Source organism: Hemiscyllium ocellatum, chromosome 38 (assembly GCF_020745735.1).
Source record: "Hemiscyllium ocellatum isolate sHemOce1 chromosome 38, sHemOce1.pat.X.cur, whole genome shotgun sequence".
NCBI classification, from domain to species: domain Eukaryota; kingdom Metazoa; phylum Chordata; class Chondrichthyes; order Orectolobiformes; family Hemiscylliidae; genus Hemiscyllium; species Hemiscyllium ocellatum.
Genome location: NC_083438.1, coordinates 33,527,094 through 33,671,272, shown reverse-complemented (window position 1 = coordinate 33,671,272; position 144,179 = coordinate 33,527,094). Strand labels below are relative to the sequence as shown.

Here is a 144,179-nt window from a genome sequence, read left to right as displayed (position 1 = left end):
TAACCCCCTCCAGCCCCTACACCCCTCCCTATCTCTGTAACCCCCTCCAGACCCTAACCCCTCCCTATCTCTGTAATCCCCTCCAGCCCCTAACCCCTTCCTATCTCTGTAACTCCTGCAGCCCCTACACCCCCTCCCTATCGCTGTAACTCTCCTTCAGCCCCTACACCCCCTTCCTATCTCTGTAACCCCCTCCAGCCCCTACACCCCCTACCTATCTCTGTAACCCCTTCCAGCCCCTACACCCCCTCCCTATCTCCGTAACCCCCTCCAGATCTACACCCCCTCCCTATCTCTGTAACCCCCTCCAACCCCTACACCCCCTACCTATCTCTGTAACCCCCTCCAGCCCCTACACCCCCTACCTATCTCTGTAACCCCTTCCAGCCCCTACACCCCCTCCCTATCTCCGTAACCCCCTCCAGCCCCTACACCCCCTCCCTATCTCTATAACCTCCTCCAGCCCCTACAACCCCCCGAGGTTGCAAGGTGGGGTGGGAGGGGGGAGGTCCTGACCTCTGCAATTCCCTCCCTAAGCCACTCCCATGCCCCTCTCCTGTCTGTCTCACCTCCTCAAAACCCTCAGCCCTCTATGACTGAAATACAGAACGAGAGACGTCAGAAATGTGAAACACAAGCAGAAAGTGCTGGAAGAGCTCAGCAGGTCTGGCACTGTCTGTGCAGAGAGGAAGAGAGAGAGAAAAACACAGAGTGAACACGTCAAGTCCAGTCGGATTCCAGAAAGGTCACTGGAAATGCAATCCAGTGGGTGGCACAGTGGTTAGCACTGCTGCCTCACAGCGCCAGAGACCCGGGTTCAATTCCCGCCTCAGGCGACTGACTGTGTGGAGTTTGCACATTCTCCCCGTGTCTGCGTGGGTTTCCTCCGGGTGCTCCGGTTTCCTCCCACAGTCCAAAGATGTGTGGGTCAGGTGAATTGGCCATGCTAAATTGCCCGGAGTGTTAGGTAAGGGGTAAATGTAGGGGTATGGGTGGGTTGCGCTTCGGCGGGTCGGTGTGGACTTGTTGGGCCGAAGGGCCTGTTTCCACACTGTAAGTAATCTAATCTAATCTCTGCTTTCTGTCTCCGCAGATGCTGCCAGACCTGCTGAGTTTCTCCAGCATCTTCTGCATTTGTGTTGGATTGAGCTGTTCCATCTTTGGTCTCTGATTTTTCTGCATGTGTTTCACTCTCTGACGCAGAGTCTCCTGCACGATACAACGGGTTTGTCTGTTCAATGATTGCTGCTGTTTGATGACAATGATGGGTTACGGCAAAGGAAAATTCTTCAAGAAAGGATGAAAGGTCAGACTTTGCCTTGGGCCAGAATTATTCCCCCTCCTGTGCTGTTTGGTATTTGCAGCTTATGTACCAGTCAGTTCAGCTCCGTCTGAGCATTGTTTGTGGAATATTTATAACAGCTCCATCACAATCCCAGGAACTCAACTGCACTGCCTCTGCACATTATTCATCTCCAGCCCATGATAGACATTCAAACCCATCTCCGCACAATATCAAACTGGATTATCACACTCCCTCAGCACTGACCCTCCGACAGTGCGGCACTCCCTCAGCACTGACCCTCCGACAGTGCGGCGCTCCCTCAGCACTGACCCTCCGACAGTGCGGCACTCCCTCAGCACTGACACTCCAACAGTATGGCACTCCCTCAGCACTGACCCTCCGACAGTGCCCACTCACTTAGCACTGATCCTCCAACAGGGCAGCACTCCCTCAGCACTGACCCTCTGACAGTGCCCATTCCCTCAGCACTGACCCTCCGACAGTGTGGCACTCCCTCAGTACTGACCCTCCGACAGTGCGGCACTCCCTCAGCACTGACCCTCCGACAGTGCCCACTCCCTCAGCACTGACCCTCCGACAGTGCGGCCCTCCCTCAGCACTGACCCTCCGACAGTGCGGCACTCCCTCAGCACTGACCCTCTGACAGTGCGGCACTCCCTCAGCACTGACCCTCCGACAGTGCGGCACTCCCTCAGTTCAGGATGAACAGTAAAGCAGTATTCCGTGCCCACTGCTGAACCTAATGCTGAATCTATGTTACACTGGTGATGGGGTGTGTGCATTGGCAGTAACCTCTTCGGGCATATTGAGTGACAGAGGGCATTTTGTTTGTCTGAGTTGGCAGTGAGTTAGTGAGGCACATGATTGTTCTCCGTGTATCTGTTCAGATGTCAGTCTCAGAGCTGAGGCAAAGCGTTTCTGAATGTGGTTATGTGTGAGACGGGAGAGCAGTTTCCCTCCTCTGTGTTTCCCAGTCAATAATTCTGCATTTTATTGCAATGATAAATATGAAGAGATTCTGTCACACTCTAACCTTGATGCATGAACTGAATTGGAAAAGGTAATGGGTACCAAGAGCAGGCCACACTATATTCTGCGTGTCTGACATAGCTTTTCTGCTGACACAGTATCGTTGTCACGGGGATGGACCCGTCACAGGGACATGCACAAACGCTGATACAACACCTCGAGGGAGATGTCGCTCCAGGATCTATCTTCCTCAACTTGTGCCAACGCTGCCCACGCTTTGGGGTTCTCCCTCACACAGGCAGCTAAACCTCCTCCTCATGACTCCCCATCTCCGAATGGGCACCGTGGCCCTTCGGCCCAACCTGTCCATGCCGCCCAGCTTTCCCAGCGTCCCCCTGGCCTGACCTTGGCCAAGATAGAGTCATCGTCATGGAGTCCCCTACAGCACGGAAACAGACCCCTTCGGCCCAACCAGTCCACTCCGACTCTAATTCCAAACTAAACTAGTCCCACACCTGCCCGCTCCTGGCCCATCCCCTTCCACCCCTTTCCTGCTCACGTTCTTATCCAAATGTCTTTTAAACATTGTAACCGTCCCCACACCCCCCACTTTCTCAGGAAGGTCATTCCACACGAACCACTCTCTGGGTAAAAACACTTATCTCACATATCTCTTTTATATCTTTCCCCTCTCCCCCAAAACCTATGCCCCTCTAGTCCTGGACTCCCCCACTCCAGGGAAAAGACTTTGTCTATTTATCCTATCCATGCCCCTCATGATTTTATAAACCTCTATAAGGTCACCCCTCAGCCTCCGACGCTCCAGGGAAAACAGCCCCAGCCTGTTCAGCCTCTCCCTGTAGCCCAAACCCATCCAACCCTGGCCACATCCTTGTAAATCTTTTTTGAACCCTTTCAAGTTTCACAACATCCTTCCTTTCAGAGGGAGAGCAGAATTGTACATAGTCGTCTAAATGTGGCCTAACCAATGTCCTGTACAGCCACGACATGACCTCCCAACTCCTGTACTCAGACCAGTAAAGGAAAGCATAAGAACAGCATCAATGCCTGCAATCTACCCCCTCAGGCAGCCCCTTCCAAACCCACAGCCGCTCCCATCTAGAAGGATAAGGGGGCAGCAGGTACATGGGAACACCACCCGCTGAGAGTTCCCCTCCCCTCACCATCCCGACTTGGAAATACATCGGCCATTCCTTCCTGGGTCAGAATCCTGGAATTTCCTCTCTCAGGGACATTGTGGGTCTACATGCAGTGTGCGATGGGTTGACCCACACTGCCCCTGAGGGAATTCCATGTCTGTCTCGCGCTGTCTGAACACCTGATGATCTGTGTGTTTGCTCTGCTCCGCCCGCACTGCTCACAACTCAAAGCTTTTCACTGTACTCAGGGACATGTGACTACAATAAATCAAATCAAATTTTGACACCAGTGACAGTGGAAGAATATCGATATATTTCCAAGGCAGAATGGTGAGTGGCCTCTGTGTGTCTGTGGGATCTGTGTGTGTATATGATCAGTGTGTGTGTGTGTGTGTGTGTGTGTGTGTGTGTGTGTGTGTGTGTGTGTGTGTGTGTGTGTGTGTGTGTGTGTGTGTCAGTGCGTGAGTGTGTGTCTGTGTCTGAGTGTCAGTGCGTGAGTGTGTGTCTGTGTGTGTGTGTGTGTGTGTGTGTGAGTGTTGTGGGTGTGTGAATGTGTGTGTGTATGTGTGTGTGTGTCAGTGCGTGAGTGTGTGTCTGTGTGTGTGTGAGAGTGTGTGAGTATGTATGTGAGTGTGTGTGTGTGTGAGAGAGAGTGTGTGTCTCTGTATGTGAATGTGTGTGTTTCTGTGTCTGTGTGTGTGTGTGTGAGTATGTGAATGTGTGTGTGTGTTTGTGTGTCTGTGTGTGTGAATGTGTGTGTGTGTCAGTGCGTGAGTGTGTGTCTGTGTGTGTGTGAGAGTGTGTGAGTATGTATGTGAGTGTGTGTGTGTGTGAGAGAGAGTGTGTGTCTCTGTATGTGAATGTGTGTGTTTCTGTGTCTGTGTGTGTGTGTGTGAGTATGTGAATGTGTGTGTGTGTGTGTGTTTCTGTGTGTGTGAGTGTGTGTCTGTGTATGTGAATGTGTGTGTCTGTATGTGTGTGTGTGTGTGTGTGAGTGTGTGTTGTGTGTGTGTCTGTGTGTAGGTTTCTGTGTGTGTGTGTCTGTGTATGTGAATGTGTGTGTGTGTGTGTGTGTGTGTGTCGGGGGTGGTGTCTGTCTGTCTGTCTGTCTGTCTGTAACACCCTGACTGTCGAGTTTCTGATTTGCCAGTTATGGTGCCCCAGAAGGTGCCATGAATTGACAGATATTCACCCGCGCTGAAATTAGCTGCAGCTGTTCAAACAGACTTTGGCCCCTTGACTGAATTTTTAAATAATTAAAAACTATGACAGAAAACAGTTTTCTAATTAAGTCGGGAGAAACGAGCAGACTTCCTTTCAGCTGCCTCGTGGGTTTGAAGATGCCAAGGGGCAAACGCAATGTTGCGATTAAAAACTTGTGGGTGAGATGGGTGTCAAAGTTCGGTGTGAGCCTCTGGCATTGTAAAGATTGGCGTGCTTGGACCGACCCCGCATCAACATGACCTTTATTAAACATTCACAGCATTAGTCAGCTTTCAGAGTCATTCCTTTCATGTCTCAGACAAATGTTAAAAAAGAACAGGAGCAGGTGTAGTCCATTCGGCCCTTCTAACCGGCTCTGCCGTCCAACGTGATCATGGCTGATCAGCCAACTCACTCTCCCGTTCCTGCTTTCTCTACCTGTACCCTCAGACCCACCAGCAACAACAGCTCCTCCTGCCCGGAATCTCTCGCTGCCTCCCTCTCCAATTCATCCCACTCTGACTCACCTTCCAAATCGTCCTCCCTTTCCAGCATAAGACATAGGAGCAGAAACTAGGCCATTCAGCCCATCGCCAATCAATCATGGCTAATAGGTTTCTCATTCCCATTCTCCTGCCTTCTCCCAGTAACCCTGGATCCCCTTGATATTCAAGAACTTATCTATCCCAGTCTTAAATATCCTCAATGATCCGGCCTCTACAGCCTCTTGTGGCAGTGAATTCCGTAGATTCCCCACTCTCTGGCTGAAGAGGTTTCTCCTTATCTCCATTCTGAAAGGTCATCCCTTCACCACTAAGGCTGTGCCCTTGGGTCCTCACCCTTCCTACTAATGGAAACATCTCCCTCATTCCCAACCGTTTAGCAGTTCCTGGAGCACCTCTACCCTTCCAAGCAGCACCTCCCGAATCGCTGCATGGAATTCCTCCCCGACGTTCCCACCTCATTCCCCAATCCGTGTCCCTCCGATGGTGGAACCACCTTGGGGGAACACAGTCTCCCTCGTCGACTCGATCGATACTTCTTCCCCCCCACCGGGGATTATAAACGCCCCAATACAATCTCCCCCGTAACCTTCTCTGTGGCACTCCCTCAGCACTGACCCTCCGACAGTGCGGCACTCCCTCAGCACTGACCCTCCGACAGTGCCCACTCCCTCAGCACTGACTCTCCGACAGTGTGGCACTCCCTCAGCACTGACCCTCCAACAGTGCCCACTCCCTCAGCACTGACCCTCCGACAGTGCGGCACTCCCTCAGCACTGACCCTCCGACAGTGCCCACTCCCTCAGCACTGACCCTCCGACAGTGCGGCGCTCCCTCAGCACTGACCCTCCGACAGTGCGGCGCTCCCTCAGCACTGACCTTCCGACAGTGCAGGGCTCCCTCAGCACTGACCCTCCGACAGTGCAGCACTCCCTCAGCACTGACCCTCCGACAGTGCAGCACTCCCTCAGCACTCACCATCCGACAGTGCGGCACTCCCTCAGCACTGACCCTCCGACAGTGTGGTGCTCCCTCAGCACTGACCCTCCGACAGTGCCCACTCCCTCAGCACTGACCTTCCGACAGTGCAGCACTCCCTCAGCACTGACCCTCCGACAGTGCAGGGGTCCCTCAGCACTCACCCTCCGACAGTGCGGCACTCCCTCAGCACTGACCCTCGGACAGTGCGGTGCTCCCTCAGCACTGACCCTCCGACAGTGCGGCACTCCCTCCGCACTGATCCTCCGACAGTGTGGCACTCCCTCAGCACTGACCTTCCGACAGTGCGGCACTCCCTCCGCACTGATCCTCCGACAGTGCGGCACTCCCTCAGCACTGACCTTCCGACAGTGCGGCCCTCCCTCAGCACTGACCTTCCGACAGTGCGGCCCTCCCTCAGCACTGACCCTCCGACAGTGCGGCCCTCCCTCAGCACTGACCCTCCGACAGTGCGGCACTCCCTCAGCACTGACCCTCCAACAGTGCGGCGCTCCCTCAGCACTGACCCTCCGACAGTGCGGCCCTCCCTCAGTGGTGATAAATAATGACATCACATTGCAGATTGGTCACTGTGTTGAGGGAATTCTGTCCTTACTGGCTGAGTGGGAAAATGTGGGTTGAGAAAAGAAAGAAAGAGAGGAGAGGGATGAAAAAGGACAAAGAGAGAAAGAGAGAGAGAGAGAGAGAGAGACCGGCCCTGGGCCTGATAACTTGGGAGTTATGCAAAGAATTTCTTTAATTTGTCAAAAGTGGGTGGTTTGAATTACACAGCATTATAATTCGAACTGAAGAGGTTTTGCTTGGTTCGGTTTTTTAACAATAACTGCTAATTGATCTCTGTACAGAATAAAAGCTGCTGTCTTCCTCCAGGCAATTCCAGTCATGAATAAACATTCACTGCCTCATGTCAGACCCTCCATCATCGCCACACTCAGCCGGATCCAGCTCCTCCAACCCTCACTCCACCTCCAACCCTCACTCCACCTCCAACCCTCACTCCACCTCCAACCCTCACTCCACCCTCAATCCCACACTCCACCTCCAATCCCACACTCCACCCTCAATCCCACACTCCACCTCCAATCCCACACTCCACCTCCAATCCCACACTCCACCTCCGATTCCTCACTCCCTCCCTCCACCTCCAACCCCTCACCCCACCTCCAACCCCACACTCCACCTCCAACCCTCACTCCACCTCCAACCCCTCACTCCACCCTCAATCCCTCACTCCCTCACTCCACCTCCAACCCCTCACTCCACCCCAATCCCTCACTCCCTCCCTCCACCTCCAATCCCACACTCCACCTCCGATTCCTCACTCCCTCACTCCACCTCCAACCCCTCACTCCACCTCCAATCCCTCAATCCCTCACACCGCCTCCAATCCCTCACTCCCTCACTCCACCTCCAATCCCTCACTCCCTCACTCCACCTCCAACCCCTCACTCCACCTCCAATCACTCCCTCACTCTGCCTCCAATCACTCACTCCCTCACTCTGCCTCCAATCCCTCACTCCCTCCCTCCACCTCCAACCCCTCACTCCACCTCCAACCCCTCACTCCACCTCCAATCACTCCCTCACTCTGCCTCCAATCACTCACTCCCTCACTCTGCCTCCAATCCCTCACTCCCTCACTCCACCTCCAATCCCTCACTCCCTCACTCCACCTCCAACTCCTCACTCCCTCACTCCACCTCCAATCACTCACTCCCTCACTCCACCTCCAATCCCTCGCACCCTCATTCCACCTCCACTCCCTCTCCAGTTCCAATCCTTTGCTCCCTTCCTCTGTCTCTGCGGCACTCGCTCAGCACTCTCTCATTCCTCACTCCCTCTCCAATTCCTCACTCCTGCTGTCTCCACTCTCTCTCCATCTGCACTCACTCACACTCTCTGTCTCGAAACCTTCACTCTCTCTCTCTCTCTCTCTCTGTCTCCAGTCGTTCACTCTGTTGCTCCATCTCCAATCCCTTGCTCACTCACTCCCTCCCTCCACCTCCAGCTCCTCACTTCTCTCTCAGTCTCCCGTCTCATTCCTCTCTCCAACCACAAGACCCACTACAGAAACTCACCAAAGACCCTCAGGCAGCACCTTCCAAACCCACGGCCTCTTCCATCTGGAAGGACAAGGGGCAGCAGGTACATGGGAACACCACCCCCCTGCAAGTTCCCCTCCCCTCACCATCCCGACTTGGAAATATATCGGCCGTTCCTTCTTGGGTCAGAATCCTGGGATTCCCTCCCTCAGGGGCATTGTGGGTCTACCCACAGCACATGGACTGCAGCGGGTCAAGGAGGCAGCTCACCCCCACCTTCTCAAGGGGGGCAACTAGGGACAGGGGGGCAATAAATACTGGGCCCAGCTGGGGACCCCCAAGTCCCCTGACTGAAACAAAGACTCAAAAGCGCCTCTCTTTCACAAGAGATGAGTTTGCCACCTGCACCGACCTCCTTTGACGTTACTTCATTCCCAAGTAACCTTTTCTTTTCCCCTTGAGACTAACTCAGGATCCCAGGATGCAGCACTGAGGATCCAAGGGAAAGGCCAGACATATTGCAGAGTTCCTTCTTCAGAGTGCCAGCTTGGAAGAAAGGTAGGACTGGACCGAAAATAACGTCGCAAAACAAGATGGACTCTTGCCTGGTTAATTTGGCATTCTCCATAGCCGGGAACGGGACGGAAGGAGGGAGCTCAAAACTGAACATCGCTGCCTCTCAGTTTGATCGATTTCGCTCAGTAGAGATTCCTTCTTTAATCACAGATATTTGGTTTGTGTTTTTCCAATGGGGAGCTTCAGTCAAGTTGAAGGACCCCTTCATCATCAAGCTCGCCACCACAGTTACAAATACCCACAAGCAAGCACCCACACACATTGATAATGGCAAACTCTAATCATCTTTTTTAAACTAGTGTTGGTCAAAGGTTGAACACTGGCCTCAGGACACTGAAAGAATTCTTTCTGTTCCAGTCCCACTTCCAAATGATGGCGGCAGGGCCTTTTCCACAGTCTCCTGACAGGGCAGAATTAACCTCAAATAACCCGTCGCTCCCTCAGCACTGATCTCCCACTGACAGTGCGGAACCCCCTCAGCACTGACCCTCCGACAGTGCGGCGCTCCCTCAGCACTGACCCTCCGACAGTGCGGCATTCCCTCAGCACTGACCCTCCAACAGTGCGGCACTCCCTCAGTACTGACCCTCGGATAGTGCGGCCCTCCCTCAGCACTGATCTCCCACTGACAGTGCGGCGCTCCCTCAGCACTGACCCTCCGACAGTGCGGCATTCCCTCAGCACTGACCCTCCGACAGTGCAGCACTCCCTCAGCACTGACCCTCCGACAGTGCAGCACTCCCCCAGCACTGATCTCCCACTGACAGTGCGGCACTCCCTCAGTACTGACCCTCCAACAGTGCGGCGCTCCCTCAGCACTGACCCTCCGACAGTGCGGCGCTCCCTCAGCACTGACCCTCCGACAGTGCGGCGCTCCCTCAGCACTGACCCTCCGACAGTGCAGCGCTCCCTCAGCACTGACCCTCCGACAGTGCAGCGCTCCCTCAGCACTGGCCCTCTGACAGTGCGGCGCTCCCTCAGCACTGACGGCACGGTGGCATGGTGGTTAGCACTGCTGCCTCACAGCGCCTGAGACCCGGGTTCAATTCCCGACTCAGGCGACTGGCTGTGTGGAGTTTGCACGTTCTCCCAGTGTCTGGGTGGGTTTCCTCCGGGTGCTCCGGTTTCCTGCCACAGTCCAAAGATATGCGGGTCAGGTGAATTGGCCATGCTAAATTGCCCATTGTGTTAGGTAAGGGGTAAATGTAGGGGTATGGGTGGGTTGCGCTTCCGCGGGTCGGTGTGGTCTTGTTGGGCCGCAGGGCCTGTTTACATACTGCAAGTAATCTAATCTAATCTAATAAAGACAGTGCGGCACTCCCTCCGCACTGACCCTCTGACAGTGCGGCGCTCCCTCAGTACTGAACCTCCGACAGTGCGGCACTCCCTCAGCGCTGACCCTCCGACAGTGCGACGCTCCCTCAGCACTGACCCTCCGACAGTGCGGCACTCCCTCAGCACTGACCCTCCCACAGTGCGGCACTCCCTCAGCACTGACCCTCCCACAGTGCGGCACTCCCTCAGTACTGACCCTCTGACAGAGTTCTGCACCCTCAATTTCCACCAATGATTTGCACGTTTGAGTCTGTAAATTATTGCACTGCTCTTTGTGGGATCTTGCTGTGCTGTATTGCTATTCCAGTAGAAGTGACACTGCAAGCAGAGTTCTCTGAAATGGTTTGTTTTGTAAAAACTGAAGACGACCAAAGAGCCGTGAGGAATTGACACTTTGAAATGTTTTCAAGGAGGGCTGAGCTACATGGAACGATTCCCTCCAGAGGCAGCATGCTGTGTCAAGGCAGGGTCAATATTTACCCCGCTGAATTCAGCATTTTGACAATTAAAATGTTTCTTGTTAAATTATCCAGTGGCAGAACGCTCATCATTTCAATGATCTGATCAATAACATTGCCTTCCCATTATCATATCATTTGTCTTGAATGGGTACTCTCTGTCTTTTGTATTTGCATTGGGCCCTGTTTCATTCAGGCAACATTTTAGATCTCTCTGTGCTCTCAATAAATGTGTTTGCTGCTGTTTATCTACATGTACGGGATCTGTACATTGAGGTTCACACACACACGCACACATACACATATACACACTGATACACATATACACTCACTGATACAGATATACATACACTGACACACATACACACACACACTGACACATCTACACATATGCACTGACACACACAGATACATATATATACACACAGATACACATACACACTGACACACACACTGATACAACACACAGACACATACACACACTGATACACATATACACTCACTGATACAGATATACATACACTGACACACATACACAAACACTGACACACACACACACATAGATACATACACACACTGATACACATATATACTCACTGTTACAGATATACATACACTGACAGACACACATACACTGATACACACACATACACTGATACACATATACATACACTGACACACATACACACATTGACACACACACACACAGATACATACACACACACTGATACACATATACACAGACATACATGCACTAACACACACACACTAACACACAGACACACATGGACTGACACATACACAAACAGACTGGCACACACACACACACACACACCTCTGCAACATGTACTCATCACACTCTCACATGGACACACCCAATCTCAGATTTGCACACACACATGCACAGACACACGCGCACGCACACAGAGTGGCACACTAATACACACACATACGCAAACAAAAATAGACTGAGACCAGGTTAACATGCACACACACTCACTGACACACTCACACGTACACACTCGCTGACACTCACATTAATCATACCGACACACACAGACACACGGACACAAAAACAGACAGACAGACACAGACACACTCAGGTACAGTCCCAGCCGGGATGAATTCTTTTCCTTTCACCTGTTGTGTGTACTGCTCATGTCCCCGAGGGTTACATAAACACACCAGCAGGAAGGGAGCAGCAGGATGTATATTTTCCGAGGATTGTGAAAGTTCATTGGGCTGGCCCAGATATCAACTCAGGAGTCCCACTCTCAAAGTGATTACAAGCCTCCAAAGCCCAGGGAGAATTGCTTACTTTCCAGAATCACTGACGTGTCTCCATGGAGTCACTGACAGATTAATGCGAATTATGCTACTCAATTAAACAGCTTACTCTTCCGACTCGGAATGAAGAGAAAAATGCCGGGTAATAAACTCAGAGACCCTGCAGCAAAATTCTACTGTTCAAAGTCGACACAATATGTTCCCCACCTCACACACTACAGTTTCCAAAATGTAGACATTATTCAGAGATATAATGCAGAATATGATCACAGTAATGATCGTTAGTCTGTCAATAATTTCGATTTAAAATTCTGCAATCCTACCTCAAACACAATAACATTTCCCAAATACCAGGTAATGACCATCTCCAACAGGACAGACTCTATTCATTGTCTCTTGACATTCAACAGCATTACCATCTCTGAATTCCCCACGACCAACCTACTGAGGTTTACCACTGACTAGAAACTGAATGAGATAGTTATATGAACACAGCAGCTCCAAAAGCAGGTCAGAGGCTGGGAATCCTGCAGCGAGTAACTCCCCTCCTGACTCCCCCCAAAGCCTGTCCCACCATCGACAAGGCCCAAGGCAGGAGGGGGAGGGAATACTCCCCACTTGCCCCTGGATGGGGGCAGCTCCAACAACACTCGAAAAGCTCGACACCATCCAGGGACAAAGCAGCCCCCGCTGGATTGGCCCCACACCCACAAACATCCCCTCCCTCCCCCCACCGACGCTCAGTAACAGCAGTGTGTACCGTCCCCTCCCTCCCCCCACCGACGCTCAGTAACAGCAGGGTGTACCATCCCCTCCCTCTCCCACCGACTCTCAGTGAGTGTAGGGACTGGAGGGGGTTACAGAGATAGGGAGGGGTATAGGGGCTGGAGGGGGTTACAGAGATAGGGAGGGGGTGTAGGGACTGGAGGGGGTGTAGGCGCTAGAGGGGGTTACAGAGATAGGGAGGGGGTGTAGGGGCTGGATTGGATTACAGAGATAGGGAGGGGGTGTAGGGGCTAGAGGGGGTGACAAAGATAGGGAGGGGTTTAGGGGCTGGAGGGGGTTACAGAGATAGGGAGGGGGTGGAAGGGCTAGAGGGGGTTACAGAGATAGGGAGGGGGTGTAGGGGCTGGAGGTGGTTACAAAGATAGGGAAGGGGTGTAGGGGCTAGAGGGGGTTACAAAGATAGGGAGGGGGTGTAGGGGCTGGAGGGGATTACAGAGATAGGGAGGGGGTGTAGGGGTTGGAGGGGATTACAGAGATAGGGAGGGGGTGTAGGGGTTGGAGGGGATTACAGAGATAGGGAGGGGGTGTAGGGGCTGGAGGGGGTTACGGAGATAGGGAGGGGGTGTAGGGGCTGGAGGGGATTACAGAGATAGGGAGGGGGTGTAGGGGTTGGAGGGGATTACAGAGATAGGGAGGGGGTGTAGGGCCTGGAGGGGATTACAGAGATAGGGAGGGGGTGTAGGGGTTGGAGGGGATTTCAGAGATAGGGAGGGGGTGTAGGGGCTAGAGGGAGTTACAAAGATAGGGTGGGGGTGTAGGGGCTGGAGGGGGTTACGGAGATAGGGAGGGGTTGTAGGGGCTGGAGGGGGTTAGTTTTGAGGCAGTCTGAGGTGAGGAGTAAAAGGAAAGGTATGTTCATGTCGGAGATTTAAGGATAGAATCATCGAATCCCGGCTGTGTGGAAACAACCTCCCCAGTCCACTCGGACCCTCTGAAGATCATCCCACTCACACCTTCCTCCCTTCCCTATCCCTGTAACCCTGCAATCCCCAACGGCCAATCCACCCTGCCCTGCACTGTGGAAGGAAACCCACTCAGACACAGGGAGAATGTGCCAACTCCACACAGACAGTTGCCTGAGGCTGGGACCGAACCCGGGACCCAGGCACCGTGGTGCCCATGGGAGAGTGAGTGAGGGGAGAAGTCAGTTGGGGTGTGGGGGAGGGAAGCGAGGGTTAGTGGGAACATGCAGTGAAGAAGCTGGGGCGAAGCAGCTCATTTGTAGACTGCGGAACCATGTTAACTTGAAGCTAACTTCAAAATCACCACAGGACAGTGTGTCAACGACAGTAAGACAGAGAGAGAGAGAGAGAGAGAGAGAGCATTCAAAGAGTTCTCTCACCAGTGTATAGCACCAGGAGAAACAGCAGATTCGTCCTCCTGTTCATTGTTCCTTCTGGGATGGAGCAGAGATCAGGGAGTTAGTCGCTGGACTCCTGCTGTCCAACTGCTGCTGGCTTCTGAATCCTCAGAGTTGTGTCCGAACACTAACTGCGTGTCCTGCCCAACCCACCCCTTGCACTGCTCAGTACCCACAGCCACTCCATCAACCCACTGCCTTTCAATAGCTGCTTTGTGATGGAGGTGGACCTTAATGGAGAGGGAGGTCACTGAGTGCTTCGACAGGCTGTTTACAGAGTGTTACCCACCGTGATGAGAACACAGGACCACCCTGTCCCCAAATCACGCACCACCCCCTGTCCCCTCCAAGAGCTGGCACCTTCAGTGTCTCTGAGCCTGGCTACCCTGAGACAGGAACCCCCTCTAAACTCCCTCCTTGTCTCACACTCTCTGCCCTCCATCCCCCAGTCCGGTTTCTCCCCTATCCTTTTTCCCTCTCTCTCTCTCTCTCTCTCTCTGTCTGTCATTGTTTGTGTGTTTGTCTCTCTCTCTCTCTATCTCTGTCAGTCTCTCTTTCTATCTCTCTCTTTACACCTTTCTCTCCCTCTCTGTCATTGTCTGTGTGTGTGTGTGTGTGTCTCTCTCTCTCTCTCTCTCTCTCTATCTCTGTCAGTCTCTCTTTCTATCTATCTCTTTATGCCTCACTCTCTCTCTCTCTGTCATTGTGTGTTCCTCTGCCTGACTCTCCTTCTATCTTTCTCTCTCTCCCCCCCTCTCTTTATCATTCTGTGAATGCCTCTCTCGCTGTTTATGTACCTCTACCTTTCTCTAGCTTTGTACCTTTCCGTCTGTCTCTCCCTTCCATCTTTCTATCTGTTGCCTTCCATCTTCTGTCTCTCTCTCTCTGTCTGTCTCTCTAACACCCACCTCTCATCTGTCTGTCTCCAGCCATTATCTCTGTTTCTTTTGCCCTTCTGTGACTTGCTGGCCCACTCTTCGAGAGTGTGTGTATGTGTGTGTGAGAGAGAGAGAGAGAGAGAGAGAGAGCGAGAGGGAGAGAGACAGAGAGAGCGAGAGAGAGAGAGAGGGAGAGGGAGAGAATCTGCAACTCAGCTGAACAGTTATATTCAACACTGATTTGCATACAAACCAATATTTTCCACTATATCTCAGTTTATGTGACAAAAATAAATAAGATCAAAATCAAATCACCAAGTTTCATTCTGAACAGAAAACCTGCTTCACTGAATCTCACCGTAATCATCTCATTGCAATCTGTGTTGCCCCATTCCCAGGTCCGTGTCTACATCCTGGGAAGTTCACTCAAGTGCTCTGGCTCAGAACTTGGAAGTTCCTAAAATTGGAAACGGATTGGCCATGTAGTTGTAAGAGCTCATTGGCTGCTGTGTCAGAGCGACATTACGTCTTGGATTTGACATTACTCCAAAAGAAATCGCAGATTGGGATGGTACATCCAACATTGGGTTTTCTATTCACTCCCACTCTGCACAATCCCAATGGACCCAACCCCCTTCTTATTCACTGTCATTGGACACAATCCCAATGGACCCAACCCCCTTCTTATTCACTGTCATTGGACACAATCCCAATGGACCCAAACCCCTTCCTATTCACTCTGATTGGACACAATCCCAATGGACCCAACCCCCTTCTTATTCACTGTCATTGGACACAATCCCAATGGATCCAAACCCCTTCCTATTCACTGTCATTGGACACAATTCCAATGGATCCAAACCCCTTCCTATTCACTGTCATTGGACACAATTCCAATGGATCCAAACCCCTTCCTATTCACTGTCATTGGACACAATCCCAATGGACCTAAACCCCTTCTCACTCAATCCCATTGGACACAATCCCAATGGACCTAAATCCCTTCTCACTCAATCCCATTGGACACAATCCCAATGGACCTAAACTCCTTCTCACTCAATCCCATTGGACACAATCCCAATGGACCTAAAACTCCGACCCAATCACTCCCATTGGACACAATGATGAATCTTCACGGTGCTCCCTCTGAGGCCAGTACCCTCTTCCTAAAGTGTGGAATCCCAGCAACTCCGGGTGTGTTCTCCCCCTTCGGGAATCACTCCCAGAATCCCTGAGTGGTGGAAGCCATTTCTCTCCATTGATGCCTGGCTGACCCCGAGTTGCTAGGAGAAAGTGAGGACTGCAGATGCTGGGGATCAGAGCTTAAACATGTGTTGCTGGAAAAGCGCAGCATCAAAGGAACAGGAGAATCGACGTTTCAGGTACAAGAAGAAGGGCTGTGTTCCTCCAGCCTCCTGCCTGTCCCTCCTGGTGCTGCCTGCCTTGCTGTGTTCTCCCAGCCTCCTGCCTGTCCCTCCTGATGCTGCCTGCCTTGCTGTGTTCTCCCAGCCTCCTGCCTGTCCCTCCTGATGCTGCCTGCCTTGCTGTGTTCCCCCAGCCTCCTGCCTGTCCCTCCTGATGCTGCCTGCCTTGCTGTGTTCCCCCAGCCTCCTGCCTGTCCCTCCTGATGCTGCCTGCCTTGCTGTGTTCCCCCAGCCTCCTGCCTGTCCCTCCTGACGCTGCCTGCCTTGCTGTGTTCCCCCCAGCCTCCTGCCTGTCCCTCCTGGTGCTGCCTGCCTTGCTGTGTTCCCCCCAGCCTCCTGCCTGTCCCTCCTGATGCTGCCTGCCTTGCTGTGTTCTCCCAGCCTCCTGCCTGTCCCTCCTGATGCTGCCTGCCTTGCTGTGTTCCCCCAGCCTCCTGCCTGTCCCTCCTGATGCTGCCTGCCTTGCTGTGTTCCCCCAGCCTCCTGCCTGTCCCTCCTGACGCTGCCTGCCTTGCTGTGTTCCCCCAGCCTCCTGCCTGTCCCTCCTGACGCTGCCTGCCTTGCTGCGTTCCCCCCAGCCTCCTGCCTGTCCCTCCTGGTGCTGCCTGCCTTGCTGTGTTCCCCCAGCCTCCTGCCTGTCAACTTCGGATTCTAGCATCTGCAGTGTTTTGTCTGTGAATGAATTCCTGATGACAGTTCACAACGCAGAAGTGGAGGGCCTGCTGACTGGTTGGCAATTTGACTGTGAGTGGGCAAGGCGTTGCCATGGAGATAGGAATAAAACCAGATATAAGGCCTGGATACATCTCTTTTACAGGTAAAAGTGGCTTCATCTGTGTGACTGAGTACAAGGGAGCCACATCCTCCCTTGAGTTAGCCATTGTGTTCACTGTTGACACATTTGGGCCTGTTCAGAAATTGTTGTCCAATCACACTGACCCCGATAAGTTGTGCTCAGTGTCCACCACACAAGGCTTCCTTGACGTCATCCCGAAATCCCTCAGCACCTTCCCCCCTGACCGTCCCCTGATGATGGGTCACCGATTCATGGAAGGTCCCGGAAAACTGTGGAAGGGTCGCCGGCCTGAGAGTGAAGAGTAGGCAAGCTCCCTCTTCGGCCGTCAAATGGGGTAAGCGATGAAGGAGCAGTCTGCATTTCTCTAGCGCCTACCGCCACCTCAGCGCTTCACCGCCGATGAGGAGTTTGCATTTCTAAGAGCCCGCATGCCTCAAGAGGAGGAAGTGTGTTTGCTGAATTGCGCACAGCCAGATCCCACAAACAACGAAGCGATTGGAGCCCGGATGACCAGGTGTTACTGGTAGTAATAACAGAAAAATATTAGCGCGAGGGAGATTCCAAACCACAGACTCCTTTCCCCGGATGTGCTTCATTCACAGTAGAGAATGTTGGGGCATCAAACAAACTGTACATCAGAAGGAACACATCTCTGACAGTGTGGTTCTCCCTCAGCACTGACCCTCCGACAGTGCCCACTCCCTCAGCACTGACACTCCGACCTTGCGGCACTCCCTCAGCACTGACCCTCCGACGGTGCGGCGCTCCCTCAGCACTGACCCTCTGACAGTGTGGCACTCCCTCAACACTGACCCTCTGACCTCGCGGCACTCCCTCAGCACTGACCCTCTGACAGTGCGGCACTCCCTCAGCACTGACCCTCCGACAGCGCGGCTCTCCCTCAGCACTGACCCTCCGACAGTGCGGCTCTCCCTCAGCACTGACCCTCTGACAGTGCGGCACTCCCTCAGCACTGACCCTCCGACAGTGCAGTGCTCCCTCAGCACTGACCCTCCAATAGTGCGGCACTCCCTCAGTACTGACTCTCTAACAGTGCCCACTCCCTCAGCACTGACCCTCCGACAGTGCGGCGTTCCCTCAGCACTGACCCTCCGACAGTGCGGCCCTCCCTCAGCACTGACCCTCTGACCTCGCGGCACTCCCTCAGCACTGACCCTCTGACAGTACCAAGTCCCTTAGCACTGACCCTCTGACCTCGCGGCACTCCCTCAGCACTGACCCTCCGACTGCGCTCCGCTCCCTCAGCACTGACCCTCCGACAGTGCGGCCCTCCCTCAACACTGACCCTCTGACCTCGCGGCACTCCCTCAGCACTGACCCTCCGACTGCGCTCCGCTCCCTCAGCACTGACCCTCCGACAGTGCGGCACCCCCTCAGCACTGACCCTCCGACAGTGCGGCGCTCCCTCAGCACTGACCCTCCGACAGTGCGGCACTCCCTCAGCACTGACCCTCTGACAGTGCGGCACTCCCTCAGCACTGACCCTCCGACAGTGCAGTGCTCCCTCAGCACTGACCCTCCAATAGTGCGGCACTCCTTCAGTACTGACTCTCTAACAGTGCCCACTCCCTCAGCACTGACCCTCCGACAGTGCGGCGTTCCCTCAGCACTGACCCTCCGACAGTGCGGCCCTCCCTCAGCACTGACCCTCCGACAGTGCGGCTCTCCCTCAGTACTGACCCTCCGATAGCGCGGCATTCCCTCAGTACTGACCCTCCGACAGTGCGGCTCTCCCTCAGTACTGACCCTCCGACAGTGCGGCTCTCCCTCAGTACTGACCCTCTGACAGTGCGGCCCTCCCTCAGCACTGACCCTCCGACAGTGCGGCTCTCCCTCAGTACTGACCCTCTGACAGTGTGGCACTCCCTCAGCACTGACCCTCCGACAGTGCAGTGCTCCCTCAGCACTGACCCTCCGACAGTGCGGCGCTCCCTCAGCACTGACCCTCCGACAGTGCGGCGCTCCCTCAGCACTGACCCTCCGACAGTGCGGCGCTCCCTCAGCACTGACCCTCCGACAGTGCGGCCCTCCCTCAGCACTGACCCTCCGACAGTGCGGCACTCCCTCAGCACTGACCCTCCGACAGTGCGGCCCTCCCTCAGCACTGACCCTCCGACTGCGCTCCGTTCCCTCAGTATGATGTGACAGCAAGGTATGCTTTGCACGTTTTCCTTTGAAAATGGTTGTCCTCAGAGAGATAGGATTTAGCATTAGCCTTGAGAGACTGTGATGGTCTCCATGGTTACAGGAACTGGGCAATATCCATGTCAAACAGAGCTTTTAAGAACGAAAAGGCAGGAAGACAATGACTGTTGAGTACTGCTTGCTGCTTTGTGGTGTTCACTGATTAAAGGGTACGAGAGGGAGAGTGGTACAGCAACAATTTCTCTGAGAGCAGGGTGAGACATATCAGGGAACTGGATTTCCTGGGAGTGAGTGACCTGTCTCTTTCTCTCGAACTAAAATGACCATCCCCTCCTCCCTCTTAACCCCAGCACCTCACAGCACTGTCCCAGAAACATTTCACCCTGAACAAATATCATGACAGGTGACAAACAGCCTGGACAAAAGGGCTTGGAACTTAGGGAATGTTTCAAATAAGGAGAGATTGAGAGAGAGAGAGAGAGGAAGAGCAAATGACAGATAGAGAGAGAAAGAGAAAGACAGATAGGGAGAGGCAGGCAGACAGAGACTGAGATGGACAGAGAGAGAGAAATAGAGAGACAGACAGACAGACAGAGAGTTAGACGGACAGAGAGAGATGGATAGAGAGAGACAGCAGATAGAGGGACAGATAGAGAGAAATAGTCAGACAGAGAGAGACAGCTAGAGAAAGACAGACGGAAAGAGAGAGACAGACAGACAGACAGAGTGTGAGAGAGAGACACATAGTGAAATGGTGAGAGACAGGGTGAGTGAGAGAGAAAACAAAACTAGGGGGAAGCGTGAGAGAGAGATGAATGGCAAGGGGGCTGGAAAGGTTAACAGAGCACAGGTCCCCCCCCCACACCCCCCCATCCCCGGCAGCTGAAGGCACACTCCTCAATGGGAATTGGGGACTCCTAAAGAGACTGGGATTAGATGGGGTTACAGAGATAGGGAGGGGGTTACAGAGATAGGGAGGGGGTGTAGGGGCTGGAGGGGGTTACAGAGATAGGGAGGGGGTGTAGGAGCTGGAGGGGGTTACAGAGATAGGAAGGAGGTGTAGGGGCTGGAGGAGGGTTACAGAGATAGGGAGGGGATGTAGGGGCTGGAGGGGGTTACAGAGATAGGGAGGGGGTGTAGGGGCTGGAGGGGGTTACAGAGATAGGGAGGGGGTGTAGGGCTGGAGAGGCTTACAGAGATAGGGAGGGGGTGTAGGTGCTGGAGGAGGGTTACAGAGATAGGGAGGGGATGTAGGGGCTGGAGGGGGTTACAGAGATAGGGAGGGGGTGTAGGGGCTGGAGGAGGTTACAGAGATAGGGAGGGGGTGTAGGGGCTGGAGGGGGTTACAGAGATAGGGAGGAGGTTTAGGGGCTGGAGGGGGTTACAGAGATAGGGAGGGGGTGTAGGGGCTGGAGGGGGTTACAGAGATAGAGAGGGGTGTAGGGGCTGGAGGGGGTTACAGAGATAGGGAGGGGGGTGTAGGGCTGGAGGAGAGTATAGAAACAGGGAGGTCCATTTGAGAAGCAAAATCTGAATTTGCCATGTAAATGGGAGACGTCAGTGATGGGGATGATGTTGGAGGGGATTCTGGGAGGCTGGATTTTCCTGAGTAAGGGAATGCAAAGGAGAGCCAAATTCACAAACAGAGAGTCCTCCAGCACAGAAACAGACCCTTCGGTCCATCAAGTACCTAATCTCACACTAAACCAGTCCCCCCTGCCTGCTCCTGGCCCATCTCCCTCCAACCCATTCCTGTTCATGTCCTTATCTAGATGTCTTTTAAATATTGTAACTGTCCCCCCCCCCCCCCAACTCCCTCTGGAAGCTCATTCCACACACGAACCACCCTCCGGGTAAAAAAAAAATGTCCCTCATGACTTTTCAAAACCTCTGTCTTCTTTCCTTGAAAATATGCCCTTCCTGTTCTGAAATCCCTCACCCTCGGGAAGAGACACCTATTATTCACTCTATCCATGTCCCTCACGGTTTTCCAAACCTCTGTGAGGTAATCCCTCAGCCTCCGACGCTCCAAGGGAAAAAAGTCCCAGCCTTTCCTTCCGGCTCAAAGCCTCCCATTCCCAGCAACATCCCGGTAAATCTCTCCCGAACCCTCTCCCCCTGATAGCAGGGCGACCAGAACGGGACACAGTATCCCAATATCCTGAACTTCACAACTACGCTGTCACACTGTATTGGAAGCCATTAAATTGGCAGTCAGTGTTTAACCCAAACAGGAAGGTGCTATCCCCCACCTTTGCGGAGATGAATGTTGGAGGTTTTGGATGGATACGATATTCCCCCCAGGGAAGGGGGGGTCGGGAATGTGGAAGTCGTTGCCTTTGAGTGTGTTGGAGGCAGAAATCCTCACCACACTGAGGAAGTAATTACATATGAACTAGTGAGGGCCAAGGCTATGGGTCAAGTGCTGGAGAACGGGGCTAGCGTAGACATGGATGTCATGGGCTGAATGGCCTTTTTCTGCTCTGTTGGTCTCCATGATAGTGTTGTCCTTTGGAAAGCCAAACCAAGCTAGAACTCCTGCAGTAAATGGTGAGGAGTGTTGTGAAACAGGGACCGAGGAGCACCGGTAGATAGTTTGTTGAAAGCAGTGTCACAGGTAGACCGGGGGTGAAGAAGGCATTTAGCACACGGGCCTTCATCGACAAGGGCACTGCGTACTGGAGTTGGGACGTTACATTACAGTTGTATATGTCGTTGGTGAGGCCGCACTTGGAATAGAGCGTACTGTTTTGGTCACCCTGCTACAGGAAAGACATGGGTAAACCGGAAAGGCCGCAAAGAGGATTTACCAGGATGTTTCTCGGACTAGTGGGCCTGAGTTAGAGGGCGAGGTTGGTCAGGATAGGACTTTATCCCTTGAACCGTAGGAGAATGAGGGGTGACCTTATTGAGGGGCATTGATAGGGTGAATGCAGACAGTCTTTTTCCCCAGGGATGGGGAATTGGAAACTAGAGGGCAGAGGTTGAAGGTGAAAGGAGAAAGATTGAAGAAGGACCTGGGGGCAGCGTCCTCACACAGAGAGCGGTGCATGTATGAAATGGACTGTCAGAGAAAGTGGGCGAGGCAGCTACAGTAACAACATTACAACCAACAGGCACTTGGATGGGAAAGGTTTAGAGGGGCCAATTGGAATCAGCTGAGTGGGCGCCATAGTCAGCATGAACCAGATGGGCCGAAAGGCCAGTTTCCATGCTGGATGACCCTACAACCTCTGTACGTCAGTTTCATTTCATTAAACTCCCCATTCCTCTTAATTCCAAAATCTCCACAGTTAAACTGAAACTTCTAATGCTTTGTTCCACTCAGACTGTCAAAATAGTTTCATTTTAATTTAAGTGCCTGTCACCATTTCCTGGAATTTATTTGTGACCAAACTTGCTTTCATGGTCCGTGGAGTCACAGAGGTTTTACAGCAGGGGAAGAGACCCTTCAGTCCATCACATCCATGCCAGTTATCAATTGTCTATCTGTTGTGTGGCCAGTTGAAAGGTCATAGACTTTTTCCACTGTGGGGTGTCTGCTGAGCTGGTCTCTCACTCAGTAACATTCACACTGCACAAATGCAAAGCAATAATCATCTCCACTAAGACAAAACCTATCCATTACACTCTTGACATTCAATGGCGGTCCCGTCACTGAATCCCTCGCTATCAACATCCTGGGGGTGACCATCAACCAGAAACTGGACTCACTACATCAACCCAGCGGCTCCAAGAGCAGGTCAGAGGCTGGGAATCCTGCAGCGAGTAACTCCCCTCCTGACTCCCCCCAAAGCCTGTCCCACCATCGACAAGGCCCAAGGCAGGAGGGGGAGGGAATACTCCCCACTTGCCCCTGGATGGGGGCAGCACCAACAACACTCGAGAAGCTCGACACCATCCAGGGACAAAGCAGCCCCCGCTGGATTGGCCCCACACCCACAAACATCCCCTCCCTCCCCCCACCGATGCACAGTAACAGCCGTGTGTACCATCCCCTCCCTCCCCCACCCCCCTCAGTAACAGCAGTGTGTACCATCCCCTCCCTCCCCCACCCCCCCTCAGTAACAGCAGTGTGTACCATCCCCTCCCTCCCCCCACCGATGCTCAGTAACAGCAGTGTGTACCATCCCCTCCCTCCCCCCACCGACGCTCAGTAACAGCAGTGTGTACCATCCCCTCCCTCCCCCCACCGACGCTCAGTAACAGCAGTGTGTACCATCCCCTCCCTCCCCCACCGATGCTCAGTAACAGCAGTGTGTACCATCCCCTCCCTCCCCCACCGATGCTCAGTAACAGCAGTGTGTACCATCCCCTCCCTCCCCCACCGACGCTCAGTAACAGCAGTGTGTACCATCCCCTCCCTCCCCGCACTGACAATTACAGCACATTTTACTCCGGACTAATGCACCCTAACCTGCACATCCCTGGGCACTATGGGACAATCTTTGGACTGTGGGAAGAAACCGGAGCACCCGGAGGAAACCCACGCAGACACTGGGACAATGTGCAAACTCCACACAGACAGTCGCCTGAGGGCTGGATCTGAGGCCCAGATCACCGGGCCTCCATCGACGGAGTTGATTAACCAGGCCGACCTCTGGGATGGTGGGGAGGTGGGAGAGTCCGAGGGGACCGGGCCCGGGATTGGTCAGGGAGCCAAACGAGAAGTGATCATGAAGAGGGCCTAGCAACCCTCAGCAGGCCTGAAGATGAAGGGAGGATTGAGCCCCATCCCGCCTTGACCCAGGGGGTTTGAGAACTGTGAGGGGGGAGAGGGGGGTCCTCACCTCAGAGTAAGAGACAGGATGGAGATGAGGAAGCACATCTTGCTCACCGGAACCTTTGGAAATCTCTGCCCCAGAAACTCAGCCGCTGAGCAAGTTCCGTTGGAAATCGAGAGAATTATAAACATCAAGAGATTTGTGGTCAACGGGATGGAGATCAAAGATGAACTGTTGGGTGGCAAAGGGCCTGATGGGCATGTTTCCAATATACACGGGAGTTTAGCAGGGTAGGGAGGGCGGGATTTCATAAAACTCCGACAGGGGAAGGATTATTCCCAATCACTGGGGGGGAGTCCAAAACCGGGCTGGTTGGGGTCACGGTCTAAGGATGTGGGGTCGGACTCAGACGAGGGGAAATGATTTCACCCAGAGATTGGGATTCTCTACCACAGGAAGCGGCTGGGACAGAAACGTCGAATGTTTTCAAGAAGAAGATGGAAATCAAGGAACCGAGTTGGATGATCAGCCATGATCATGCTGAAGGGCTGAATGGCCTTCACCTGTTCCTATTTTTCAACGCCCCTAACACCAAGTGGGCCAGAGGGCTCCAAAAAGTGGTGTCAGGGTGGTTCAGTGGTTAGCACTGCTCCCTCACAGCACCAGGGTCCCAGGTTCGAGTCCAGCCTCAGGGTGACTGTCCGTGTGGAGTTTGTACGTTCTCCCCGTGTTTGTGTGGGTTTCCCCCGGGTGCTCCGGTTTCCTCCCACAGTCCAAAGATGAGCCGGTTAGGGTGGATTGGCCAGGCTAAATTGTCCCATAGTGTCAGGTGCATTCTTCAGAGAGGAAGTGGGTCTGGGTGGGTTACTCTTCGGAGGGTCGGTGTGGACTTGTTGGGCCGAAGGGCCTGTTGCCACACTGTAGGGAATCTCATCTAAAATAGGCTTCCCATTGGCACTGACTGCAGACAAGGCAGGGTCTGGAGGCCAAATCAATGCTGGATCCAATTCCAATTCAAAGATAGAGCAAGGACTCAGTTCAAACCAGCAAAGGCCGTGGTACAGATGGAGGGGAGAGGGATCTATCAAATCGATGTGTGTTTGTCTCACAAGAGGAGACGGACTTGTTTAGTTTGGGATGAGGGTCAGCATGGACTTGTTGGGCCAAATGGTCTGTATCTGTGTTGTGGGCCCCAATAGCTCAGAGATAGGTTTTACTGAGACAGAGAGAGAATGCGGAATTAGCGGGAAATGAGACACAACACTGGAGCAAGGAGTAAAGTCTACAGCATTATTTAAAAGATTCAATTATTGTACGGCACTTTGTATGTTTAGGAACTCAATTGGAGGGTGAGATATTAAAATTCAATGAAGGCTTTCACTGGGAGCCAGTCTACAGTGAGGCAGAGACACCGGGTTCTCTGTGCTCAGCAAAATGGTGCTCATCAAAAACACAGAAAGCAAAGGTCAACTCTTCCACACACACGCCCTGAGAGAATTCACGGAGTACTCACTTTCAACTCTCACTCCCAAACACTGACACTTGGTGCGGCACTCCCTCAGCACTGACCCTCCGACAGTGCGGCACTCCTTCAGCACTGACCCTCTGACAGTGCGGCACTCCCTCAGCACTGACCCTCCGACAGTGCGGCACTCCCTCAGCACTGACCCTCCGACAGTGCGGCACTCCCTCAGCACTGACCCTCCGACAGTGCGGCACTCCCTCAGCACTGGCCCTCTGACAGTGCGGCACTCCCTCAGCACTGACCCTCCGACAGTGCGGTGTTCCCTCAGCACTGACCCTCCGACAGTGCGGTGTTCCCTCAGTACTGACCCTCTGTCAGTGCGGCACTCCCTCAGCACTGACCCTCCGACAGTGCGGTGCTCCTTCAGCACTGACCCTCTGACAGTGCGGCACTCCCTCAGCACTGACCCTCCCTCAGTGTGGTGCTCCCTCAGCACTGACCCTCCCTCAGTGCAGCACTCCCTCAGTACTGACCCTCCGACAGTGCAGCACTCCCTCAGCACTGACCCTCCCTCAGTGTGGTGTTCCCTCAGCACTGACCCTCCCTCAGTGCGGTGCTCCCTCAGCACTGACCCTCCGACAGTGCGGTGCTCCCTCAGCACTGACCCTCCCTCAGTGTGGTGCTCCCTCAGCACTGACCCTCCCTCAGTGTGGCACTCCCTCAGTACTGACCCTCCGACAGTGCAGCACTCCCTCAGCACTGACCCTCCCTCAGTGTGGTGCTCCCTCAGCACTGACCCTCCCTCAGTGCGGCACTCCCTCAGTACTGACCCTCCGACAGTGCAGCACTCCCTCAGCACTGACCCTCCCTCAGTGTGATGCTCCCTCAGCACTGACCCTCCCTCAGTGAGGTGCTCCCTCAGCACTGACCCTCCCTCAGTGTGATGCTCCCTCAGCACTGACCCTCCCTCAGTGTGACCCTCCCTCAGTGCGGCACTCCCTCAGCACTGACCCTCCCTCAGTGAGGTGCTCCCTCAGCACTGACCCTCCCTCAGCACTGACCCTCCCTCAGTGTGACGCTCCCTCAGCACTGACCCTCCCTCAGTAGCGAGCACTGTTTGAGGGGGTGAAAGCTTGAACTGCAGTCGAAAAGAGCAGAGGGAGCCCAGCTCTGACCCTGAGCCCATACTTTCTCCAGCACTGTCCATGTCAGATTTACAGACTGACAAAAGTGATGAAATGCATAGCAATCAGAACGCATATTTGTCGATTTATTGGGCAAAGAGTGCGAGATGGAGCAGCTCTCCATGAAATCAATGAGCTCTGTTACTGGCTGGTTTGAGTTTAAGGAGCTGTGTGCTTTATGAGATGCTGGACTGAGTAACTGAAGGTCAAAGATAAGGTGACAGGGAGTGTACAATGAGTAGCCTTATTACTGGGAGTTAAACATTCCAGTCACATCGCCTCCATGCTGTTGTTGACCAGGAGAGCAGCAGCCCAGATTCGAACATCCCACTCCTCTACCCCTCATGGGATTGGACTGAGCCAATCTCAGCCATTGAGCTGAATTTCAACACTGCAATACCTCAGCTCCTCCCCATTCCTGGAACATGGCCAGCTCCTGCACACATTGAGCACTTGTGTCCATCCACACAGCTGCCTGGGTGAGGGGCCGTGTCAGAAACTCTCTCCGCACTTTCACAGTACGTTGGAGAGGCAGATGTGGCTCATCACAGCAGAGCGCACACAGAGGGGTCAACTCACAGACCACCCTGCAGTGATTGCAGCGCTGCCTCAGCACTGACCCTCCGACAGTGCCCACTCCCTCAGCACTGACTCTCGGACAGTGCGGCGCTCCCTCAGCACTGACCCTCCGACAGTGCGGCGCTCCCTCAGCACTGACCCTCCAACAGTGCGGCGCTCCCTCAGCACTGACCCTCCGACAGTGCGGCGCTCCCTCAGCACTGATCCTCCGACAGTGCGGCGCTCCCTCAGCACTGACCATCCGACACTGCGGCGCTCCCTCAGCACTGACCATCCGACAGTGCGGCACTCCTTCAGCACTGACCCCCTGAGCTATCCTACAGTATCCCAGGATATGGCACCTTTAAGGGCCATAGAGGATCCAAAGTCTCCAGGAGAGGATGATAATTGATCCATGTGAGGGCAGGGTTGTGTGTGGAGGTTGAACAGTCAGTGAGGGACCTGGCTCAGAACACAGTCACTGCTCTGGGCAAAAGGTCAAAATAGCAGAGGCAATCACAAACCAAAATAACCATTCAAGACACAAACACAGGCACCGACCCTCAAATTCATCTCCATAGCAACATCTGCACTTTCATAGCTCTGCCTGGTACGGGAAAACACAAATACTGACAAAGACTCGAGGAGCTCAGTCAACTTTCCTCCCGGCACTGAAAAGGCACTTTCATCAGGTTTTCCTGTCCCTCCACACTCCTGCCTTCCTCCACCGCCAACCCTCCCTATCTCTGTGCCTCCTTCCAGCCCCTACACCCCCTCCCTATCTCTGTAACCCCCTCCAGCCCCCACACCCCCCCTTTCTCCGTAACCCCCTCCAGCCCCTACACCCCCTCCAGCCCCTACACCCCCTCCCTATCTCTGTCACCCCCTCCAGCCCCTACACCCCTCAGGAAAGGAATGTTGATTTCCTTACAGTTTCTCCAAAAAGAAGGAATAACAAACTGTTTTGGCGAACATCGGGTTGAGATGTTTGAAAGCATCTACAGGGAATGCGGGAAAAGCAGGAAGATGGGAGTGAAATAAAGGATCAGCTGGTGATCATGTTGAATGGTGGGGGCGTACAGGTTCGAAGGGCTGAATGGCCTACTCCTGCTCATCTGTTCTATGTTCATAAAAAAAAAATCAATTTGATAGGACTGTTTTTTATTGAGCAATCTTTCTCCCCAATTAAATCACTCATGGCTGCAAATTTTTCAATTTCTTTTTATTTGTGTGCGTTGTCGATGACTGGGCCCAGTATTTATTGCCCCCTGTCCCTAGTTGCGCGCCCCCCTTGAGAAGGTGGGGGTGAGCTGCCTTCTTGACCCGCTGCAGTCCATGTGCTGTGGGGAGACCCACAATGTCCCTGAGGGAGGGAATTCCAGGATCCGGACCCAGCCACACTTAGGTACGGCACTTGACAACGGCTTCATGGTCGTTATTTGACGTTCCATTGCAGATTTTTCTTAAATTAGTATTCCACCATCTGCCGTGGTGGGATTTGAATCCTCAGGCCCCCAGAACATGAGCAGGGGTCTCTAGATTAATAGTCCATCAATAACACCATGAGGCCATCGCTGTGCAGTAAAACATTTACAAGTGGCGCCATCTTAGGTACAAGGTAACTATGTGCAGATTCCTAAGTACAAATTAGAGTCATAAAGATGTACAGGCCAGAAACAGACCCTTTTGTCTAACTCCTCCATGCCGACCAGATATCCCAACCCAATCTAGTTCTATTTGCCAGCACTTGACTCATATCGTTCTAAACCCTCCCTATGCATATACCCATCCAGACCCCCCTCTATACTGGGGAGACAGGACACCTCCTCGCAGAGCGCTTCAGAGAACATCTCTGGGACACCCGCACCAATCGACCCCACCGCCCCATGGCCAAACACCCCAGCTCCCCCTCCCACTCTGTCAAGGACATGCAGGTCCTGGGCCTCCTCCACCGCCGCTCCCTCACCACCAGTTTCCTCATTTCCCCTCCCCCCACCTTACCCCAGCTCCAACCTTCCAGCTCAGCACTGTCCCACCTGCCAATCTTCCTTCCCACCATCCTCCACCCTCCCCCGACCTATCACCTTTACCCCCCACCTCCATCCACCTATTGCACTCTTAGCTACCTCCTCGCCAGTCCCAGCCCCCTCCCACATATCTCTCCACACACCCCCACAAGGATTCCAGTCTCATTCCTGATGAAGGGCTTTTGCCCGAAACGTTGATGTTCCTGCTCCTCGGATGCTGCCTGACCTGCTGTGCTTTTCCAGCGACACACTCTCGACTCTATCTCTCTCTCTCTATCTATCTATATCAAGCATGGAACATGACAGCACTGTATAGCTCTTTGATGTTGCACTGACTTGTAGAACCATCTGAAGCCCATCTAACACACACTGTCCCAATTTGTATAAATCTGCTCAGACTTTTATTATAATTACCAAAATAAGCACTGACAGCAAAATTCAGAGGAACTTTACCACGCTCCATTACTTGTTTTTGAACAGATGAAAACATCACACCATAATTGTCATTACAGATCACTTTAAATGATGAGTTGAGACCCTTACAGATGCTCATTAAGATCCATAAAAGCATGGAGGCGTACAGCACATTGACTTGGATCCCATTTACCATCCCCCGAGAAAAAGAACAGGAAATGACATCATCATAAGAATTAATGTCACCACAGGAAATGACATCACCAACCTAAGTAAACCCAAACATATGAATAGAAAGCGGGCTACACCACCAATGCTTCATTCAGAGACTCACTGAAAATGTTACCTAGTTTGGTGATGAAACATCTGAAAACAAACCTTCCAGCTCAGTGAGCAAACCTCCTTCCTGCACCTCAATCTTCTCAAAACTCCCTCGGTGTACAGCACGGAAACAGGCCCCTCAGACCAGACATCGCAAACCAATCTCGTCCCATCTGCCAGCACACGGCCCACTCCCCTCCAAAACCCTTCCCTCCCACCCCCAGCACCCCACTCACACTCTGAAGGATGTTGGGAAACTTGAAAGGGTTCAGAAAAGATTTACAAGGACGTTGCCAGGGTTGGAGGATCTGAGCTACAGGGAGAGGCTGAACAGGCTGGGGCTGTTTTCCCTGGAGCGTCGGAGACTGAGGGGGGACCAGACAGAAGTTTATAAAATTATGAGAGACTGGATAGGATAAATAGTCAAAGTCTTGACCCTGGGGTGGGGGAGTCCAGAACTAGAGGGGCATAGGTTTAGGATGAGTGGGGAAAGATTTAAAAGGGATTTAAGGGGCAGTGTTTTCACACAGAGGGTGGTACGTGTATAGAATGAGCTGCCAGAGGATGTGGTGGAGGCTGGTACAATTACAACATTTAAAAGGCATTTGGATGGGTATGTGAATAGGAAGGGTTTGGAGGGATATGGACCGGTTGCTGGCAAATGGGACGAGATTAGATTGGGATATCTGGGTCAGCATGGACGGAGTTGGACCGAAGGGGCTGTTTCCGTGCCGTACATCTCTATGACTCTAAACGCTCCCAATGCCACCCCCTGGTCAGCCTACCCCACACACGCGGGCTCCCCACCCTGCGTGACAACACTCTCTCTCAGTTCCAATGCCCCCCTGCCCCCAACCCTGGACCCCTCCCCCCACCCCATCCCACCACTCCATAAACACCCCAAGGTCACTCCCTCAGCCATCCGGCGCTCCAGGGAAAACTGCCCCAGGACCTTCCCAGAGCCCAAAACGCTGCAACCCCGGCAGTGTTCCGAAAGGACGATGCTAAGCCCCCACCTCATCCCTCCCGCATTTCTCAGGAAGAAAACGAGAAAAATGAAAAAGGTCAGAATAACAGCCCTTCCCAGCCAGTCCGCAATGGCACCTAGCCTCTAGTCCATGTCGGGCCTGTTCCTCAGGCTTCACCTCAAGACCAGGACACCCAACTGGCTCAAGGAAGGTGGGGGGGGAAAGAGGCAAGTAGAAAGAAGGGGAAATAAAAAAAAACCAAAAAGGGAATAAAAAAATAGACAATGGAGCGGATGAGCTCTGGACACAGAGTCCCACTTGGCTGCCATCTTGGAAATATGGACGTTGCTGCTGAAGGAGGTTTTGGCGAGTCCCTGTACAGCGTCTCGGAGATGGCGCACACCCCTGCCGGAGGGTGTGATTGCTGAAGGCAGTGAGGGCTGGTAATCAAATCGACTGTTTTGTGCCGATTGATGGTGCTGAAGTGTGGTCAATGGTAATCCCCGGGATGATGATTGGGGATTCAGTGACAGTTGATGCCATCGAATGCCCAAGGGGAGCACAGTTAGATTGTCGTTTTCAGAGACCTCAAGATTCATCCTGAATGGGGATTGTGTCTTCAGACATAACCAATGGGACATGAAGCCAGATATCTGGCTTTGAGGGAGACGGAGCAGCACTCGCTTGGACAAAGACTACTACTGCCATCTGAAGGGCAACTAGGGACGGCGCAGTAAGATGTCCAGGTCAGTGATGCCCACAATAAACCAGGAATAACAACTGGTTAGGGATGTCAGGCAGACATTTCTACTTGTCAGGTCGAAAGGGACCTTCGACAGAAGATATTCTCTAATCTATTCGATGGCGAATTCAGGAAACATTGCCTGGTCGGGGTGCGGGTGCTCACTCCCACCAGGAGTGGGGAAGGAATATGTTCAAGGTGAGTTGTATCGATGTGTTGATAAGGGAGACGTTGGATAAACACATGAGAGAGAAAGGAATAGAAGGAGACAGAGATGGAGACGGGGGTAGGAGGAACAAATGGCACATAACAGAGTAGTTAAGTGACCTATTTTTCTGTCAGGTTTGTAAACCTGTGCCTCAGTTGGATATCAATTGAGAAAAACATGGAGGAGGCAGTGGTTGGGTGCTTATGTCCTCAAGAGGGTAGCGAAAGGCGCTAGAGAAATGCACCTTTCTCCCTTCAAGTGAGGACTCATGAGTGACATTCTAAATCTCAGATGTTTCCCCCCTTCCCCTATCTCCTCCTGCCACACCCTTCCCTCTCTTCAGTCAGTCTATACTCTCCTGGCAACAATGGGGGCCACGCTATCCCAGAATCCAAGGCGGTCATGACGGTCCCCTATCGGGGCAGCCTGCAGTTTGAGGGCATGCTTGCGTTAGCGCAGTGCATTCTGGGACAGGGCCACCTCCATTAACTCCATGGGATTTCCAGTCCCCTCCCCGGCTGGTGTTAGACTCAAGAGAGTCAGGCCTGAAGTCAAGACTGAGCTCCCACACGCTGATGCAATATTTACGAGATGGGAGAAATGTTAATCACATTTCCAGCGGATGAAAAATATGATTTATGAATATTGTATGACAGAGATGCTTTATCTAATATTCACAAAATTGAAAGGGTGCAGCTGTGAAGAGACATTCAGAAAATGAAATACAACTCACAAGATAGAGGCTCTCAACAAAATGAAAGCGCTTTGAGAATAAGCACTGTCTATGTGTATGAAGATATACACACCCTCACGCTCTATACCAAAGACCTGAACTTAACTACAGCACGATAGTAATGCATTCAATAGCAGGGTCTAAATACCTTGCAGCTCTGGTGTTGCAAAATGATCAACCTTAAGGTTTAGGCCACTCAGCCCCTTGAGAATGCTCTGCTGTTCCGTGAAATGGAGTTTGATTTGACTCTAACCTCAGACCCACAGTGCCGCCTTCCCACTCAATCTTCTCAAGAATCTCTCCATCTCTGCCGTAAAAATATTCCAGGACTGAGCTCCCACTGCCTATTCAGGAAGGGCGTTCCGATGATCCCCGTGCTCCTGAGCGTAAAAGATTCACCCTGACTCTGTTTGAATTGGATCAGCTCTGGGTTTGAAACAGTGACCCCCCCTCTCCCTCGTCCTAGATTCCCCCTCACGATACAAATGTCTTCTCCGTATGCGTCAGGTCAACCCCCCTCAGGATCTGATACGTTGCCATTGCACCACCTCCTCCTGTTCTAACCTCCAGAGGATACAAGTTCGGCCTGTCCAACCCTTCCTCAGAAAACAACCCTCCCCTTTTCCAGGTGTCAGTCCGCTAATCCGTCTCTGAACTGCTTCCATACTAACACCGTTCCCTCCATAAGGAGAGCCGTCCTGTACACGGGACTCCATGGTAGTTTTACCAGTGCCCCCGTCTGACTGCAGCATCACCTCCTGCCTCTTGTATTCAATTACACTCACCACAAGCCATTACAATCTCCGAGCTTTCCTGAGTACTTGCTGTGCCTGCATACTAATACTCTGCGATTTTTGCACTGGGATCTCTCTGCACGTTCCAGTCCTGCATCCTCCCACCATTTCGACAGTATGTTTTTTGATCTTCAACAGAACTGAACAATTTCAGGTTTTCCCACATTGCTCCACACAGGTCAAATCTTTGCCCACTCGCCAAACCGATCAGCGTGATGCTGCTGATTACTTACCATAGAATCAAAGAATCCCCACAGGGTGGAAAGAGGCCATTTGGCCTAACAAGTCCACACCGACCCTCAAAACATAGAACATAGAACAATACAGCACAGAACAGGCCCTTCGGCCCACGATGTTGTGCCGAACATTTGGCCGAGCTTAAGCACCTATCCATGTACCTATCCAATTGCCGCTTAAAGGTCACCAATGATTCTGACTCTGCCACTCCCACAGGCAGCGCATTCCATGCCCCCACCACTCTCTGGGTAAAGAACCTACCCCTGACATCCCTCCTATACCTTCCACCCTTCACCTTAAATTTATGTCCCCTTGTAACACTCTGTTGTACCCGGGGAAAAAGTCTCTGACTGTCTACTCTATCTATTCCTCTGATCATCTTATAAACCTCTATCAAGTCACCCCTCATCCTTCGCCGTTCCAATGAGAAAAGGCCTAGCACTCTCAACCTATCCTCGTACAACCTATTCTCCATTCCAGGCAACATCCTGGTAAATATCCTCTACACCCTCTCCAAAGCTTCCACATCTTTCCTAAAATGAGGCGACTAGAACTGCACACAGTACTCCAAATGTGGCCTTACCAAGGTCCTGTACAGCTGCAACATCACTTCACGACTCTTGAATTCAATCCCACTGCTAATGAACGCTAATACACCATAGGCCTTCTTACAAGTTCTATCCACCGGAGTGGCAACTTTCAAAGAGCTATGAACATAGACCCCAAGATCCCTCTACTCCTCCACCTTACTAAGAACCCTACCGTTAACCCTGTATTCCGCATTCTTATTTGTCCTTCCAAAGTGGACAACCTCACACTTGACAGGGTTGAATTCCATCTGCCACTCCTCAGTCCAGCTCTGCATCATATCTAAGTCCCTTTGCAGCTGACAACAGCCCTCCTCACTATCCACAACTCCACCAATCTTCGTATCATCTGCAAATTTACTGACCCACCCTTCGACTCCCTCTTCCAAGTCATTAATAAAAATTACAAACAGCAGAGGACCCAGAACTGATCCCTGCAGAACTCCACTTGTAACTGGGCTCCAGGCTGAATATTTACCATCTACCACCACTCTCTGACTTCGACCAGTTAGCCAGTTCTCTATCCAACTGGCCAAATTACCCACTATCCCATGCCTCCTGATTTTCCGCATAAGCCTACCATGGGGAACCTTATCAAATGCCTGACTAAAATCCATGTACACTACATCCACTGCTCTACCCTCATCCACATGCTTGGTCACCTCCTCAAAGAATTCAATAAGACTTGTAAGGCAAGACCTACCCTTCACAAATCCGTGCTGGCTGTCCCTAATCAAGCAGTGTCTTTCCAGATACTCATAAATCCTATCCCTCAGCACCCTTTCCATTACTTTGCCTACCACCAAAGTAAGACTAACTGGCCTGTAATTCCCGGGGTTATCCCTATTCCCTTTTTTGAACAGGGGCACAACATTCGCCACTCTCCAGTCCCCTGGTACCACCCCCGTTGACAGTGAAGACGAAAAGATCATTGCCAACGGCTCTGCAATTTCCTCTCTTGCTTCCCACATAATCCTAGGATATATCCCGTCAGGCCCGGGGGACTTGTCTATCCTCAAGTTGTTCAAAATGCCCAACACATCTTCCTTCCTAACAAGTATCTCCTCTAGCTTACCAGTCCGTTTCACACTCTCCTCTTCAATAATACGGTCCCTCTCATTTATAAATACTGAAGAAGAGTACTCATTCAAGACCTCTCCTATCTCTTCCGACTCAATACACAATCTCCCACAACTGTCCTTGATCGGACCTACCCTCGTTCTCGTCATTCTCATGTTTCTCCCATACGCATAAAAGGCCTTGGGGTTATCCTTGATCCTACCCTCCAAAGATTTTTCATGCCCTCTCTTAGCTCTCCTAATCCCTTTCTTCAGGTCCCTCCTGGCTATCCTGTATCCCTCCAATGCGCTGTCTGAACCTTGTTTCCTCAGCCTTATGTAAGTCCCCTTCTTCCTCTTTACTAGACATTCAACCTCCCTCGTCAACCAAGGTTCCCTCACACGACCATCTCCTTCCTGCCTGACAGGTACATGCATATCAAGGACACGTCGTATCTGTTCCTTGAAAAAGTTCCACATTTCAGCAACATCCTTCCCTGACAGCCTATGCTTCCAATTTATGCTCCTCAGATCCTGTCTTGCAGCATCGTATTTATCCTTCCCCCAATTGTAAAACCTACCCTGTTGCGTGCACCTATCTCTCTCCATAACCAAGGTGAAAGTCACAGAAATGTGGTCACCATCACCAAAATGCTCACCCACTAACAAGCCCATCACTTGTCCCGGTTCGTTACCAAGTACCAAATCCAATATGGCCTCCCCTCTGGTTGGACAATCTACATACTGAGTTAGAAAAGCTTCCTGGACACACTGCACAAACACCGCCCCGTCCAATCTACTTGATCTAAAGAGCCTCCAATCAATATTTGGGAAGTTGAAGTCGCCCATGACTACGACCCTGTGGCTTCTGCACCTTTCCAAAACCTGTTTCCCAATCTGTTTCTTCACATCTCTGCTGCTATTGGGGGGCCTATAGTAAACACCCAACAAGGTGACTGCTCCTTTCCTATTTCTGACTTCAGCCCATACTACCTCCAAAGGCAGATCCCCCTCAAACTGCCTTTCTGCAGCCGTTATACCATTTCTAATTAGCAACGCCACTGCCCCCCTCCCTTTTTACCACCCTCCCTAATCTTACTGAAACATCTGTAACCAGGAACCTCCAACAACCATTCCGGTCCCTCGTCTATCCACGTTTCCGTGATGGCCACAACATCGTAATCCCAAGTACCGATCCATACCTTAAGTTCACCCACCTTATTTCTGATACTCCTTGCGTTGAAGTATACGCACTTGAGCCCATCTCTGTACCCGCAAGTATTCCCTGTCAGTGCTACCTTCTCCACAGCCTCCCTACATTCTTGGACATCCTGAAGAACAGCTAACCTACTTGCTGGACTACAAGTCCGGATCCCATCCCTCTGCAAAATTAGTTTTAAAAAAAGAGTATCTTCACACCCATTTCCATCCACTATTACCCTATATTTACCCCTAACGGGTGCACCTAGTCTACACATCCCTGGGCACTATGGGACAATTTAGCATGGCCAATCCACCCTAACCTGCACATCCCTGGGCACTATGGGACAATTTAGCATGGCTAACCCACCCTAACCTACACATCTTTGGACTGTGGGAGGAAACCGGAGCACCCGGAGGAAACCCACGCAGACACGGGGAGAACGTGCAAACTCCACACAGACAGTCACCCAAGGCTGGAATCGAACCCGGGTCCCAGGCGCTGTGAGGCAGCAGTGCTGACCACTGAACCACCGTGCCATCTTTATAGGCCTCTTCACAATGGGAATCGGGAGATTCTCCCAGAGGCCGGAATTGTCGGAGCACGGAGATGAACTGAAAGCCTTTTGATGAGGGATTCAGAGCAAAATAGGCTACATCTAAATGCAAACTGCAGTGAACGGGGATTTCAGAAACTGTCAGTTTTTGTTTTAAATCGTTTGTTCACGGGACGAGGGTGTCACTGGCTAGGCCCAGCATTTATTGCACATTCCTAATTGCCCCAGAGGACGGTTAAGAGTCAACCCACGTTGCTGTGGGTCTGGAGTCACGTGTAGGCACAGACCAGGAGAGAATGGCTTTCACGCCCACATTCTGAGGAAGGGTCACCGGGACCCGAAACGTTAACCCCGATTTCTCTCCACAGGTGGTGCCAGACCTGCTGCGCTTTTCCAGAAGTTTCTGTTCTTCTCCTCCCCTGGTCTGGGCCTACACGTGACTCCAGACCCACAGCCTTACGGTCGACTCTTAACCAACTTTTATGGCCTGGCCAGAGACTCCCTCGCCCCATGAACGAATGATCTAAAACAAAAAGTGACAACTTCTGAAATCCCTGCTCACTGCAGTTTGCATTTAGATATCGCCTAATTTGCCTTGACTCCTTCATTCTGTCCTCATTTCTGATTTACAGCAGGATTTTCTTTTAAAGGGACAGCAGTTCCCTTCCCTAATTCCCTCAAACCAGATGGGCTTTCCATACAATTAATTGTCATTCCGGATTTTCATTGAATTTAAAATCGGCCGTAGTGGGATTCGAATCTAGGCCCTCCCCCAAGAACTTTGGCCGGGTCTCTGGACCAGCAGTTCGGCGGGAATGCCAAGAGGGCCATTCCCTTTCCTGCTGTTCGGAGAGGCACAGAGAGCAAGCGAGTTCCTGACGTTATGGAAGGAACAATTTTGTGCAGCTTCCTTTTGTAGTGGAAAATGTGTTGCTGGAAAAGCGCAGCAGGTCAGGCAGCATCCAAGGAGCAGGAAATTCGATGTTTCGGGCATAAGCCCTTCTTCAGGAATGAGGAAAGTGTGTCCAGCAGGCTAAGATAAAAGGTAGGGAGGAGGGACTTGGGGGAGGGGCGATGGAGATGTGATAGGTGGAAGGAGGTCAAGGTGAGGGTGATAGGCCGGAGTGGGGTGGGGGCGGAGAGGTCAGGAAGAGGATTGCAGGTTAGGAAGGCGGTGCTGAGTTGAGGGAACCGACTGAGACAAGGTGGGGGGAGGGGAAATGAGGAAGCTGGAGAAATCTGAGTTCATACCTTGTGGTTGGAGGGTTCCCAGGCGGAAGATGAGGCGCTCCTCCTCCAGCCGTCGTGTTGTTATGGTCTGCCGGTGGAGGAGTCCAAGGACCTGCATGTCCTTGGTGGAGTGGGAGGGAGAGTTAAAGTGTTGAGCCACGGGGTGGTTGGGTTGGTTGGTCCGGGCGTCCCTGAGGTGTTCTCTGAAGCGTTCCGCAAGTAGGCGGCCCGTCTCCCCAATGTAGAGGAGGCCACATCGGGTGCAGCGGATGCAATAGATGATGTGTGTGGAGGTACAGGTGAACTTGTGGCGGATATGGAAGGATCCCTTGGGGCCTTGGAGAGAGGTAAGGGAGGAGGTGTGGGCGCAAGTTTTACATTTCCTGCGGTTGCAGGGGAAGGTGCCGGGAGTGGGGGTTGGGTTGGTGGGGGGTGTGGACCTGACGAGGGAGTCACGAAGGGAGTGGTCTTTGTGGAACGCTGATAGGGGAGGGGAGGGAAATATATCCCTGGTGGTGGGGTCCGTTTGGAGGTGGCTACTTCTTGTGTCTCGGTGACACCGGGATTAGGGAACATGGCGGATGTGTTCCTCTGTCCAGAACGCTTGGAGGAGGCTGTCATGGAAGCTACGTTGCCACACCACTCCCCGCCACACCTCCCACCTCCCACTCCCCCCTGAGAGTTGAGCCTCCCTCCCCAGCTGAAAGCAACTCTCCAGCATGAGGAAGCAACATCCCATTGCTCAGGCCTCAGACCAGGGCAAAGGGTGTGGGGCTCTCTCTCTCTCTCTGGGCAACACCTCGGCCCAGAGTGTGCGGGCAGTGCCAGGTGCAGGGGTAAAATGGTGCCCCCTAGTTGGCCTGGTCACTCTCCCCACTGGGCCCCTCACCTCTGCAGGGGCAGAGAGTGGGGGGCTGAATGGCCTCCTGTTCCTGTGTAACAGGCTGGAGGAGAGGGGCTGAATGGCCTCCTGTTCCTGGGGACTGAATATCTTCCACTTGCTCTTAAACACAGATAGAAATGCGAACTTGATGAATATTCATGAAGCCACGGTATAGAAATAAGTAACAAAGGTCACGTACAATATAATTTAATGAGCTTCTTCCTTCCACCTCCTCCCAGATCAACGTTCTCCCTCAGCCCCAGGATAAATCCTCTCAACGTCACTCACTGTCCATCACGTATTAAGACAGAACTATTGGTTTCTCAGATCATTAAGTGTCCAGCTCTCCTCTGCCACCAAATTAATTGCTTCTCGTTTTAAATATGTACAAACGATTTCACAGGCATCTTGGCGCAGAGGGCTGGAGAGTCAACCTCAATACGCAAGGTTCATTCCTCTATCACCAGTAATGCCATATATCTCACACACACACACAGACAGACACACAGAGACACACACAGACACACACAGACACTACCGCACACACACACAGAAACAGACACACACACAGACACTACCGCACACTACTGCACACACACACACAGACACACACAGAGACACTACCGCACACACAAACACACTGACACACAGAGACACACACAGACACTACCGCACACACACACACAGAAACAGACACACACACAGACACTACCGCACACTACTGCACACACACACACAGACACACACAGAGACACTACCGCACACACAAACACACTGACACACAGAGACACACAGAGACACACACAGACACTACCGCACACACACACACAGAAACAGACACACACACAGACACTACCGCACACTACTGCACACACACACACAGACACACACAGAGACACTACCGCACACACAAACACACTGACACACACACACACACACAGACACACACACACACACACAGACACACACACAGACACACACATTAGGGACAGTGGACTGCCTACAGTTAGCAGCTTTCAAACAGTGCATAACAGGAGGAGAGAGAGGACAGAGAGTTGGGGGGGGGGGGGAAACAGAGGGAGGGAAAGAGACAGAGTGAGAGAGAGAGAGAGAGAGAGAGAGAGAGTGAGAGAGAGAGAGAGAGAGAGTGAGAGGAGGATGCAGAGAGAGGGAGAGAGGAAAGGAGCACAGAGAGAGATAAAGGGTGAGAGAGAAGGGGATGCAGGGAGACAGAGAGTGGAAGGGGTCACACAGAGAGGAAGGAGCACAGAGAGAGGGAGAGAGGAAGAACAGAGGGAGTGAGAGAGAGGGGAATGCAGAGAGAGGGAGAGAGGAGGGGAGGTAGAGAGAGAGGGAGACGGGGGGGAGAAAAAGAGAGAGGGAGAGAAAGAGAGAGAGTGTGTGTGTGTGAGAGAGAAGGAAATCTGAGAGAGAGAGAGAGAGACAGAAAGAGATACAGAGACAAAGAAAGAGAGAGGGAGAGATCAAGAGAGATACACACACAAATGAGAGATAGACAGACAAAGATGGAGAGGTATTTCAGGATCAACTCATGGTGGTGGACAATTAAACAGCTCACTGGAGGAGGAGGAGGAAGCCTCACAATATCCCCATCCTCCATGATGGAGAAGCCTAACAGTCTACAGGCAGAATTACCGAGCGGCTGATCCATCTCAGTCTTCTCCAGTGGTCCCCAGCCCCACAGAGACCCGTCTCTAGCCAATTCGATTCACTCCACGTGATACCAGGAAACGGTTGGAGACACTGGATACTGCAAAGGCTATGGGCCCTGATAACATTCCAGCTGTAGTACTGAAGACATGTGCTCCAGGACTTGTCACTCCCCGAGCCAAGCTGTTCCAGTACAGTTACAACACTGGCATCTCCCTGTCCGTGTGGACAGTCCCCCAGGTATGTCCTGTACATAACAAATCCAACCCAGCCATTTCCTGCCCCATCAGTCTCCTCTCCATCATCAGGAACATGATGGACGGGATCACTGACAGTGCCATCAAGCAGCACCCGCTCAGCAATAACCTGCTCAGTGATGCCCAGTTTGGGTACCCCCAGGGTCACTCAGCTCCTGACCTCATTCCAGCCTTGGGTCAGACATGGACAAAAGAGCTGAATTCCAGAGGGGGAGGGGAGAGGGACTGCACCCGACATCAAGGCTGTATTCGACTAAGTGTGACATCCTTCTGTCTTCAATTCCAGTCTCTCAGGCATCTCCCAGTTCCCATTAATCCACCACTGACAGCTGTTTTCTCTCTCTCTCTGTTTGTCTCCCGTCTCTTTATCTCTCTCTCTCTGTCTGTCTCTCCCTCTCTCTCTCTCAAACTGAGGTTATATTTGTCCTTATATCCTCCTGGGGGGTCTCTTGGGGATCACATTTCAGTTCAGCATTACTATATGAATCAGCTCAGAGTGCTGAGATATGATTGCTGCAAGACCATTGGATGTAGGAACAGATGGAAGCCCATTAGGTTGACCCAGCCACACACCGAGATCTCGGCTGACCTGATCATCCTCCTTTTCCCCAGAACTCCCGATTACAAATCTCTCTATCTCAGCCTTCAGGATGGCACGGTGGCTCAGTGGTTAGCACTGCTGCCTCACAGCGCCAGGGACCCTGGGTTCGATTCCAGCCTTGGGTGACTGTCTGTGTGGAGTTTGCACATTCTCCCCGTGTCTGCGTGGGTTTCCTCTGGGTGCTCCGGTTTCCTCCCACAGTCCAAAGATTTATCTCAAGAGGGTTGGAATATAAAAGCACCGTTGTGCTACTGAGATTTTATAGAGCTCTGGTTAGACCCCATTTGGAGTACTGTGCCCAGTTTTGGTCCCCACACCTCAGGAGGGACATTTTGGCACTGGAGCGTGTCCAGGGGAGATTCACACGGATGATCCCTGGAATGGTAGGTCTAACATATGAGGAACGGCTGAGGATCCTGGGATTGTATTCATTGGAGTTTAGAAGATTGAGGGGAGACTTAATAGAAACTTACAAGATAATACATGGCTTGGAAAGGGTGAACGCTAGGAAATTGTTTCCGTTAGGTGAGGAGACTAGGACCCGTGGACACAGCCTTAGAATTAGAGGGGGTCAATTCAGAACAGAAATGCGGAGACATTTCTTCAGCCAGAGAGTGGTGGGCCTGTGGAATTCATTGCCGTAGAGTGCAGTGGAGGCTGGGACGCTAATTGTCTTCAAGGCAGAGATTGATAAATTCTTGATGTCACAAGGAATTAAGGGCTACGGGCAGAATACGGGTAAGTGGAGTTGAAATGCCCATCAGCCATGTTTGAATGGGCCGAATGGCCTTCCACTCCTATGTCTTATGGTCTTATGTGCAGGTTAGGGTGGATTGGCCATGCTAAATTGTCCCATAGTGTCCAGGGATGTGCAGGTTAGGTGCATTAGTCAGGGGTAAATAAAGGGTAGGGGGGTGGGTCAGTGTGGACTTGTTGGGCCGAAGGGACTGTTTCCACACTGAGGGGACTCTATGGTTCCACAGCCCCATATGGTAAAGAACTACCCAGATTCACTGCCTTTGGAGAGAAGAGATTCCTCCTCATCTTTCTCTTAAACGGATGGCCCTTTCTCCTGAGATCCCACCCCTCTCAGTTTAGACCCTTGTAAAAAGGGAAACAACATTTCAGCATCCCATCCCCACCCTCCCCCCACCGACGCTCAGTAACAGCAGTGTGTACCGACGCCTCCCTCCCCCCACCGACGCTCAGTAACAGCAGTGTGTACCATCCCCTCCCTCCCCCCCACTGACGCTCAGTAACAGCAGTGTGTACCATCCCCTCCCTCCCCCCACCAACGCTCAGTAACAGCAGTGTGTACCATCTCCTCCCTCCCCCCACCCCCCCTCAGTAACAGCAGTGTGTACCATCCCCTCCCTCCCCCCACTGACGCTCAGTAGCAGCAGTGTGTACCATCCCCTCCCTCCCCCCACTGACGCTCAGTAGCAGCAGTGTGTACCACCTACAAGATGCACTGCAGGAACTGACCAAAGATCCTCAGGCAGCACCTTCCAAACCCGCGGCCACTTCCATCTAGAAGGACAACACCAACATCCCATGAATGAATCCTTAGCAGGTCCGGCCTACACGCCAGCCCACAGAAATGGCCTTGAAAACTCATCCAGTTCGAAGGCAGTTCGGCACAGGCAATAAATACTGACCTGGCTAACAATACTCATATCCCACAAATGAATTTTCTTTTAAAAAATCTCGTGTCTCATATAGAAGACGGAATATCAGGCTGCGTTGAGTCAGGTAGGCCTTAACTTCCAGTGACAGGCCTGAGGCCTGTGCTTCACCTCGGTCTGGGGAAAGAGAGGCTGATTTTCCTGTCGGTATTTCCCTCTGTTTGCCCTCAGCCCCCCTCCTTCCCTCATCGCCATGAATTCCGTCCAAATTGTCTGTCATTTTCAATTGACTTTTCTCTTCGCTTTGACGCGGCGGCCATGTTTGATCAGGGAGGGCAAAAGGGGGGGGGGGGGGCGGCCTGTCAGAAACAGGTGTCGCCGAAGCGTTGGACTCGAACAAAACCCTCTCCTTGACATCTGCACCCTGGGCAAACACTCATAAACCCAGTTCGAGAGCCCACCGGATATTTCTGTCCCTTTCTCCCCCTGCCATAGCAACGGTTGTCATGGGGAAAGAAGGGAGGAGGTGGAGGGGGTGACCATCTTCAGAAAAGGGTCTCGCGTCATGATGGCAGAAAAGCAAAGCAGATCTCGAGGGAGGAGTCTGTGGTCAGTGCGAGGTGGGCCATTCGGCCCCACCAGGCCTGCTGTTCCATTGCGCAAGGTGATAACGCGGTGGGGGAGGGAGAGAGGGCGGTGCAGCCAACCGGGGAATTAAACGGATTGATCAGCTAGAACGGCACATGATTTATCAAATCAGCTTCACGCTCAGTCGCAGGTCAATGCCCAGTCTCTGCACACAGCCTTGTGTCCTCACAGAGACACTGCAAGGGGCAGTGAAAGAGACAGAGAGAGAGACAAAGGAAGAGAGAGAGACAGACAGACAGAGAGAGACAGAGAGAGGGGGAGACACTCTCAGACAGAGAGAGAGGAAGAGAGAAAGAGGGAGAGGGGGAGAGAGAGAGACAGAGATACAGAGACAGGGACAAAGGAAGACACCCACAAACAGAGAGCGCAAGAGAGACAGAGACATAGGCACAGAGGGAGACAGAGGCACAGAGAAAAAGAGAGACACAAAGACAGACAGAGGTACAGAGACAGACAGAGAGACATAGGCACAGAGAGAGTGAGAGACACAAACAAAGAGACACAGAGAAAGAGACACACACACACACACACACACAGAAACAGAGACAGAGAGAGAGACACACACACAGACAGAGATGGAGACACAGAGAGAGAGAGAGAGCCACAGAGACAGATCCTCTCCACCCTGCCCAACATACTGCCCCAGCTGCAGTAACTCCATGTACTGAGGGAGCGCCGCACTGTCGGAGGGTCAGTGCTGAGGGAGTGCCGCACTGTCGGAGGGTCAGTGCTGAGGGAGTGGGCACTGCCAGAGGGTCAGTGCTGAGGAGTGTGTAGTCCTTTGAAGTGCTACTTAACAGCCTCAATTTTTGAGCAATTTTTGAAAAAGGTCCCGAAGACACTGCTTCACTGATTTGCTGTTTACTTACAGCAAACTGGTCCTGTCCAGTGCCCTCATGGGTTTAATGTTGCTACACAAAGGCAGGTTGTTGTTGTTGTGACATTGATTGTGACACAGTGAGGTCAAGAAAGGTGCTACAGAAATTCGGGTCCTTTCTCCATGCAGGTATAGCTTGTGGGCTAGCCTACAGTGACAGAGCCCTCCTCAGCTCCCGGTGATGGTGCTCAGGGTTAATCCCATTACCAGTTGGTTCCTGCTGCAGATCTCAAACAGTGCTGCTGCCTGAGAATGGCCTATAAATAACTCGCCGTCAGCCAGAACTGGAAGGTCACCCGCTGTGTGCAGGAGCATCTGGGCAGAAACACATCAGCTGCTGCAACAGCCCTGCAACTGGGCTGGGAGGGCAACATGGGGGAGGCACGGGGTGTGTGTGGCTGTGTGAGTGTGTATATATGTGTGTGAGTGTGAGAGAAGGGTGTGTGTATGTATGTTTGTGTGTATGTGTGAGTGTGTGTGTGTAAGTGTGAGTGAGTGTATGTTAGTGTGTGTATGTGTGAGTGTGTGTGAGAGAGTGAGTGAGTTTGTGTATGGGTGAGTGAGTGTATGTTAGTGTGTGAGAGAGTGAATGTGTGTAAGTGCGAGTGAGTATATGTTAGTGTGTGTGAGAGAGTGTGAGTGAGTATGTTAGTGAGTGTGTATGTGTGTGTGTGAGTGTATGTTGGTGTGTGTGTATATGTGTGTGTGTGTATGAGAGAGAGTGAGTGTATATTAGTGTGTGTATGTGTGAGTGAGTGTATGTGTGAGTGCGTGTATGTGTGAGTGCGTGTATGTGTGAGTGTGTGTGTATGTGTGAGTGCGTGAGTGTATTTTAGTGTGTGTGTATGAGCGAGTGAGAGTGTATTTTAGTGTGTGTGTATGAGCGAGTGAGAGTGTATATTAGTGTGTGTGTATGTGTGAGTGAATGGATTTTAGTGTGTGAATGTGTGTGTGTGAGAGAGAGAGTGTGTGAGTATGTGTGAGTGTGTGAGAGAGTGTGTGTGAGGAAATATTCCCTCCTGACAGGTCTGGCCTGATGTTTAGACTGCTCCCCTCATCCCAGCCCCAGCCCCTGTCTCTCCATCAGCACCAATCATCCCCTCGATATCCTGAAAACCACAACCACATTAACCCTGACCCTGGAAACTCCAGGGATCCCTCTTTGCGATTTAACCCTTACAGCCCTGGGACCATTCTGGTGAACCTACACTGCAATCCCTTTAAGGTGAGGATCTCCTTCCTAAATTGTGGAAACCAGAGCTACTCCCAGTGACTCTGGGTGTGGTCTAACCAGGGCTCCATACAACTGAAGCACCGCACCCAGGGAGAGAGGGAGAGGGAGGTGCCAGCATTTCGCTGGCTCTTCCTCTCATTTTCTCAATCTGTCCGGGATATTTACATCTCTATGCTCCCTGTGGGTCTTCACTGTGTTGGAGGCTGGATTCCTCGAGAGAACGTTTGGGAATTGTAGATAAACAGAGAGCAATGGTTTTGGTCTGGTCACCTTGGGAGGTGTATAGTTACAGACTGGAAGGAGGAAAGGGGACAGCTCTGTCTCTCTGGAGATGGAATACAATCGGGGTGTGAGTTTGAGCTGTCTCTCTCTCTCACTGCCTCTCCTTTCTCAGTTTACACACTCTCTCTTCCTTCAAGATATTTGCTGACATGGCTTTCACTCGTCTTTAGTTTTTTTTCCTTCACTCTATCTTCCCCACGTTCAGTTTTCTCCTGCGTCTCTCTCCATCTCTTTCTCTGTCTTTCATTTTTTCTCTCTTTCATTTTTTTCCCCACTGTTTCTTTCTTCACATTTTTTGCCCCTTTTTGTTCTGAGACTCTCTCTCTCTTGTTTTAATTCACATTTACGTTCTCCCACAATTTCTTCCCCTCCCTCTTCTTTCCTCCCCTCTCTCTCACACCTTGACTTGCTTCCTCTTTCCTCTCCTCCTCGTTCACTCTCTCTCTCCTCCCTCCATCTCTCTCCCTCTTTTCCCCAACGTCCTCCCTTCTCTCCTCTCCCCTCTATTTTCTCTCCTCCATCTCATTTCCTCTCTTCCCCTCCCTCTCTCTCTCTCTTCCTCCTAACCCCCGTCTCTTTCTCTCTCTTTCTCTGTCCCCCTTCCTTTCCCTCCCTCTCATTCACAGAGATAGAGAGAGAGGGGGAGAAAAAGAGAAAGGAAGAGAGAGAGAGAGAAAAACAGAGAGAGAAAAAAAACACAGAGAGAGAGAGAGAGAGGGGGAGAGAGAGAGAAAAACACAGATAGAGAGAGAGAGAGGGGGGAGAGAGAGAGAGAGAAAAACACAGATAGAGAGAGAGAGAGAGGGGGGAGAGAGAGAGAGGGGGGAGAGAGAGAGAAAAACACAGATAGAGAGAGAGAGAGGGGGAGAGAGAGAGAGAGAAAAACACAGAGAGAGAGAGAGAAAGAGAGAGAGAGAGAGAGAGAGGGAGAGAAAAACACAGATAGAGAGAGAGAGAGAGAGAGAGAGAGAGGCAGAAAAAGAAAAAGGAAAAGAGACAGAAAAACAGAGATAGATAGAGAGAGAGGGAGAAAAAGAAAATATTGAAAAAAGTGAAAGAGAAAGAGAGAAAAGAGAGGAGGAAAGAGAAAGGAGAGAACAGAAGAGAGAAAAAAGGAGAGAGAGAAGAAGAGAGAAGCAAAGCAAAGAGAAAGAGATGGAAAAGCGAATGAGAAAAAAAGAAAGAGAAGGAGGAAAAAGGGAGGGAAGGAGGGAATAAAAGTAAAAGAAACAGAAAAGAGAAAAATGGAGAGAAAGAGAGGAAAAAAGAGGAAAGAGAAAAAGAGAAAACAAAAGAAAGAAGGTAAAGAGAGAGAAGGAAAGAAAAAAAAGAGGAAGATGAGGAAAGAGAGAAAAAGGAAAGAGAAATAAAGAAGGGGAGAAAGAAAGAACAGAGTGAACCAGAGAGTTTAAAAGAGAGAGAAAGAGAGGGAGAAGAAGAGGGAATGAGAGAAATAGAAAGAGATAGAGAGAGAGAGAGACCCCAGAGCTGGGGTAGAGCACACAGCTACCAGCAGAGCATTACTTGGAGACCCTTGGTAAACATCCCTGGTGATCTATCCCAGTGATAGGGATGCTCTGAGCATCACAAGGCCTATGTGCAGTCTTTATGTAGCTCAGGCAACAAACCGAACCAGGGCAGACATGATCTGTTCAAATAACATAAAGCCTAACGAGACGCTGTCTGTAATCAAACAGCAGACAGACAAATATCTACCCTGTGGAAACCTTCCACAAACTCATTTAAACTGTCCGCCTCTGTCATCACCCAATGCCACAAACCAGAAAACGTTGACATTTTTCTGCAAGACGGCTCCTGCTTTCCCCAGGACCATCCAGGGTCAAAGCAACCCCCCCGCGGGATTGGCCCCAGACCCACAAACATCCCCCCCTTCTCCCACCGACGCTCAGTAACAGCAGTGTGTACCATCCCCTCCCTCCCCCCACCCCCCCTCAGTAACAGCAGTGTGTACCATCCCCTCCCTCCCCCACCGACGCTCAGTAACAGCAGTTTGTACCATCCCCTCCTTCCCCCCACCACCCCCTCAGTAACAGCAGTGTGTACCATCCCCTCCCTCCCCCCACCCCCCCTCAGTAACAGCAGTGTGTACCATCCCCTCCCTCCCCCCACCCCCCCTCAGTAACAAGAGTGTGTACCAGCTACAAGACCCACTGCAGAAACTCACCAAAGACCCTCAGGCAGCACCTTCCAAACCCACGGCCACTTCCATCTGGAAGGACAAGGGGCAGCAGGTACATGGGAACACCACCCCCCTGCAGGTTCCCCTCCCCTCACCCTCCCGACTTGGAAATATATCGCCCGTTCCTTCCTGGGTCAGAATCCTGGAATTCCCTCCCTCAGGGGCATTGTGGGTCTGCCCACAGCACATGGACTGCAGCGGGTCAAGGAGGCAGCTCACCCCCACCTTCTCAAGTGGGGCAACTAGGGACAGGGGGCAATACATACTGGGCCCAGCCAGGGACCCCCATGTCCCCTGAATGATTAAGGTGAGATACACCTACCCTCAGTTTTAAGGCTTGTGTAGATATGTCCCCCATCTTCCAGAAATGTTGTGTTCATAAAATTTGTAATTCATGAAAACATCACCCCATACAATGTTGTAGCTTCATGCAATGCAGAAGAGATTGTTTGGCAGATCAAGCCTGTTCCCCCACCTCCCCCACACGAAACTCTTGGCTGTTATGACAGTCTGAGGGCCCACCCAAGTCCTTTTTAAAGGTTTCCCACCTCCACCACTCAGTGTGTTCCAGACCCCCAGCACCCTCTGTATGAAAAACATTCTTCAGCTCCCCCATCTGCCATTTCTTGGTGAATATTAGGCCCCGCGTTATTGACCTTTCCACTGACCAGGGCAACTGTTTCCTGTCCCGCCCCGTCTATGTCCCTCATCATCTTATCAGGACAACCCCTCGGCCTTCCCTGCTCCAAAGAAAACACCCCAAATATATCCAGTCTCTCCCCATCACTGGACTGCTCCATCCCAGGGCACTGTTCTGGTGAATCCCCCTCTCTAACCTCCCCTCCTGTACAGCCCCATCCTTCCCGGGGAGCAGAACTGCACACAGTGCTCCAGCTGGGGCCTCACCACAGGCCCTGTACAGAATAATAGATTCCCTACAGTGTGGAAACAGGCCCTTCAGCCGAACACTTCCACACTGACCCTCCGAACAGTAACTCATCCAGGTGCATTTCCTGAACCTATTCTCAATATTTTACCCCGACTAACCCACCCTAACCTGCACATCCCTGGGCACTGTGGGACAGTTTAGCATGGCCAATCCACCCTAACCTGCACATCCCTGGGCACTATGGGACAATTTAGCATGGCCAATCCACCCTAACCTACACATCCCGGGGCACTATGGGACAATTTAGCATGGCCAATCCACCCTACCCTGCACATCCCTGGACACTATGGGTAACTTAGCATGGCCAATCTACCCTAACCTGCACATCCCTGTGCACTATGAGACAATTTAGCATGGCCAATCCACCCTACCCTGCACATCCCTGGACACTATGGGTAACTTAGCATGGCCAATCTACCCTAACCTGCACATCCCTGTGCACTATGAGACAATTTAGCATGGCCAATCCACCCGAACTTCCATGTCTTTGGATTGTGGGAGGAGACCGGAGCACCCAGAGTAAACCCACACAGACACGGGGAGAATTCGCAAACTCCACACAGACAGTCACCCGAGTGTGGAATCGAACCCGGGACCAGAGGCAGCAGTGCTAACCACTGACCCATCGTGTCCACCTCCCCTCTCTTAGAGCCTGCACCACGCCTGATACAGGTGGATATGAAGCTGGGAAAGCGCAGCAGGTCAGTCAGCATCCCGGGGGCAGGAGAGTCAATGTTTCAGGCCTAAACTCAGGGCTGGGGACGGGGGAGGGAGGTGGATGCCTATTGAACCAACCCATTAACCCACCCGCCAACTCCTCAAGGTCTCTTTGCTCCTCCTAACCATGTTCACAGACAATGACTGGGGTTCTCTGAACATGCCGAACACGATACCCACAGCCCCAGGGTTATGAACAATTCAAATGGGCGGGTTACCCAGGAGAGATCCCCGTTTGGCCTCAGTACCATCGCGGAGAAGGAGTTTCCAGGTCAGAAACGGGGTTCAGGAATTGCGTTCCACTCGGAACGGTGACAGGTGAGAGGGGGCTGGAGGAAGGGGAGATGGAGATGGCTTTAATCCCAGAGAGTTGGCAGTCTCTAACATCACCCAGACAATCCCAACACCCCCCATCGCCACAATCCCCTCCCCCTCTGTCTCTCACTACCCACCCACCTCCCCCCACACCCACCCCCCACCCAACATCGGGTGCACCCATTGGGGCCCATCAGTTAACTGGGCTCACAGTCCTATTCCAGGAAGTTTCATTATCAATTTCCCTGTCAAAATCCAGCAAGGGATTCGCGTGGGAGAGGGACAGAGCGAGAGAAGGAGAGGGACAGAGCGAGAGAGAGAAGATAGAGACAGAGGAGAGACACAGCGAGAGATGGAGAGAGACAGAGAGAAGGAGAGGGACACAGAGAGAGACTGAGCAAAAGAGAGCAAGAAAGAGATGGACAGAGCAAGAGAAGGAAAGGGAGGGACAGAGGAAAGAAGGATGGAAAAAGACAGAGCAAGAGAGAGAGAAGGAGAAGGAGAAAGACAGAAGAAGGAGAGAAGGAGAGGGACGGAGAGAATGAAGGAGAGAGACAGAGTTAGAGAGAGAGGGGGAGAAGGAGAGGGACAGAGAGATGGAGAGGTCTGTGTATACAATGCTGCATTGCACTGGGAGTTATTGAAAGAAAACTGCTACCTCAGCACGCCCTCTCTCTGGTGCCTGGACTGGCTATTAACGTGGAGCTCACTAACTCTTCAAAAAGCCAGCAGCTAGTGCAGAGAGATTGTCACCACCCAGGGACAAAGCATATTCGACCGCCTCCCTCCCTGCCTGTCCCCTCTCCCCACACTCCTCTCTCTCTCTCTCTCTATCTGTCCCACCCTGAGCAGCCGGACCTCTGCAAACGTGTTCCCCCCCTCCCTCACCACCCCTCTCCCTCGCTTGGTATAACGCTCCTGACAAAAAAAAACTCCCCAGCCCTTCGATTCCCTTTTCGCATCTAGTGTTTTATTGTCAAATCCCTGAGTGACTCCTCCGGGGATGCCTGAGGAGGGGGAAAGGTGCTAGGTAAATGCAGGCTGCTGTTGTGCTGATGGCTGCCCAGTCTGTAGAAAGACTGCACACAGTTGGCTGGTGTGAAATGTTCCATACTCCAGTCTCACCCAGACCACACCTCTGTCCCTTGGAATATTTCCATCAATGTCATCACCAGCAAAACCTATTCACCCAAATGTCTCAACTCTGGCTGCTTCTTCAGATATTACATACAAACACAAAGCAGCACCCTCCGCGGATCAAGGCACTGAGTTCAGATCGGAATCAGACATTCCCAGCACAGAAAAAAGGCCATTCGGCCCCTTTGCACTGTACCAGCTTTCTCCTCCCACCATCTCCCTCTTCTGTGTGTCCAGCCTCCCCATTCCAACTCCCCAACATATTTACATGATTCACTTCAACCACTCCCTGTGGGAGTGTGTCCCACATTCCCCACCCCCCCTCCACTCCCTGTGGGAGTGAGTCCCACATTCCCCACCATCCCACTCCCTGTGGGAGTGAGTCCCACATTCCCCACCATCCCACTCCCTGTGGAAGTGAGTCCCACATTCCCCATGCCCCCACTCCCTGTGGGAGTGAGTCCCACATTCCCCACATCCCCACTCCCTGTGGAAGCAAGTCCCACATTCTCATCCCCATCCCACCACAACTCACTGCGAAAAGACATTTTTTCCTGAATCTCACATTGGATTTATTCGGGACTGCCATCTATCGATGGCCCCGCTTTTGGTCTCATTCTGCCAACCCCCCTGCCCCCAACAACAAGGGGAAACATTTTTATATCTTCACAATCGAAACCCCTCCCAGAATTGTGAGGACCTCACTCAGGTCACCCCCACAGCCTCTTCTTTCACCTTGTCCTGGCAATAATGTCTTCGGTCCCAGTGTGGGTCTAACTGAGGGATACGGAGACTGGAACTGTGCACAGTGCTCCGAGTGTGGGTCTAACTGAGGGATACGGAGACAGGAACTGTGCACAGTGCTCCGAGTGTGGGTCTAACTGAGGGATACGGAGACTGGAACTGTGCACAGTGCTCCGAGTGTGGGTCTAACTGAGGGATACGGAGACTGGAACTGTGCACAGTGCTCCGAGTGTGGGTCTGACTGAGGGATACGGAGACTGGAACTGTGCACAGTGCTCCGAGTGTGGGTCTGACTGAGGGATACGGAGACTGGAACTGTGCACGGTGCTCAGAGTGTGGGTCTAACTGAGGGATACGGAGACTGGAACTGTGCACAGTGCTCCGAGTGTGGGTCTAACTGAGGGATACGGAGACTGGAACTGTGCACAGTGCTCCGAGTGTGGGTCTAACTGAGGGATACGGAGACTGGAACTGTGCACGGTGCTCCGAGTGTGGGTCTGACTGAGGGATACGGAGACTGGAACTGTGTGCAATGTTGACCAACTGAGGTTCTGGATAGGATAACCATCTCTTCCATATCTCGGGGTTTTGCTTATTCATTTAAGGCACTAGTCCATTTTGCTTCTTTGAGGGACTTGTACTGCACCCACCCCAGCCCCTGTGGCTCCCGCTGCCTGTTTAGATTCTTAAACTCCCATGGGGCTGTGCAAATACCAGTTAAAAAACTCCTCCGCTCATCCCTGGTATCTATGAACAGCAGCATATGCTGGTTAGCTGGAGAATCAGCCATTTTGGGCACACAGCAGCGATATACCAGTCCCCAGTCAACGGTTAGATATTAATTACTGATTCGAAAGATTAAACACCACAAGATAAAACACCCAGAGCCTCTCAGGGCTTCTGACTTGGAACTGCTGAACAGCGTGACTTCAGATTAATTCACTCTGATAAAACAACATACACTCTGACTTGCTCTTTTTAAGGTTGGCATGAATGTTTGGCAGGGATTCGTGTTTTGCAACTGAAGCAACAGATAAAAAGATCCAGTTGATGTGTTTTCTTTTTAAAACAAATTCCCGTAAATCCCAAAGCTGTAAGGAGTCAGAGGTCAATGGTTCACTGGCTTACCCTTCCTGTTTTGCAAAAATTAGGTCAGCAACATGAAAAAAAAGACACTTTATTACCAGGAACGGTGTTCGTTGATTTGAAAAAAAACACTTAAATGATTTCTGCCCTCTCCGACAGCTGATCTTTGACCCTGCACACACAGGCTTTGCTAGAGGTGACTAGGCCCTGATTCTGGAAGTTTCCGCTCCATGACAAACTTTGAGCTCTCACAATCGACCAACTCACGGACCTCAGGCTCCAATGTCACTGAGTTATTGGCAGTTCCAAACTCACTCACACTATTCCAAGTTCCAGACCCACCATCACAGCATGCACTAAATAAGACTGAGCATGTCAGAGGGTCGGTGCTGAGGGAGTGGGCACTGTCGGAGGGTCAGTGCTGAGGGAGTGGGCACTGTCGGAGAGTCAGTGCTGAGGGAGTGGGCACTGTCGGAGGGTCAGTGCTGAGGGAGCGCCGCACTGCCGGAGGGTCAGTGCTGAGGGAGCGCTGCACTGCTGGAGGGTCAGTGCTGAGGGAGCGCCGCACTGTCGAAAGGATCTATATATATATACAATAATATCTGGAAGAGCAAATGACTGGTGTCAGAATTAAACTGCTATTCATGGGAGCTTTCTCTGAACAAATTGGCTATCTCGTTTCCTATTGGTCAACATTGAGCAGTGTTCAATGGCCAAGTGTGTGATTGGGTGTGAAATGCTTTGGGATGCTCTGTGAGGATAAAAGGCGTTGTGTCACAGGGTGCTGCCTCTGTAGATGCATTATCCCCCTGTTACTGCGGGAACTAAAATGTCCCGGTATTAAACTGAGCAGGCCCTGTACAGGCCCCTGTCTCTTCTCTCATTTCTGCCGAGTGGTACTCACTATTAATTAAACATTCAGGGACAGATGGTCAGTATCCTCATCGGAATATCAGTTAATTTGTCTGATTAAAACCAAAGAAAAGGAAAGATCAATTGGACACAGATAATTCTGGCCCAGATCCCTTTTTAAAAGGAGAATCTTTCCCATTCAGGACCCCCATGAAAAAGGGAAGGTTTTCTCTCTCTCTGTCTCACTCTCTCTCTCTCAGGGACCCTGTTTATAGAGGGGGTCTCTGTCTCTCTCTCTCTCTCTCTCTCTCTCTCTCTCTCTGTCTCACTCTCTCCCTCCGTCTCATTCTCTCTGCCAGGGACCTTGTTTAAAGAGGGAGTCTCTCTCTCTCTCTCTCTCTCTCTGTGTCAGGGACCCTGTTTACAGAGAGGGGTCTCTCTCTCTCTCTCTCTGTCAGGGACCGTGTTTACAGAGGGGGTCTCTCTCTCTCTCTCTCTCTGTCAGGGACCGTGTTTACAGAGGGGGTCTCTCTCTCTCTGTCACAGACCCTTTTTAAAGAGGGAGTCTCCCTCTCTCCTCATCACAGACCCTTGTGAAAGAGGGAGGACTTCTCTCTCTCTCTCTCTCTCTCTCTCTGTCAAGCACCCCTGTTAAAGGGGATCATTCCTATTAGTGGCTCCTCTTAAATAGGTCACCTTGCCATTGGAGAATCATGCTGAGGAAGGTGTCGGAAAATGTAGCATTGAAAAGGCAGTGCAGGTCAGGCTGAGGCCAAGGAGCAGGAGAGAAGACATTTCGGGCAGAAGCCCTTCAGTGCCTGACTATGTTTGTTCCGCAGAGCGGTATGGGCTAGAGGGGCTGAATGGCCTCTTGTTGTGTCTATCGTCTGTGTTCAGACACATTCTGAGTGTCTCAGAGGAGTGACTGCTTGAGAAAGCACTTCACAGAGAACCTGAAGGCATCTTCACACGGTCTCGAGTTCCAGAGAACGCATGGAGTTGGAGAAGACGTGCAAAGCAGAGAGAGAGTCACAGCTCAGCCGCAGCTAAACACTGACAATGACTCTCTCACTGTGATACCTTCCAGCCACCACACCCCTGTCCAACACAAAGACAACCTCAATCAAACGTGTAACGTACACCGACAGCACACGTGGCCTCTCTGAAACAATTCCAACAACTGGGTATTTATAACAGAATGGTAATCAATCCCACAGTCAAACTCCCTCTACACTGTCCCCCCCCATCAAAACACTCCCAGGACAGGGACAGCACGGGGTTAAATACAGAGTAAAGCTCCCTCTACACTGTCCCCCATCAAACACTTCCAGGACAGGGACAGCACGGGGTTAGATACAGAGTAAAGCTCCCTCTACACTGTCCCCCATCAAACACTCCCAGGGACAGGGACAGCACAGGGTTAGATACAGAGTAAAGCTCCCTCTACACTGTCCCCCAAACACTCTCAGGATAGGGACAGCACAGGGTTAGATACAGAGTAAAGCTCCCTCTACACTGTCCCTTATCAAACACTCCCAAGACAGGGACAGCATGGGGTGAGGTACAGAGTAAAGCTCCCTCTACACTGTCCCCCAAACACTCCCAGGACAGGGACAGCACGGGGTGCGATACAGAGAATGTGTATTCACGCCTCAGACCCTAAGTGTCAAAGAAAAAAGCAGAACGCTTTAATCTGTGGGAGCCTCAAACTGTGGCCTGTCCATCATGGTCAGGACCACCCTTCAAGGAAACATTCTGTAACTTCCCAAGAGGGTGCCAGGCGCTAGAGAAATGCAGCAGGCTGATTTTGAACGGTGCAGCCTGTGTCGCACGCAGAGTGTCGAGAATCAGATTATCTCAATGATGGTTTTTCTCCAGCATGTCCCATCAACTCTACTGTCCAACCCTGTGGATTCCCCTTATTCCAGGAATACCAACAGGATCCGAAACTCAGTTACCACTGAACTGGTGACTTCTGCAAAACCAAACTCGAATACAGGATACGTCTCAGGAAGGAAGCTCAGACCAAAGGCTCTCCGGGGACTCTCCAAATGATTCAAACATTAAAGAAACTCAGACACTGCATGCTAGCATAAGATCGAGTCATGGCTCTCTCCCAGAACAGACACTGTTACAAAGCAACACGCCTCCAGTTCAGAATCACCCTCCTCCTCTCCAAAAACCTCCAGAACAAAAATATTCCAGCAGGGAGTGCCGCACTGTCGGAGGGTCAGTGCTGAAGGAGTGTTCAGTGCTGAGGGAGTGCCGCACTGTCGGAGGATCAGTGCTGAGGGAGTGGGCACTGTCGGAGGGTCAGTGCTGAGGGAGCGCCGCACTGTCGGAGGGTCAGTGCTGAGGGAGCGCCGCACTGTCGCAGGGTCAGTGCTGAGGGAGCGCCGCACTGTCGCAGGGTCAGTGCTGAGGGAGCGCCGCACTGTCGCAGGGTCAGTGCTGAGGGAGCGCCGCACTGTCGCAGGGTCAGTGCTGAGGGAGCGCCGCACTGTCGCAGGGTCAGTGCTGAGGGAGCGCCGCACTGTCGCAGGGTCAGTGCTGAGGGAGCGCCGCACTGTCGCAGGGTCAGTGCTGAGGGAGCGCCGCACTGTCGCAGGGTCAGTGCTGAGGGAGCGCCGCACTGTCGCAGGGTCAGTGCTGAGGGAGCGCCGCACTGTCGCAGGGTCAGTGCTGAGGGAGCGCCGCGCTGTCGGAGGGTCAGTACAAGAGGGTGTCACATTGTGAGAGGGTCAGACAACTCCCCAGTCATTCCTCTTTTGGCAACACTCAACATCTGTAGGTCAGTGTCATTTGTGGGATCTTGCTGTGCACCACCTGCCTACTCCATTTCTTACATTGTGACAACAAGATCCCAAAGTGCCCGTGAGGCTTTGGAGCACCCTGAAGGAAGCGAAAGGTGCTACAGAAATGCACAGTCATCTTCTTCCATGATAGCCCTCAATGAGTCTTCATCTTCTGTTTATCTTCAACAGGTCAACCTTAACCCATCTCCCCACACGCCCTCCCTCCGGACCCCACACTCCCTCCCTCACGTCCCCACCAATCCCTAAGGGGCTGGTTGGGATGGGGGGGTGGTGAGCCATTCTCTCAACCCCACCGCTGTAATGTCGTGCTAGCCCAAATTTCCTCCTGGCCCGCCCCTGCTCACCTCCCCCTTCCAATTTTACCCCTTCCCCCCACCCTTTCTCAGCTTTGTCCTGCAGGGGGCGCTACCTGTGGTAGTCAACTCGGGTCAGGGTCGAGCTGAGAAAGGGGTGGGAGGTGTGCTGCGAACAGGAGGAGGCCATTTGGCCCATCGAGCCATTCTACAGGTCTGCGGTCGATCTGACATTCCTTGCGGCCCCTTTCCCCGACTGATTGGGAATCTCTCTCTCGGCCTTCAATATATACAAGGACCCTACCCCCACCACCTTCCTGTGGTAAGGGTGTTCCAAAGACCCACCACCCTCTGAGAGAGTGAGTCTGAAACTGGTGCCCCTTTTATTCAGAAACGGTGCCCCCTGGGTCCTAGCCTCTCCCATGGGGAGGGGAGTAACACCCTCCCAGCATTGACCCTGTCCAGCCCCCTGTTTGTTTCAGTCAGATCCCCCTCTCATTCTCTCTAAACCCCCAGGGGGTAGAGTCCCAACCTGTTCAGCCTTTGCTCATGAGACTATCCCTCCATCCCAGGGACCCCCCCCCCTCTCTGAGCTGCTTCCAATTAAACAATATCTATCCTTCAGTAATGGGAACAGGTAGTGCAAATATTAAAATAAAACATTTAACAGACAAACATTCGTGTAGGATTTAACCATGAAAATCTCTATCGCAGCGAGTCGAAAAGGGATTTGTTTTAATTACGCATTTATGTCGAATATTGCATGTAATTCTGGTCTCCTTTCTATCGGAAAGATGTTGTGAAACTTGAAAAGGTTCAGAAAAGATTTACAAGGATGTTGCCAGGGTTGGAGGGTCTGAGCTACAGGGAGAGGCTGAACAGGCTGGGGCTGTTTTCCCTGGAGCGTCGGAGGCTGAGGGGTGAACTGATAGAGGTCTATAAAATTATGAGGGGCATGGATAGGACAAATAGACACGGTCTTTTCCCTGGGGTTGGGGAGTCCAGAACTAGAGGGGCATAGGTTTAGGGTGAGAGGGGAAAGATATAAAATGGATTATGGGGCAACTTTTTCACACAGAGGGTGGTACGTGTATGGAATGAGCTGCCAGAGGATGTGGTGGAGGCTGGTACAATTGCAACATTTAAAAGGCATCTGGATGGGTATATGAATAGGAAGGGTTTGGAGGGATATGGGCCGGGTGCTGGCAGGTGGGACTAGATTGGGTTGGGATATCTGGGTCAGCATGGACGGGTTGGACCGAAGGGTCTGTTCCCGTGCCGTATATCTCTATGACTCTATTCCGGATGTGATCTCCCGAGCAATGTGTACAGTTACAGTAAGACTTCCCAACCCTTAACCTCCAACCCCCTTGAAATAAGGCCCAATATTCCATGACTCTTCCCGATTCCCTGCTGTGGGAAGTAGCAGCAGGATTTGTCGATTCGGCCCATCGGGCCTGTTCTGCCACTGAATACGACCAGGTCCGGCCTTGGGTTTCACCCCCCCCCCCACTTTCTCTCCTTCAATCTCCAAGACACCGACATCCCAGTCGGAAGTGTGGTCCGGAATGGGGCAGCTCTGAACGGGAGGGTGGGAGAGAATTCCGAAGATTCCCAAACCTCCGAAGGACGGAGTTGCTCATCGTCTCAGTCCCACGTGGCCGACCCCCTCATCCTGAGACTGATCTCCCCCCACTCCCCAGTCAGTGTCGGAGGTTCAGAGGGAGTCGGTTTCTCAGCATCCATCCCCATTAGACCGTCTCTGTCTCCGTGAGATCACATCTCCCTCTGTCGACCTTCAGAGAGAATCAACCCAATCTCCCCTCAGGATGACCATCCCCTCCTGAACTAGAGACCTTTCACCCGTCCCAACCAACAGTCTGTCCTGGACGTCCCACGGGGATGTGACAACGCCTCTCCTTCCCCAGGAGACACAGACCTGTCCATAAGGACCCTCAACCGACTGCAACAGATTTCCCACTGAGAGGATACTGTCCGGGGGGGAGGGGGGGGGGGGAGGGGGGGGGGCATTACGGCCTGGTGTGGACACTGCTCTGCCCAGGGAGCGTGAGACACTACAGAAGGTGGTGTGCACAGCCCAGACCATCACGGACACCAGGCTCCCATCCGTGGACTCTGTTCGCTGCCGCGGGAAGCCTGCCCACATCAGAGACCCCTCCCACCGCGATAATCTCTCCCGTCAGGCAGAAGATACAGAAACCTGAACACACACACCCACCGGGTTCAGGGACAGCAACTTCCTGGCTGTTATTAGACTGGCCAACGGAGCTCTCGAACTTTAAAATCGTGCTGATAATGCAAACAGAATCCCAACAGTGTGGAAACAAGGCCCTTTGGCCCAACAAGTCCACATCAACCCGCCCAGACCCATTCCCCTACCCTATTATCCTAGATTTACCCCTGACTAATGCACCTAACCTGCACATCCCTGGACACTGTGGGACAATTTAGCATGGCCAATCCACCCTAACCTGCACATCCCTGGGCACTATGGGACAATTTAGCATGGCCAACCCACCCTAACCTGCACATCCCTGGGCACTATGGGATAATCTCCTATGGCCAATCTACCCTAACCTGCACATCCCTGGGCATTATGGATAATGTAACATGGCCAATCCACCCGAACCTACACATCTTTGGACTGTAGGAGGAAACCGGAGCACCCGGAGGAAACCCACGCAGACACGGGGAGAATGGGCAAACTCCACACAGACAGTCGCCCGAGGCTGGAATCGAACCAGGGTCCCTGGCGCTGTAAGGCAGCAGTGCCAACCACTGAGACACCGTGCCAACCCTTACCTAGCGCACTTCCTGCGCAATGTTACCTGTCTGGCCTCTGCCTGAGTCTGTCTGATCTGACCATCCCTGCGGGCTATGATCCAACAAACAAAACTTTTCACTGTACTCTGGTACACCCAACAATCAATCAAATCAATTCATCATCTCTATTACAAGTGCAGTCTGCCTTAAACACAAGACAAAGCCTGTGTACAGTATGCCCAATGCAGTGTCCACACATAGTCATGCATTACCCTGAATTGCAATCTCTATTTGACTAAGGAAGGCTGCCTGCAATGGAAGGGGGGGCTCGTCAGGGAGGGGATGCAGTGTTCTCCAAGCTCGGAGAGAGGTGTGAGGCTTTGAATGTGACTCCCTCCCCTAATGCAGTCACTCCCCACATCACCTCTCCGTTCCCCTCTGCTCCCCCCCACTGCCCCCACAGCCAGTAGCAGCACACGGGACACTGCAGTAAGCGGGCCAGGAAACCAATCACACAGACCACTGAGCAAAGCATGTGCCAGGCGCCAGGGATTAGCGCCCAGGAAAGGCATCCTGACGGGTGGCAGCTCCCGGTTCCAACAGCACTCCACAACTACACCAGTCAGGCTCTGGGAGGGGGGAGAAGGGAGAGGGAAGAGGGGAGAGGTAGAGGGGAGAGGAGAGAGTGTGTGACAGCTTTAGTGTGAGTATGAGAGAGAGAGTGAGAGTGTGTGTGTATGTGCATGTGTGTGTGTGTGCACGCGCGCGTGCGCGCGCTTGTGTGGAGCTTTTCTCTATATCTAACCCCATGCTGTCCCTGTCCTGGGAGTGTTTGATAGGGGGACAGTGTAGAGGGAGCTTTACTCTGTATCTAACCTCGTGCTGTCCCTGTCCTGGGAGTGTTTGATAGGGGGACAGTGTAGAGGGAGCTTTACTCTGTATCTAACCCCGTGCTGTCCCTGTCCTGGGAGTGTTTGATGGGGGACAGTGTAGAGGGAGCTTTACTCTGTATCTAACCCCGTGCTGTCCCTGTCCTGGGAGTGTTTGATGTGGGAACAGTGTAGAGAGAGCTTTACTCTGTATCCAATCCCATACTGTCCCTGTTCTGGGAGTGTTCGATGGGGAACAGTGTAGAGAGAGCTTTACCCTGTATCTAACCCCGTGCTGTCCCTGTCCTGGGAGTGTTTGATGGGGGACAGTGTAGAGAGAGCTTTACCCTGTATCTAACCCTGTGCTGTCCCAGTCCTGGGAGTGTTTGATGGGGAACAGTGTAGAGGGAGCTTTACTTTGTATCTAACCTCGTGCTCTCCCTACCCTGGGGACCGCTAAATTCTGAAGTTGTTATTTCAAGTATTTATTGTTGCTGGTGAAGACTGACCTTGAAGAGTCAGGGAGCTAAAGGGAGGCTGCTCTACCAAAGGCAATCTCAGTGATGGTGCTGGGAGGGAGACATTATTACACACTGTCAGACTCTGCACGGTTAACAAATTGGAGTCAAACCGACAACGAGCAGAGCTGGCAATTCTGTGTTTGCATTGCCCTGATTCACCTCCAAGAATGACAGAGCAGGTCTCCCCCACCCTCACCCCTAAATCACCCTGAAACGCACCCTGGAGACAGTGAAATCTCACTCATTTGGGAATGGACATGCACACACTGCCCTTAGCGAAATGAACAAAGGTTGCTTTTTTGCATTCTCTCTCTCTCTCTCCCTCTCTGCTTTTCTCTTTACCCACACTCACCCCATTGCTTCTCTCTCTGGTGGTATCAATCCCTGGCATAATCCCAGACCCCAATCAAACGGTCCCTTCCATCCCTCCCTCCCACTACAACCACCTCCGAGTACTGTCTGCATCCCTCCCTCACCTTCCTCCTTTGTTCCCCATCTTTCCCTTTCCCTCTGATGTATGAAAAGGCACTTTAACCCATTCGCTGCCAATCTCCCTTTGTCTTTTTTCTCCCTCCCCATCTTGACCGGCCTACGCCACCTTTACACACCCCCCAACCAATCTCTCCTCTGTTTTTCACCTCCATCTGCCCGACCCCCTTCCTGCTCCATACTGATATTCTGACAATCACTTAAAAAAAAAGGATTGGAAACGCTTCGACATCAGCCTTTAATCATCAAAGGGGTGTGCTGGAAATACTCAACCACGGTCATTTGGAAAGTGCAGCTTTTGAGATTAATGCAACAATTTAAATAAAAAGGCTTTCTGTAACACACGTACAGCACACACACACAATGTGTCCAAATCTGCAAAGACTTATTTCAAAACAGCAGAAAACAAAACAAAAAAATCCCCTGGAAAACTGCCAAGATCCCCAATTGGGGGGGAGAACTCCCATTTATAAAATCAACATCCTGAACACACACACACACATCCCCCATAAACAAATCTACTTTCATTTTGATTAGCTGGGAGCAGCAAACTCCTGTGAGTCAAACTTCTGCATTATTTTCATCTTAAACTGCAACACAAGAATTGAGTCGACATTGACACACACAATTACAGTCATTCTGCAGAAGGCGAGTTCAGAACAGAACAGAAATAAGTCCATACAAAAATGCTTATTCTTTTATATATATCTACACACACACACACACAAAAGTGGCCATTTGTTCCAATGAAATAAAGATCTTTTCTATATTGTGCGTGCAATGCCTCCAGCTCCCACCCCCCCACCCCGTGTATCTATCTCTCCTCCCTGTATTGTTAGATTTCAATGAAAATTTGGCAGATGCTGTCATGTCAGAAATTGTCAAGTCCTTTATTCAAAAGCTCCATGCATTTTCTCTCTCTCTCTCTCACACACACAGACACACACACACACAGACACACAGACACTCTGCTGCTTTCCTTACCTTGCCGGGTAAGAGCTAAGACCATCACTCCGAAAGCCAACAGACTTGTCCGTGTCCTACACTCCGCCATGGTCCCTCTCCTCTCTGGGTGCTGAGACACCCTGTGTCCGTCCGTACACACGATGGGTGCTGAGACACTCTTTCTGCCTGTCTCCTGTGGGTGCTCAGACACCCTGGTTCTGCCTGTCTCCTATATGGGGTGCTGAGACACCTTGTTTCTCCCTGTCTCCTATGGGTGCTCACCCTGTTCCCCTGTGGGTGCTGAGACACCCTGGTTCTCCCTGTCCTGTGTGGGTGCTGCTGCAGCACCTTCACTCAGGCCAGCACCTTAACGAGATGCTAATATATGCAGCACCGGGGAGGTGGGACATCTTCCTATCTCAGTCAATGGCAAAGCAGAGGCGGGGTTATTGAAGTCAGTAATTTGATGTATGGACATCCCCCTGGTCAGGATTGGTCACAGGGAGACTTACAAAAACAAGTTCCTCTTTGTGTCAATGCACGGTGTAATTTAAAGCAGGGAGCTGAAAGCGGGGAGGGGATATCTATCTGTGTGTATATTTGTCTGTGATTATCTATGTCTGTGTGTGTATCTATCTGTGTGTGTCTATATCCATGTGAGGGTGTATCTAACTGTGTGTGTCTCTTTCTGTGTGTACGTGTGACAGTGTTTGTGATTGTATGTGTCTGCGTGAGTCTCTGTGATGGTGTGTGTGTGACTTTGTGCATGTGTATGTCTCCATCACTGTGTGCATGTGTGACCGTGTGTCTGTGATTGTCTCTGCGTGTATGTGACTTCATGTGTTTGTGTATGTATGTGTCTGTCTGTGAGCGATTATTTATCTTTCTCTGTGTTTGTATCTGTGTGTGTGTGTATGTGTGTCTCTGAGTATGTAGCTGTGTGCGTATCTGTACGTGTGTGTATGTGTCTGTGTGTATCTGTGTGTGTATGTATTTCTACGTGTGTGTATCTGTACTTGTGTGTAGGTATCTGTATGTGTATATGTATCTGTACATGTGTATCTGTACGTGTGTATGTATCTGTGTGTCTATCTGTATGTGTGTGTATCTGTACTTGTGTGTGAATGTATCTGTACATGTGTATCTGTACGTGTGTGTATGTATTTGTCTGTGTATCTATGTGTGTCAATGTATCTGTGTGTATCTATATGTGTGTATATCTGTACATGTATGTGTGTATCTGTGTGTGTATCTGTACGTGTGTGTATCTGTACATGTACCTGTACATGTGTGTGTATCTGTGTCTGTATCTGTACCTGTGTGTATGTATCTGTACATGTGTGTATGTACCTGTTAGTGTGCATCTGTAGCTGAAAATGTGTTGCTGGAAAAGCGCAGGTCAGGCAGCATCCAACGAGCAGGAGAATCGATGTTTCGGGCATGAGCCCTTCTTCAGGATTCTCCTGATTCTCCTGTTCCTCGGATGCTGCCTGACCTGCTGCAGTTTTCCAGCAACACATTTTCAGCTCTGATCTCCAGCATCCGCAGTCCTCACTTTCTCCTAGTGTGTATCTGTACCTATGTGTATGTGTTTGTGTGTGTGTGTGTGCATTTGTGTGTGTAGATCTGTGTGTTTGTCTATGTATCTCTGTGTGTATCTATACGTGTGTGTATACCTGTACATGTGTATCTGTATGTGTGTGTGTTTCTTTAAGTGTGTATGTATATCTATATGTGTGTGTATCTGTACATGTGTAAATGTATCTGTGTGTGTCTGTGTGTGTGCATATATCTGTATATCCCCTCAGAGATTTCAGTGAAGGTTAAACTGCTGGTAAGTGGCAGACCTGAAGAATATCTCCCAGTTCCATTCTCCAGGGTCTAACTGAAATACCTGCTGATTTTGAATTAAGGGGCAGTCGGGATGGTTAGAAAATTACTTGAAGATGGAGCTGATTCACTTCTGGGAGATAATGTGACAGAAGTAAAAGTCACAGCCTCACCCTCAATCACGGAAAGTCCCATTGAGGCTAAACAGACAGGAACAGGTTTTGGGTATTTTTCCATTTCATGGCCGGAGCAATGGTTAAACAAGTTCCATCACTAGAGGTCACAGTAATACCACAGGCAGGTGTTAGAGTGTCTGAGACGCCGTTTAAGAGTAAGGTTAGCTCAAAGGAGGTGTTCGGCATGTCTTCATTAAATGAGTCGCAGGAAGCAGAGAGTGAAGTCAGGAAGGTACAGCCAATTCACACTGAAGTGGAGAAGGTCTCGAGTGTTGTTATAGTAGGAAAAGGAATTCTAATTCAGCACAGACATTCTCATAAACCTGAGGCAAGTTGGTTATCCTACAGCCCAGACAGTGGACGGGGATAGTTGCGATGAGGAATATCGGTGGTAGCGGATAGAGGGATATGAAAAATGCAGACATCAATAAACAGGTATTTAACATTGACTGGGACTTTGCTGTGTCGAGCTTTCATACATTGTTTGTTTTAAAATCATGAGGTCATCGCTGGCTAGGCCAGAATTTATTGCCCATCCCTGATTGCCCTGAGGGCAGTTAAGAACCACAGGCATTGCTGTGGGTGTGAAGTAGGCCAGACCCAGGCAATTTTGTGAGCCATATGAGGTAACCCCCAATGAATTCATGGTCGACACTTAGTTCCAGATTTTTATTTTTAAATTTGAAATCACGTTCCAATATCTGCCATGGCAGGATTTGAACCCAGAATGTTATTTGGGTTGGAGGATTGAGAGCCCAGTGATAACAGCAGTCGGTCATTGCCTTCTCTCTCTGAGGAAGCCCTCAGTGTGTAATCAGCCCAACTCCTTTGATTCCTACAGGACAACACCAAACTGCGGATGCTTGGAGCTCTGCAACAAACACAGGGACAGGTGGAGAAACTGGGCAAGTGTGGCAGCTTCTGCAGAGAGAGAGAGAACGCGCAGTGTTTATGTTTCAGACCCCTCCCTGACTGTTTGTCAGAGCTCTTTGATAGTAGTTTCTGCAGAACCTGTTTGACTGTCAGTGGATTGCGTTAGACCATCACAAAACCAAAATTGGCACCGTGGTTTCCCCTTTGACTGCTGATTCGTCAGCCCAGTTCTGAGAGGCTATTCCTTTTAGAACTTTAGTCCGTGTAGTGAGAGGGGAAAGATATAAAAGAGACCTAAGGGGCAACCTTTTCACACAGAAGGTGATACGTGTGTGGAATGAGCTGCCAGAGGAAGTGGTGGAGGCTGGTACAATTACAACATTTAAAAGGCATTTGGATGGGTATATGAATAGGAAGGGTTTGCAGGGATATGGGCCGGGTGCTGGCAGGTGGGACAAGATTAGGTTGGATTAGATTACTTACAGTGTGGAAACAGGCCCTTCGGCCCAACAAGTCCACACCGACCCGCCGAAGCGCAACCCACCCATACCCCTAACCTAACGCTACGGGCAATTTAGCATGGCCAATTCACCTGACCCGCACATCTTTGGACTGTGGGAGGAAACCGGAGCACCCGGAGGAAACCCACACAGACACGGGGAGAACGTGCAAACTCCACACGGTCAGTTGCCTGAGTCGGGAATTGAACCAGGGTCTCAGGCGCTGTGAGGCAGCAGTGCTAACCACTGTGCCACCGTGCCGCCCACAAAGGGATATCTGGTCGGCATGGACGGGTTGGACCGAAGAGTCTGTTTCCACTCTGTACATCTCTATGACTCTATGGTGGTGGATACGGTTTCTCCTTGACATCTTATGGGCTGATACAGGCTGATCAGGATTCCACCTTTCTGTCGAAGGTCTTTCAGGAGATCAGTAGTAGTTTGGATATCGAGTCTCACAGTATGGAAACAGACCCTTCTGTCCAATGCTGACCTGATATCCCGATCTGACACAGTCCCATTTGCCAGCACTTGGCCCATATCCCTCCAAGTCTAGATGGGAGTGGTGCTGGAAAAGCACAGCAGGTCAGGCAGCATCCGAAGAGCAGGTAAATCGACGTTTCGGGCAAAAATCCTTCATCAGGAAGGACGTTTTCTTGGTGAAGAGTTTATGCCCGAAAAGTTAATTTTCCTGCTCCGGATGCTGCCTGACCTGCTGTGCTTTTCCAGCACCACTCTCATCTAGACTCTGATCTCCAGCATCTGCAGTCCTCACTTTTGCCATATCCCTCCAAACCCTTCCTATTCATATACCCATCCAGATGCCTTTTAAATGCTGTCATTGTACCAGCCTCCACCACATCCTCTGGCAGCTCATTCCATATACATAACCACCCTCTGTGTGAAAAAGTTGTCCCTTAGGTCCCTTTTATATCTTTCCCCTCTCACCCGAAGCCTATGCCTCTCTAGTTCTGGACTCCCCCACCCCAGGGAAAAGACTTTGCCTATTTACCCTATCCATGCCCCTCATGGTTTTATAAACCTCTATAAGGTCAACCCTCAGCCTCCCGGACGCTCCAGGGAAAACAGCTCCAGGCTATTCAACGTCTCCAACTCTGACAACATTCCTGTAAATCTTTTCTGAACCCTCTCAACTTTAAGAATTAAAAGGTAAAACAATTACAATCAATTGCATATCATCTGTAAACACAGAAAAGTTACCAGCAGCCTCTCAAAGCCGGGGATGAAGGTGTACCGTCACAAATAGAGACAGATTTCAGAATAAAGGGTGAGATGTATTGCCATTTACTCCCTTGAGTTTTTCTCCAAATAAATCCTTTGGATTTAGTCTGTTTGAATTGGTTTATGATTCTGAGATCAGAGGTCGATTAAAATTGATTACAGAGAGCTTCTGGAGTCAAACAGCCAAATCATCGATGTCAGAGTCCGTGTCTGAATCCACATAAATGAGCCTTGCCTGTGGGTTTTTCCAATCCTTTCAAAACAAGCAACTCAGAGAATCCCGACAGTGCTGAAAAAATCCCATTCGGTCAACCGAGTTCACACCAACCCTCTGAGGAGCATCTCACCCAGACCCACTCCCCTATCCCTGTAAGCCTGCATTTCCCATGGCCAATCCACCCTAACCTGCACATCCCAGGGCACTATGGGACAATTTAGCATGGCCAATCCACCCTAACCTGCACATCCCAGGGCACTATGGGACAATTTAGCATGGCCAATCCACCCTAACCTGCACATCCCAGGGCACTATGGGACAATTTAGCATGGCCAATCCACCCTAACCTGCACACCCCTGGGCACTATGGGACAATTTAGCATGGCCAATCCACCCTAACCTGCACATTCCTGGACACTATGGGACAATTTAGCATGGCCAATCCACCCTAACCTGCACATCCCTGGGCACTATGGGACAATTTAGCATGGCCAATCCACCCTAACCTGCACATCCCTGGGCACTATGGGACAGTTTAGCATGGCCAATCCACCCTAACCTGCACATCCCTGGGCACTATGGGACAATTTAGCATGGCCAAACCACCCTAACCTGCACATCCCAGGGCACTATGCGACAGTTTAGCATGGCCAATCCACCCTAACCTGCACATCCCAGGGCACTATGGAACAATTTAGCATGGCCAATCCACCCTAACCTGCACATCCCTGGGCACTATGGGACAGTTTAGCATGGCCAATCCACCCTAACCTGCACATCTCTGGACATTATGGGGCAATTTAGCATGGCCAATCCACCCTTACCTGCACATCCCTGGACACTATGGGACAATTTAGCATGGCCAATCCACCCTAACCTGCACATTCCTGGACACTATGGAACAATTTAGCATGGCCAATCCACCTTAACCTGCACATTCCTGGACACTATGGGACAATTTAGCATGGCCAATCCACCCTAACCTGCACATCTGTGGACACTATGGGGCAATTTAGCATGGCCAATCCACCCTTACCTCACATCCCTGGGCACTATGGGACAATTTAGCATGGCCAATCCACCCTAACCTGCACATCCCTGGGCACTATGGGACAATTTATCGTGGCCAATCCACCTTAACCTGCACATCTTTGGACTGTGGGAGGAAACCGGAGCACCCGGAGGGAACTCACACAGACACGGGGAGAATGTGTAAACTCCACACAGAGAGTCGCTCGAGGCTGGAATCGAACCTGTGTCCCTGAAGCTGTGTGACAGCAGTGCTAACCACTATGCTGCCCCAACCTGCTTTTGGTGTTCATGATGTGTGCTGCCTTGTTGCCCTGCACTGGAGGCTGGTTAGCTCAATTGGCTGCGCAGCTAGTTTGTGGCGTGGGGGGGTATGGACAGAGTGGGTTCGCGTCCTGTGTTGTCGGAGGTTAGTCTAAAGGGGTCCCCTTTTCAACCTCTCCCCTCACCTGAGGCAAGGTGACCTTCAGGTTAAACCACCACCTTTTCTCTCTCTCTCTCTCTCATGAGTGAACGGAACTGTGGTAACTTTCACTGTATAGTTTAAAAATTGGAATACTTATTTGAACAGTTGAATATAAAGGCTCTTCACATTGCTGGAGAACAGAATGCAAATGCAGATGTTTCACCCAGGGCTGGAATATGTTGAAGGTTTAAGTAATGCTAAGATTGTGTAACATTCAAAAGGGAGAGAGAGCCTGAATAGATGATGTTTTGTGCTTTGTCTATCACATATCTTGTGAAGAAAATCATCTCTGAAATGGTGTTTCATTTTTTTCCAACGATGAAGTCTTGCAAAAACTGCATTTTTTAAGGTTTTATTCAGAACAGGGATTGAAATGGGAATAGGAGGGTGGCTCAGTGGTTAGCATTGCTGCCTCCCAGCACCCGGGTGCTCTGGTTTCCTCCCACAGTCCAAAGATGTACAGGTTCATGTGGACTGGCCACGGGAAATTGTCGCATAGTGCTCAGGGATGTGTAGGTGAGGGTGGATTGGCCATGCTAAATTGCCCCATAGCGTCCAGGGATGTGCAAGTTATGGTGGATTGGCCATGCTAAATTAACCATAGTGCTCAGGGAAGTGCAGTTAGGGTGAATTGGCCATGCTAAATTACCCATAGTGCTCAGGGATGTGCAGGTTAGGGTTGATTGACCATGCTAAATTACCCATAGTGCTCAGGGATGTGCAGGTTAGGGTGGATTGGCCATGCTAAATTACCCATAGTGCTCAGGGATGTGCAGGTTAGGGTGGATTGGCCATGCTAAATTACCCATAGTGCCCAGGGATGTGCAGGTTAGGGTGGATTGGCCATGCTAAATTACCCATAGTGCTCAGGGATGTGCAGATTAGGGTGGATTAGTTAGGGATAAATGTGGAGTGATCGGGTAGGGGAATGCAGCTGGGTGGGATACTCTTCGGAGGGTAGGTGTGGACCTGTTGGAGTGAAAGGCCTGTTTCCACACTGTAGGGATTCTATGAAAAGAAGAGGATTGTGCAAACAGTTGCTGTACTTCTTTAAAGATTTATAATCTTATTGTAAGCAGTGTTTACTCATCTCCCTGTTCAAGCTGTGGGTAAGGTTTGGAGCTGGGGAGGGGTGGTTACAAAAGGAAATTCACCCGGCAACAAGCAGCTGATTGGTGTTTGGAATGCTGACCCATTGTTGATGATCTTCTGCCCGCCAACAACCATGTGATTGGCTCCCAGCTAACTTAACAGCTTGTGGGTGAGGACGATTAGCCGGAAGCCCTTGGACCTCCAAAAAGGTCGGGATTGTCCTTTGCACCTTCACAAACGATGAAACACCACAAGCCTGAAGGCGGCCATTTTATTTCCCATGAGCCATCAGCTGTCACTTGTAACCAAGTGGTCAGAGACTTTGTAAGTTACGAACCTGCTGCTCTGTGCCTCCTACCAGAGAAGTGGCTGTGAATCCCGGAAAGTCACGAAGATAATCTCCAGGAACCCTGTGGACAAGGAACATTGTACTGCATTCCCAGTCTTTCCCTCAAGCCATGATACCAGTGTTTCCATGTGTGTGTGTGTGTGTGTGTGTGTGTGTGTGAGAGAGAGAGAGAGAGGGAGAGAGAGAGGGGATTGTGTGCGAGAGAGAGAGAGAGAAAGAGCGTGTGTTTGTGTGAGGGAGAGAGAAAGGGACTCTGTGTGTGTGTGAACGCGAGAGAAAGAGAGAGTGTGTGTGTATGAAAGGGAAAGAGAGAGTGTGTGTGAGAATGAGAGTGTGTGTATGTGTGTGAGAGAGAGAGAAAGTATGTGTGTTTGAGAGGGAGAGAAAGAGAGTTTGTGTGTGAGAGAATGAGAGAGAGCGAGAGAGAGTGTGTGTATGAGAGAGCGACAGAAAGTGTGTGTGTGTATGAGAGAGATCGAGAGAGAGTGTGTGTGAGAGAGAGCGAGAGTGTGTGTGTGAGAGAGCGAGAGAGAGTGTATGTGTGAGAGCGTGAGCGAGAGTGTGTGTGAGAGAGAGTGTGTGTGTGTCTGAGAGAAAGAGAAAGAGAGTGCGCGTGTGTGTATGTGACAGAGAAAGCAAAAGAGAGAGAGTGTGTGTGAGTGCGAGTGTATGTATGTGTGTGTGTTAGTATATGAGTCTGTGTGTGTCAGTGTCTGTGTGTGTGTCTGTGTGTGTGTGAGTGTGTGTCTGTGTATGAGTGTGTGTGTGTGTGAGTGCCTGTGTATGTATGCGTGTGTCTGTGTGTGTGAGTATGTGTGTGTGAACTGAACTCACCTGCATTTAGCCCACATTCTTCCTAACCTGTCCCCCTCCCCCTGTAAACCCGTCCTCCTCCCCCTGTAAACCCGTCCCCCCCCCCCGTAAACCCGTCCTCCTCCCCCTGTAAACCTGTCCTCCTCCCCCTGTAAACCCGTCCTCCTCCCCCTGTAAACCCGTCCCCCTCCCCCTGTAAACCCGTCCTCCTCCCCCTGTAAACCTGTCCTCCTCCCCCTGTACACCTGTCCCCCTCCCCCTGTAAACCCGTCCCCCTCCCCCTGTGAACCCGTCCTCCTCCCCCTGTAAACCCGTCCTCCTCCCCCTGTAAACCCGTCCCCCTCCCCCTGTAAACCCGTCCCCCTCCCCCTGTGAACCTGTTGTAACTGTACCTGCAGATTTTGAAAGAGAGCAGGATAGATACTTGACAGTGATGAATCTAGGGGACTACGTGGATGGGGTTGGGAATAGCCGAGTGGCTCTCTCGAGGGACAGTACGGATGCAATGGGTCGAATGGCCTCCGGCAAAATCCCACGAGTCTACAAAGCAGGCCAAACTTTGACCAAATGTTGAACCTTTGTGATGGCTGTGGGTGGAACCAGGCCTGAGGTCCAGGGGGAAGGGTGACATCAGTCACACACGACAGTTGGCACGCTGCTTCTGTTGCTCTGCCCAGGTGATAAACAGGGTACACACGTACACTCACACCAGTCGCTGGGCACAGAGACAGCCGTGTTAAACCTCATCCTGACACTTGGACACTTCTAGCCAGACCTCCTTGGCACCGGGCACTGCCAATCTGCTCAATCCTGCCCCGTGACACAGGACCCATGTCGGGCAATGTGTCCAACGCCCACCTCCCTCCCAGGCCCCTCTGAAAGGTCTGGAACCTCTCGTCTGAAGAGCCTGTGGGTGATGAGATATCAGTTTCTGCCTCCTGTCATACAATCTGTCAAATGACCTTCCTGGAAGCAACTCAGACAGGCAGCGAGAAGGGACGGCGTTCAATCCTTGCTATCCAGGGACAAAGCAGCCCCCGCTGGATCGGCCCCATATCCACAAACATCCCCTCCCTCCCCCCACCGACGCTCAGTAACAGCAGTGTGTACCATCCCCTCCCTCCCCCACCCCCCCTCAGTAACAGCAGTGTGTACCATCCCCTCCCTCCCCCCATCGACGCTCAGTAACAGCAGTGTGTACCATCCCCTCCCTCCCCAACTGACGCTCAGTAACAGTAGTGTGGACCATCCCCTCCCTCTAGTTCTGGACTCCCCCCACCCCAGGGAAAATACCTTATCTATTTATCCTATCCATGCCCCTCATAATTTTATAAACCTCTATAAGGTCACCCCTCAGCCTCTGACGCTCCAGGGAAAACAGCCCCAGCCTGTTCAGCCTCTCTCTATACAGAAGTTTAAAAAAATTATGAGGGGCATAAATCGGGTGAATGGCAGGAGTATTTTCCCTAGGGTGGGGTATTTCAAGACAAAGGGGCATATTTTTAAGGTAAGAGGAGAGAGCTTTAACAAAGGCATGAGAGGCAAAGTTTTTACCCAGGGGGTGGTCCTTGTGTGGAATGACCTTCCTGCGGGAGTGGGGGGGTGTGGGGACAGTTACAACATTTAAAAGACATTTGGATAAGGACATGAGCAGGAAAGGGTTGGAGGGGGGTGGGCCAGGAGCAGGCAGGTGGGATTGGTTTAGTTCGGGGTTAAGGTCAGCAGGGGCTGGTTGGGCTGGAGGGTATGTTTCCCTGCTGTCGGACTCTGTGACTCTGACCATGAAAGAATTTTTAAAAAAACTCTTTTCCCCTCCCAATACTTTCAAATCTTTCTTTTAAGGCTGGGCAGAACTTTCAGGATAAATTTGAGCTGCAGAATGTACTTTCGAGACACATGAATACGTGGGAGGACAGGTAAGATTTACAAGGATGTTGCCAGGGTTGGAGGATCTGAGCTACAGGGAGAGGCTTAACAGGCTGGGGCTGTTTTCCCTGGAGCGTCGGAGGCTGAGGGGTGACCTTATAGAGGTTTACAAAATCATGGGGCATGGACAGGATAAATAGACAAAGTCTTTTCCCTGGTTTGGGGGAGTCGATTAGGAACAGGAGAAAGCCATTCAGTCCCTGGAGCCTGCTACCCCATTCATTATCATCGCGGCTGCTCTCATCTGGACCTCAATTCCACCATCCTGCCCACTCCCCATAAACCTCCGACCCCATTGCTGATTATAAACCCGTCTGGATCCTTCTCAGTGTGCCAGCCTCCATTACACTCTTGTGGGGGAGTGAATCCCCACAGATTCCCACACCCTTTCCACACGGAAACAGACCCTTCGGTCCAACCCGTCCATGCTGACCCAGATATCCCAACCCAATCTAGTCCCACCTGCCAGCACCCGGCCCATATCCCTCCAAACCCTTCCTATTCATATCCCCATCCAGATGCCTCTTAAATGCTGTAATTGAACCAGCCTCCACCACTTCCTCTGGCAGCTCATTCCATACACACACCACCCTCTGCATGAAAAAGTTGCCCCTTAGGTCTCTTTTATATCTTTCCCCTCTCACCCTAAACCTATGCCCCTCTAGTTCTGGGCTCCCCCACCCCAGGGAAAAGACTATGTCCTATCCATGCCCCTCATGATTTTATAAACCTCTATAAAGTCACCCCTCAGCCTCTGACGCTCCAGGGAAAACAGCTCCAGCCTGTTCAGCCTCTCCCTGTAGCTCAGATCCTCCAACCCTGGCAACATCCTTGTAAATCTTTTCTGAACCCTTACAAGTTTCACAACATCTTTCCGATAGGAAGGAGACCAGAATTGCACGCAATATTCCAACAGTGGCCTAACCAATGTCCTGTACAGCCGCAACATGACCCCCCAACTCCTGTACTCAATACTCTGACCCATGAAGTACCTGGCACAGTAGCTCAGTGGTTAGCACCGCTGCCTCACAGCACCAGGGACCTGGGTTTGATCCTGACTTGGGTGACTGTCTATGTGGAGTTTGCACGTTTTTCCTTGTGTCTGTGTGGGTTAGGGTGAATTAGCCACGCTAAATTGCCCATAGCGTTAGGGCCATTAGTCAGGGGTAAATATAGGGTCGGGGAATGGGTTACTCTTCAAAGGGTCAGTGTGGACCTGTTGGGCCGAAGGGCCTGTTCCTATCCTGTAGGGCATCTTAGCTAAAGCATACCAAACGCCTTCTTCACTATCCTATCTACCTGCAACTCCACTTTCAAGGAGCTATGAACCTGCACTCCAAGGTCTCTGTGTTCAGCAACACTCCCTAGGGTCGTTGGACACATTCTCTCGGCATCTCCATTGTTAGTGTCACACCCTCAGAGCTCGTGCACACATAAACTGAACATATTCACGATCCTTACAGCGGGAATTTTTGACGGGAATGGGAAGCCGGCGTCTGTTTGACAACTGCTCCCGGGAAGGACCTGTGGGAAGCGTAATGGCGATGAGGGTGTTATGAGGTGGGGGTTGGAAGCTGTTGTTCTCTGGGCGTTGTCTTGTACCTGCACCCTCCAAACAATGGGGGCACTGTGGCCTGACCATTGAGGCCAGAGTGGGCTGGGAACAACAACAACAACAACAACAACTTTGCATTTCTGTGGCAGCCTTTACAAGGTCAGGTGGTCTGGCCTCCCCCGAAGGTGCTTGGTGGCAGAATTTCACACACGACACAGTCAGGGATATCAAAGGATCAACTGGTCACAAACTTGGTCAAGGATGGAGACTCAGATCGAATATTTAGTTAAAAGTTTATTTCACAGGATGAGGGGAGGAGGGGTCGTTGGCAGGGTCAGCATTATTGTCCATCCCTAATTGTTCAGAGGGCATTTATGAGTTGCTGTGGGTCAGGATTCACGTGAACACCCAGGTCAGATGGGTTTCCTTCCCCAAACAACATGAGTGAGTCAGAGGGGGATTCCCGATAAGTGACTGACGGTGGTCATGAGATTCTTAATCCCAGATATTTACTGAACTCAAGCACAACCATCTGCTGTGGTGGGATTTGAACGTGGATCCACAAGACAGAGCGTGGGTCTCGCGATGAGCAGCCCACCCACAATCTTCATCGCTGGGCGCTGCACAGTTCGAGGAGGAAGGGGAGAGAGAGAGAGAGACGCTAACGTACCTAGGGTGAGAAATTCAGAGGTTTGGAATATAGGCACAGTTACAATACAGGACACAGGAGGGACTGGAGGGGGTTCCAGAGATAGGGAGGGGGGTGTAGGGGCTGGAGGGGGTTACAGAGTTAGGGAGGGGGTGTAGGGGCTGGAGGGGGTTACAGAGATAGGGAGGGGATGTAGGGGCTGGAGGGGGTTACAGAGATAGGGAGGGGGGTGTAGGGGCTGGAGGGGGTTACAGAGATAGGGAGGGGATGTAGGGGCTGGAGGGGGTTACAGAGATAGGGAGGGGGTATAGGGGTTGGAGGGGGTTACAGAGATAGGGAGGGGAGTGTAGGGGCTGGAGGGGGTTCCAGAGATAGGGAGGGGGTTAGGGGCTGGAGGGGGTTACAGAGATAGGGAGGGGGTGTAGGGGCTGGAGGGGGTTACAGAGATAGGGAGGGGGTGTAGGGGCTGGAGGAGGTTACAGAGATAGGGAGGAAGCATAGGGTCTGGAGGGGGTTACAGAGATAGGGAGGAGGTTTAAGGGATGGAGGGGGTTACAGAGACAGGGAGGGGGTGTAGGGGCTGGAGGAGGTTACAGAGATAGGGAGGGGGTTAGGGGCTGGAGGAGGTTACAGAGATAGGGAGGGGGTTCGGGGCTGGAGGAGGTTACAGAGATAGGGAGGAAGCATAGGGTCTGGAGGGGGTTACAGAGATAGGGAGGGGGTGTAGGGGCTGGAGGGGTTTACAGAGATAGGGAGGGGGTGTAGGGGCTGGAGGCAGTTACAGAGATAGGGAGGGGGTGTAGGGGCTGGAGGGGTTTACAGAGATAGGGAGGGGGTGTTTGATATGCAGGGAGGCATTTGAAATTAAGGCTGAGTGTGTAGCGGACAGAGGGTGGGAGTGAAGGGTGTGCTGTCGTTGCTGTTGAGGGGTAGGGAGGTGGAGTGGGTGGGGATGGGGTTTTGAAGGTGGGTGCATGGGAATTAGGGCAGAGTTCGGGTTGAGTGAGGGTGTAAGATGGAGGGGGAGAGTTCTTGAGGGGGAGACAAGGGGTGCACACAGCTGGACAGACATGAGCTGTGTCTTGGTTCTGAGTGGTGTGTGAAAGTCTGAGTGAGTGATTCACAGGGACAATGAACAATCTCCATCATGCGAGTGGATGGGTTGGAGAGCTCACTGACTGCCTCTATCACACTCCCAGTCAATAATGAGAGAAAGTGTCTGACAATTGAGATTATTTAGTCACAGAGAGACTGCAGAAACCATTTTTACCAACCACAACGCAGCATTTCAGATTCTCCCAGCTGGATCCTGGGTCCTAACACAGAGGTAGAGCGCGGATAAATAAACATTCCTCAGGGAAGTGGTCCCAGAGACGGGAGTGAAATACCCAATTCAAACACTGTCATGAGGACAGAGCTTTACTCTGTATCTAACCCCGTGCTGTCCCTGTCCTGGGAGTGTTTGATGGGGGACAGTGTAGAGAGAGCTTTACTCTGTATCTAACCCCGTGCTGTCCCTGTCCTGGGAGTGTTTGATGGGGGGACAGTGTAGAGAGAGCTTTACTCTGTATCTAACCCCGTGCTGTCCCTGTCCTGGGAGTGTTTGATGGGGGACAGTGTAGAGAGAGCTTTACTCTGTATCTAACCCCGTGCTGTCCCTGTCCTGGGAGTGTTTGATGGGGGACAGTGTAGAGAGAGCTTTACTCTGTATCTAACCCCGTGCTGTCCCTGTCCTGGGAGTGTTTGATGGGGGGACAGTGTAGAGAGAGCTTTACTCTGTATCTAACCCCGTGCTGTCCCTGTCCTGGGAGTGTTTGATGGAGGACTGTGTAGACAGAGCTTTACTCTGTATCTAACCCCGTGCTGTCCCTGTCCTGGGAGTGTTTGATGGGGGGACAGTGTAGAGAGAGCTTTACTCTGTATCTAACCCCGTGCTGTCCCTGTCCTGGGAGTGTTTGATGGGGGACAGTGTAGAGAGAGCTTTACTCTGTATCTAACCCCGTGCTGTCCCTGTCCTGGGGGTGTTTGATGGGGGGACAGTGTAGAGAGAGCTTTACTCTGTATCTAACCCCGTGCTGTCCCTGTCCTGGGAGTGTTTGATGGGGGACAGTGTAGAGAGAGCTTTACTCTGTATCTAACCCCGTGCTGTCCCTGTCCTGGGGGTGTTTGATGGGGGGACAGTGTAGAGAGAGCTTTACTCTGTATCTAACCCCGTGCTGTCCCTGTCCTGGGAGTGTTTGATGGAGGACTGTGTAGACAGAGCTTTACTCTGTATCTAACCCCGTGCTGTCCCTGTCCTGGGAGTGTTTGATGGGGGGACAGTGTAGAGAGAGCTTTACTCTGTATCTAACCCCGTGCTGTCCCTGTCCTGGGAGTGTTTGATGGGGGACAGTGTAGAGAGAGCTTTACTCTGTATCTAACCCCGTGCTGTCCCTGTCCTGGGGGTGTTTGATGGGGGGACAGTGTAGAGAGAGCTTTACTCTGTATCTAACCCGGTGCTGTCCCTGTCCTGGGAGTGTTTGATGGGGGACAGTGTAGAGAGAGCTTTACTCTGTATCTAACCCCGTGCTGTCCCTGTCCTGGGGGTGTTTGATGGGGGACAGTGTAGAGAGAGCTTTACTCTGTATCTAACCCTGTGCTGTCCCTGTCCCTGGGAGTGTTTGATGGGGGACAGTGTAGAGAGAGCTTTACTCTGTATCTAACCCCGTGCTGTCCCTGTCCTGGGAGTGTTTGATGGGGGACAGTGTAGAGAGAGCTTTACTCTGTATCTAACCCCGTGCTGTCCCTGTCCTGGGAGTGTTTGATGGGGGACAGTGTAGAGAGAGCTTTACTCTGTATCTAACCCCGTGCTGTCCCTGTCCTGGGGGTGTTTGATGGGGGACAGTGTAGAGAGAGCTTTACTCTGTATCTAACCCTGTGCTGTCCCTGTCCCTGGGAGTGTTTGATGGGGGACAGTGTAGAGAGAGCTTTACTCTGTATCTAACCCCATGCTGTCCCTGTCCTGGGAGTGTTTGATGGGGGACAGTGTAGAGAGAGCTTTACTCTGTATCTAACCCCGTGCTGTCCCTGTCCTGGGAGTGTTTGATGGGGGACAGTGTAGAGAGAGCTTTACTCTGTATCTAACCCCGTGCTGTCCCTGTCCTGGGGGTGTTTGATGGGGGGACAGTGTAGAGAGAGCTTTACTCTGTATCTAACCCCGTGCTGTCCCTGTCCTGGGAGTGTTTGATGGGGGACAGTGTAGAGAGAGCTTTACTCTGTATCTAACCCCGTGCTGTCCCTGTCCTGGGGGTGTTTGATGGGGGACAGTGTAGAGAGAGCTTTACTCTGTATCTAACCCTGTGCTGTCCCTGTCCCTGGGAGTGTTTGATGGGGGACAGTGTAGAGAGAGCTTTACTCTGTATCTAACCCCGTGCTGTCCCTGTCCTGGGAGTGTTTGATGGGGGACAGTGTAGAGAGAGCTTTACTCTGTATCTAACCCCGTGCTGTCCCTGTCCTGGGAGTGTTTGATGGGGGACAGTGTAGAGAGAGCTTTACTCTGTATCTAACCCCGTGCTGTCCCTGTCCTGGAAGTGTTTGATGGGGGACAGTGTAGAGAGAGCTTTACTTCTGTATCTAACCCCGTGCTGTCCCTGTCTGGGAGTGAATGGTCCGAAGTGTATGGAGGGAGAGACTCTGAACAGACAGTGAATGGGATGATATAGTCTAGTTAAACACAAGAGAGCAGTTTAAACTGGGTTGAATGGTCTCCTCATTGGCAGACATGGCTGTCGAAGAGAGAGGGAGAGGGAAAGCTGAGGAGGAGAGAGAAGAGGTGGTGTCATGGGAAGAGACTGAGAGTGCGGGCAAACTGAATGATGAGGTATGCAGATGAACAGATGAGAGCTAGGCACAGTGGACAGATAGACACAGATACAGAGAGAGAGAGAGAGAGAGAGACACACACACACATTGACAGAGAGAGAAAGAGACAGAGGCAGAGACGGAGAGAGAGAGAGAGAGAGACAGAGAGCGAGAGCGAGAGTGAGAGACAGACAGAATGAGAGAGACAGACAGCGATAGAGGGAGAGTGAGTGAGTGTGCGAGAGGCACAGAGAGGGCAGTGAAGGTAAATCTTAATCTGCTCAGTCAGCAAGTCGCCACAATCCAGTTGGAATCGATTTAAGAGCTATTTATCGAGCTGATCCATCTTCTTCGTTAACTTCATATTAACAGCTACACCAGTGCGGGGATTAATTAATTTGAAAATGCCATTCCAATTATTATCACAGGAAGACAAAACAAGACTCAAGGCTCATCATTAATAACCCAATTAACCCACTGAAACACTGACAATTACACATTCACCAGTAACGATTATAGTTCCTGTTGGAATCATGTCCTCACACAGATTAGAACCATTAGATGGATTCCAACTCATACAGGACAGCATGGGGTTAGATACAGAGTAAAACCCTTTCTACACTGTCCCCCATCAAACACTCCCAGGACAGGGACAGCACGGGTTAGATACAGAGTAAAGCTCCCTCTACACTGTCCTCTCATCAATCACTCCCAGGACAGGGACAGCACGGGGTTAGATACAGAGTAAAGCTCCCTCTACACTGTCCCCCCATCAATCACTCCCAGGACAGGGACAGCACGGGGTGAGATACAGAGTAAAGCTCCCTCTACACTGCCCATTGAGGTGCATTAAAGTCTCCCAGGCAATCAGAAACAGGCCATTTGGTCCCTTTGCTCCCTGCTAGCACTCCTGCTCCACACCAATGTCCACATACTTCCCCATTCATCCCTCCCTACCCCATCACCATCTTCTTCTCTCGTCCCCCTCCCTGTGGGCGTGTCTCCCACATTCCCCTCCCCCTCCCTGTGGGCGTGTCTCCCACATTCCCCTCCCCCTCCCTGTGGGCGTGTCTCCCACATTCCCCTCGCCCCCCCTGTGGGTGTGACTCCCACATTCCCCTCCCCCTCCCTGTGAGCGTGTCTCCCACATTCCCCACCCCCTCCCTGTGGGTGTAGCACTCTCTCCCCCCCCACTCCCTGTGGGTGTGACTCCCACATTCCCCACCCCCTCCCTGTGAGCGTGACTCCCACATTCCCCTCCCCCCCATGGGTGTGACACTCACTTCCCCTCCCCCCTCCCTCTGGGTGTGACTCCCACAATCCCCTCCCTGTGGGTGTGACTCCCACATTCCCCTCCCCCCTCCCTGTGGGTGTGACCCCCACATTCCCCTCCCCCTTCCTGTGGGTGTGACTCCAACATTCCCCTCCACCCTGTGGGTGTTCACCCACATTCCCCTCTCTCCTCCCTGTGGGTGTGACCCTCACATTCCCCTCCCCCTCCCTGTGGGTGTGACTCCCACAATCCCCTCCCTGTGGGTGTGACTCCAACATTCCCCTCCACCCTGTGGGTGTTCACCCACATTCCCCTCTCTCCTCCCTGTGGGTGTGACCCCCACATTCCCCTCCCCCTCCCTGTGGGAGTGATTCCCACACTCTCCCCTCCCCCCGTTGCGCCACTCCCTGTGGGAAGGGATACATCAGACTGGGGATGATGCTGAGGGCCAGTGCGACATCAATGGGACTGGGATGCTGGGATACAAAAACGTTGCCGGAGTTGTCCCCAGGCCTTTAATGGGAAGAGAAACCTCACCAGTTCTGATCTCCAAAAGTAGGAAGAATTGTCTTTTGGGGGAGATAGGTTCAGGTCAGGGAAAGGTCCGCCTGCTGATTCCTGGGTGGCTGTAGTTGGCGAGTGGTGAGACACTGAGCCAGTTGTGTCAATATTCTCTGGGCGAGCGAGGGAGGGGATCCCAGTGAGACAGCAGGTTCTGAGGGGGGGAACGGGGGTGACAGCAGATTGGATACTGTCTCCCTCTGAATTCCCAACACCGGTGGGAGGTGGGAGGAGGGAGGTGGGGGAAGATCAGTTGCAGGATGAAGGGGCCGGACAGGCCGGGCTGAGATGGTGACCGGCTCTGTCCTTCGGAGGTTTGGGAATCTTCGGAATTCCCTCCCACCCTCCCGTTCAGAGCTGCCCCATTCTGGGCCACACGTCCGACTGGGATGGGCAGGTTGTCAGTGTCTTGGAGATTGAAGGAGAGAAAGTGGGGGGGGGGGGAGGGGGGGGGGTGAAACCCAAGGCCGGACCTGGTCGTATTCAGTGGAGGAACAGGCCCGATGGGCTGGATATTTGGAAGGCTAATGGAATGTTGTTCCTTATTTCAAGGAATACAAGAGTCGGTAAGTCCTACTGCAGCTGTACGAGGTGTTGGGAATACTGGGAGCGGTTTAGGTCCCATTATTTAAGGAAAGATATCATTTCACTGGAGGCAGCTCAGAGAGAGAGGGGGGTCCCGGGGATGGAGGGATAGTCTCATGAGCAAAGGCTGAACAGGCTGGGACTCTACCCCCTGGGGGTTTAGAGAGAATGAGAGGGGGATCTGACTGAAACAAACAGGGGGCTGGACAGGGTCAATGCTGAGAGGGTGTTACCCCCCCTCCCCATGGGAGAGGCTAGGACCCAGGGGGGCACCGTCTCTGAATAAAGGGGCCACCAATTTCAGACGGAGATGGGCAGGAATCCCCTCCCTCTGAGGGTGACGGGTCTTTGGAACACCCTGACCACGGAGAGCTGGGGGGAGCAGGGTCCTTGTGTATACTGACGGCCGAGAGAGAGTCCCGATCAGTCGGGGAACGTCGGATCAGCCACGATCCTGTGGAAATGGGGCACCAGGCCCGATGGGCCGAATGGTCTCCGCCTGCTATTATTTCCAACGGTTTTGAAGAGTGAAGAGGCGAAAGGGGAGGAGCAAGGCAAACTCAGTGAAATGGTGGCAGCTCATCACTTCATATGCAGAGACCCTGGCATTGAAATAACCACCAGGACTTCATATCCTGGTCAGCAGGGGCCAAAGTGGGCCCGTAACCATGGTTTCAGGATGGTTTCAGGAAGTCATGAGGATGATAAGGGAATCAAAGGGTCCTTACACTAATTAGCTATTCACCGCAGACTTCCTGACATAATCAACGCTGATTGCATTGGAAACTCTGCAACAGAGAACAAATCACACACACTCAACTCGGATTGAAGGCATTAACATGACAACCGCAACACCACAGGGATGGAGCTGCACTGCAGGGGCAGTGCTAAGGGGGGGCCGCAATGTTGGAGGGTCAGTACTGAGGGAGTGCCGCACTGTCGGAGGGTCAGTGCTGAGGGAGAGCCGCACTGTCGGAGGGTCAGTTCTGATGGAGTGCTGCGCTGTTGGAGGGTCAGTGCTGAGGGAGTGCCTCACTGTTGGAGGGTCAGTGCTGAGAGTGGGCACTGTCGGAGGGTCAGTGCTGAGGGAGTGCCACACTGTCGGAGGGTCAGTGCTGAGGGAGTTGGCACTGTCGGAGGGTCAGTGCTGAGGGAGTGCCACACTGTCAGAGGGTCAGTGCTGAGGGAATGCAGCACTGTCGGAGGGTCAGTGCTGAGGGAGTGCCGCACTGTCAGAGGGTCAGTGCTGAGGGAGAGCCACACTGTCGGAGTGTCAGTGCTGAGGGAGTGCCGCACTGTTGGAGGGTCAGTGCTGAGGGAGTGCCGCACTGTCGGAGGGTCAGTGCTGAGGGAGTCGGCACTGTCAGAGGGTTAGTGCTGAGGGAGTGCTGCGCTGTCGGAGGGTCAGTGCTAAGGGAGTGCCGCACTGTCGGAGGGTCAGTGCTGTGGGAGTGAGCACTGTCGGAGGGTCAGTGCTGAGGGAGTGCCGCACTGTCGGAGGGTCAGTGCTGAGGGAGTGGGCACTGTCGGAGGGTCAGTGCTGAGGGAGTGGGCACTGTCGGAGGGTCAGTGCTGAGGGAGTGGGCACTGTCGGAGGGTCAGTGCTGAGGGAGAGCCACACTGTCGGAGGGTCAGTGCTGAGGGAGCGCCGCACTGTCGGGGGGTCAGTGCTGAGGGAGTGTTGCATTGTGGGAGGATCAGTGCTGAGGGACACTGACTCCCCCTGTCATGGGAGTGTTTGATGGGGGACAGTGTAGAGGAAGCTTTACTGTGTACCTAACCCAGTTATGTGCTCCAATGCTGAAATGTAATAAAAGATGATTCATTTTGAGTCCATTTAATAATGAAATGATTTCTTTATTACACCTGGTGGCACCATTGTTCAATGTTTTATTGTGACTTCAATAATATTTCGACAGACACTGCCTTTGCTGGGTATTAATGTACAAATTCACCTTGCTTCAGATCACTGGGCAATTAATGTCTTCTTGTTAATTATTATCGAACGTGCAGTGCAGACTTACTAGGGACATCCCAGAGATAAGAGTCTTCAGTTCATGATGCGGGAGACTGGGAGGGCTTGGGATAATTCCTGTCGGAGCGGGGAACGTTAAGGGGGGGAGATTGAATCGGGGCATTCAGAATCCCCGGGGGCTTTCCGATGGAGTTGATGAGGGCGGGATGCTGTTCCCTGGTGCAGGAATGTCAGTCTCGCGGGGGGACATGGATTGGAGAGAATCCTACTTCCTTCAAGGAATACTTTCCACAATTTTAGATTAGATTAGATTACTTACAGTGTGGAAACAGGCCCTTCGGCCCAACAAGTCCACACCGACCCGCCGAAGCGCAACCCACCCATACCCCTACATTTACCCCTTACCTAACACTACGGGCAATTTAGTATGGCCAATTCACCTGACCCGCACATCTTTGGACTGTGGGAGGAAACCGGAGCACCCGGAGGAAACCCACGCAGACACAGGGAGAACGTGCAAACTCCACACAGTCTGTCGCCTGAGGTGGGAATTGAACCCGGGTCTCTGGCGCTGTGAGGCAGCAGTGCTAACCACCGTGCCGCCCACAAATCTGTCTTGTGTCCTGAGATTGTGAAGACAATTATCTAAGTGCAGAAACAAACCATTCAGTGGGTGTCAGAGGCCATTGGGTCCATCGTTTGCATGCCAGCTCACTGCTCAAGCCATTCCGAATCAATCTCTTTGCTCTACCCTTCCCCCACACTCCTACACGGAGCCGTTAATCCATTTTCCCAACAGTTATCACCTTTACTGTTTCTCCTCTGCCCTCGGAGGGTAAAAAATTCCGAACTTCTCTCCTCACATTCCATCAGTGAGGCATTTTACTCCATAACTCCAACCAAATCTACTTCCTCCCACACCCAGCCTCCCTGGCACAGTCATGTTTTTCTACGTCCAATGCAGGTAGTTCGATTATAACGCTGTAGTTGGGTTCCAGTGAAAACTTGCTTAATAGAAGTAACAGGAAAAGTGGGGCTAGGGACAGAGCAGCAAGAAAATATCACTCATGATCGCTCAAACAAATCACCCAAAATGCCGAACACAAAGTCTGGAATACCTACAGTGTGGAAACAGGCCCTTCGGCCCAGCAAGTCCACACACAACCTCTGAAAAGTAACCCACCCAAACCCATTCTCCTACACAATTACAGCACATTTTACCCCTGACTAATCCACCCTAACCTGCACACCCCTGGGCACTATGGGACAATTTAGCATGGCCAATCCACCCTAACCTACACATCCCTGGGCACTATGGGACAATTTAGCATGGCCAATCCACCCTAACCTGCACATCCCTGGGCACTATGGGGCAATTTAGCATGGCCAATCCACCCTAACCTACACATCCCTGGGCACTATGGGACAATTTAGCATGGCCAATCCACCCTAACCTGCACAATCTTTGTGACCGTGGGAGGAAACCCACACAGACACAGGGAGAATGTGCAAACTCCACACAGACAGTCGCCCGAGGCTGGAATCGAACCCAGGTCCCTCACGCCGTGAGGCTGCTGTGCTAACCACTGAGCTACTGTGCCACACCAATAGCACTGCTTGAATGAAGGTTTAAATCATATATATATTAACGAAATGAAAGTAAGTTTAACACATTATGTTGAAAAGATATTGTTAATGTAGGGTCAGAGAGTCATCATCACCACCTCGAGGTGCAGAAGTGATAGGCTGTGGGTGACTGTCTTCTGACTGTTTTTTGGGGGTTGGTTCAGATTGCGTGACATGCAGATCCAAGTATAGGTTAGAGAGGTAAATGGTGTGTGTAAAGGTAGTACAGCGCTGCAGGAATTCTACAGGAACAATACAAGAATATTCCTGTCTCAGAGAGAGAGCAATGAACGTTCATTCGCTTAACTTCTGAAGTGAAACTGCTTAACGTATAACGACATCACTCTCACGTGCTCTGACTAACATCGCAACATGCGCAGGGCAGCGCGTGCAAAACGGACGCCGTTGGAATCATGCTACGGCAAAGAGAGGTAAGCGTTCTCGAAAATAACATTCTCTAATTCATTGTAAGAGCAGAACCTCGCTGGCTGAAACACGCTTTACATGAGAACTATCTGTATAGATTTGCAATTAAATAAACTCCACTTGTTTTCCCTCTTAGCCTGTTTTAAAAATGTAAAAAGTCGGATTCTAACGCTTAGGAAGGGAAAGTCCCGGAAGGAGAGAATTGGAACTTCTGAGTTTGCAGGGGACGATTTCATCATTTCAGTTTCGCAAATTCCAAAATAAAAGAGAGCTCCAGTCATTCCTAAAAGATGGACGCCTGTCAGTCCCCATCGAATGTCAGGGAGACTGTCTTTTTCTCAGCAAGAGGAGGGGGGTGTTGAACGTTTTGTCACGATCGGATTAAGCGGGTCATAATGGCTGACCCCCTTCCCGCGGAGTCCAGCAGGTCAAACCCACGAAGGTGCTTCAGTTTTGGACGAAGGTGGCACCGTCGCTGTCAGTCGATGTCTTCTGTCGAGCATTTCACCACTTTCCCGTCGTTCCTGACCAGCCAGAGGTTCCCCAGATCCCAGGATGCGTGGTTGAACCGTAAGTTTCCGATCTGTATCCTAGTCCAGCCCCAGCCCATGGGTCTCTCGGCGGTGATTCCCTTCCTGAGGAGGAGGAGGAGGTAAGGATACTGTGAGAAATTTCGAGCCATTTACACAACGCGCACTCCGAACCTCGAACCCCCTCCAATGCAAGCGAAACCCCTGAGACGTCTCTACATTGTCAACTGTTCCAACCACCCTGTAAAGATCTGTGGTTGCTTTGTCGAACATCTCTCATCTCACTTGTGGGACTAGGTCAGAAACAGCACAGGCTAAGAATGAGTAGTCAAGTTTATTTAACTATAAAATTACGTTAAGTAGAATACCTACAGTGTGGAAACAGGCTATTTGGCACATCAAGTCCATACCGACCCTTCAAAGAGTAACCCACCCAGATCCTTTCCCCCTATCCCATTACTCTACATTTTATCCTAACTAATTCACCTAACCCACACATCCCTGGACACTATGGAACATTTCAGCATGAGCTGAAAATGTGTTGCTGGAAAAGCGCAGCAGGTCAGGCAGCATCTAAGGAGCAGGAGAATCAACATTTCAGGCATGAGCCCTTCTTCAGGAATGAGGAGAGTGTGCCAAGAAGGCTAAGATAAAAGGTCATGGGGAGGGACTTGGGGGAGGGGTGTTGGAAATGCGATAGGTGGAAGGAGGTCAAGGTGAGGGTGATAGGCCGGAGGGTGGGGGCGGAGAGGTCAGGTGGAAGATTGCAGGTTAGGAAGGTGGTGCTGAGTTCAAGGGTTGGGACTGAGGCAAGGTGGGGGGAGGGGAAATGAGGAAACTGGAGAAATCTGAGTTCATCCCTTGTGGTTGGAGGGTTCCTAGGCGGAAGATGAGGCGCTCTTCCTCCAACTGTCGTGTTGTTATGGTCTGGCGATGGAGGGGTCCAAGGACCTGCATGTCCTCGGTGGAGTGGGAGGGGGAGTTGAAGTGTTGAGCCACGGGGTGGCTGGGTTGGTTGGTCCGGGTGTCCCAGAGGTGTTCCCTGAAACGTTCCGCAAGTAGGCGGCCCGTCTCCCCAATATAGAGGAGGCCACATCGGGTGCAGCGGATGCAATAAATGATGTGTGTGGAGGTGCAGGTGAATTTGTGGCAGATATGGAAGGATCCCTTGGGGCGTTGGAGGGAGATGAGGGGGGAGGTGTGGGCGCAAATTTTGTATTTCTTGCGGTTGCAGGGAAGGTGCCGGGAGTGGAGGTTGGGTTGGTGGGGGGTGTGAACCTGACGAGGGAGTCACGGAGGGAGTGGTCTTTTTGGAACACTGATAGGGGAGGGGAGGGAAATATATCCCTGGTGGTGGGGACCGTTTGGAGGTGGCGGAAATGGCGGCGGATGATACGCTGTATATGGAGGTTGGTGGGGTGGTAGGTGAGGACCAGTGGGGTTCTGTCCTGGTGGCGGTTGGAGGAACGGGGCTCAAGGGCGGAGGAGTGGGAAGTGGAGGAGATGCGGTGGAGGTGAAGGAATTGGGAATATGGGATAGCGTTTTTATAGGGGGCAGGGTGGGAGGAGGTGTAGTCTAGGTAGATGTGGGAATCAGTCGGCTTATAGTAAATGTAGACAGAACCCCACTGGGCCTCACCTACCACCCTGTGAGGGTTTCCTCCGGGTGCTCTGCTTTCCTCCCACAGTCCACAGATGTGCCGGTTAGGGTGGATTGGCCATGCTAAATTGTCCCATAGTGCCCAGGGATGTGCAGGTTAGGGTGGATTGGCCATGCTAAATTACCCATAGTGCCCAGGGATGTGCAGGTTAGGGTGGATTGGCCATGCTAAATTACCCATAGTGCCCAGGGATGTGGACGTTAGGGTGGATTGGCCATGCTAAATTGTCCCATAGTGTCCAGGGATGTGCAGATCAGGTGCACTAGTCGGGGGTAAATGTAGAGTAACAGGGTCGGGGAATGGGTCTGGGTGGGTCACTCTTTGGAGGGTCAGTGTCGACTTGTTGGGCCGAAGGGCCAGTTTCCACACTGTAGGGATTCCGGGATTCAGGTAAATAACGGGGGACTTGGTGACCGGGTACTGGTCTCTGTGCAGTTACTTTGTTGGAGTAATAATTTGGAGTATCGGATTCAACTTCTAATGATAGCAGACGGTGAAGCTATTGTTGAATTTAAAGCGACATTATAAAGCTAACCTAATGGGGACCAGGTTACCGCGTTCAACATAGACATCCATCTGGTTAACCACCTGCTCAGCTATAGGGAAGGGAATCTGCCATCCTAACCCAGTCAGGCCTGCGTGTGACTCCAGACTGGTGGCAATGGGACTCACGTTTAACTGCCCTCTGGGCAATTAAGGATCAGCAATAAGTGCTGCCCATCCCATGAAAACATTGGAACAATTTTTTTTAAGAAGGCCCTTCGCTTTGGCCGTGGGCTGACTATAAATTCAGAATCAATTCCGGTGAACGTGAGAGCAGAGAGAGAGATATTATCAGGATTATTGTTGTATTCCCCACCACCCCATGACAGAAGCATCAAAATCAGGTGTGGGAGTAGGCCTTTCGGCCTTCTGAACCTAGCCCCTGACCCATGATCATGGCTGACCATCCAAGCCATCAGCCTTTCCTCCATATCCTCCGTCCTGTTCAGCCCCGAGTGCGAATCTAATTTCTTCCTGTGAGCATTCAATGTTTTAGCCTTCAGTCATTTCGGCGTCAAGTAATTCCACAGTCCGTCCACTCCCTGGGTAACGACATTTCTCCCCATCTCTGTCCGATCCTGTACCCTTACATTGTGACAAGCCCTCCTGGGAACATCCCTCCTGTGTTTACCCTGTCTAACCCTGTTCGGGTTTCATAGATTGAGACCCTCCCCTTGTTCCTCTAAAGCCCCAGTGAATATAATCCAAATGGATCCGGTATCTCTTGACACGTCAGTGCTGCCATCCCGGGGATCAGTCTGGGAAAGCCTGGCTGCTCTCCCTCCATCACCAGAACGTATCTTCCTCAGGTACGGAGACCTCCCCCCAGACTGCACGCACAATACCCCAGGGGGGTGGTCTCACCCTGTCCAACTGCAGCAAGACATCCCTGCTCCCATCCCTCCTCCCTGCTCCCATCCTCCCTCCCTGCTCCCATCCTCTCTCCCTGCTCCCATCCTCCCTTCCTGCTCCCACCCTCCCTCCCTGCTCCCATCCTCCCTCCCTGCTCCCATCCTCCCTTCCGGCTCCCATCCTCCCTCCCTGCTCCCATCGTCTCTCCCTGCTCCCACCCTCCCTCCCCGCTCCCATCCTCCCTCACTGCTCCCACCCTCCCTCCCGGCTCCCATCCTCCCTCCCGGCTTCCCATCCTCTCTTCCTGCTCCCACCCTCCCTCCCTGTTCCCATCTCCCCTCCCTGCTCCCATCCTCCCATCCTCTCACAATGAAGGCCAACAAACCATTTCCTTGCGATAGCACCTGCTGCCCCTGAATGCTTACCTTCAGCGACTGGTACACCCAGCTCCCTCTCCCAATTTATCCCCATTCATATCTCAGGCTGCCTTCCTGGTTTTGATTGCTCTCAAAGCAGGGAACCACACATTTTTGTTTATACTCATTCCTTCATTCATTCCCGGGATGAGGGGGGTCACTTGCTGGGCCAGCATTTGTCCCTAATTGCCCTGAGGGTACAGTCATAGAGATGTACAGCACGGAAACAGGCCCTTCGGTCCCACCCGTCCATGCTGACCCAGATATCCCAACCCAATCTAGTCCCACCTGCCAGCACCCGGCCCATATCCCTCCAAACCCTTCCTATTCATATACCCATCCAAATGCCTCTTAAATGTTGTAATTGTACCAGCCTCCACCACTTCCTCTGGCAGCTCATTCCATACACGTACCACCCTCTGTGTGAAAAATTGCCCCTTAGGTCCCTTTTATATCTTTCCCCTCTCACTCTAAACCTATGCACCTCTAGTTCTGGACTCCCCCACCCCAGGGAAAAGACTTTGTCTACTTACCCTATCCTTGCCCCTCATAATTGTATAAACCTCTATAAGGTCATCCCTCAGCCTCCGACGCTCCAGGGAAAACAGCCCCAGCCTGTTCAGCCTCTCCCTGTAGCTCAGATCCTCCAACCCTGGCAACATCCTTGGAAATCTTTTCTGAACCCTTTCAAGTTTCACAACATCTTTCCGATAGGAAGGAGACCAGAATTGCACACAATATTCCAACAGTGGCCTAACCAATGTCCTGTACAGCCGCAACATGACCTCCCAACTCCTGTACTCAATACTCTGTTGTGGTTCTGTTCGCCGAGCTGGAAGTTTTTGCTGCAAACGTTTCGTTCCCTGGCTAGGGAACATCATCAGTGCTATTGGAGCCTCCTGTGAAGCGCTGCGTTGATGTTTCTTCCGGTATTTATAGTGGTTTGTTCTTGCCGCTTCCGGGTGTCAGTTTCAGCTGTAGTAGTTTGTATGTGGGGTCCAGGTCGATGTGTCTGTTGATGGATGTTCTTGCCGCTTCCGGGTGTCAGTTTCAGCTGTAGTGGTTTGTATATGGGGTCCAGGTCCATGTGTCTGTTAATGGAGTTTGTGGATGAATGCCATGCCTCTAGGAATTCCCTGGCTGTTCTCTGTCTGGCTTGTCCTATGATGGTAGTGTTTTCCCAGTCAAATTCATGTTCCTGGTTGTCTGAGTGTATGGCTACTAGGGATAGCTGGTCGTGTTGTTTTGTGGCTAGCTGATGTTCATGGATGCGGATTGTTAGCTGTCTTCCTGTTTGTCCTATATAGTGTTTTGTGCAGTCCTTGCATGGTATTTTGTAAACTACGTTAGTTTGGCTCATGCTGGGTATTGGGTCCTTTGTTCTAGTGAGTTGTTGTCTGAGTGTGGAAGTTGGCTTGTGTGCTGTTATGAGTCCTAAGGGTCGCAGTAGTCTGGCTGTCAGTTCTGAGACGCTCCTGACGTATGGTAGTGTGGATAGTCCTTTTGGTTGTGGCATGTCCTCGTTCCGTGTTCTCTCTCTTAGGCATCTGGTGATAAAGTTGCGTGGGTATCCGTTTTTGGCGAATACCTTGTATAGGTGTTCCTCTTCCTCTTTTCGCAGTTCTGGTATACTGCAGTGTGTTGTGGCTCTTTTGAATAGTGTCCTGATGCAGCTTCGTTTGTGTGTGTTGGGGTGGTTACTTTCATAGTTAAGGACTTGGTCTGTGTGTGTTGGTTTCCTGTGTACCCTTGTGGTGAATTCTCCGTTGGGTGTTCTCTCTACTAACACGTCTAGGAATGGGAGTTGGCTATCCTTTTCCTCTTCTCTCGTGAATCGTATTCCTGTGAGTGTGGCGTTGATGATTCGGTGTGTTTTTTCTATTTCTGTGTTTTTGATGATTACAAAGGTGTCATCGACGTATCTGATCCAGAGTTTGGGTTGGATTTGTGGTAGGGCTGTTTGTTCTAACCTTTGCATAACTGCCTCTGCTATGAGTCCCGAGATTGGTGATCCCATGGGTGTTCCACTGATTTGTTCGTATATCTGATTGTTGAATGTAAAGTGTGTGGTGAGGCACAGGTCTAGTAGTTTAAGTATGCCGTCCTTGTTGATAGGTTCGGCCTCCTGTGTTCTGTTATGTATGTCCAGTAGGTTGGCTATTGTTTCTCTGGCTAGGGTTTTGTCAATTGATGTGAACAGTACTGTCACGTCGAATGATACCATGGTTTCTTCTTTGTTTATGTGTGTATTCCTGATGATGTCCAAGAATTCCTGTGTTGATTGTATGGAGTGTTTGGATCCGCTGACTAGGTGTTTCAGTTTTTGTTGTAGTTCTTTGGCCAGTTTGTATGCTGGTGTCCCTGGTAGTGATACTATGGGTCTGAGTGGGATGTCTGGTTTGTGTACTTTGGGTAGTCCGTAGAATCTGGGGGTGTTGTTGCTTTCCGGTTTCATTCTTTGCTGGTCCGCTTTGGTTATCTGTCCGTTTTTTTGTAGATTCCTTAGTGTGTTGATTATTCTATTGGTGAGTTGTGGTGTGGGGTCGGAATCCTTCATTTGGTAGGTGTTGGTGTCTGCGAGTAGTTGTTGTGCTTTATTGATGTAGTCTGATTTATCTAAGATGACCGTCATTCTGCCTTTATCTGCCGGTAGTATGATTATGTTCTTGTCATTTTTCAGTGCTTCCAGTGCTTCCCTCTCCTTGGTGTTGAGGTTATGTGTATGTCGTTTTCTTATCATCATAGGTACGACCGTTTGTCTCACTGTTTGTTGTGTCTCTTCTGTCAGTCCATTGTCCCTGAGTGTGCATTCTAGTGCTGCTAGGAAGTCTGCTGTGTTGGCATCCCTGTAGTTGTATTTGAGTCCCTTGGCCAGTATAGTTCTTTCCATGTCTGTGAGCTGTCTGTGGGAGAGGTTTTTAACCCAGGTGTGTGTTGTAGTGTCCTCCTGTTTGTGGGTTAGTTTGTCCATTTTTTCTTTTAGTGCTGTTTTTTTGCGAAGTGTTGTCCTGTTCTGTCCTATAGTGATAGCCTGTTCTATGGTCTGGGTCCATTCCTGATTAGTGGTTTTTAAAATTAACGACTTTTGGCGCGCAATTTCTTGCTTGTATTTGTGCAGTCGGTTGTGAGCGTCTGTGATCATTACCTGGACCAACCTGAATCCGTTCTTCTTGGCTGTTTCCCTGGCTTGTGGATTATTTACTGGAGGTCTGTACTTGACACATTGTGGCAGGATTTGATTTTTTCTGCATTCGTGGAGGAACCGGAGTTGTTCATGTGTTGCGCTTAGGCGGTTAGCGCAGGATTCCCATCTCCTGGCTTGTCTCAGCGTTTCTCGCCCGTAAGTGTTTAAAGTCTGGTTGAAGATTTGTAGCTCGGGTGTCCGTTGTTGTGGTTCTGTTCGCCGAGCTGGAAGTTTTTGCTGCAAACGTTTCGTTTCCTGGCTAGGGAACATCATCAGTGCTGTTGGAGCCTCCTGTGAAGTGCTGCTTTGATGTTTCTTCCGGTATTTATAGTGGTTTGTTCTTGCCGCTTCCGGGTGTCAGTTTCAGCTGTAGTAGTTTGTATGTGGGGTCCAGGTCGATGAAACACCTAGTCAGCGGATCCAAACACTCCATACAATCAACACAGGAATTCTTGGACATCATCAGGAATACACACATAGACAAAGAAGAAACCATGGTATCATTCGACGTGACGGCACTGTTCACATCAATTGACAAAACCCTAGCCAGAGAAACAATAGCCAACCTACTGGACATACATAACAGAACACAGGAGGCCGAACCTATCAACAAGGACGGCATACTTAAACTACTAGACCTGTGCCTCACCACACACTTTACATTCAACAATCAGATATACGAACAAATCAGTGGAACATCCATGGGATCCCCAATCTCGGGACTCATAGCAGAGGCAGTTATGCAAAGGTTAGAACATACAGCCCTACCACAAATCCAACCCAAACTCTGGATCAGATACATCGATGACACCTTTGCAATCATCAAAAACACAGAAATAGAAAAAACACACCGAATCATCAACGCCACACTCACAGGAATACGATTCACGAGAGAAGAGGAAAAGGATAGCCAACTCCCATTCCTAGACGTGTTAGTAGAGAGAACACCCAACGGAGAATTCACCACAAGGGTACACAGGAAACCAACACACACAGACCAAGTCCTTAACTATGAAAGTAACCACCCCAACACACACAAACGAAGCTGCATCAGGACACTATTCAAAAGAGCCACAACACACTGCAGTACACCAGAACTGCGAAAAGAGGACGAGGAACACCTATACAAGGTATTCACCAAAAACGGATACCCACGCAACTTTATCACCAGATGCCTAAGAGATACACCACGGAACGAGGACATGCCACAACCAAAAGGACTATCCACACTACCATACATCAGGAGCGTCTCAGAACTGACAGCCAGACTACTGCGACCCTTAGGACTCATAACAGCACACAAGCCAACTTCCACACTCAGACAACAACTCACTAGAACAAAGGACCCAATAGCCAGCACGAGCCAAACTAACGTAGTTTACAAAATACCATGCAAGGACTGCACAAAACACTATATAGGACAAACAGGAAGACAGTTAACAATCCGCATCCATGAACATCAGCTAGCCACAAAACGACACGACCAGCTATCCCTAGTAGCCATACACTCAGACAACCAGGAACATGAATTTGACTGGGAAAACACTACCATCATAGGACAAGCCAGACAGAGAACAGCCAGGGAATTCCTAGAGGCATGGCATTCATCCACAAACTCCATTAACAGACACATGGACCTAGACCCCATATACAAACCACTACAGCTGAAACTGACACCCGGAAGCGGCAAGAACAAACCACTATAAATACCGGAAGAAACATCAAAGCAGCGCTTCACAGGAGGCTCCAATAGCACTGATGATGTTCCCTAGCCAGGGAACGAAACGTTTGCAGCAAAATCTTCCAGCTCGGCGAACAGAACCACAACAACGGACACCCGAGCTACAAATCTTCAACCAGACTTTACTCAATACTCTGACCAATAAAGGAAAGCATACCAAATGCCTTCTTCACTATCCTATCTACCTGCGACTCCACTTTCAAGGAGCTATGAACCTGCACTCCAAGGTCACTTTGTTCAGCAACACTCCCCAGGACCTTACCATTAAGTATATAAGTCCTGCTAAGATTTGCTTTCCCACTTTCCCAAAATGCAGCACCTCACATTTATCTGAATTAAACTCCATCTGCTACTCTTCAGCCCATTGGTCCATCTGGTCCAGATCCTGTTGTAATCTGAGGTCACCCTCTTCGCTACCCACTACACCTCCAATTTTGGTGTCATCTACAAACTTACTAACTGTACCTCTTATGCTCGCATCCAAATCATTTATGTAAATGACAAAAAGTAAAGGACCCAGGACCGATCCTTGTGGCACTCCACTGGTCACAGGCCTCCAGTCTGAAAAACAACCCTCCACCACCACCCTCTGTCTTCGACCTTTGAGCCAGTTCTGTATCCAAATGGCTCGTTCTCCCTGTATTCCATTAGATCTAACCTTGTCAGAGGTAGTTTCTTTACTCAGAGAGCAGTAAGGGTATGGAATGCTTTGCCTGCAACGGTAGTAGATTCGCCAACTTTAAGTACATTTAACTCGTCATTGGACAGGCATATGGACGTACGTGGAATAGTGTAGGTGAGATGGGCTTCAGATTGGTATGACAGGTCAACACAACATCGAGGGCCGAAGGGCCTGTACTGCGCTGTCATGTTCTATCGCCTAGGGAGTCTTTTGGACCGTGGGAGGAAATCAGAGCAGACTGCTCAAGGGACACAGACAGTCACCTGAGACTGGAATCGAACCTGGGTCCCTGGCGCCGTGAGGCAGCAGTGCTAACCACTGAGCCACCGTGATTTTTTTGGGGGGAAGATGAAGACATTCCTCATCTCTGTCCTAAATGACCCTCTGCAATGGCAGAAATGGAACCCAGATCCCCAGAACATTACCTGGGTCTCTGGGTTATGTGTCCTGCGATCGTACCAGCAAGACCGTCGCTCGCCCCATCACCAGATGCGTCGTCCCACATCCGCCACAAACCCTCGACCTGACCCAATCACAAATGGCTGGGCCCCAATATTAATCGTGTCAGAGTTTGTACTGACGGGACGTTCCCCCTTCCCCAAACCCCCCCCCCCCCCGCCTCACCTCCACAATCAGACTCAGGGTTTACCTCATGTAGAGCTGTTTGGTGACACTGATGCCGAAGACCCGGCCATCGCTGCCCACCTCGATGTTCTGGAACTTTCCGAAGACGCGGGTCCAGCTGGTGCCGATGCAGGCGGTGGGCTTGACGTTGAGGCGGTGGTAGACATCTTTGGCCAGGGTCACGCCCCAGCAGCCCAGGGGCCCACAGGAGTAGTAGCGCATCCGACTGCCCACGCTGCTGAAGGGGATGGAGCGATTGGCGACAGCGCCCTCCACCTCTCGCTTATTGATGCAGAACGTGGCCCCAAACTGGTCCACGCCGGCTACAAACTGGTCACCGCCGGCATCGAGCTGCATCAGTTCACCGTCTGGGGTGGGTAGGTGGGGGGAATGGAGAGAGAGAGAGAGAGAGAGAGAGAGAGAGAGAGAGAGAGATAGAGACAACGGGGTCAGTGAACATCCAATTGTCTCCGCCCACACCCTCCCCCAGTCCCGCCCGCCAAAACTCCAGGCAGGCTTCACTTCCAGGCCTGGCAGCCTAGGCCGAAGTTACCATGGCGACCCACTTTGGTCAACTCTCCCTCTGGTTCCAGCATCTGTCCCCCTCTCCAACACCCCTCCCCCCCCAACAACTCCATTCCCGCTCCTCTCATCCTCCACATTCCCCCCTCTCCAACACCCCTCTCCCGCCTCCAACTCCCTCCCCACTCCCCTCCCCCTCTCCATTCCCCCTCTCCAAACACCTCTCCCCTTCTACTTTCACTCTTTCCCATCTCTCTCTCTCCAAACCCCCAGCCCAACTCCCCTCACGATCTCCAACCTCTCCCGAAACTCCTCCTCGCTCCCCTCTCCTCCCCTAACCACCCTCTCGCCGCACTCGCCTCACCCTCTCCATTCCCCATCTCCAACACCCCCCTCCACCACCCTCCTTTGGCCTCCCCTACCCCTCACCAAACCCCCACCCTAACTCCCCTCACGGTCTCCAATATCAACCCCATTCCCATCATCCTCTCCATTCCCCCCTCCAACCACCTGCCCCCACTACATTCACCTCCTCCAACAACCCCCCAACTCCCTCCCTATATCCCTCCCCCTCCACTCCCTCTCCAACCACACACACCCAACCACCTCACATTCTCTAATTCCCTACTCACCACACCCTCTCCACTCCCTGGCCCACTCCCCTCCCACCCTACATTCCATCTCTCAAACCTCCGCTTCCCCCACTTCCCCCATGCTCTCAAATTCCCCCAATTCCTTCCTGCTCCCCTCCTCCTCTCCAACCCCCACGCACATTCCCCTCACTCTCTCCAATGAACGTCTACTGCCCCTCACTCCACCCACTGCCCACTCCCCTCTCCCCACTCCCCTGGCACATCACCCCTCTCCCCATTCCCCTCTCCCCACACCGCATTCCCCTCTCCCCTCTCCCCTCTCCCCACACCCCTCACCCCACTCCTCACTCCCCCCACCCCTCACCCCACTCCCCTCTCCCCTCCCCCACCTCCCATTCCCCTCCCCCACTCCCCTCCCCCACGCCCCTCCCTCCCCTCCCCCCACTCCCCTCTCCCCTCTCCCCTCTACCCTCTCCCCACACCCCTCTCCCCACACCCCTCTCCCCACACCCCTCTCCCCACACCCCTCTCCCCTCTCCCCTCTCCCCTCACCCACTCCCCACTCCCCTCACCCCACTCCCCACTCCCCACTCCCCTCTCCATCACGGCCCTCACCTACATCTCCACTCTCTCACTGCCCCTTCCCTCTCTCCCATTTCTCCTCCCCCTCCCCTCCCCTTTCCCTCACACTCCCCTCTCCTCTCTCCTTGCTTTTGACCCCTCACCCCATCCCTCTCCTCCATCTCTCTTCCCCTCTCCTCCTCCCTATTTCCCTCACACCTCCCTCCTCCCCTCCCTATCTCTCCTTGCCTTCTGCCCCTCCCAACCCCTCCCCGTCTCCTTCCCCCTTCCCTCACACCACCCCCTTCCCCCCCTTCCCTCATCTAACCACCTCCCATCCCCTTCCCCTCTCCCGTCACCCCTTCCCCTCTCTTCCTCCCCCGTCTCCTTTTCCCCTTCCCTTCCTCCCCTCGCACCTCCTCCCTCTCCCCACCCTCCGTCTCCCATCCCCACCCTCCTCCCCTCTCCGTTTCCCCAGTCCTCTCTCTCCCCATTGCTCCAATCCCTCCCCTTCTGGGATTTTGCTGTGCACACCTTTCCCGCTTTCACACTTCCCACGCGTATACACTGACCAGACATCAAACGGGCATTGTGAGGAGCTTTGGGGTAGTCTGTACTTGTAAGAGGCGCTAGCGCAATGCAGTTTCCACATACAGTTGTTGTTGCATTCCTGACTTACTGAATATGGAGATCCAGGATCCTCCGACAAAGCGGAAGATTTTTTTGTAGGGGTCAACGCCCCAGATTCCCGCTGGACCCACAGTGACGTGTCGGAAGGATCCGGGGATCTTCACCCAGGAATCTCCGATCCTGGTGTAGACGGATCCCGTCGTGTTCACTCCGAACACCATTCCAATTCCTGCATCAATTTGCTTCAGTGTTCCCCCAACGTCTGAACACCTTGTCGCTGCAAACAGAAAACACAACACGCTGAACACCCAAAAACCCAGGTCCCCAACTCAACCCCTATCCCAGTCCCCACTCACACTCATCCTCCACCTGACTGCCTCACTCCCTCTCTCATTCCCTCTGTCTCTCATCTATCCATCTCTCTCTCACCTTCTCACACTCTCCCTCTCACTCTTTCCATCTCTCTCTCACCCTCTCTCTCTCACCCTCTCACTCTCTCCATCTCTCTCTCACTCTCTCCATCTCACTCTCACCCTCTCACTCTCTCCCTCTCACTCTCTCCCTCTCACTCTCTCCATCTCTCTCTCACCCTCTCACTCTCTCCATCTCTCTCTCACTCTCTCCATCTCACTCTCTCCATCTCACTCTCTCCATCTCTCTCTCTCTCTCTTCCTCTCACTCTCTCCCTCTCACTCTCTCCCTCTCACTCTCTCCATCTCTCTCTCACCCTCTCTCACTCACCCTCTCACTCTCTCCATCTCTCTCTCACTCTCTCCATCTCACTCTCTCCATCTCACTCTCTCCATCTCTCACTCTCTCCCTCTCACTCTCTCCCTCTCACTCTCTCCCTCTCACTCTCTCCCTCTCACTCTCTCCATCTCACTCTCACCTCTCTCTCTCTCACCCTCTCACTCTCTCCATCTCTCTCTCACTCTCTCCATCTCACTCTCTCCATCTCACTCTCTCCATCTCACTCTCTCCATCTCTCACTCTCTCCCTCTCACTCTCTCCCTCTCACTCTCTCCCTCTCACTCTCTCCATCTCACTCTCACCCTCTCTCTCTCTCACCCTCTCACTCTCTCCATCTCTCTCTCACTCTCTCCATCTCACTCTCTCCATCTCACTCTCTCCATCTCACTCTCTCCATCTCTCACTCTCTCCCTCTCACTCTCTCCATCTCATTCTCTCTCTCTCTCTCACTCTCTCCATCTCACACTCTCCATCTTTCTCTCTCCCTCTCACTCTCTCTCCATCTCACTCTCACCCTCTCACTCTCTCTCCATCTCACTCTCTCCCTCTCACTCTCACCCTCTCACTCTCTCCCTCTCACTCTCTCCCTCTCACTCCCTCCCTATCTCTCTCACTCTCTCCATCTCACTCTCTCCATCTCTCTCTCTCTCTCCATCTCTCTCTCTCTCCCTCTCACTCTCTCCCTCTCACTCTCTCCATCTCACTCTCTCCATCTCACTCTCTCCCTCTCACTCTCTCCATCTCACTCTCTCCATCTCACTCTCTCCATCTCACTTTCTCCCTCATCATCTTTCTTTCAACCTCCCTCCCTCTCACTCTCACTGTCTCCATCTCTCTCTCTCTCTCTCTCCATCTCACTCTCTCTCTCTCCATCTCACTCTCTCCATCTCTCTCTCTCCATCTCACTCTCACCCTCTCACTCTCTCCATCTCACTCTCACCCTCTCACTCTCTCCCTCTCACTCTCTCCCTCTCACTCTCTCCCTCTCACTCTCTCCATCTCTCTCTCTCCATCTCTCTCTCACCCTCATCATCTTTCTTTCAACCTCCCTCCCTCTCACTCTCACTCTCTCCATCTCTCTCTCTCCATCTCCCTCTCACCCTCTCACTCTCTCTCCATCTCACTCTCTCCCTCTCACTCTCACCCTCTCTCTCTCACCCTCTCTCTCTCTCCCTCTCACTCTCTCTCTCTCACTCTCTCCATCTCACTCTCTCCATCTCTCTCTCTCTCTCTCTCCCTCTCTCTCTCTCCCTCTCACTCTCTCCCTCTCACTCTCTCCATCTCTCTCTCTCCATCTCTCTCTCACCCTCTCACCCTCTCACTCTCTCCCTCTCACTCTCTCTCCATCTCACTCTTCCCATCTCTCTCTCTCCATCTCTCTCTCTCTCCATCTCTCTCACTCTCTCCATCTCTCTCTCTCCCTCTCATTCTCTCCATCTCACTCTCACCCTCTCACTCTCTCCCTCTCACTCTCTCCATCTCTCTCTCTCCATCTCTCTCTCACCCTCTCACTCTCACTCTCTCTCCCTCTCACTCTCTCCCTCTCACTCTCTCCCTCTCACTCTCTCCCTCTCCCTCTCCATCTCACTCTTCCCATCTCTCTCTCTCCATCTCTCTCTCTCTCCATCTCTCTCTCTCTCCATCTCTCTCTCTCCATCTCTCTCTCTCCACCTCTCTCTCTCTCCATCTCTCTCTCTCCCTCTCATTCTCTCCATCTCACTCTCACCCTCTCACTCTCTCTCTCTCCATCTCACTCTCACCCTTTCACTCTCTCCATCTTTCTGTCCCTCTCACTCTCTCCATCTCACTCTCACCCTCTCACTCTCTCCCTCTCTCTCGCACTCTCTCCATCTCTCTCCCTCTTCATCTCTCCCTTTCCACCTCCCTTCCTCTCACTCTCTCTTTTCATCTCTCTCTCTCTCTCACACTCTATCCATCTTTCTCTCCCTCTTCATCTCTCTCCCTCTCATTCTCTCCATCTATCTTACTCTCTGACTCCATCTTTCTCACTCTCTCTGCAGTTTTCTCGTTCCCCTCTACATCTGTCTCTCCTTCTCTCTCTCTCTCTCTCTCTATCTCTCCTTCTCCATCTCTCTCTATCCATCTGTCTCTCCCTCCTCTCTCTCCCTCTCTCCATCTCTTCCTCACTCTCTCAATCTATCTTATTCTTCCTCTCACAACCTTTTCTATCTTCCTCTCACTCTCTCCTTCTCTCTTGTCTCCATCTCTCCCTCTCTGTCTCTCTAACCACCCCCCCTCCGTTTCTTTGTCTCTCTCTCCCCCGTCACTCTCTCCCTCTCTCCCTGACTATGACTCTCACGCTATCTTTCATTCCCCATAACCCTCCAACCCTGTTACTGATTACAAACCCGTCCATCTCCTCCTTCCCTGTACTCCGCGTCCCAGTCTCCCCTGCACTCGTGGAGCGGGGTGGGGGGAGTCAATCTCTCAGACTCCCCACCCTTTAGGAGAAACCATCCCGTCTCATCTCCCTCCCCCTGGGTTCACGCCTTCCTTCCCTCCACGCTGTCAATCCCCCCTGAACATCGTCTAGACCTCACTGAGACCATCTCTCATTCTTCTAACATCCAGACAGCATTGGCCCAAACTGTTCCGTCTCTCTCCAAGGGACAAACTCTGCCTCTCTGGAATCAGTCCACTGAACATCCTCCAGTATAACGGGATGAGTGGAGCCCAACGCTGTGTATCACACACCAGGCACGGTCTCACTAAGGCCTGGGGAGGTTTCACCAACACCTCCTTACTTCAATACTGCATTCTTTTAGCAAGAAATAGCAAAATTCAATTTCCCTTCCTTATTAGGTGTTCTACCTGCATTGTCTGTGATTCGTATCTGTCTCTCTATCTATCTGTTTCGCTCTCTCTCTCCCTTTATCTGTCTGTCTCTCTCTCTCTCTCTCTATCTATCTGCCTGTCTCTGTCCTCTCTCTCTCCCTCTATATGTCCGTCTCTCTCTCTATCTATCTATCTCTCTCAGTCTATCTGTCCGTCTGTCTGTCTATCTCTCTATCTATCTAACTGCCTCTGTCTCTCTTATTTATCTCTCTCTATCTGTCTGTCTGTCTCACTATCTATCTCTATCTGCCTGTCTCTCTCTCTCTCTCTCTATTCATTTCATCCTCTCTCTTTCTGTCTCACTATCTGCCTCTATCTCTCTCTCTCTCTCTCTCTCTCTATCTTCCTGTCTCTCGCAATCTGTCTGCCTGTCAGTCCCTCTCTATTTGTCTGTCTCCACTCTCTCTTTCAGCCCCTTTTAGTGTCCCACTCTATCCCCCTCTGGGTTAATTTGCTCCCTCGCTCACCATCTCTCTGTTTCCGTGAACACTTTGTATCTCATTCTGCCTCTCTCTTTTCCTCTCTTTCTCTCTCACTCTCTGCCTCTCCTGCCTGATCACTCAGTACCTCAATCTGTGTATTCTTCCCTCTTTGTCTGCCTCACTATCTCTTCAACTTTGCCATCACTGACGCCTTCACTCTGTCTCTCACTTTCAATCTCTGTCTATCCTTTTCTTTCCTTGTCTATCTCTCTATCTCTCTCCAGACGAAATACAATCTGTATCTCGCTCACCATCCTTCACCGTCCCTCACCATCCTTCACCGTCCCTCACCATCCCTCACCGTCCCTCACCATCCTTCACCGTCTCTCACCATCCTTTACCGTCCCTCACCATCCTTCACCGTCTCTCACCATCCTTCACCGTCTCTCACCATCCTTGACCGTCCCTCACCATCCTTCACCGTCCCTCACCATCCTTGACCGTCCCTCACCATCCTTCACCGTCCCTCACCATCCTTGACCGTCCCTCACCATCCCTCACCGTCTCTCACCATCCCTCACCGTCCCTCACCATCCTTCACCGTCTCTCACCATCCTTCACCGTCCCTCACCATCCTTCACCATCCCTCACCATCCCTCACCGTCCCTCACCATCCTTCACCGTCCCTCACCATCCTTCACCGTCTCTCACCATCCCTCACCGTCCCTCACCATCCTTCACCGTCTCTCACCATCCTTCACCGTCTCTCACCATCCCTCACCGTCCCTCACCATCCTTCACCGTCTCTCACCATCCTTCACCGTCTCTCACCATCCTTCACCGTCCCTCACCATCCTTCACCGTCTCTCACCATCCTTCACCGTCTCTCACCATCCTTCACCGTCCCTCACCATCCTTCACCGTCTCTCACCATCCCTCACCGTCTCTCACCATCCTTCACCGTCTCTCACCATCCTTCACCGTCCCTCACCATCCTTCACCGTCTCTCACCATCCTTCACCGTCTCTCACCATCCCTCACCGTCTCTCACCATCCTTCACCGTCTCTCACCATCCTTTACCGTCCCTCACCATCCTTCACCGTCTCTCACCATCCTTCACCGTCTCTCACCATCCTTCACCGTCTCTCACCATCCTTCACCGTCTCTCACCATCCCTCACCGTCTCTCACCGTCCTTCACCATCTCTCTCTGTCTCTTCCCGTCTCTCACCTTCTCTCGCTATCTCTCACCATTCCTGCGTCAGTATCTCTCTTCTTTCGCTTTCCCAATCTCTCTATCTTGTCTGTCTCACTCTCACCTGTCCTTCTGTCTCTCTCCTTTTACATCTTTCTCTCCCTCTCAGACTCTGTCTCTTTCTCTCTCGCCACTCTCCCTCCCTCCGTGTCTCTGTCGCACCCTTTGTGTGTCTCTCACTCACTCTCTCTCCCTCACGCATTCCCTCTGCCCTTCTCTCTCTCGCTCTCTCTCTCTCTCTCTCTCTCCAGTTCGAACAATCTCCCTCCCCATGTCTCTGTCCCTCTCTCCATCTCTCACTCACAGTCTTTCCCTCACAATCGCTCTCAAGGCGGTCTCATCAGAACAGAAAAGGCGACATGTGCTTTGGGAGCAGGTCTGGGGACACAAGGGAGACGGGATGAGGTGGAAAATCAGGATCAAATTTCAGGAAAGGTCAGATAAGCGGCTGGGGAATGCTGCGGTGACTGGGAGAGACACACTGGACTCCAGGAGGGGAGTCACTTTGGGAAGAGGCTTAGCAGCAGAGTAGGGCAGCAAGGAATTCTGGGAAATTAAGACTGGCCGCAAAAGTCCGACATATCCACTTACCCAAACCGAGGGCAAAGTGAGGCAAGAAAATGATCAAGAGAAGTTTCATCCCCCGCCTCTCCCCTTCAGTCTCTCCGCGATTCATGAAGTCGGCTGAATTAGTGACCTACCCAGAGAAAAACACAATGGTTAGAAAGAACAGCCTTCAACAGTGCGGCACACCCTCAGCACTGACCCTCCGACAGTGCCCACTCCCTCAGCACTGACCCTCCGACAGTGCGGCCCTCCCTCAGCACTGACCCTCCAACAGTGCCCACTCCCTCAGCACTGACCCTCCGACAGTGCGGCACTCCCTCAGCACTGACACTCCGACAGTGCCCACTCCCTCAGCACTGACCCTCCGACAGTGCCCACTCCCTCAGCACTGACCCTCCGACAGTGCGGCGCTCCCTCAGCACTGACCCTCCGACAGTGCCCACTCCCTCAGCACTGACCCTCCGACAGTGCGGCCCTCCCTCAGCACTGACCCTCCAACAGTGCGCACTCCCTCAGCACTGACCCTCCGACAGTGCGGCACTCCCTCAGCACTGACACTCCGACAGTGCCCACTCCCTCAGCACTGACCCTCCGACAGTGCCCACTCCCTCAGCACTGTCCCGCCGACAGTGCGGCGCTCCCTCAGCACTGACACTCCGACAGTGCCCACTCCCTCAGCACTGACCCTCCAACAGTGCCCACTCCCTCAGCACTGTCCCGCCGACAGTGCGGCACTCCCTCAGCACTGACACTCCGACAGTGCCCACTCCCTCAGCACTGACCCTCCGACAGTGCCCACTCCCTCAGCACTGACCCTCCGACAGTGCGGCGCTCCCTCAGCACTGACCCTCCGACAGTGCCCACTCCCTCAGCACTGACACTCCGACAGTGCGGCGCTCCCTCAGCACTGACACTCCGACAGTGCCCACTCCCTCAGCACTGACCCTCCGACAATGCCCACTCCCTCAGCACTGTCCCGCCGACAGTGCGGCGCTCCCTCAGCACTGACCCTCCGACAGTGCGGCCCTCCCTCAGCACTGACCCTCCAACAGTGCCCACTCCCTCAGCACTGACCCTCCGACAGTGCCCACTCCCTCAGCACTGTCCCGCCGACAGTGCGGCGCTCCCTCAGCACTGACCCTCCAACAGTGTGGCCCTCCCTCAGCACTGACCCTCCAACAGTGCCCACTCCCTCAGCACTGACCCTCCGACAGTGCCCACTCCCTCAGCACTGACCCTCCGACAGTGCGGCACTCCCTCAGCACTGACCCACCGACAGTGCGGCGCTCCCTCAGCACTGACCCTCCGACAGTGCGGCGCTCCCTCAGCACTGACCCTCCGACAGTGCGGCACTCCCTCAGCACTGACCCTCCAACAGTGCGGCACTCCCTCAGCACTGACCCTCCGACAGTGCGTCACTGCCTCAGCACTGACTCTCCGACAGTGCGGCACTGCCTCAGCACTGACCCTCCGACAGTGCCCACTCCCTCAGCACTGACCCTCCGACAGTGCCCACTCCCTCAGCACGGTCCCTCCGACAGTGCCCACTCCCTCAGCACTGACCCTCCGACAGTGCCCACTCCCTCAGCACGGTCCCTCCGACAGTGCGGCACTCCCTCAGCACGGTCCCTCCGACAGTGCGGTGCTCCCTCAGCACTGACCCTCCAACAGTGCCCACTCCCTCAGCACTGACCCTCCGACAGTGCCCACTCCCTCAGCACGGTTCCTCCGACAGTGCGGCACTCCCTCAGCACGGTTCGTCCGACTGTGCGGCACTCCCTCAGCACGGTCCCTCCGACAGTGTGGTGCTCCCTCAGCACTGACCCTCCGACAGTGCGGTGCTCCCTCAGCACTGACCCTCCGACAGTGCGGTGCTCCCTCAGCATTGACCCTCCGACAGTGCGGTGCTCCCTCAGCACTGACCCTCCGACAGTGCGGCACTCCCTCATCACTGACCCTCCGACAGTGCGGCGCTCCCTCAGCACTGACCCTCCGACAGTGCGGCGCTCCCCCAGCACTGACCCTCTGACAGTGCGGCACTGCCTCAGCACTGACCCTCCGACAGTGCGGCACTCCCTCAGCACTGACCCTCCGACAGTGCGGCACTCCCTCAGCACTGACCCTCCGACAGTGCGGCACTCCCTCAGCACTGACACTCCGACAGTGCCCACTCCCTCAGCACTGACCCTCCGACAGTGCCCACTCCCTCAGCACTGTCCCGCCGACAGTGCGGCGCTCCCTCAGCACTGACACTCCGACAGTGCCCACTCCCTCAGCACTGACCCTCCAACAGTGCCCACTCCCTCAGCACTGTCCCGCCGACAGTGCGGCACTCCCTCAGCACTGACACTCCGACAGTGCCCACTCCCTCAGCACTGACCCTCCGACAGTGCCCACTCCCTCAGCACTGACCCTCCGACAGTGCGGCGCTCCCTCAGCACTGACCCTCCGACAGTGCCCACTCCCTCAGCACTGACACTCCGACAGTGCGGCGCTCCCTCAGCACTGACACTCCGACAGTGCCCACTCCCTCAGCACTGACCCTCCGACAATGCCCACTCCCTCAGCACTGTCCCGCCGACAGTGCAGCGCTCCCTCAGCACTGACCCTCCGACAGTGCGGCCCTCCCTCAGCACTGACCCTCCAACAGTGCCCACTCCCTCAGCACTGACCCTCCGACAGTGCCCACTCCCTCAGCACTGTCCCGCCGACAGTGCGGCGCTCCCTCAGCACTGACCCTCCAACAGTGTGGCCCTCCCTCAGCACTGACCCTCCAACAGTGCCCACTCCCTCAGCACTGACCCTCCGACAGTGCCCACTCCCTCAGCACTGACCCTCCGACAGTGCGGCACTCCCTCAGCACTGACCCACCGACAGTGCGGCGCTCCCTCAGCACTGACCCTCCGACAGTGCGGCGCTCCCTCAGCACTGACCCTCCGACAGTGCGGCACTCCCTCAGCACTGACCCTCCAACAGTGCGGCACTCCCTCAGCACTGACCCTCCGACAGTGCGTCACTGCCTCAGCACTGACTCTCCGACAGTGCGGCACTGCCTCAGCACTGACCCTCCGACAGTGCCCACTCCCTCAGCACTGACCCTCCGACAGTGCCCACTCCCTCAGCACGGTCCCTCCGACAGTGCCCACTCCCTCAGCACTGACCCTCCGACAGTGCCCACTCCCTCAGCACGGTCCCTCCGACAGTGCGGCACTCCCTCAGCACGGTCCCTCCGACAGTGCGGTGCTCCCTCAGCACTGACCCTCCAACAGTGCCCACTCCCTCAGCACTGACCCTCCGACAGTGCCCACTCCCTCAGCACGGTTCCTCCGACAGTGCGGCACTCCCTCAGCACGGTTCGTCCGACTGTGCGGCACTCCCTCAGCACGGTCCCTCCGACAGTGTGGTGCTCCCTCAGCACTGACCCTCCGACAGTGCGGTGCTCCCTCAGCACTGACCCTCCGACAGTGCGGTGCTCCCTCAGCATTGACCCTCCGACAGTGCGGTGCTCCCTCAGCACTGACCCTCCGACAGTGCGGCACTCCCTCATCACTGACCCTCCGACAGTGCGGCGCTCCCTCAGCACTGACCCTCCGACAGTGCGGCGCTCCCCCAGCACTGACCCTCTGACAGTGCGGCACTGCCTCAGCACTGACCCTCCGACAGTGCGGCACTCCCTCAGCACTGACCCTCCGACAGTGCCCACTCCCTCAGCACTGACCCTCCGACAGTGCGGCACTCCCTCAGCACTGACCCTCCGACAGTGACAGTAATTGATTGGGAATCCTCATCTGACAATTGTTTCTGACAGTGTCACTTGAGACATAGAGAATCATAGAGTCTTGCAGCATGGAAGATAGAACATTCCAGCCCAGTACAGGCCCTTCGGCCCTCGATGTTGCACCGTCCTGTGGAACCAATCTGAAGCCCATCTAACCTACACTATTCCATTCTCACCCATATGCCTATCCCATGCCTATGTAAATGCCCTTAAAGTTGGCGAGTCTACTCCTGTTGCAGGCAGTGCGTTCCACGTCCCTACTACTCTCTGAGTAAAGAAACTACCTCTGACATCTGTCCTGTACCTATCACCCCCTCAATTTAAAGCTATGTCCCTTCGTGCTAGCCATCACCATCCTGAGGAAAAAGGCTCTCCCTGTCCCCCCTATCTAACCCTCTGATTATCTTGTATGTCTCCATTAAGTCACCTCTCAACCTTCTTCTCTCTAACGAAAACAGCCTCAAGTCCCTCAGCCTTTCCTCGTAAGACCTTCCCTCCAAACCAGGCAACATCCTGGTAAATCTCCTCTGAACCCTTTCCAAAGCTTCCACATCCTTCCTGTAATGCGGTGACCAGAACTGTACACAATACTCCAGGTACGGCCGCACCAGAGTTTTGTACAGATGCAGCCTGGCCTCATGGTTCCGGAACTCAATCCCTCTCCCAACAAAAGCTGACACACTGTACGCCTTCTTAACAACCCTGTCAACCTGGGTGGGAACATTCAGGGATCTATGTACCTGGACACCAAGATCTCTCACATCCACACTACCAAGAATCTTCCCATTAGCCCAGTACTCTGCATTCCTGTTACTCCTTCCAAAGTGAATCACCTCACACTTGTCCACATTAAACTCCATTTGCCACCTCTCAGCCCAGCTCTGCAGCTTATCTACGTCTCTCTGTAACCTGCAATATCCTTTGTCTCTATCCAAACTCCACCGACCTTAGTGTCATCTGCAAATTTACCAACCCATCCTTCTACGCCCTCATCCAGATCATTTATAAAAATGACAAACAGCAGTGGCCCCAAAACAGATCCTTGCGGTACCCCACTAGTAACTAAACTCCAGGATGAACATTTCCCATCAATCACCAACCTCTTTCAATCTTCTTTCAGCAAGCCAATTTCTGATCCAAACCACTAAGTCCCCCTCAATCCCATCCCTCTGTATTTTGTGCAATAGCCTATCATGGGGAAACCTTATCAAACACCTTACTGACATCCACATACACCACATCAACTGCTTTACCCTCATCTACCTGTTTGGTCACCTTCTCAAAGAACTCAATGAGGTTTGTGAGACACGACCTACCCTTCACAAAACCATGTTGACTATCCCAAATCAGCTTATTTCTCTCTCGATGATTATAAATCCTATCTCTTATAACCCTTTCCAATACCTTACCCACAACCGAAGTAAGGCTCACTGGTCTATAATTACCAGGGTTGGCCCTACTCCCCTTCTTGAACAAGGGGACAACATTAGCTATCCTCCAGCCTTCTGGCACTATTCCTGTTGACAATGACAAAAATAAGATCAAGTCCAAAGGCTTGGCAATCTCCTCCCTGTCTTCCCAGAGAATCCTTGGATAAATCCCATCCGGGCTGAAAATGTGTTGCTGGAAAAGCACAGCAGGTCAGGCAGCATCCAAGGAACAGGAAATTCGACGTTTCGGGCATAAGCCCTTCATCAGGAATGGCTTATGCCCGAAACGTTGAATCTCCTGTTCCTCGGATGCTGCCTGACCTGCTGCGCTTTTCCAGCGACACATTTTCAGCTCTGATACTCCAGCATCTGCAGACCTCACTTTCTCCTTAAACCCCATCCGGCCCAGGGGACTTATCTATTTTCACACGTACAGAATTGCTAACACCTCCTCCCTGTGAACCTCAACCCTGTCCAGTCTAGAAGCCTGTATCTCAGCATTTTAGCGACAACATTGTCTTTTTCCAGTATGAATACTCTTTTAGCGTTTCCCCTATTGCCTCAGACTCCACACACAACTTCCCACCACTGTCCTTGACTGGCCCTAATCTTTCCCTAGTCATTCCTTTATTCCTGATGTACCTGCACAAAGCATCAGTGTTTACCTTGATCCTATCCACCAAGGATTTTGCATGTCCCCTCCTGGCTCTTCTTAGCACTCTCTTTAGATCTTTTCTGACTAACCTGTAACTCTCAAGTGCCCTAACTGAGCCATCACCTCTCACCGTAACACTAGCCTCCTTCTTCCTTTGACAACAAATGCAACCTCCTGACTAGACACAGTTCCCACTCTCAACCACTTCCTCCCTGCCTGACAGGTACATACTTATCAAAAACCTACAGTAGCTGTTCCTTGAATAAGCTCCACATTTCAGTTGTGTCCATCCCCTGAGTTTCCTCCCACATCCTATGCATCCCAAATCTTGCCTAATCGCATTGTAATTTCCTTTCCTGCAGTTATAACCCTTGCCTTGTGGTATATACCTACCCCTTTCCATCGCTAAACATAATCGAATTGTGGTCACTATCACCAAAATGCTCACCTACCTCCAAATCTAACAGCTGGCCGGGTCCATAACCCAGTACCAAATCGAATGTGGCCTTGCCTCTTGTTGGTCTGTCTACGTACTGTGTCAGGAAACCTTCCTGCACACATTGGACAAAAACTGACCCACCGAAAATACTCAAACTATAGCATTGCCAGTCAATATTTGGAAAGTTAAAGTTCCCCATAACAACTGCCCTGTTACTCTCGCTCCTATCCAGAACCATCTTTGCTATTCTTTCCTCTAGAGTGGGCGGCACGGTGGCACAGTGGTTAGCACTGCTACCTCACAGCGCCTGAGACCTGGGTTCAATTCCTGCCTCAGGGGACTGACTGTGTGGAGTTTGCACGTTCTCCCCGTGTCTGCGTGGGTTTCCTCCGGGTGCTCCGGTTTCCTCCCACAGTCCAAAGATGTGCGGGTCAGGTGAATTGGCCATGCTAAATTGTCCGTAGTGTTAGGTAAGGGGTCAATGTAGGGGTATGGGTCTGGGTTGGTGTGGACTTGTTGGGCCGAAGGGCCTGTTTCCACACTGTAAGTAATCTAATCTAATCCCTATAACTCCTTGATAATTTCCTCTTTCCAGTTTAATAACATCCTTCCTGTAGCAAGGTGATCAAAACTGAACACAATACTCCAAGTGCAGTTTAATAATTTGGAATTAATCATTGTAATGAAGGAATGTTTTCTGGTAGACTGTACCTTGCTGTTTATTTGGAGAGTGTGTTTTGGAGTGAGGTTTCAGTAAAAACATTGAAATCAGGAACAGGAGTAGACCAGTCTGCCCAGCTCTTGTTCTCTGTCACTCAGTAAGATCATGCCTGGCTAATTACTCCATGGTTATATTTACTCCACAGTACCCTTTCCAGTTCAACCTTTTACCCCACAGGTAGCATCTGAGGAGCAGGAGAATCGATATTTCGGGCCTAAGCCCTTCATTATGCCTGAAACGTCGATTCTCCCGCTCCTCAGATGCTGCCTGACCTGCTGTGCTTTTCCAGCACCACACTCTCGACACTGATGTCCAGAATCTGCAGTCCTCACTTTCACCTGTTACTCTTCGAAATGTCAGTGATTACAAACCCTGGTCTTGGTCTGGCAACCCATCTCAAACTGGCAACCCATCTCAAACTGGCAACCCATCTCAAAATGGCAACCCATCTCAAACTGATAACCCATCTCAAAATGGCAACTCATCTCAAAATAGCAACTCATCTCAAACTGATAACCCATCTCAAAATGGCAACTCATCTCAAAATAGCAACTCATCTCAAACTGATAACCCATCTCAAACTGATAACCCATCTCAAAATGGCAACCCATCTCAAACTGGCAACCCATCTCAAAATGGCAACCCATCTCAAACTGATAACCCATCTCAAAATGGCAACTCATCTCAAAATAGCAACTCATCTCAAACTGATAACCCATCTCAAAATGGCAACTCATCTCAAAATAGCAACTCATCTCAAACTGATAACCCATCTCAAAATGGCAACCCATCTCAAAATGGCAACTCATCTCAAAATAGCAACTCATCTCAAACTGATAATCCATCTCAAAATGGCAACTCATCTCAAACTGATAACCCATCTCAAAATGGCAACTCATCTCAAAATAGCAACTCATCTCAAACTGATAACCCATCTCAAAATGGCAACCCATCTCAAAATGGCAACTCATCTCAAAATAGCAACTCATCTCAAACTGATAATCCATCTCAAAATAGCAACTCATCTCAAACTGATAACCCATCTCAAAATGGCAACCCATCTCAAAATGACAACTCATCTCAAACTGATAACCCATCTCAAAATGGCAACCCATCTCAAACTTGCCTCAATCACATTGATGTCCTTCTCTCAGGACAGCGAGTAAATGTCACTCCAGATGCAGTTTCACGAGTGCCCTTATGAACTGACGCATCACCTCCCTATTCCTGTTCCCCTCACAATAAACCGTTCAATTCTATAAGCTTTCCTAATCACTTGTGTTGCCTGCACCATAACCTGACTCATGCACCATCGCACCCAGATCGCTCTGTGTCTCAGAGCTCTGCAATCTCTCAGGGAATGACCTCCCTTTCTTAAGCTTCCGGCCAAAATGGACAACTTCACCTTTTTCCACATGTTACTCCATTCACCATCTCTTTGCCCACTCCCCTAACCTATCTCCACCCCTTTCTTATCCTCCTGGGTCTGCTTTCGCTTGCTATTTGTAAAATTCATTTTTAAAAAATTCATTCACAGGAAGAGGACGTCTCTGGGTAGGCCCAGCATTTATTGCCCATCCCTAATTACCCAGAAGGCAGTTGAACGTCAACCACATGGCTGTGGGTCTGGAGTCACGTGTAGGCCCAGACCACATAAGGATGGCAGTTTCCTTCCCTAAAGGACTTGAGTGAACCAGATGGGCCTTTACAACAATAAACAATGGCGTCACGGTCATCATTCGACCCTTAATTCCACATGTTTATTGAATTCAATTATTTAATTATTGATCAGAGTATTGAGTACAGGGGTTGGGAGGTCATGTTGTGGCTGTACAGGACATTGGTTAGGCCACTGTTGGAATATTCCGTGCAATTCTGGTCTCCTTCCTATTGGAAAGATGTTGTGAAACTTGAAAGGGTTCAGAAAAGATTTACAAGGATGTTGCCAGGGTTGGAGGGTTTGAGCTACAGGGAGAGGCTGAACAGGCTGGGGCTGTTTTCCCTGGAGTGTCGGAGGCTGAGGGGTGACCTTATAGAGGTTTATAAAATCATGAGGGGCATGGATAGGGTAAATAGGCAAAGTCTTCTCCCTGGGGTTGGGGAGTCCAGAACTAGAGGGGCATAGGTTTAGGGTGAGAGGGGAAAGATACTTTTTAACGCAGAGGGTGGTACGTGTATGGAATGAGCTGCCAGAGGAAGTGGTGGAGGCTGGTACAACTGCAACATTTAAGAGGTATTTGGATGGGTATATGAATAGGAAGGGTTTGGAGGGATATGGGCCGGGTGCTGGTGGGTGGGATTAGATTGGGTTGGGATATCTGGGTCAGCATGGACGGGTTGGACCGAAGGGTCCGTGCTGCCCATCTCTATGATTCTAAACGATTTCAGTGAGAATAAAGAAGGCGTGGTTAGTAAATTTGTGGATGACACCAGGATTGGTGATACAGTGGGCAGTGAAGAAGGTTATCTCCATAGGGATCAATTGGGCCAATGGGCTGAGGAGTGGCAGATGGAGTTTAATTTGGATACATGTGAGGGATTGCATTTTTAGTAAAACAAACAGGGGCGAGATTTATACAATTAATGGTAGAACCTTAGGTAGTGTTGTAGAACAGAGGGAACTAGGCATTCAGGTGCATAAACCTTTGATGTTTTCATCACACATAGACAGGATGGGTTTAACACACTTGCCTTCATTGCTCAGTCCTTTGAGTGCAGGAGTTGGCGACGTCAAGTTGAGGTTGTACAGGACATTGGTGAGGCCTCATCTGGAATACTGTGTCCAGTTCCGTCATAGGAAGGATATGATTAAACTGGAGAGAGTTCCGAAGGGATTTACCAGGATGTTAACAGGTATGGAGGGTTGGAGTTATAGGGAAAGTCTGGGGCTGTTTTCCCTGGAGCGTCGGAGGCTGAAGGGTGACCTTATAGAGGTTTATAAAACCATGAGGGGTATAGACAAGGTGAATGGTTGGTGTCTTTTCCCTGGGGTGGGGGATTTAAAGACGGAGGGGCGCATATTTTTAAGGGGAGAGGAGAGATTAATGGTCACTGTCTTTTCCCTCAGGTGGAGGATTTAAAAACAGGGAACATATCTTTAAGGTGAGAGGGGAAAGGTTTAAAAAGGATATGAGGGGCAATTTTTTTACACACAGTGTGGTTCATGTGGGGAATGACCTTCCTGAGGAAATGGGGGGGTGTGGGTGTGTGTGGACAGTTACAATGTTTAAAGGTCATTTGGATAAGGACATGGACAGGAAAGGGTTGGAGGGAGATGGGGCAGGAGCAAGCAGGTGTGGAATTAGTTTAATTTGGGATTAGGGCCAGCATGGACTGGTTGGGCCGAAGGGCCGTGCTGTCGGACTTCTCCCATCCCCCTCCCAATTTCCTTCCCTACCATTATAAAAGCAAAAGGCCCGTGGGTGCTGGAAACCTGAAACCAACTGAGAGTGCTGGAGAAACTCAGCAGGTCTGGCAGCATCTGCGGAGAGAGAAACAGACTGGACTTTTTGAATCGAGTATGACCCTTCGTCACGCCCACTCTTTTCTGTGTGTGCGTTGCTTACTCTCATGTCATTCATACACTTAGCTGCAAAGCCTTCAGTCCCGACATCCAAATCCAAATGATGTCAACAGTAAAAAAATTGAGGCTTTAACCTCTGACCCCTCTGGCACACCACACATTCCATTTTCCCAGCTTGGGGAAGACCCACTTATTCCTCCTCCCTCCTTCCCTGATTATCTATCCATACCAACATCTCACCCCTCACACAATGAGCTTTGATCTTCCACACTAACCCTCCATACGGCACACCATATGAAACCCGTGTCCTGGAAATCTCAGTACAGTACATCGACTGGTTTCTCCTTGTCCACACACGCACTCCCTCCTCAGAGAACCCCAAGAGACTGGTCAAACACAATCCCCTTTCACCAAACCATGTGGACTCAGCCCAATGACCTTCAATTTACCCTATTACAGAGTCATAGAGATGGACAGCACGGAAACAGACCCTTCGGTCCAACTCGTCTATGCTAACCAGATATCCCAACCCAATCTAGTCCCACCTGCCAGCACTTGGCCCATATCCCTCCAAACCCTTCCTATTCGTATACCCATCCAAATGCCTTTAAAATGTTGCAATTGTACCAGCCTCCACCACATCCTCTGGCAGCTCATTCCATACACGTACCACCCTCTGTGTGAAAATGTTGCCCCTTAGGTCACTTTTATATCTTTCCCCTCTCACCCTAAACCTATGCCCCTCTAGTTCTGGACTCCCCCACCCCAGGGAAAAGGCCTTGTCTATTTACCCTATCCATGCCCCTCATGATTTTATAAACCTCAATAAGGTCACCCCTCAGCCTCTGACGCTCCAGGGAAAACAGCCCCAGCCTGTTCAGTCTCTCCCTGTAGCTCAGACCCTCCAGCCCTGGCAACATCCTTGTAAATCTTTTCACAACATCTTTCCAATAGGAAGGAGACCAGAATTGCACGCAATATTCCAACAGTGGCCTAACCAATGTCCTGTACAGCCGCAACATGAACTCCCAACTCCTGTACTCAACACTCTGACCCATGAAGTACCTGGCACAGTAGCTCAGTGGTTAGCGCCGCTGCCTCACAGCACCAGGGACCTGGGTTCGATCCCTGACTTGGGTGACTGTCTATGTGGAGTTTGCACATTTTTCCTTGTGTCTGTGTGGGTTAGGGTGAATTAGCCACGCTAAATTGCCCATAGCGTTCGGGCCATTAGTCAGGGGTAAATATAGGGTCGGGGAATGGGTTACTCTTCAGAGGGTCAGTGTGGACCTGTTGGGCCGAAGGGCCTGTTCCAATCCTGTAGGGCATCTAAGCTAAAGCATACCAAACACCTTCTTCACTATCCTATCTACCTGTGACTCCACTTTCAAGGAGTTATGAACCTGCACTCCAAGGTCTCTTTGTTCAGCAACACTCCCTAGGACCTTACCATTAAGTGTAAAAGTCCTGCTAAGATTTGCTTTCCCAAAATGCAGCACCTCACATTTATCTGAATTAAACTCCATCTGCCACTTCTTGGCCCATCTGGTCCAGATTCTGTTGTAATCTGAGGTAACCCTCTTCGCTGTCCATTGTACCCCAGTATTTGGACAAATTGTGTTTTTCTTAACAGCAAGTTGGTTGCCCAGTCAAATTGTATCTGGATCATCCATTTCACATCTGCGTTAAAAATAAGAAAGGTTAGTGTCTGGGCTTCCTTCTTAAAATGTTTTGAGGGGGTCTAGCTTGTGTCCACAACAGTTCCTGACATCTTCCCGACTGGAGGTGTTTCATTCCCTTATTTTCCATCTCCCTCCCTTCTCGAAGGAAGGAGATACTTTCAGCTTATCTCTGCTTGTGTTGTTCACTTATCTGTGTTGTTACAAGTGCTTTCTGAATTCAGATAAAATGTCTTTAATCTCCTGCTATTTTTCCATGACGTTGACATTATTCCTCGAAGGTGTGTCACAATTCAAACTCCTTATCAGGTTCCGGGAATCTCGCTCGGGAATGTGACACCGTCCGGCTGCATGGTCAAATGCCCTCTGCACCATCCTTCCTTTCAAATTCATCGCAATCACCGCACTTTCCCCCTGCCCTCCCTATCGTCCAGAAATCACCCCTCTCTCTCTCTCTCTCCTTCCAGTTCTCATTCCCCAATCTCTGCTCCGAACAGACCTGACCCCGAAACGATATTGTTTCAAATCTCAAGAGCTGAGATCTAATGGGTTAAAAAAAAATACTTTGAAAGCAAACGGTTTTGAACTTTGTGCTATTTAAGTCATCTTCATGATTCTTGGCATTAGGCCTGAATACTTTCTGACTTAATATTCCAATCAAGGAATATTTTCAGGCCTCCATCTCTCTGGCTTTGCATTACCGTACCCTGCGGTATAATACACAGGCTGACCAAGTGAAATTATGTCCCTCACAGAGTCCCATTCCATTCCCAGGAAACATACCTTTCCATTCAGTGCTGATCATCAGCTAGCCTCTGGATCCCCACTTGGATTCCCACCATGTTTTTTCTGAAGGGATGTTCAGTATTCCATAGAATCCCTACAGTGTAGCCCAACAGCCCAACAAGTCCACAATCACTCGCGGACGAGTATCCCACCCAGACCCATTCCCCTATCCGATATTTACCCCTGACTAATGCACTGAACCCGCACCTCCCTGGGCACTATGGGACAATTTAGCATGGCCAATCCCCCCTAACCTGCACATCCCTGGACACTATGGGACAATTTAGCATGGCCAATCCACCCTAACCTGCACATCCTTGGGCACAATGGAACAATTTAGCATGTCCAATCCACCCTAACCTGCACATCCCTGGACACTATGGGACAATTTAGCATGGCCAATCCACCCTAACCTGCACATCTTTGGACTGTGGGAGGAAACCGGAGCACCTGGAGGAAACCCACACAGACACAGGGAGAATGTGCAAACTCCACACAGTCACCTGAGGCTGGAGTCGTACCTGGGACCCTGGTGCTGTGAGGCAGCAGTGCTAACCACTGAGCCACTGTGCTGCCCCATAACTCACTGGTCTGAAGGATAATAACACGTCTACTGCGATGGCATAAGAGATCAGCACACAGCTCCAGACTCCCGTCAACAATTCTCAGTCACCTGTGACTATCCATGGCTCCAAGAGCAGGTCAGAGGCTGGGAATCCTGCAGCGAGTAACTCCCCTCCTGACTCCCCCCAAAGCCTGTCCCACCATCGACAAGGCGCAAGGCAGGAGGGTGAGGGAATACTCCCCACTTGCCCCTGGATGGGGGCAACTCCAACAACACTCGAGAAGCTCGACACCATCCAGGGACAAAGCAGCCCCCGCTGGATTGGCCCCACACCCACAAACATCCCCTCCGCCCCCCCCCCCCCACACCGACGCTCAGTAACAGCAGTGTGTACCATCCCCTCCCTCCCCCCACCGACGCTCAGTAACAGCAGTGTGTACCATCCCCTCCCTCCCCCCCACCGACGCTCAGTAACAGCAGTGTGTACCAACCCCTCCCTCCCCCCACCGACGCTCAGTAACAGCAGTGTGTACCACCCCCTCCCTCCCCCCACCCCCCCTCAGTAACAGCAGTGCGTACCATCCCCTCCCTACCCCACTCCCTCAGTAACAGCAGTGTGTACCATCCCCTCCCTCCCCCACCCCCCCTCAGTAACAGCAGTGTGTACCATCCCCTCCCTCCCCCACCCCCCCACAGTAACAGCAGTGTGTACCATCCCCTCCCTCCCCCACCCCCCCACAGTAACAGCAGTGTGTACCATCCCCTCCCTCCCCACCCCCCCTCAGTAACAGCAGTGTTGTACCAGCTACAAGACCCACTGCAGAAACTCACCAAAGACCCTCAGGCAGCACCTTCCAAACCCACGGCCTCTTCCATCTGGAAGGACATGGGGCAGCAGGTACATGGGAACACCACCCCCCTGCAAGTTCCCCTCCCCTCACCATCCCGACTTGGAAATATATCGGCCGTTCCTTCCTGGGTCAGAATCCTGGGACTCCCTCCCTCAGGGGCATTGTGGGTCTACCCACAGCACATGGACTGCAGCGGGTCAGGGAGGCAGCTCACCCCCACCTTCTCAAGGGGGGCAACTAGGGACAGGGGCAATAAATACTGGGCCCAGCCAGGGACCCCCATGTCTTGTGAATAAATTAAGTAAAGATTCAGCGTGTGGTGTGGTCTGATCTGCCTCCTTGAGATTGTCAGAACCTTTTGCTTTGTGCTCAGTTTCTGACCCCCGCAACCCCAAACATCCCCCCACTCCCCAAACCGTCAAGCCTTTCTCTCTGTCCTGGATCCTCTGCACGGACAGAGGTGAGGCTGTCAAACTCCCACCCTCAGCTGGGAGCCATCGAGGGCAATTACAGTTGCGCAATGATAAGTAGCTCAAGCCCCTTAAAGGGGAGTGAGTGGGTTGGGAGGGGGCTGGGGAGGGGTGGTGTGGTTCCAAATGAGAAATCGCCGGATGGAGGTCCGGTTGACGGAGGCGATAACGACCCCTGAGCAACACCCCTCCTCCCCTCACACGTCTTCAGGTCTGTCACACTCCCTCCATCGTTTCCTGCTTCCCTTTAAGAGACTTGGTGCCGGCTGTAACAGGCACCGTCCCATCATCTGAGCAGGGGGGGATAGCAGGGGAAGCCATTCAGCCCCTCATTCCTGCAGCAGCACACTTACCCCCCTCCGCTCCGCTCCCTGGGATGTTCTGCTGCAGTCCTCCGACGTTGTGCGTCTGTCTGTCTTCCTGCCCCCTTTTCTGGGTACATATAAACCCCGGGGGGATGGGCAAGAGCGATGGGTTCTGTCCAATCACCGCCCCTCGCCCCCCCGCCCACGCCCACTGTAGCTGCGTCAGGCTGACCTGAGTCAGGATGGCACAGAGAGACACTCTGACCAACGCCGTCACGCCAACACTCTCTGGCGTCAGCAGCAGCTCCCGGCGCTTTAACTTTGTGTCTTGTGGAAGGTTCAGCCCTCAGCAGAAACCGGGCGAGATGGGCACGGTGCCCAGTGACTGCCCGGTCTCATGGCGCGGGAGGGGGCAGGGAGGAGGAGGAAGGGGTCGGGGGAGGTAGCCATGAGGCAGGCGGTTTCAGGAAACACCAGCAGTGACCTTGTTGAGGTGTCTGTGTGTGAGAGAGCGAGAGTGTGTGTGTGAGACAGAGAGAGAGAGTGTGAGAGACAGAGTGTGTGTGAGAGAGTATGTGTGTGCGTGTGTGTGAGTGTGTGTGTTTATTGTGTGTGTGCGAGTGAGTGTGTGTGTGTTTTGTGTGTGTTTGTGTGTGTAAGTGAGTGTGTATCTGTGTGAGCAATGTGTATGTTGTGTGTGTGAGTGAGCGTGTGTGTGTACGTGTGTCTGTGAGTGAGTGTGTGTGTTGTGTGTGTTTGAGCGTGTATGTGCGTGTGTGTAAGTGTGCTGTGTGTGTGTGTGCGAGCATGTGTGTGTGAGTGAGAGTGTTGTGTGTGTGCGTGTGTGTGAGTGAGGTTGTGTGTGAGTGAGGGCGTGTGTGTGTGTGTGTGTCTGTGTGTGTCTGTGTGTGAGTGAGTGTGTATGAGGTTGTGTGTGTGTGAGGGTGTGTGTGTGTGTGAGGTTGTGTGTGTGTGTGTGTGTGTGTGTGTGAGGATGTGTGTGTGTGTGTGAGGTTGTGTGTGTGTGTGAGGGCGTGTGTGTGTGTGTGTGTGAGGGTGTGTGTGTGTGAGTGAGGGTGTGTGTGTGTGTGTGCGTGTGAGAGAGGGTGTGTGTGTGCGTGTGTGTGTGTGTGCGAGGGTGTGTGTGTGTGCGCGAGGGTGTGTGTGCGAGGGTGTGTGTGTGTGTGCGCGAGGGTGTGTGTGTGAGTGTGTGTGTGTGTGTGCAGTGCAGAGTGATGTGAGTGTGTAACAATGTCAGACCTCGGAACTGGCGTTGGAATGTGATGAGCTATTGGAATGTAGCAGGACACACTCCCTCATATCCACGTTCACACTCAAACACTCATATTCAAACTTATGTACCAACAGACACACACTCCCTCACACCCACACCCAGCTCCATACTCTCAACCATTCAGATATACTCACAACAAATGCCCATCTACACTCACTCATTCTCACACAGAGACACACACAGAGGGATATGGGTCCACAGGGAGTACTAGAGATCATTACTGTCCCTCTCCTAGGGACAGTGTAGAGGGACCTTTACTCTGTATCTAACCCCGTGCTGTCCCTGTCCCTGTGTGTGTTTGATGGGGGACAGTGTAGAGGGAGCTTTACTCTGTATCTAACCCCGTGCTGTCCCTGTCCCTGTGTGTGTTTGATGGGGGACAGTGTAGAGGGACCTTTACTCTGTATCTAACCCCGTGCTGTCCCTGTCCCTGGGAGTGTTTGATGGGGGGACAGTGTAGAGATAGCTTTACTCTGTATCTAACCCCGTGCTGTCCCTGTCCCTGGGTGTGTTTGATGGGGGACAGTGTAGAGATAGCTTTACTCTGTATCTAACCCTGTGCTGTCCCTGTCCCTGTGTGTGTTTGATGGGGGACAGTGTAGAGGGACCTTTACTCTGTATCTAACCCCGTGCTGTCCCTGTCCCTGGGAGTGTTTGATGGGGGGACAGTGTAGAGATAGCTTTACTCTGTATCTAACCCCGTGCTGTCCCTGTCCCTGGGTGTGTTTGATGGGGGACAGTGTAGAGATAGCTTTACTCTGTATCTAACCCCGTGCTGTCCCTGTCCCTGTGTGTGTTTGATGGGGGACCATGTAGAGGGAGCTTTACTCTGTTTGCCCAGTTCCCCGTCCGTGTAATAACAGCTGGCTTGATCTCTCAAACTGTTTAATCAGGTCAAACGCCTTGATTTGGTGTCCCTTCCTGAAATGTCTGAGCTCAGGGAGTTTGGGAGGAGTTTGGGGAACAGCAGTGGGGTATGGTGAGGGATGGGTAACTGGGAGGGGGGTGGTTAGTGAAGGCAGTCTTTGGAACTGCCCTGAGATTTTCACAATTCAATCGTCTTACCTCCAACCACACTCCCTCTCACAGTTTCTGGTCGGTCTGGGGTTTGGCGTGTCGAGGTGTAGGGTTTGGAGAAACACTGGAGTTGGGGGGTCTGTTATCAGACCCTTCAGCCCAACCCGTCCATGCTGACCCAGATATCCCAACCCAATCTAGTCCCACCTGCCAGCACCCGGCACATATCCCTCCAAACCCTTCCCTCATATATCCATCCAAATGCCTCTTAAATGTTGTCATTGTACCAGCCTCCACCACATCCTCTGGCAGCTCATTCCATACACGTACCACCCTCTGTGTGAAAATGTTGCCCCTTAGGTCCCTTTTATATCTTTCCCCCTCTCACCCTAAACCTATGCCCTTCAGTTCTGAACTCCCCCAATCCAGGGAAAAGACTTTATCTATTTATCGTATCTATGCCCCTCATGATTTTATAAACCTCTATAAGGTCACCCCTCAGCCTCCGACGCTCCAGGGAAAACAGCCCCAGCCTGTTCAGCCTCTCCCTGTAGCTCAGATCCTCCAACCCTGGCAACAGCCTTGTAAATCTTTTCTGAACCCTTTCAAGTTTCACAACATCTTTCCAATAGGAAGGAGACCAGAATTGCACACAATATTCCAATAGTGGCCCTAACCAATGTCCTGTACAGCCACAACATGACCCCCCAACTCCGGTACTCAATACTCTGACCAATAAAGGAAAGCATACCAAACGCCTTCTTCACTATCCTATCTACCTGCGACTCCACTTTCAAGGAGCTATGAACCTGCACTCCAAGGTCTCTTTGTTCAGCAACACTCCCCAGGGCCTTACCATTAACTATAGAAGTCCTGCTAAGATTTACTTTCCCAAAATGCAGCACCTTGCATTTATCTGAATTAAACTCCATCTGCCATTTCTCAGCCCATTGGCCCATCTGGTCCAGATCCTGTTGTAATCTGAGGTAACCCTCTTCACTGTCCACTACACCTTCAATTTTGGTGTCATCTGCAAACTTACTGACTGTACCTCTTATGCTCACATCCAAATTGTTTATATAAATGATAAAAAGCAGTGAACCCAGCACCTCCATCAGTGGGTGGCACGGTGGCACAGTGGTTAGCACTGCTGCCTCACAGCGCCAGAGACCCAGGTTCACTTCCCGCCTCAGGCGACTGACTGTGTGGAGTTTGCACGTTCTCCCCGTGTCTGCCTGGGTTTCCTCCGGGTGCTCCGGTTTCCTCCCACAGTCCAAAGATGTGCGGGTCAGGTGGATTGGCCAGGCTAAATTGTCCGTAGTGTTAGGTAAGGGGTAAATGTAGGGGTATGAGTGGATGGCGGGTCGGTGTGGACTTGTTGGGCCAAAGGGCCTGTTTCCACATAGTAACTAATCTAATCTTATCCTTTTGTTATCGATGAATTCCTGAGGTAAATATCCTTTTCCAGCCCATGTGAATGGATTGTGTGAAAGGAGCTTTCCCTCGTGACTGTCCTTCCATCCAAGGAGATCTGTGACCCAACTTCCTGTCCCTTGGTCCCTTTACGTCTTTGCTTCAGACAAATGGATTGCCCTCAGACTTGAATCGAAACAACTGGTCCTGTGCCCACTGCTGTTCCTCCAGGAGACGTCCAAGCATCTCCTAACCTTTGTGGGTCAAAGTTCGTTCTAACATCTCTCCTGACCGTTCTGGGCGCGAATTCCCAGACTCTGCTCCCTTGTTCTAGAATCGAGGTGTACAAAACAATGAGAGGAATAGTTAGAGTCAATAGCCAGAGACGTTTCCCCAGGGCAGGATTGACTGGTACGAGAAGCCACAGTTTGAGGGTATTAGGGGGAAGATATAAAGGAGATATCAGAGGTAGGTTCTTTACACAGAGAGTGGAATGTGTTGTCAGCAGGTGGTGATGGAATTAGAGTCATTGGGGACATCTAAGCAACTGCTGGACATGGATAGCAGTGAGTTGAGGGGTGCTTATGTTAAGTCATTATATTTTACATAAGGATTAAATCTCAGCACAACATCGTGAGCCTAAGGGCCTGTTCTATGCCGTAATTTTCTATGTTCTACATCCAATGTAATGTACAATCAGCAGACATAGTTCACTGTGCTCTCGCCTGTCTTGTCCTGCTCAGATCTTGAAGACTTGAAACTCCTAAATTCGAGAGAAAACAGTCCTCCATCTTGTCGACTGACATTGTAACACCTCCAAGGTTTTGTTTGCTATCGAAACACATACAAAAGATGCAGTGAAATATGACGCAGATTAGACATGGAGATAATAGATAACTGTTCAAAAGATACACGTGGGTTTCGTGAGGAATGAAACATTGTGGCTGTTGGACGTTCTTGCTAAATCTGACGTCAGAGATGAGGCCTGTGATTCCCAGTTCGGTCCTCACCCTCCTCCCACTTCAGAAGCGATTTCACTGGCTTACCTGGCGGTCAGAACGAGTGCATGGCCCTCCCCACCAGAAACGCAGGGGTGCGTAAAGCTCCCCACAAGCTGCGACCTTCAACGCACACTCATTCCCCACCCCTCGAACCCAGGAATTTAGTTTGTAACCGACTTGCTCCCGGAAGGGGGAACATATCTCCAACGTTTTGGTCCCACCGGTAGATGGAAAAGGAGGCTTTATGTTTATCTCAGGCATGGGGGTGTCACTGCCTGGCATTTATCGCCCTGTCCCTAGTTGCCCCCCCCCCCATGAGAAGGTGGGGGTGAGCTGCCTCCTTGAACCGCTGCAGTCCATGTGCTGTGGGTAGACCCACAATGTCCCTGAGGGAGGGAATTCCAGGATTCGGACCCAGGAAGGAACGGCCGATATATTTCCAGGTCAGAGGTGCATTTTGAGAGGTTTGCCACATTATAGGGCCAGGATAAATAAAGTAGGAGAAAGTGAGGACTGCAGATCAGAGCTGAAAAATGTGTTGCTGGAAAAGCGCGGCAGGTCAGGCAGCATCCAAGGAGCAGGAGAATCGACGTTCCTGAAGAAGGGCTCATGCCCGAAATGTCGATTCTCCTGCTCCTTGGATGCTGCCTGACCTGCTGCGCTTTTCCAGCAACACATTTTTCAGCCAAGATCAATACAGTTGATTTCAGCTCAAGGCCCAGGGATGTCAGATAAAATGTCAGTTCAGACAAGCGCAGGTTCAGAGTCTTTGAGGAAAAAACAATTCACTGAAGCTGCTGCTCGGAGACGGAGTCCCAAAGGGAAGCAGGAGTCATAGACTTCAAAGCAAAGAGAGACACTTTTTCCAGTGCTGCATCACTGGGTACGGCCAGCAGGGGGTGGTGTCGCTACATGTACCTGCCCAAACCACAAACCCATGTGAAACGAACAGGAGATTCACCAAAATAACAGAATGGAACACTCCCTCAGCACTGACCCTCCGACAGTGCGGCACTCCCTCAGCACTGACCCTCCGACAGTGCGGCACTCCCTCAGCACTGACCCTCCGACAGTGCCCACTCCCTCAGCACTGACCCTCTGACAGTGCGGCACTCCGTCAGCACTGACCCTCCGACAGTGCGGCACTCCCTCAGCACTGACCCTCCGACAGTGCGGCACTCCCTCAGCACTGACCCTCCGACAGTGTGACGCTCCGTCAGCACTGACCCTTCGACAGTGCGGCACTCCCTCAGCACTGACCCTCCGACAGTGCAGCGCTCCCTCAGCACTGACCCTCCGACAGTGCAGCACACCCTCAGCACTGACCCTCCGACAGTGCGGCGCACCGTGTGGTCGTCAACAAAATGAACTTGAACCACATTTCTCTTTAAATCATTTTATTGTTTTATTTATAAGTTGTGCAAAAAGCAAAGCAGCTTTTAACTGGGGACTGCTACCCTGAGAAATGCTTCAGTGGTTCAGTTTATGGACTATCGCAGGCTTTCGGCCTACTGTAGGCCGAACGTCCTGGACTGATAAACTGACCGTAGTGAATGATGAAGCTGTAGTTGCTGGCTGTCTGGTCTGGTGAGTGCTGGTGCTGGCCTTGCCGGGAGAGGGGGTGCCTTTGCACAGGATTAAACCATCAGGCCTCTATCAGGCCTCACCCACCGCCCTCTGGCCTCCCACTGGGCCCTGGCTTGTACTCTCGGCTTCTGTCTCACCACAGGCCCTTAGCCTATCCCACAGGCCTCTGGGCTACCGTAGACTTCTTCCAAAGGCTAATCAGAGCAAAGTTACCTTTTGGGAGGGAATTCCAGGATTCTGACACATCCTTGCTGAAGGAACGGCGATATTTCCAAGTCGGGATGGTGAGGGGAGGGGAACTTGCAGGGGGGTGGTGTCCCCATGTACCTGCTGCCCCTTGTCCTTCCAGATGGAAGTGGCCGTGGGTTTGGAAGGTGCTGCCTGAGGGTCTTTGGTGAGTTTCTGCAGTGGGTCTTGTAGCTGGTACAACACTGCTGTTACTGAGGGGGGGTGGGGGAGGGAGGGAGGGGATGTTTGTGGGTGTGGGGCCAATCCAGCGGGGGCTGCTTTGTCCCTGGACGGTGTCGAGCTTCTCGAGTGTTGTTGGAGCTGCCCCCATCCAGGGGCAAGTGGGGAGTATTCCCTCACCCTCCTGCCTTGGGCCTTGTAGATGGTGGGACAGGCTTTGGGGGGAGTCAGGAGGGGAGTTACTCGCTGCAGGATTCCCAGCCTCTGACCTGCTCCAAGCTGAGATCTGGGCTCTGGGTCATTGAATATCTTCATGGCTGAGACAGAGGGATTTTTACTGAGGAAGGGGAACCCAGGGTCACGGGGAAAGTGGAGATGAGGATGATCAGGTCAGCTATGGTCTCCCTGAAAGTTGCAGTGGACTCGATGGGCTGTATGGCCTTCTCCTGGTGCTCGGTCTAATGGACATACAAATGCAGAAGGTGTTGTCCCTGTTTGACCGTCCTGTCTGATCCTGAAGGGATGGGCATGAGAAATAAAAATCTTAAGAAGGTTAGTCAGTTTTGAGAAGATTTGTAGCTCAGTTTGAGGGTCTGGATGTAGGTTTGCTCGCTGAGCTGGAAGGTTCGTTTTCAGACGTTTCGTCACCATACTCGGTAACATCATCAGTGAGCCTCTGGACGAAGCACTGCTGGTGTAGCCCGCCTTCTATTTATATATTTAGGTTTCCTTGGGTCGGTGATGTCATTTTCTGTGGTGACGTCATTTCCTCATGGTGATGTCATTTCCTGTTCTTTTTCTCAGAGGGTGGCAAATGGAATCCAAGTCGATGTGTTTGTTGATGGCGTTTCAGGCCTTTAGGAATTCCCGTGCGTGTCCCTGTTTAGCCTGTCCCAGGATGGATGTGTTGTCCCAGTCGAGGTGGGGACCTCCTTTGTCTGTGTGGAATGATACTAGAGATAGTTGGTCTTTTAGTAGCGAGTTGGTGTTCGTGTCTCCTGGTGGCTAGTTTCCTGCCCGATGTCATATTTGTTCCTGTCCCAGGCGGGCATTTTGTAAATGACATCCGTTTTGTTGTTTGCTTATATTTTTGTTTAAGATTCCCTACAGCGTGGAAACCGGCCCTTTGGCCCAACACCGACCGTCCGAAAAGCAACCCACCCAGATCCATTCCCCTACATTTACCCCTGACTAATGCTCGTAACACTACGGGCAATTTAGCATGGCCATTTCACCCCGACCTGCACATCTTTGGACTGTGGGAGGAAACCGGAGCACCCGGGATCTTTTAGGTCAAAAACTAGCCACCAGGAGACACTAGCCCCAAAACGACAGGACCCTCTCTCACAGACGGAGGAGGAAGGACGCCACTTCGACTGGGACGACACATCCATCCTAGGACAAGCCAAACAGAGACATGCACGAGAATTCCTCGACGGCTGGCATTCCACCCGGAACTCGACCACATCGAGTTGGATCCCGGAAGTGAACCGGAAACGACATCACCCACCCTAACAGACGTCCGTAACCACCGGAGCCTCACTGATGACGTTACCGAGTGCGGTGAGGAGATGTCCAACTCAGCGAGCAAACTTACAGCAACCTCAACACGGTACGATTTCAATGGGGAGGGGGCGGGGTTGAAGAGTGGCTGAAGGTAGGCGTGCAGGGGCAGCGGGCGCTACAGTAGGGAAATGGTTTGTTGGCCTTCACTGTGAGAGGTTTCGAGTCCAGGAGCAGGGATGTGTTGTTGCAGTTATACAGGGCCTTGGGGAGGCCCCACCGAGAGTATTGTGGGCAGCTCTGGACTCCTTTTCTGAGGAAGGATACCCTTGCTCCCAAGGGAGTGCAGCGAGGGTTTACCCAGGATGGTTCCAGCGATGGGGGACTGACGCACGGGGAGAGACTGACCAGGTTAGGATTGTTTTCACTGGAGTTCAGACGGGTGAGGGGGAGGAGGGGGTCTCATAGAGGCTTCTAAAATGTTAACAGGATGGGACAGGGTCGATGCAGGGAGGAGGGTCCCGATGGTGGGACAGGGTCGATGCAGGGAGGAGGTTCCCGATGGTGGGACAGGGTCGATGCAGGGAGGAGGGTCCCAATGGTGGGACAGGGTAGATGCAGGGAGGAGGGTCCCGATGGTGGGACAGGGTCGATGCAGGGAGGAGGTTCCCGATGGTGGGACAGGGCAGATGCAGGGAGGAGGTTCCCGATGGTGGGACAGGGTAGATGCAGGGAGGAGGGTCCCGATGGTGGGACAGGGTAGATGCAGGGAGGAGGTTCCCGATGGTGGGACAGGGTCGATGCAGGGAGGAGGTTCCCGATGGTGGGACAGGGCAGATGCAGGGAGGAGGTTCCCGATGGTGGGACAGGGCAGATGCAGGGAGGAGGTTCCCGATGGTGGGTGGGTACAGATCCGGGAGGGAGGGGTCACACTCTGAGGATTCGGGGTGGGCCATTTAGGACAGAGATGAGGAGACATTTCCTCACCCAGAGAGTGGGGAGCCTGTGGGAGTCATTCCCACGGGAAGGAGCTGATCAAAACAGTGAATATGTTCAAGAGGCGACTAGATACAGCACGTGGGGGCGAATGGGGTCAAAGGTTACAGGGAGAAAGCAGGATGTTGGGTTGGACGGTCAGCCATGATGGTGCTGGATGGGGGAGCAGGGCCGAATGGCCTCCTCTTGCTCTGATCCTCTCTGTTTCCCTGTTTCTAACAGCTGAAGGACAGAGGGAACTGCAGTCGAATCCCGGCATAGTGTTATGGAACTGGGACTGAGCCGAGGCGCTGAGTCCGAGTGGGTTTCTTTCAGAAGGAGCTGGCGGATGGGCCGAACAGCCTCCTCTTCATTGGTTTCCCTCCCCTCCCCTCACGAAGGGTCTGGGCAAATGCCAGTGAGTGTTAAAGGTCAGGAAGGGAGGTGGGGTGGCTGGGCGGAGTCGGGTTAAGGGGCCCAGAGAATGGCAAAGCCTCAGGCCTAGTGATGAGAAGGCCGAATGGCCTCATCCTGTTCCTAGCCTGCTCCTTTTTAGTGCGTCCACCCCCACATCAACGCCTCCCCCACCCTCTCCTCGACATTCTCAGATGGGAGCCAGCTGGGATCTCAGGGGAATACCAGACATTACTGTCACTGCACAAACTTCTGTTATCATGTGACAGGCGCCAGTTCAAGGCTGTCCCACAGTTAATACAAAGTGCAATGAAGCTTTATATTCTAAAGCTTCGAAATTGAGCGTAGCCCTCATCAGGATCCTTCGCAAGAATGCCAATTTGAGGGCGGGGATGCTGCCCGGGAGGACAGTGCTGACGGGTCGGTGGGCGGAGTCTCACTGTGCCTGTCAGTGCTGATTGGCAGTTCGTCTCCAGGGCCCCCTTGGTTCGGGTTTGAAAGTCGGTTCCGACTCTGAGCAGCCAAACCCCACCCAACGGCCGGCAGTGAACTGTCAATCAGCGCCAACGGGGTCCGGTCCCCACGGCCGCCCCGCCCAGATTTCCCTCACCCTCCCCGACCAATCAGCAGTCTCCTCTCTGGGCATGTAAAAAGTCAGCATTGCCCCGGAATATTGGCATTCTTGTGAAGGGTCCTGATGACAGCCAGCTGACAGTAAACAAAAGTCACATTTAAATAATAGTATTTATAAAAAAAAACAAAAAAAGGGGTTGGAATCATCCAACGAGGCAAAAAAAATGCCTTGCAGTGTATTTGAGAGGTAGTGACTGTTCAGGAATATGAACGGAGATAGTGTCTGTACTGACTCCATTTCTGAAGGTCCTCCCAGTCTAGTGGAGCTGGATTTCCTGATTCCTGGCAGGGGGAGTGTATCTGAGGAGAGAAGGTTCCTCTGTCAGAGTGCAGTGGATTACCCGGCTTCCCTGCGCTAACCCCCCCAGTGAGCGATTCAAACCAGAGAGATTTCAGCATATCCCAGAGAGGCGTAGTCATCCACACTCCTCACTGAATTCAAAAACTCACCTCGTCTCAGGAAGGGAGTCTCCGTTCACAGGAGACCTCCTCCTCCCATCGCGCCTCTCCCACTGTCTCACCTTCCTTCCCTGGTCTGCTCTCCGAGTGAGGACTGCAGATGCTGGTAGACCGGAGTCTAGATTAGAGTGGTGCTGGAAAAGCGCAGCAGGTCAGGCAGTGTTCGATTCCTGCCCCTCAGCTGCTGCCTGACCTGCTGTGCTTTTCCAGCACCACTCTAATCTCGACTCTGGTCTCCAAGTGGCTCCAGCCCCCATTTAATGTTCACACTTGGGCTCACAACTCATAGGGACACACACACACACACACACACACACACAGATACACATACACTGACACACACACACACACAGACACATACACAGACGCACGTACACACACAGACATACACACAGATACACAAACACAGACACAGACAGACACATACACTGACACACATACAGACACACACAGACACACACACAGACACACACATAGACATCCACACACATCCACACACACAAACACATACACAGACACATACACTGACACACACAGACACACAGACACACATGCACTGACACACATCCACACACACAGACACACACACAGACACACACATCCACACACACACACACAGACACACACAGACACACACACATACGCTGACACACAGCCACACACACAGACACAGACACATACACTGACACACACACACACAGACACACACAGACACACACACATACGCTGACACACAGCCACACACACAGACACACACACAGACACACACACTGACACACACACAGACACACACTGACACACACACATACGCTGACACACAGACACACACAGACACAGACACATACACTGACACACACACACACACAGACACACACACTGACACACACACACACACAGACACACACACATACGCTGACACACAGCCACACACAGACACAGACACATACACTGACACACACACACACACACACACACACACAGACACACACACAGACACACACACACACACACATACGCTGACACACAGCCACATATACAGACTGGAGTGACTGGAAAAAGACTGGAAGCTGGCATTCCGAACAGCCCCTCACCCCTTCCAGGTCCTCCTCGATGAGTTGAGACACGGCCTCGACCAAAGCCTTGACGCTATTCCCGCAGAGTTTTCCGGAAAAGTAGCGGGCTCGGGCCTTCAGCAGGTAGCTCACAACCTGCGGCCTGTGAGGGGGAGAGAAAAAAAAGGGAGGTCAGCCAGGCCATTCGGCCCCTCTGGTCTGCAACCCCCAACCCTGTCCCACAATGCAACTGCCGAGTACCCACAATGCCCTTGCTCCAGCACCGTCTCCCCTCCCCCCACAATCGATGCTCAGACCTCCTCCCCGCCACTTAAAGCCACCCTCTCCTATTTTCCACTCTCTCTCCCCACCCCCCCCCATCCCAACCCCTCCCCTCACTCTCCCCGTCCCCCCCTCCCCTCAGCATACATTTATCACGGAGTGTTGCATGTTGGGAAGACAGACGGGATTCGAACCGGGGTCCCCAGAACGTTCGCTGGGCTAACGGTCCAGTGGCAATACCACGGGGTCATCGCCTGTCCCTCAATACAGTGAAAGGTATTGTTTTGCATGTGAACGAGGCAAACCCTACAACTGCAAATGGTTCGGGGTGGTAGAACAGACGCAGATTAGAGCGTTACCGGTCCAGAGAATGTGCAGTTCCGGTCTCCTCACTTGCGAAAGGATGGACAGGCACTGGAGGGAGTGAACAGGAGGTTCACTGGTGCTGCTCCCAGAGCTGAGGGGGTTGGCTGATGGGGAGAGACCGGAATAGACTGGGATTACAATCATTGGAATTCAGCAAAATGAAGGGGGGAATCTTACACAAACATATCACATTATGAAGGGAGCAGATAAGATAGAAGGATGTTTCCACTGGTGGGTGAAACCAGGAGTGGGAAAAGATCTGCCGACCCACGCTAGGCCCAGAGAAGCAAAATTGGCCAAAGGTACCAAAAATTACCCAGAATGCCCAAGCAGGCCCACAACCCGAACCAGACAGCCTATGCCTACAAGGGGGTACACTTCAAGGTCCCAGTGACAGAGCGCCACAGCTATCCCAAAGCCCCAAGGGGCAGTTTCATAACCCGACAATCCACAAAGAGCAGGTCGGACAGACAGACACCAGCAAGGACACGCCCTGGGAACGGGGGAAGCGCCTCACCACTTCAGAGGAGACATTAACACCTACCCGTGAAGAGTTACAAATCACACAACACCAGGTTATAGTCCGACAGGTTTAATTGGAAGCACACTAGCTTTCGGAGCGACGCTTCTTCATCACACACAGAAGTCATAGCAAAACTTTACAGTGTGATGTAACTGATATTATACACTGAAAATTACCTTGTTTGTCTGTTTCATCTGTTCGAATACCATGATAGTTTCACTTCGTTCATGAGTAAATCACAAAACCTTTTACTTAAAGTTGCATTCTCGGGTTAGCTGTTAACAATGGTGAGAGCTAGACAATATGTTGAGGGTGAAAACAATGACTGCAGATGCTGGAAACCAGATTCTGGATTAGTGGTGCTGGAAGAGCACAGCAGTTCAGGCAGCATCCAAGGAGCAGCGAAATCGACGTTTCGGGCAAAAGCCCTTCATCAGGAATAAAGGCAGAGAGCCTGAAGGGTGGAGAGATAAGCTAGAGGGGGGTGGGGGTGGGGAGAGAGTAGCATAGAGTACAATTGGTGAGTGGGGGAGGGGGTGAAGGTGATAGGTCAGGGAGGAGAGGGTGGAGTGGATAGGTGGAAAAGGAGCTAGGCAGGTCGGACAAGTCCGGACAAGTCATGGGGACAGTGCTGAGCTGGAAGTTTGGAACTAGGGTGAGGTGGGGGAAGGGGAAATGAGGAAACTGTTGAAGTCCACATTGATGCCCTGGGGTTGCAGTGTTCCGAGGCAGAAGATGAGGCGTTCTTCCTCCTGGCGTCTGGTGGTGAGGGAGGGGCAGTGAAGGAGGGCCAGGACCTCCATGTCCTCGGCAGAGTGGGAGGGGGAGTTGAAATGTTGGGCCATGGGGCAGTGTGGTTGATTGGTGCGGGTGTCCCGGAGATGTTCCCTAAAGTGCTCTGCTAGGAGGCGCCCAGTCTCCCCAATGTCGAGGAGACCGCATCGGGAGCAACGGATACAATAAATGATATTGGTGGATGTTCAGGTAAAACTTTGATGGATGTGGAAGGCTCCTTTAGGGCCTTGGATAGAGGTGAGGGAGGAGGTGTGGGCACAGGTTTTACAGTTCCTGCGGTGGCAGGGGTAAGTGCCAGGATGGGAGGGTGGGTTGTGGGGGGGCGTGGACCTGACCAGGTAGTCACGGAGGGTACGGTCTTTGTGGAAGGCGGAAAGGGGTGGGGAAATATCTCCCTGGTGGTGGGATATTTTTGGAGGTGGTGGAAATGTCGGTGAACGATTTGGTTTATGCGAAGGTTGGTAGGGTGGAAGGTGAGCACCAGGGGCGTTCTGTCCTTGTTTTGGTTGGAGGGGTGGGGTCTGAGGGCGGAGGTGCGGGATGTGGACGAGGTGCGTTGGAGGGCATCTTTAACCACGTGGTAAGGGAAATTGTGGTCTCTAAAGAAGGAGGCCATCTGTTGTGTTCTGTGGTGGAACTGATCCTCCTGGGAGCAGATACGGCGGTAGCGGAGGAATTGGGAATACGGGATGGCATTTTTGCAGGAGGTAGGGTGGGAAGAGGTGTAATCCAGGTAGCTGTGGGAGTCGGTGGGTTTGTAAAAAATGTCAGTGTCAAGTCGGTCGTCATTAATGGAGATGGAGAGGCCCAGGAAGGGGAGGGAGGTGTCAGAGATGGTCCAGGTAAATTTAAGGTCAGGGTGGAATGTGTTGGTGAAGTTGATGAATTGTTCAACCTCCTCGCGGGAGCACGAGGTGGCGCCAATGCAGTCATCAATGTAGCGGAGGAAGAGGTGGGGAGTGGTGCTGGTGTAATTACGGAAGATGGACTGTTCTACGTAGCCAACAAAGAGACAGGCAGAGCTGGGGCCCGTACGGGTGCCCACGGCTACACCTTTGGTCTGGAGGAAGTGGGAGGATTCAAAGGAGAATTTGTTCAGGGTGAGGACCAGTTCGGCCAAACGAATGTTGAAGGTGTTAGCCCCCTGTGTTCTCTGTCTATGACCTGGTGTTTAGATTGATTCTAATTTAATAAGTGAGATAACAGAGTTTTACATAAATTCCTGCAGTTTTTGAGCAAAGTACAATGTAATCATTAAAAACACAGAAATAGAGAACACACACCGGATCATCAACGCCACACTCACAGGAATCCGATTCACGAGAGAAGAAGAAAAGGACAACTAACTCCTGTTCCTGGACGTGATGGTACAGAGAACACCGAACGGAGAATTCACCACGAAGGTATACAGGAAAGCCACACACACAGACCAAGTCCTGAACTACGAAAGCAACCACCCCAACACACATAAACGAAGTTGCATCAGGACATAATTCAAAAGGGCCACAACACACTGCAGCACACCTGAAATACAAAAAGAGGAAGAAGAACACCTATACAAGGTATTCACCAAAAACGGATACCCGCGCAATTTCATCAACAGATGCCTCAGGGAAAGACAACGGAACGAGGACATGCCACAACCCAAAGGACTGGCCACACTCCCATACATCAGGAGCATTTCCGAACTGACAGCCAGACTGCTGCGACCACTAGGACTCATAACAGCACACAAACCAACAGCCACTCTCAGACAACAACTCACCAGGACAAAGGACCCGATACCCAGCATGAGCAAAACTAATGTAGTGTACAAAATCCCATGCAAGGACTGCACAAAACACTACATAGGACAAACAGGAAGACAGCTAACAACCCGCATCCATGAACACCAACTAGCCACGAAATGACATGACCAGCTATCCTTAGTAGCCATACACTCAGATGACATGCAACATGAATTCGATTGGGACAACACCACTATTATAGCACAGGCCAAACAGAGAACAGCCAGGGAATTCCTAGAGGCATGGCACTCATCCACTGATTCTGTCAACAAACATATTGACCTGGACCCAATATACCGACCACTGCAACAGACAGCAACTGTCAACCGGAAGCGGCAGAGACAAACCACTATAAATGCCGGAGGAAAGATCACAGAAGCGCTTCACTGGAGGCTCTCAAGCACTGAGGATGTCACCTAGACAGGGGATGAAATGTCTGCAACACAATTCCCAGCTCGGCGAACAGGACCACAACAACGAGCACCTGAGCTACAAATCTTTTCACAAACTTTGAAAGTACAATGTAACTCTGCAAGTACAAATTCATCCCACAAAATATATGTATGTGCATGTGGGTCTTTGTGTCTGTGTGTGTGGCTGTGTGTCTGTGTGAGTGTGAGTGTGAGTGTGTGTGTATATAGGAGTGCCTGTGTGTGTGTGAGTGTGAGTGCCTTTGTGTGTGTCCATGTGTGTGTGCGTGTGTGTGCATGTGTGTATATGCATGTCTGTGTGTGTATGTGTGTATATGTGTGTCCGTGTGTGTGTGTGCCCGCGTGTCTGTGTGTGTATGTGTGTATACGTGTGTCCGTGTGTGTGTGTGTCCGTGTGTGTGTGTGTGTGTATGTGTGTATACGTGTGTCTGGGTGTGTGTATAGGCGTGCGTGTGTGTGTGTGTGTCTCTGTGTGTGTGTAGGAGTGTCTGTGTGTGTATAGGAGTGCATGTGTGTGTGTATAGGAGTACGTGTGTGTTTGTGTGTGTGTGTGCGTGCACGTGTGTGTGTCTGTGTGTGTGTAGGAGTGTCTGTGTGTGTGTGTCTGTGTGTGTGTGCGTGTGTGTGTGTGTGTGTAGTGCAATGGTGGTCACCTGTAATGTGAGATGACCCCAAGGTCCTGGTTGAGGCCCTCCCTATGGGAACCGAACTTAGCTATCAGCCTCTGCTCGGCCACTTTCCTCTGCTGCCTGTCCCAAAGTCCACCTTGGAGGATGGTCACCCGAAGGTCCGAGGCTGAATGTCCTGGACCACTGAAGTGTTCCCCAACTGGGAGGGAACCCTCCTGTCTGTTGATTGTTGTGCGGTGCCCATTCATCCGTTGTCGTAGCCTTTGCTCGGTTTCCCCAATGTACCATGCCTCCGGGCATCCTTGTCTCCAGCGTATAAGATAGACAACGCTGGCTGAGTCACACAAGTACCTGCCACGTACAAGGTGGGAGGTGTCCCCACGTGTAATGGTGGTATCTATGCCCACATTCTGACACATCTTGCAGTGTCCACCGTGACAGGGTGGTATGGAGTTGTCCTGAGAGCCGGGCAGTTTACTATGAACAATGATCTGTTTGAGGTTTGCTGGTTGTTTAAAGGTGAGCGGTGGAGGTGTGGGGAAGGTCTCACCAAACCTCAAACAGATCATTGTTCGTAGCAAACTGCCCGGCTCTCAGGACAACTCCATACAACCCTGTCACGGTGGACGCTGCAAGACGTGTCAGAGTGTGGGCATAGATACCACCATTACACGTGGGAACACCTCCCACCTTGTACATTTTAAAAATTGTCTATCTTATACGCTGGAGACAAGGATGCCCGGAGGCATGGTACATTGGGGAAACCGAGCAGGGGCTACGACAACGGATGAATGGGCACCGCACAACAATCAACAGACAGGAGGGTTCCCTCCCAGTTGGGGAACACTTCAGTGGTCCAAGACATTCAGCCTCGGACCTTCGGGTGACCATCCTCCAAGGTGGACTTCGGGACAGGCAGCAGAGGAAAGTGGCCGAGCAGAGGCTGATAGCTAAGTTCGGTTCCCATAGGGAGGGCCTCAACCGGGACCTTGGGTTCATGTCACACTACAGGTGATCACCATTGCACTACACACACACACACACACACACACAGACACTCCTACACACACACACACACACACACACACACTCCTACACACACACAGACACTCCTACACACACACACACATACAGACACACACACACACACACACACACACGCAATCCTACACACACACAGACACTCCTACACATACACTCTTAAACACACACACGTACTCCTATACACACACACAGACACTCTTACACACAGACACTCCTACACACACACAGATACACACACACACACACACACACAGTCAGACAAAGACCCACATGCACACATGTATTTTATGGGGTGAAATTTACTTGCAGAGTTACATTGCAGTTTGCTCAAAACTGCATGAATTTATGTAAAACTCTGTTATTTCACTTTTTAAATTAGAATCAATCTAAACATCAGGTCATAGACAGAGAACACAGGGGGCTAACACCTTCAACATATTGTCTAGTTATCACCATTGTTACAAAGTTAAAAATCACACAACACCAGGTTATAGTCCAACAGGTTTAATTGGAAGCACACTAGCTTTCGGAGCGACGCTCCTTCATCAGGTGATAGTGGAGGGCTCAATCCTAACACAGAATTTATAGCAAAAATTTGCAGTGTGATGCAAATCAAACAGACAATCGATTTTTCAATGTATAATCTCAGTTACATCACACTGTAAATTTTTGCTATAAATTCTGTGTTAGGATTGAGCCCTCCATTATCACCTGATGAAGGAGCATCGCTCCGAAAGCTAGTGTGCTTCCAATTAAACCTGTTGGACTATAACCTGGTGTTGTGTGATTTTTTAACTCTGTACACCCCAGTCCAACACTGGCATCTCCAAATCAAGTCTCATTGTTAACAGCTAACCTGAGAATGCGACTTGTTAAAAAAAGGTTTTGTGATTTACACATGAAAGAAGTGAAACTATCACTGTATTCTAACAGATGAAAGACTCAACAGACAATCAAGGTATTTTTCAGTGTATAATTTCAGTTACATCATACTGTAAATTTTTGCTATAAATTCTGTGTTAGGATCGAGCCTTCCACTATCACCTGATGAAGGAGCGTCGCTCCGAAAGCTAGTGCTTTCAATTAAACCTGTTGGACTATAACCTGGTGTTGTGTGATTTGTAACTGTACACCCCAGTCCAACACCGGCCTCTCCAAATCATCCCTGTGAGGAGCAATGGAATCATCGATACTCTCAGGAAGTTGAATCGTGGGAAGGAACAGGACTTTCATCCGAGAACTGTTTTCCAATTAGCATCCTTGCGACTAAATTACTCCCATTTCCAGGTACATTATAGTTTCCCTATTTGCTAATCAGCCTTATTGTGCAGGATTATTATAAAAACTGGTCTCATCCTCAGCTTGGGCAAGGGAATCCTGGGCAGACTGTCTGTGCTGTTTCAGCGCAGTCAGTTTCTCATTCCTCGCTATCGCCGCACTGTTTGTTCATTTCACTTCGAGCTGCGATCTATTGGGCAAATATCTCCGACACTGGGACAAGTGGACAGAGCTGAAAATGTGTTGCTGGTTAAAGCACAGCAGGCCAGGCAGCATCCAAGGAATAGGAGGACAGAGCCTCAAGGTTAGAGGGGACAGATTTCGGGCTGAATTGAGAATGAAGTTTGTGGGATATAGGTAAATTAATGTTACTTCTGCAATTATAATTGATTATATAAAAATAAATGAACTCACATCAGTCTGTAATTGTTCCAGCCAGGAGCTGAGTCAACAAGAATGGAAACTAGGTGGAGGAAATGCATAATTGCTTTTTTATATTAGCTGAAAATGTATACAAGAAAGGAACAGGACTGCAAAACAATGGTAGATAATACAGGCACTAGATAAGATGCTGTGAAGAGACGCCTGTATAAACAGTAGGTATAAACTTCAGTTTCCCACTTGGACAGAAACACAGGGACAAACCCCAATTAAAAGGGATCAGTGATAAGATACTGTGAGGGGGCAGCACAGATGGAGGGAGTAGATAATGATAAGGCAAAGGATGGGATGAGGTCAAACGGCCTTGTGAGGCCAGGAATAAGCATTTTGTCACAGACCAGGCCGGATAAGACACGAGATAAACAGGAGTAATGGGTACCGGTCTTAGGGCAGTGGAGGATGTAAACGGTGGGGGGGGGAACAACGAAATAAGAAAAAAATATGTAGGAACCAAATTATATAAATATCGAGTATTTGTTGAATTCGGTGTGTTTTGTCCCTGCCTTGTGGACATCACACCCCCTTGCGAGTGTGAAATAAATGACACGACTGATTCAGATCTTGTCTCGGACTGAGATTATTGATGTGAGAGAGCTTGGTCTCTCACAAATTTCTACACCCAGAGGGTGGTAAATCTGTGGAATTCCCTGCCCAGGGAAGTGGTTGAGGCTTCCTCGTTCGAATATCTTTAAGGCAACAATAGAGGGATTTACGATTAGTAAAGGAATTAAGGGTCTTGGAGCGAGAGCTAGTTACTGGAGCTGAGTCCATGAAAAATTAGCCGTGATGGGCCAAATGGCCTATTCCTGATCCGAGTTCTTATGTTCTTAAAGTAAAGCAGGTTTTATATAGTTAATGGTAGGGCCCCAGGGGAGTATTATCAAACAGAGAGGCCTAGGCATTCAGGTCTCATAGCTCCTTGAAAGTGGAGATGCAGGTAGATAGGATAGTGAAGAAGGTGTTTGGTATGCTTTCCTTTATTGGTCAGAGTATTGAGTACAGGAGTTGGGAGGTCATGTTGCAGCTGTACAGGACATTGGTTAGGCCACTGTTGGAATATTGCGTGCAATTCTGGTCTCCTTCCTATCGGAAAGATGTTGTGAAACTTGAAAGGGTTCAGAAAAGATTTACAAGGATGTTGTCAGGGTTGGAGGATCTGAGCTACAGGGAGAGGCTGAACAGGCTGGGGCTGTTTTCCCTGGAGTGTCGGAGGCTGAGGGGTGACCTTATAGGGGTTTATAAAATCATGAGGGGCATGGATAGGATAAATAGATAAGGTCTTTTCCCTGGGGTGGGGGAGTCCAGAACTAGAGGGCATAGGTTTAGGGTGAGAGGGGAAAGATATAAAAAACCTACGGGTCAAATTTTTCACACACAGGGTGGTACGTGTATGGAATGAGCTGCCAGAGGAAGTGGTGGAGGCTGGTACAATTACAACATTTAAAAGGCATTTGGATGGGAATATGAATAGGAAGGGTTTGGAGGGATATGGGCCGGGTGCTGGCAGGTGGGACTAGATTGGGTTAGGATTTCTGGTCGGCATGGACGGGTTGGGCCAAAGGGTCTGTTTCCCTGCTGTACATCTCCATAACTCTGTGGCTCTAAGTCCCAAGAATTTTTTTCCTTTATTTCGTCACGGGACGAAGGAGTCTCTGGCTGGGCCCAGCATTTATTGCCGCATCTCTAATTGCCCAGAGGGCAGTTATGAGTCAACCACATTGTTGTGGGTCTGGAGTCACGTGTAGGCCCAGACAGGTAAAGATGGCAGTGTCCTTCCCTGAAGGACATTAGTGACCCAGATGGGGATTTCCGACAATCGACAATGGATTCGTGGTCACTGTTAGGCTCTTAATTCCGGACATTTTTATTGAACGTGAACAGGATTTGAACCCAGGTCCCCAGAACGTTCACTGGGTCTCTGGGTTAACAGCCCAGAGGCAATACCACGAGGTCATCGCCTGCCCCTCAATACAGTGAAGAGTATTGTGTTGCATGTGAACCAGTCAAATCCTACCATCCACAAGGGCATCGAGACAGGAGAACAGAACACAGAATAGAGTGTTCCAGCCAGAGGGAAGGTGCAGGGGAAGGTCAACGCCGACAAAAGGCAGGTCTGTTCCTGACTCTGATAACAGCCGGGAAGAGGCTGCTCGGAAATCTTTTGGGATGAGTTTTCAAACTTTTCTTTCTTCTGTTTCATGGAAGAGGGTTTGGGGTGGGAGGGGTCAATGGTTTGGGGTGGGAGGGGACTTTGGTTTGGGGTGGGAGGGGTCAATGGTTTGGGGTGGGAGGGGTCAATGGTTAGGGGTGGGAGGGGTCATTGGTTTGGGGTGGGAGGGGTCAATGGTTTGGGGAGGGAGGGGACTTTGGTTAGGGGTGGGAGGGGTCATTGGTTTGGGGTGGGAGGGGTCAATGGTTTGGGGTGGGAGGGGTCAATGGTTAGGGGTGGGAGGGGTCATTGGTTTGGGGTGGGACGGGTCAATGGTTTGGGGTGGGAGGGGTCAATGGTTTGGGGTGGGAGGGATCCTTGGTTAGGGGTGTGAGGGGTCATTGATTTGGGGTGGGAGGGGACTTTGGTTGGGAGTGGGAGTCCTTGGTTTGGGGTGGGAGGGGGTGTTTGGTTTGGGGTGGGAGGGGGGTGTTTGGTTTGGGGTGGGCCGTGTATTGGTTTGGGGTGGGAGGGGGTGTTTGGTTTGGGGTGGGAGGGGGTATTTGGTTTGTGGTGGGAGGGGTATTTGGTTTGGGGAAGGAGGGGTGTTTGGTTTGGGGTGGGAGGGGGTATTTGGTTTGGGGAAGGAGGGGTGTTTGGTTTGGGGTGGGAGGGGGTCTTTGGCGCTGTTGGCTGCTTTCCCAGGAGTATGGGTGTTGCAGACGGAGTCACTGGGTGGGGGGGCTGGCTGTCTCTGTGCGGTGTTCACGACTCTGTCAGTTCTCATGGTGTTGGGTCGAGGCGTTCCTGTACCGCGGTCTGATGCATCCAGACAGGAATGCATCCGAGAAAAATTGGTGGGAGTCATTGTGGTCGTGCTGAATGTCTGAGAAAGTAGAGGCGTTGCTGTGCGTTCCTGGCTGTCCTGTCAACAATGGATGGATCCGGATAGAATCATCGGCTCCGATAGCACGGAAACAGACCCTTCGGCCCAACCAGCTCATAATCCCAAGCTATACTAGTCCCACACCTGCCTGCTTTGGCCCGTCTCCTTCCAACCCTTTCCTGTTCGTGTCCTGATCCAAGTGTCTTTTAAATGGTGTAACTGTCCCCACCCCCACTTCCTCAGGAAGGTCATACCACACATGAACCACCCTCTGGGTAAAAAAATTGCCCCCCTGTGTCTTTGTTAAGTCTCTCTCCTCTCGCATTAAAACTGTGGCCCTGATCTTGAAATCCCTCCCTCTAGAGAAAAGACACCCACTGACAACTCTAACTATACCTCTCATGATTTTATAAACCTCGAACAGGTCGCCTCTCAACCAGTGAATAAAGTCCCGGCCTATCCCAGCCTCTCGTTGGAACTCAAACCCTCCCTTTCCCGGCAACATCCTGGGAAATCTCTTCAGAACCCTCTCCAGTTTAATCATCTCCTTCCCATAACGGGGCGACCGGGAATTGGCGCAGTATTCCAGAGGAGGCCTCACCAATGTCCTGGACAACCTCAACGTGACGTTCCCAACTCCTACACTCAAAGGGCTGAGCGATGAAGGGAAGGGTGCTCAAATTCTCCTTAACCCCTCCCCCCCTCCTGTCTATATGTGAAGGAAACTTCAAAGGATGACGTCCCTGAGCCCCTCGGTCGCTCTGATCTACAGCGCTACCCTCCCATTCCCTCCCCTTGTCCCAAAATGCAAGGCCTCACATTTATCTAGATTGAACTCCATCTGCCATTTTTCAGCCCCGTGACCCATTTGATCAAGATCCCTTTGTAATTTTTCGATAACCTTCTTCGCTGTCCACTGTGCCACCAATTTTGGTGTCAACTTACCAACCGAGTCTCCCACATCCTCATCCAGATCGCTGGTATAAATGACACATAAAGTGAGCCCAACACTGATCCCTGAGGAAAATGGCGGGTCACGGGCTCTAGGGTCTGAGAAATACCCCTCCCCCGCCACCCTCTGTCTCCTGCTGTGAGACCAGTTTTCTATCCCACCACAAGGAGAAAGTGAGGTCTGCAGACACTGGAGATCAGAGCTGAAAATGTGTTGCTGGAAAAGCGCAGCAGGTCAGGCAGCATCCAAGGAACAAGAGATTCGACGTTTCGGGCATAAGCTCTTCTTCAGGAATGAGGAGAGTGTGCCAAGCAGGCTAAGATAAAAGGTAGGGAGGAGGGACTTGGGGGAGGGGCGATGGAGATGTGATAGGTGGAAGGAGGTCAAGGTGAGGGTGATAGGCCGGAGTGGGGTGGGGGGCGGAGAGGTCAGGAAGAGGATTGCAGGTTAGGAGTTCAAGGGAATCGACTGAGACAAGGTGGGGGGAGGGGAAATGAGGAAACTGGAGAAATCTGAGTTCATCCCTTGTGGTTGGAGGGTTCCCAGGCGGAAGATGAGGCGCTCTTCCTCCAACCGTCGTGTTGTTACGGTCTGGCGATGACGTTTCGGGCATAAGTCCTTTGCCCGAAACGTCGAATCTCCTGCTCCTTGGATGCTGCCTGACCTGCTGCGCTTTTCCAGCAACACATTTTCAGCTCTGATCTCCAGCATCTGCAGTCCTCACGTTCTCCTCGAAGAAAATAATATTTCCTCACCTCTGTTGTTAAACTGTGAGCGTTAAGATGCACGTCCCTGAGTGACTATCCCAGCTTAGTACAAACTCATTGGCTACACAGATCAAACATACAGACAGACCTGAGAGAGACAGTCAAAACAAAAACCGAAAGATAGAGAGATAAGAGACAGAGGCACAGGGAAATTTGAGTAATGTTACCTGCTGATTTTAGGATATCTTACTCGCAGTCTGTCATGAAACCTCTCCAGGACAATTAAATTGTCACTCGCCATATGTTACTGTAGATGAGAATATCAGACCTTTCTGTTAATTATCCAATAATGAACCCATTTCCGAAAATTTTTCACATCAAATTATTTTTTGCACATTTACATTCCCTCTCGGGACATGAGGGTCCCTGCCTGGGCCCAGTATTTATTGCCCCCTGTCCCTAGTTGCCCCCCTTGAGAAGGTGGGGGTGAGCTGCCTCCTTGACCCGCT

General features: G+C 51.7%; 2 protein-coding genes across 2 annotated transcripts in view; both read right to left on the bottom strand.

The window, feature by feature from the left end:
- cadm4 (cell adhesion molecule 4) overlaps window positions 1-63,417 on the bottom strand; it is a 210,442-nt gene extending 147,025 nt beyond the window's left edge. Inside the window, exon 1 of the mRNA XM_060852691.1 lies at window positions 63,090-63,417. Coding sequence (XP_060708674.1) covers window positions 63,090-63,159 — 70 coding nt within the window. The 5' untranslated portion in view covers window positions 63,160-63,417. The remainder of the gene's footprint in view (window positions 1-63,089) is intronic.
- A 23,114-nt stretch (window positions 63,418-86,531) lies between these two features.
- On the bottom strand, window positions 86,532-143,971 carry LOC132833921 (fish-egg lectin-like). Its single transcript, XM_060852584.1, has 6 exons — window positions 143,898-143,971; window positions 131,440-131,563; window positions 104,467-104,572; window positions 98,642-98,869; window positions 96,312-96,654; window positions 86,532-86,688 (listed from the first exon to the last, which is right to left on the bottom strand). The coding sequence occupies exons 1-6, from the start codon at window positions 143,969-143,971 to the stop codon at window positions 86,532-86,534; spliced, it is 1,032 nt and encodes a 343-aa protein (XP_060708567.1).
- Between the last annotated feature and the right edge of the window lie 208 nt (window positions 143,972-144,179).

Excerpts from the sequence above, each read along its gene's own strand:
- LOC132833921 (XM_060852584.1), bottom strand. The coding sequence starts at position 143,971 with ATGGCGAGTGACAATTTAATTGTCCTGGAGAGGTTTCATGACAGACTG. Across the intron at positions 131,564-143,897 it reads AGATATCCTAAAATCAGCAG|GCCGCAGGTTGTGAGCTACC; the intron begins GTAACATTACTC and ends TCCCCCTCACAG. Across the intron at positions 86,689-96,311 it reads ACCAAACAGCTCTACATGAG|GAAGGGAATCACCGCCGAGA; the intron begins GTAAACCCTGAG and ends CCTCCTCCTCAG.